The 115,418-nt window shown below is 34.1% G+C and overlaps 3 protein-coding genes across 6 annotated transcripts; 2 read left to right on the top strand and 1 right to left on the bottom strand.

The window, feature by feature from the left end:
• The first annotated feature begins 39,824 nt into the window (after positions 1-39,824).
• Positions 39,825-49,820, top strand: LOC131944149 (monocarboxylate transporter 12). The gene is made up of 7 exons (XM_059304668.1): positions 39,825-39,940; positions 44,522-44,751; positions 45,839-45,982; positions 46,670-47,404; positions 47,514-47,564; positions 47,773-47,977; positions 48,300-49,820. Exons 2-7 carry the CDS (start codon positions 44,529-44,531, stop codon positions 48,322-48,324), a joined length of 1,383 nt encoding a protein of 460 aa, XP_059160651.1. The 5' UTR covers positions 39,825-39,940; positions 44,522-44,528; the 3' UTR covers positions 48,325-49,820.
• A 9,675-nt stretch (positions 49,821-59,495) lies between these two features.
• On the top strand, positions 59,496-87,429 carry LOC131944093 (eukaryotic translation initiation factor 2A). Its single transcript, XM_059304604.1, has 17 exons — positions 59,496-59,577; positions 67,866-67,932; positions 68,139-68,213; positions 71,814-71,932; positions 72,018-72,117; positions 72,701-72,783; positions 73,045-73,145; positions 75,875-75,992; positions 77,137-77,247; positions 77,580-77,648; positions 77,762-77,863; positions 79,673-79,847; positions 80,563-80,723; positions 80,867-81,042; positions 81,162-81,272; positions 81,882-81,947; positions 87,248-87,429. The coding sequence occupies exons 1-17, from the start codon at positions 59,559-59,561 to the stop codon at positions 87,314-87,316; spliced, it is 1,722 nt and encodes a 573-aa protein (XP_059160587.1). The 5' UTR covers positions 59,496-59,558; the 3' UTR covers positions 87,317-87,429.
• A 137-nt stretch (positions 87,430-87,566) lies between these two features.
• LOC131944104 (serine/threonine-protein kinase PAK 1) lies at positions 87,567-114,941 on the bottom strand. Of its 4 annotated transcripts, none has more exons than XM_059304615.1 (16): positions 114,869-114,941; positions 109,238-109,344; positions 104,677-104,763; positions 100,002-100,081; positions 99,317-99,423; positions 98,957-99,116; positions 98,740-98,801; positions 96,438-96,542; positions 96,110-96,285; positions 95,410-95,596; positions 94,020-94,112; positions 93,772-93,871; positions 92,986-93,082; positions 92,051-92,150; positions 91,700-91,837; positions 87,567-91,599 (listed from the first exon to the last, which is right to left on the bottom strand). In XM_059304615.1, the coding sequence occupies exons 2-16, from the start codon at positions 109,291-109,293 to the stop codon at positions 91,513-91,515; spliced, it is 1,635 nt and encodes a 544-aa protein (XP_059160598.1). In that variant the 5' UTR covers positions 109,294-109,344; positions 114,869-114,941; the 3' UTR covers positions 87,567-91,512. The 4 variants fall into 4 exon arrangements, with proteins under 4 accessions (XP_059160598.1, XP_059160606.1, XP_059160614.1 ...); XM_059304623.1 differs by lacking the exon at positions 114,869-114,941 and adding an exon at positions 114,410-114,458; XM_059304631.1 differs by lacking the exon at positions 104,677-104,763.
• Between the last annotated feature and the right edge of the window lie 477 nt (positions 114,942-115,418).

Here is a 115,418-nt window from a genome sequence, read left to right as displayed (position 1 = left end):
AATCTAATGTACGTAGGTTGTATACGTATAGTAATATTTATAACACAACTAACTGGTTGTAAGAATGCATAATTAAAGATGTCAAGCCTTTACTTTTCTCTTCAATTTTCTGTTCTTGCCCCTCTAAAACTACACATGCCTGTAGAGCACAACTTCGTCACATTTTTGCAAATGAAAGGCTGAGTCGAAATTGTAATAATTCTTTTTGTGATTTGCTTTTTAAAATGCTAATGTTAAGTGTTTGACAACTTTGCTGGTCATTTTTATAATAGTTTTATATTATTTTTATAATAATTTTAGCGAAAATGCCTATGTAAGTGCTTCTTATCCGCGGGGATAGAAGAAGGGTTTCATCCATAATTTAGTTTTTCTAAAAGTGAGTTATTTAAATGTAAACAATGCCTGCGCTTGGATCATAAATACCGGGCCACGGGTTTACCTACAATACCGCGTGAAAACCTTATGTGTACATTAATCACTCACCGAAAAAATCAGGTAGAACACACTTCAGTGACCACCCATGTCACTCTCAGTAGCACCCCCCCCCCCTCGATTACACTACCGCATAGGCGCCATGTACGGCCCCCAGGGTTCATACTACTTTTTGAAAATGAAATTCCAGACTTTTTCCAGACTTTTTTTTTGGAAAAAATCCAGACTTTATACCGATAATGTGTTAGCGAATCATTTATAAAATGATGCAATATTCGTACTCTGATTATAATCACTTATAATAAATTGACATTTATTTTAGGCAATTAAGCTATATTTCTCTAGCCTAATTGACAGAAAATCACTTTTCCTACTCCACTCCACCTACAATTTTAATAATTAAAATAATTGATTAAAATTATGCAACTATTTCGTTTCCAACATTAGACTTATATAATCTGTTCATGATCTAATTGCCTATGTTTTCAATTAAACCATTATTAAACCATTGTGGCTGTAACCACATCATTCACTGTTTATGCTTATAGCTCATAAACGGGTCAGCAATATAAAAAATGCCGGTATCCCCCCCCCCCCCCCACAAGACACGGTGAAGTGCACTGTGAGGTCACAGTCTAAACTTCAGTGTGCCTGTTTAATACGTCATAGCATGAACTGTGATGTGACTTATACCCTCCCCACCCTCCTTACCAAGCAGTACCAACTATGCACGGGGGGGGGGGGTCACGGTGAGTTCACACTAGTGACCGTAGTTACAAGGATGGGAGGGTTAGTCTAACTTTAATGGAGGGGGAGGGGTCCAAAAAATGGACTTTAGTGGACTGGGGTGTTCGGGTCCATGCGGACATCCACAAGTTACACTTAACATCAAAGAGCTTCCATTCTAAATCAAACATAAACCGTGTATTCTGCGCGTGGAACGTAAAATTAAGACGACTGTGCTCGTGTTTTAAAAACCATCACAGCGTGTAAATAAAACACAGCATTTATAACTACCCTAACAATATTGCAAGAGCATGTCGTCACACTTTCTGAAACCCTCCTCCCGACATTTCGGAGTGTGACGTCATTTATGGGCGACTCCTAAATAAAAAATAGTACCTCTTTGGTAAGCGGCCGCTGAAACAAACAAATACAGGAGGCTTTGCGACTTATTAATCTTATAAACGAGAAAAATGGCCCGTTGAGGAAGGGTACAACGGGCGCTAGGCTGATAGTGCAGTCTCTTTTCTCTAAACTAAAACAACCCACCCCCCACCCCCCACCACACCCACCCCTCACCCCCACACACCACCCCCTCCACACACCGCCCCCACCCCCCACCCCCCCCAAAAAAAAAACATGTCTACCGTCCCATTCAACGAAATATAATTATATACTTTTTCCAGTGTCCGCCCCCTCCCAGAAAATTCTACCCCCGCCCCCGAAAATTTCAAGTACCCCCACCCCTCTCCGGGGAGGAAAAAGTCTGAAAGAAACACTGAAACCAACCCACCCCCCCACACACCACCCCCCCACCCCCCCCCACACACCACCCCCCCCACCCCTCCACCACCCCCCCCACCCCCAAAAAAAACATGTCTACCGTCCCATTCAACGAAATATAATTATATACTTTTTCCAGTGTCCGCCCCCTCCCAGAAAATTCTACCCCCGCCCCCGAAAATTTCAAGTACCCCCCACCCCTCTCCGGGGAGGAAAAAGTCTGAAAGAAACACTGAAACCAACCCACCCCCCCCCTACACACCCCCCCCACACCTCCACCCCCCCCCCCCCCCCACCCCCAAAAAAAAACATGTCTACCGTCCCATTGCAAGAAAACCACTTTTTAGATTAGACACATTAATAAGGCGGTAATTTTATTATAGAGTATCGATGAGGAAATTTCTTTTGAGTTGGGGAGGGGGGCTCAGACGCTCTTACGCGGGGGTGGGGCTTTGCCCCTACCCGAAGAATTGTATGAAAGAAACTCTTCACGCAAACCACTTAGATTAGACAAAATAGGTAGGAAAAGTCTATGTAATCATACTAAATTTTTAAAAAATTATTTTAAAAAATATAGAAAGCGATAAAATTATAGCTACATTTTCAAAAATTAAAGCCGTTTGGGAACCATCGATTACACTCATTTTCATATTTTTGTATTGAACATAAGCCGTTGAAAATGATTTTGAATTATTGTATAAATTTAAATATTTAATAAAACCGCCCTCAACCCCACCTTGAACTGAACTGAAGTGGCCAGGGAGAGTAAAAAGATTAAAGTCATAACATTTTTTGTCCGTGATAAATACTTACAAGGTGATTCAAGAAAACAAAATGGCGAACAAGGGAATATTTTCAGTTCGATTCAGGCTTTTAAAATTCGTTTGTATCCCATTTCATTAAAGTTGGCTTATTTTTGTATGACTGTTATGCTCAGATTACTAATATCTAACATTATTCTTATTAATTGTTACCAATGTTTTTGTAGAATGTTTTTAACGCATGTTTCATTATTTTTGTTAGGCCTGTGACTACTCACTGTAGTCTGTACTGTAAGTTCTGTGAGTGCTCTAAGCTAGAGATCTAGAATCAAGCCATACGTTTCTAGATCTAATCTAGATCTAGATTATCTAGACTAAAATAGATTTATATCGAGAATCTAGTACTAGATTCTAGGAGGAGTACTCTAGACGAGAGATCTAGATCTAGATCTAGAATCTATTAACTTTAATTTAATTAATTATTATAATTATTATCTAGATTCTAGATCTAGATCTAGATCTAGAATCTAGATCTAGAGTCTAGTCTTGAATCTAGATTCTAGATCTAGATTTCTAGATCTAAATCTAGATCTAGAATCTAATTCTAGATCTAGTCCAGTAGTAGATCTAGTTCTAGATCTAGTATGTTACGGCTTTTTAATATGTTTAATTATTTAATATAAAAACACTAGAATTCACTAGATCTAGATCTATTCTAATTTATAAACTTAATACTCAATAATACTTTATATTATAATACTAGACTAATAACTAATACTAACTAGATCTATAGATCTTATAGTTAGTTAAGTAACTTTATATTGTACGACAGTAGATCTATTAAGTATAAGTCAAGTAGTAGATCTAGAGAATAAGAGATCTACTCTACTAGAGTCTCTATTCTAGATCTAGAAGTTATATATTAATATATATTTATAAAAATCTATATTAAATAATTCAATACGTATATTGAAGTATTTTAAGTTAATAGTAATAATAGATAAGTTAAATAAATTAGGCCCATAGTTTATATTATAAATGTGTAGCTGGTATGTAAACTAGTTTTATAGACTAGTCATATAGTAAATAGTTAATCTTAGTCCTTAGTAATTAGTTAGTAGGGCACTACATACGCCTAGTCTAATAAATGATTAGTCTAATTTGTTAGAGCCTACTTGTTAAAATATATTTACTATAGTAGTAGTATTCTATGGTACAGATGACAGTCCTAATACTTACTTTGTTAATATGATTAGGGCCTAGTTAGAGGTAATTACTAATTAGACTTATGATGACTTATGTTAGTCTAATAACTAATAGATTCATATTTAATAGCAGTAGGTCTATAGGCTTAAAATAGTATTGTAATAAAAATAAAGTATGCTTAATTTTTACAGTTGTCATATTACTTTTAGTTCAGTAGGCCTATCTAGACTGTAGATTTAGATGTAGTAGCTTAGTAGTAGTCTAGTAGGCCTGTGATTGGGTAGGTATTTAGTATTTGTATGTAAGTTAAGCAAAGTTAACTAGGCTTAATAAGGCTACAATTTTAAACTTGTAAAAATTACATGTAGCCTAAATAAAAGGTTACAGACTAGTACATTAAATAATATCCAAAATTTATTAGGCCTCTAATAATAATGGTAAAAATTACTGAATAAGAGTAGGCTTATTTCAGTTCTACTTAATTAACTTAATATATGACTTAGTCTACTCTTAGTATTATATAGTGATCTTTAGAATTTAAAATGCAGAATAGTTGATAAAGCCAAAAGGTGTCAATTGTCATAGATGGATTAACTTACTAATCAAATTAATATAATTATCCTAATATTTATTCTTGTATGTGTATGAATTAATGATAGTTATAGTAGCCTAGTTTGAATATCAATTTTCAACTAATTCCTGAGGTGGCTAAACATAAGTAGTAGATCTTTATTGATACCTTTTTTCTTTTTTTTTAATGATATATACATGACTTTTGGACTCTTTTGAAGGCCTATTGTATTTTATGACAAACTCCTTACATTAAAATATTAAAAGTAAACTATTAGACCTATATTTTTAATGAATGGTAATGGTTAGATAGCCCATACAATCAAATACATAAATACCACACATCATTGCTTTATACTTTATGATCTTTATAAGACAGACAAATATTTTTATTTATAACATTAAGAGTTGAAAGTTTGTAAACATAATGAGTTTAATATAACAGTTTATGAAATTCATTTTTTTTTTTTAGATACTGTGGATTATACAACTGCATACAGAGAAGACAAAAGTCAAGATGAAGCTCAATTTAAAAACTGATCCAAGGATACATGTTGGACCCAAGAAAGCTTGTTCATATTGAACAATTATTTTTTTAATATTCTGAATGAATATGGTAATTAAAAAAAGAAAATATAAACTTTGTTATGTTTTTTTTCAGCACTGGTTGTGTGTGCTGGTGTATGCGGAAACTAATTATTGCTACCTTTATTCAATAATTAACTTAAACTGGCGAACTATAAATAGTTTTTAAGAATATGGTGCTGAAGTAGATTTCACCTAGTTTTGTCGCCCTTCCATATTAATAAATTGTACGGTCAGCAAAATGTCAAACAACTTTTACTAAGTTTTACTGTCCATAACCAGTCAGGTACCAGTTAAAGCTGCTTTGAATTTGAATCAGAGACAACCTAAAGGATTAAAATTTCAACTCAAGAACTTTTGCTTTAGCAAATGTGTTCACAAATATGTAGTCCCACTATAAGTCTTAAATTTGCATATATCTATCATAGCTGTAAAACATAATGATAAAGGAAGAATCAAGAATATGGGTTTTTCTCAATTCTAGCCATACCACAAATACCAGCATATAAATGTAGACCAGGCTTAGTGAAGCATGGCTGATAACTAACCATCAACCACAAATACAACAAACTATAATCACTGCCTGTTTCCTAGTAATGTGTTGTTATTGGCCGTGCAAGTTTATGAACATGTTGTAATTGTTTATATATTACAAAAGAGAAAGACTTGCTGATCAGATGCATTCCAGATATTAGAGGAAAAGATGTTTTCTATAAAGGATAGGCAGCTGTAGCAAATGAGGTTAGGGGAAATGTTGAGTTAAGATAAACTATTTAATAATTGTAATGGCAGAGATACCATCAAAACAACAAATGTAATTAGGTTTGTATGACTAATTAATGAATATCCTATAAATTATAGCAAAATGTTGTAGTGGTCTCGGACTTTGAGGTGGTGGGGGAGATTTGGACCTTTGTGTCAAGGGCAGTAGCGTAGCGGGGGGGACAACGACGACATATGACCCCGGGCGCCGACCTTAGGGGGCGCCAAAATGGGTTGGAAAAATAAATTGAAAAGGTTGAGGGGGTCAAATCAAAAGTTTTAGGGGGGGGGGGGGTGCAAATCTAAAGGTTTGGCGCCGGCAAGGGTCGCTACGCCTCTGGTCAAGCGGGAGGGGGTTCAGAAAGTAAGATGACACTTTTCCATGTTCAACAAACACTCATGTTAAGAAACTGAATTTAAGCCCTTATTTGCATTATTAAAAGTTGTTTTATAAATTGTTATAAAATAATTCATCAATAGGCCTACATTGAATGTTGGAAAAGCCCATAGGTCTAAATATTTTATGAAAATCGCTGCTTTAAAAACAAAACAGCGGGGGGGGGGGGGGGGGGGGGTTGGCTTAGGTTTACTATTTTGGGGAAGGGGGAGGTCTGGCATCGTTGTGACATCGTTAATAGATGACCCCATAGTCAGAGGTCGATCTAGATTGATTAGGCCTATATTAAATGTCGATATTAATTACGCTTTACTTATTATTACAATGGAATATAGCCTAGTAGTTTATTTATATTAAATAATATAACATCCCATTGCACAACAACACCCTGACTATACTAATCCAAATAAAAATGTTTTGTAAATTACTATTATCACGTAAATTACTATTATATTATTAGTAATTTTGTGTTAAATATTTTTAGCCTTAGTAAAACCGGAAGTGACTTTGTATTTATTTCACAAATGTTATAAAATATTCAATTTTGGTTCAAAAATATGCTTTCTGGCAACACAAAGTGGAACCACTTTTGGAACCACTTTTCCTACCTATTGCCTTTGTATTGAATGTTTACGCGATAATCAATGACGTCATATAAATGTGTGCACTCTCTGGTTTGAGATTATGTTCTACTCTATGCTAAATGTGACCGCGTCATACTTCGTCTTTCGTTTCACTGTGAGAGTTTTTAAATTCCTTGTGTTTTCTCTAGAGCGTTCTTGTCAGACATCTAGATAGATAGATAGATAGATAGATAGATAGATAGATAGATAGATAGATAGATAGATAGATAGATAGATAGATAGATAGATAGATAGATAGATAGATAGATAGATAGATAGATAGATAGATAGATAGATAGATAGATAGATAGATAGATAGATAGATAGATAGATAGATAGATAGATAGATAGATAGATAGATAGATAGATAGATAGATAGATAGATAGATAGATAGATAGATAGATAGATAGATAGATAGATAGATAGATAGATAGATAGATAGATAGATAGATAGATAGATAGATAGATAGATAGATAGATAGATAGATAGATAGATAGATAGATAGATAGATAGATAGATAGATAGATAGATAGATAGATAGATAGATAGATAGATAGATAGATAGATAGATAGATAGATAGATAGATAGATAGATAGATAGATAGATAGATAGATAGATAGATAGATAGATAGATAGATAGATAGATAGATAGATAGATAGATAGATAGATAGATAGATAGATAGATAGATAGATAGATAGATAGATAGATAGATAGATAGATAGATAGATAGATAGATAGATAGATAGATAGATAGATAGATAGATAGATAGATAGATAGACAGACAGACAGCGAAACTATTATTATAGATGCTAATATTAATTATTACATACAACGAAAGTGAACTCATGTGGACAGGTGGCGGGGGGGGGGGGGGCTAAAATCCGAAATTATTTTGGACGTCATAAATGGATGACCCCTTACAACTACAGACGGATAAATTATATCTGAGCTACCACTGCAACACCTCCCACATATTTTGTTATGACTGCCTGCATGCAAACTCAAACAATGAAAAATAGCGGGTAAAATCGAGAGCCTAACAATTCTGAAGGCGATCATTATTTAATTAAATGACAATTTTTAAAATACTCGTAACAGATTCACACGGACAGTCGGGCCACAAAATATCTCTTCACTCCCTTTCCCTCCTCTTCCATTGTCGTAGCATCTGAATATCCGGTTTTTTTTTTTTTTTTTTTTTTTTTTTTTTTTTTTTTTTTTTTTTTGCGGACTAGCAAAAAACGTAACAACACAGCGTAGACCCATGCGAAGGCGCGGGGGGAAAAAATGGAGTAAATTCACTTAAAAATAACTAATTTTTTAGTTGGGAAATATGGACTTCGTGGAGAAGTTTTGTTTCTAAAACTGAATTCCAGACTTTTTCCAGACTTTTAAAAAATCCAGCCCAAAAACTAGCGATTTTCCAGACTTTTTAAAGTCTGAAATTCACTTTTCAAAATTCAAGACTTTTTCCAGACTTTCCAGACTGTGTACGAACCCTGGGCCCCTGGCTCCTTAAAACTAACAGGCGCCATCGTGCCAAATAGCATCCTGTTAACAATGATGCAGATTGCGTTATTCGCAAAAGTGACACAAATGAACAGGATTATTTTTTTAGCACGTAAAAAAGTATTTGACGTGTTGTAACATCAGTGTGATTGATGCAATATGTTAGCGTTACTAATAGTCTATTATTAGATGCTCGATCTCAATTTCTGATTGGATTGTCTAAGAATAGATGCCAATTCCATCATTCGCAAAGATTTTTTCTGATTATTAAAATAAAATGTATTACATGGCCCTCGGCGGCCCATGTGGCCGAAACTGAAATTTTTGTTTGCAGCCAAATCACATCCTACCAGGGCGCCGGTGTACACGCCTGATTCAATTTAGTGAGCGTTTGTAACGCCACATCCCATCCATTGTCTATCACGCTGTTTAGACTCAACGTAGTCGCCATAGCGCTCACGGTAAAGAACAGGGCGCCAAATGGCATCCTGCCGGGTGGCCTCAAATGCAAAATTAAATTCCCCTCCCACCACTACCCTCCCCTCTCCCACCCCAGAAACCATATCGGGAGTATTCATCAACTCCCTAAATTGTTATGGCACCCGGATAAACTGTGTCGAGCCGCAATCGTTTTTTATTTGTATATACAGTAAATATAGAAAAATCGCACACTTTCGCGGCGCAGCACTTGCGAAATTAAAAAATAATTTTTTTTTGCAGAACCCTTCCAGGTAGTGTTCTAATGAACTCACCAAAGTTTGATGGCTATCGGATAAACGTTGTGAGGCCGCAATCGACTTTTATTTTTATATACCCTACATAGAGAGAAAAATCACGCCCTGCCGGGGCGCCACCCCTGCGAATTTGAAAATGTATTTAGCGCAGAAACCTCCCCAGGAATATTCTCAACATCTTCCCAAAGTTTCATGGCGATCGCGTGAACGGTGTCACCGTAATTCACTTTTACTATTTTTATATACTGTATATAGAGAAAAATCGCACCCTGCCGTGACGCCGCCCTTGCGAATAAAAAATGATATTTTAAAGAACCCTTCCCCTGAGTGTTCTAATGAACTCACAAAGTTTGATGGCGGTCGGATGAATGGTGTCAAACCGAAATCGACTTTTATTTTTATGTAGAGAAAAAAACAAATTGCGCCCTAATGGGGCGGCACCCCTGCGAATTTGAAATTTATTTTTTCGCAGAACCCCCCCCCCCCCCCCCCCCCACAGGAATATTCTTAGCAACTTCCCAGTTTCATGGCGATCGTGTGAACAGTGTCACTGCAATTCACTTTTATTATTTTTATATACCACATATAGAGAAAAATCGCACCCTTGCGAAATTAAATACGATTTTTTGCAGAACCCTTCCCTGGAGTGTTCTAATCAACTCCCATGAGTTTGATGGCGATCGGATGAACACTGTGAAACCGCAATCGACGTTTTTTTTTTAATTTACCGTATATGGAGAAAAATCGAACCCCCCCCCCCCCCCCCCTGTGGCGCCGCCTTTCGAAATTAAAAATGATTTTTGCGCAGAAACCTCCCCAGGAATATTCTCAACATCTTCCCAAAGTTCCATTGCAATCGTGTGAACGGTGTCACTGCAATTCACTTTTATTATTTTTATATACCGTACATAGAGAAAAATCGCACCCTCACGTGGCGCTGCCTTTGCGAAATTAAATATGATTTTTTTTTATTTTTACAGAACCCTTCCCCAGAGTGTTCTAATGAACTTCCCACAGTTTAATGGCAATCGGGTGAACGCCGTGACACCTCAATCGACGTTAATTTTTATACTAGCTGTATCCCGTTCTCCGCCACGGTAAATCTTTTTTAAATGTACCAACTTGGGAACAGAACAAAACTAAACACAACACAAACGAACGCAAAAAAACACAAACGAAAAAACAAACACAACACTCATAACATAAACACATCTTAAATGCAATCATAAAGGCATATTGCTCACAGTCTTGCCCGTAGCGCCAAATCGCGCCCTTTCCGAGCGCCGGCCACGCGCCTGACACAGTGAATGACTATAAAATAGAGGCGTAGCGACCCTTTCCGGCGCCCGGGGACAAACTTTCAATTGACCCCCCCCCCCCCCCTCAAACTTACGATTTGCACCCTCTCCCCTCAAAATTTCAATTTCCACCCAACCCCCTTAAACTTTCGATTTGTACCCCCTCAGACTTTCGATTTACACCACTTTTGTTTTGAAATTCCCCCCCGCTCAAACTTTTGATTTGCACCCCCCTAAAACTATCGATTTGCACCCTCCCCTAAAACTTTCGATTTCCACCCACCCCCTCCACCCCCGCATATTTTTTTCCAACCCAATATGGCGCCCCCTAAGGTCGGCACCCGGGGACATATGCCCCCCCCCCCCTTTTTTTATAGACAAAAAACAAATCGAGCCCTGTCGGGGCGCCGCCCCTGCAAATTTGAAAATGTTTTTAGCGCAGAACCCCCCCCCCCCCCTCCCCCAAGGAATATTCTCAACACTTTCCCAAAGTTTCATGCCTATCGGATGAACGGTGTCACTGCAATTCACTTTTATTATTTTTATACAACGTATATAGAGAAAAATCGGACCATCCCGTGGCGCCGCCCTTACGAAATTTAAATATTTTTTTTACAGACCCTTCCCTAGAGTGGTATAATGAACTCCCCAAAGTCTCATAGCTATCGGATGAACGATGCCGAACCAAAATCGACTTTTATTTTTTAAATACCGAATATAGAAAAAAAAATCGCCACCCCTGAAAATTGAAATATTTTTTTTCGCAGAAACCTCCCCAGGAATATTCTCAACAACTTCCCAAAGTTTCACGGCGATGTGATGAGAGGTGTAGTAATGAATAAAGGACAGACACAGACAAACATACATTGCTTTATATATATATAGATATATATATAGATATATATAGATATATAGATATGGATGGATGGATGGATGGATGGATGGATGGATGGATGGATGGATAGAGAGAGAGAGAGAGAGAAAGAAAGAAAGAAAGAAAGAAAGAAAGAAAGAAAGAAAGAAAGAAAGAAAGAAAGAAAGAAAGAAAGAAAGATAGACAGACAGACAGACAGATAGATTCATAGATTACGGGGGAATGGCAACTCGGGATATAAACATGATTTTTGATTACTTCAGGTAAATAGCCTAACTGTAATTTTAACTTGTTATCATTTAATGAAGTAGATCAACCTGAGTAGCTTAGATCTGTCCTACTAGAAATAAACTGTATTTTGGAAATAAAGGCAAGGGGTCATCCATAAATGACATCGCGCTTTTTTTGACGATTTTTACCCCCCCCCCCCCCCTCCCCACGTCGCCACAAAAAGCCAGACCCCCACCCCCTAAAATGACGTCACACCTCAGCTTCCAACCCCTCTCAAAATTAATGTTGATTTTTTTCTTAAAACATCGATATTTTTCCAAAATCTTGTCAGAACGCCGTCAACAAAGTATTTTTGATCAATTTCTATTACAATTTATTAAAACAGTTTTCTAAAACGCGAAATAACGGCTAAAATTCGTTTTCTAACATTGTTTTTTATGATGCAAAAGTGTGACGTCCCACCATCTGAACCCCCCCCCCCCCCCCTCATCACACACCGTCACAAAATTACGGACCCCCCTCCCCCTACGAGTGTGACGTCATTTATGGACGACCCCTAATACTTGAAAAATTTAAAATATTTTAGCCAAAAATAGAATTTCAGATAGTTGATTTTTTTTTTTTTTTAATTGCCGTTATCGAATGTTTTTCCTCCAGATAGACACGGTCGCGGCGGGGTCAGTTTGAGTTCATCTAAGCTTACAGTTGGCCTGTAGTATACTGCTAATGACATCACTAGCGGGTCACATAGAGTTCACTTCTTATACCCAACCAGCGGTACTCCCTCCTCCACCCTGTCGTGGGAAAGAAACTGAGATGCGGGATGGGAGGGTGGTAGTATTACAACACGCATGTAAAAATAGAAAGTAGATCTAGAGCCAATCGGACTGTAGATTCAAATTAGCTGCGCAAAAACTAGATTTTGGCCTAGGCCTACTTGAAATTTCCAATTTTTAAAAAAAGTCAGGCCTATTAAACAGAGCCGCACACATAGAAAGACGTGAGAAAAAAAAATTAAACCAAACCCACATGTTAAAGACAGCTAGGTCTATATTTTAAAATGTGTACCTTGTAATGCGAAGAATTGAAAAGGCAGAACATTTTTACTGGGGCGGTCAGATCTGATTACCTAGAAATCTAACGCGCGAAAAAAATATTCGCTAAAATTATCGATGCGAGTAAAATTCCAGGACATATTACAGAATTTCAGGAGAAATGTTAAAATTCCAGGAGAATTCCAGGACTTTTCTGGTTTTTTGTAATTCCAGGAGAATTCCAGGACATCCTGGAATTTAAGAAGGCCGCGGGAACCCTGTTACTTAAAATAGAATAGAATCTCATAGAAAAAAGAATTGCGCACAAAGGGAGCAGCAATAAATGTGTGAATAATAGTGCGGAATATTAGTTGTTTTTTTTAAAATAAATACTACTTCCGGTTGACAGAAATTAATTAAAATTTGATAGAAGGCTGAGAATAAGATCTAGATCTTTTACTTATATGTGAAATTTTGTTAATCCATCTGAAACAATACTCAAGTTATAGGCTTTTGAAAAACCAAAAGTAGAATAAGTTCCATTTCCAGTTACCAGAAATTGCTGAAAAGTTGATACACAACTACAAATTTGATTTAACACTTATAATTATATTATATATGAAATTTCATCAACGTAGCTGTAACGGTACTGAAGTTATCATGTTCACAGACAAACACATACACAGAGACATTTGGACAAAATTGCAAAATCATCTTTTTCCGACTCATGGAGATGTAAAATGTCGAAATTTGTGAAAAATATTGATTTTTATTTTTGGCACGATTACAATACTTTCTCTATACTTCGCATATAAGAAAGTAAAAATGTGTAACATCTTTGCATCCTATCTAAAGAAGGAGCCTACAATGACATTTTTTTTTCTTGAGCTACTCTAGGTGAATTAAAATATTAAAAGTAATCCAGCCTCACATTTATGTCACAAATTTTTTGTTTGTTTTTTTATTGATAATACACTTTCTACTCTCAAAATTATTAATTCGTAAAATATTGTAAACATTTTGCAATTTATAAAATGTTCTGTTTAATTTGTTACACTTTGTGAAATCAAGCAATCAATAGGGGTCATAATAATTTGTTTTAATAAAGAAAGATCATTATTCTTTTTTTAAAAAGGCTGTAATGTACGTGTTTAAGAAATAAGCATCAACCTAATAAATGTAGTATTGGAGTACAACTCTAATTAGTCTTACCAAGCCCTTTCATAGCCTTACGCAGAGTTTCTGAGGCTTTCTCTGGGTCAAATGGATTAGCAGGCTGTACGGAGCTCTGTAAAAAAAAAAATAAAGCCAGAGTGAGCTCACTAAACTATCTTGTATATCTATCTATATACAACTAAAACTCAAGTTTGTTGACATGTTTGAATATTTATTTGTTTGTCTGATTTGGTACTATAAGGAAACTGCTCTATATGGGGGGCTGTAAAATAGTATGTGAATGATAAAGTTGACAATCAGGACCTCGCGGGGCACAGGGCAGGTGAAGTAGAGTTCACCTGTTTCTATGTTCTCAGCATATGAAGGGATAGTGTGGTCAGAGCCATGCTCGGCCGGAATTTTTTTTTTTTTAATTCAAACATGTCTGAGACTTGGCGGGACACTGGGCAGGTGGAGTAGAGTTTAGTGTTTTTAAAATATAAAAAACGTCTTTTTGAATGTGGGGTCTGGTTATTTTGGGATGATAAGTGCTGACAGACGTGATGTCATTTATGGATGACCCCCGAAACCCACAGTTATCTAACTAGATAACGGGTAGTCTAGTATACTACTAAAACTCAAGTTTGTTTACATGTTTGAATATTTGTTTGCTTGTCTAATTTGGTACTGTAAGGAAACTGCTCTATATGGGGGGGGGGGGGGGGGGGGGGGCTGTAAAATAGTATGCAGATAGAGAACAATTTTTTATTGCAGACAGACTGTTAATCACACATTTATTTAAAGAAGTTAATTAATTTATTGATTTATTCATAGGTAGATTAACCACATTAATTTTAAAGTTTTAGAACAATGGCTTAACTTAGACTGAATAGTGACGTTTGATAACTCATTTTTTTTTTAATTTGTTATTGGGGAGAATTTGCATTATGTTTAGAGCTGTAAAATAGGATTTTGGCTGGTAAATATTGTTCTTTCTTAAACACGCTGCTAATTACAAACTTATTTAAAGCCGTTAATTAATTTATTGATATATTCATTGGTAGATTAACCACAATAATTATAAAAGTTTAGAACAATCACTTTAGTAATAGTAAAAAGATTATTTTGGTTTTACAACAATGTTTTCAATTATTTTTTCTTAAGGCCTATATGTGAATGATAAGGTTGACTATCAGGACCTCGTGGGGCACAGGGCAGCTGAAGTAGAGTTCACCTGTTTCTATGTTCTCAGCATATGAAGGGATAATGTGGTCAGAGCCATGCTCGGCCGGAATGGTTTTTTTTTTTTTAATTACAAACATGTCTGAGACTTGGAGGGGCACTGGGCAGGTGAAGTCAAGTTTAGTAGAGTTTTTAAAATATAAAAAACGTCTTTTTGAATGTGGGGTCTGCTTATTTTGGGATGATAAGTGCTGGCAGACATGATGTCATTTATAGATGACCCCCCCCCCCCCCCGAAACCCACAGTTATCTAACTAGATAACGGGTAGTCTAGTTCTTATATAAAAGTAAAGGTTGGGATGGCACTTCCAGTGCAATCGGCCTATAGGAATATTGAGTTTGTGACAAAACCAGTCACTTTTTGAGAAACGCATAGACTAAATGTTTTAGAATATGCTTCATGAGAGTATAAAATCATATTTATCAAATTCTGAATGTTTTTTTAAAAATTGGAAATAAAAAAGTTATCCCTTCCATTTAATAGAAATCTGGGGGAAAAAATATATGTACAGGAGCTTATACTTATAAATTAATTTGGTGCAACTAACTGAAAGGGTTGCTGATTTATAAGTTTCATAGACACCAGAAACAGAAACTACCATTTTCTATTCCAAGGCACTATTTCTGGTTAATGGAAATGGTTCTAACTGAGATTTGGGAGTAATGATCGGTCAGGTGGGGAATAATAACCATACAGGAATTATACAGGTATAATAGAAGTTATACAAACTTATACCACCATAGGGTATATGCAGCGTTTTTAACATTGAACAAAGGTGTTTCCCTTGTACCGTGTATTAGCTTGTCAAGCCTATGTCCTTTCATGATTCGTACACAAAAGACTAAGATGCGCTTCGAGGCAGAAACGTTGAAAATTAAATATATATTAGTTTATTCAAAGCATCTTGTTTAGGGAATTTGTCACATTCCCACAAACATCCATTTTGGAAAATGTCTCTCAAGCAAACACTCGGCTTCCCATTTTTAAATACTAACTACGAGGCCTAATTTAAATAAACTAATAAAATTAATTAGGCATAGGCTATGCTTATGCTATTGTTATCTGTTGATAATTAATATTTAAGTTAAAGGTAACCTAGTTTCTAGACCTACAATTTAATTTTCTAGATCTGCCCTCTAATTTAAATTTCAAATTATCTTTATAAAATAGTTTTATAGCAACCCCCACCCCCACCCTAACCCTTTTACACTACAGTTGGTTGGTAATCTATAGTTTTACTTTTAGTTGCGTGAAATCAGCCCAGGCTAGTAATGTGAAAAAAAAAAGGTGATCTATTATTATGGCTTAGCCTTAATACAAGTAAATAGATTCTAGATCTAGATCTATAGTTTGACATAAATGTATCACTTTACAATAAGAATCTAGTCTAGGCCCTAGATCTACTAAACTTGTATTAAGTATTATTAAAGCCATAAAAATGAGGCAACTTTTTTCACATTACTAGATCTAGATTCTAGATATTTAATTTAATAATAAATAGGCCTATTAGTCTATATTGAAATAGGAAAATTTAGTCAAGATCTATAGGCCTATTAATAATAATAATATTTAGCTGATCTAATCTAGAAAAATCTAGAGATCTAGAATCTAGATCTCAGATCTAGATCTAGATCTAGATCTAGCCTTGGCCGAATTTTTACACATCTAAAACTTAAAACTAAAACAAAGTGCATTGATCTCTCTAGATTTCTAGATCTAGACGTCTAGATCTAGATTCTACATCAGTACATAGATCTACATACATAGAATCTAGATTCTAGACGTAGTACATAGTATAGTCATACTACTTACTACACATAGAGTATAGGTAGAGTCATAGAGTACTATAGAGTATAGTATAGTAGATCTAAATCTAGATCTCTACAGGTTAGGAGTATAGGGTCTAGAATAGTCTAGATCTAGACTAGTACATTGAACATACTAGATCTAGATAGATCTAGATCTACAGTACATACCATTGAAGATGGGTGAACGGGTGCCGGTACATTCGAAGCCATGGTAGAATCTAATTGTGAAGTTAAAAATACTAAGGTAATGCGGAAACAAGTGGGAAGTTTGAAAGTGCTAAACCCAGTCACCGGCTGATCACAACAATCAACAAGTGCGCGTTTCCCAGACAGGCAGTAGATATATGTTCTGGCTAAAAATAAGCGAATCCCGGGGCGTAGCGGGTTTCTGGTGAGACAGGCAACTGCTGCGATCCACACCGCTTCGTCACTGGTAGAGTAGCGAAGTCGGTCTAAAAATATAGTGGGTCTAATAACTATAACAAAAACCCCAACAAGTTAATCTCTCTATATATATAACTAGCCGTCCCGGCCAGGCCCTGCTCTGGCTTCTGTGAAAAACCCTTCTGTTAAAGACCATCACCTGTGTGTTTAGTAATCATCATAAACCCGGCATTGCCCACCCAAACCACAACCAACCAAAACCAAAACAACAAAACGCAAACATAACGCTAACACAATTACAAATACAAACGAAAACAAAAACTTACAACAAACCAACCACAACCACAAACACCAATACGAACACAAAGAAAAAAGCAAACGAAAACAAACCAAATCCAAACACAAAACCATCCACAAACACAAACCCAAAGAAAAAAACAAACGAAAAAGCAAACGAAAACAAACCAAATACAAACGCAAAACCAACCACAAACCCAAAGAAAAAAAACACAAAAGAAAAAACAAACGAAAACAAACCAAATCCAAACGCAAAACCAACCTCAAACACAAATACAAACACAAACCCAATGAAAATAAAACACAAACGAAAACGAAAAAAGAAAGAACAAAAACGAACCAAATCAAAACGCAACCACTAACGCAAACCCAACCTAAACACAAAGAAAACACTAACGCGAATATAAACGCAAAGTGCTCACGGGGCTGAATCGCCTACTTCAACTTAATAAACGACTATAGTACCCCAACTTATTCATAGTCTTTTGCACTCACTTTAATGAACGTAGGCGCGAAACCGAACACGGGAGGCCCGGGACCCCAAATAGCACCCTGTCTGGGCGCCAGAGGACGCACCATGACGTCACCGCCTGATTGAACTTAGTAAACGACTATAGTACATAACTTATTCATAGTCTTTTGAACTCACGCGAACGTATATACCATAGCGTACACCGGAAGGCCCGGGGCGCCAAATAGCACCCTGTCGGGGTGCCGGAGGACGCCCGGATTTGATTCACTTAAAGACTATAGTAACCTTTCTTACCCATAGTCTATCGCACTGTTAAAAACAAAACTATGCAGCATAGCGCTCACATGATAGCCCAGGGTGCCAAATCGAACCGTGCAAGGGCGCCGGCGGACGCGCCTGTTTCAATTTAGTGAACAAAAATGATAATACTCCAAGCTTATCCGTAAATGGAAAGAAATAAACATATAGGATTTGTAGGACCTGGCTTATTAAATGTTATTGATTTAAAAAAAAAATAATTATTGAACAGTATGTTCAGTGTATAGAATAAATAAAAGGCAGTGTTAAAAATACCTAACGACATTGCACTTAATCAATCCCCGCTAATTATGTAATTTTTTTTTTATTTCTTAACACCAAAAACAAAGTAATAAAATGTAAATTCTTTCTTCTTAAGAATTTTTTTTATTAAAGGGAAGTAACTGTGCAGTCAATACATTTCCGACACAATTTTAGAAATTTTATAAACGTCGATACACTTTTTAAACATTTTATGTCGCGTTCATAATTGAAAATTATTCTTCTAAGTAAATAGAGTGAACATTGTTTTAAAGACTTTCAATGGTAATTTTTTGACTCGTAAATTTAGACTATGAGCACCATAAAAAATTTAACACTTAAATCCATAGAAGTGTCAACGACAAACTTTTTTTTTTGCCACACGTTACAGAACTGAGCTTTATATATTAGATTCTCTTCTGAGAGACGTTAGAAAACAAGCTGCAAGCGCGCCTTGCAGTCCCCTCTCTTCCTCTCTATCGCTACCACCCCCGCCCCCTCTCACATGGTCTGGTGAGCTGTGGTTCACGCTAAATGTTTACAAACCGTAGAGACAGGTTTAGTGACGGCTCTAAGGGGCAGATAATTTAGTTTGAAACGATTTTAAACTTAGGGGATGTAACTTAGAGGAGGCTGCTTTCACGAGGGGGTGGGGCAGGGGTTGGGGGAAAGGAGGATCTTAGTGTTTTAAAGCAAATATTTTCAGTGGCAGCATTGGTACTGTCGAATTCACAAATTATGAATTACTGAAAAGTTGAAAAAACAACTAAATAGCGGCGTATGATACGCTGCGGGTCGGCTCGTATAAACTATTCCAACTATTGATTTTAACTTTTTGTAGCCTAAGGGGTCGGCCATAAATGACGTCACACTCGTAGGTGGAAGAGGGGTCCGTAATTTTGTGACGGTGTGTGATGAGGGGGAGGGGGGTTTAGATGGTGTGACGTCACTTTTTTGCATTATGAAACAAGTTAATAAAAAGTCTAGTGACAATTTAAGCGCAATTTCCTTATGTTATCCATAGGCCTACACGATGCTCAGTTTAAAAAAGTAGTAAATATCATCCTAGGCCTACACGATGCTCATTTTAAATGTTCTTAATTAATTTTTTGTGACCGAACGAAAGGATATTTTTGAAAACTTTCTTCGGCAATATTGTTCTAAATTATGGCAGGAATCGATTGGTAAATGTTTCAAGTCGCTAAGTGGTCTGGTTGCCGAGATATGGAGCAAAAACTGCATTTTTCGAGGTTTTTTGGCTTTTCTGGGAAATCCAGGAAGGAATTCGGGGAATTTTTTTGGCCCACTATCATCGCCGGAACTTCGTTAACATATTTGCTTTTGGAACTAGTCCTCGATATTGCTCCGTTGAGGAGGAGATACGACTTAAAACTGCGAACACACATCCATTCCCAGAAAAGACGAGTTATTAAACGCAATTCTCCAGAATGGAAATGGAGGCGAGCGAGTTGACGAGATTCCTTCCATAATGTTGTTGTCATGGAATAAAAACGTGTTTTTTTAGATTTAGACCGTAAAAAAAAAAAAAAAAAAAAAAAACTTAAGCCTAAAATTAATTTAGAAATTTAATATTCTTAGAATAAATGCTATAAAAGTTGCAAATCCAGAGAACTTGAAAATAATTTGTTGAGTTTAAGGCTACATTTCTATTTATTTTCATCAAGCCTAAGTTATAACCGGATGTTTCACTTTCGTAAGACAAATATTGATTGGCTGTACAGTAACTTAGTGATCGATAACTATTTGTTTACAAAACTTTGCAGATCAAGTTTTTAAATGACAATGCAAATTTAAAACCCCATGACCTAGTTTTCTATTTTTAGCTTACAATGTGTACAATAAAATCTATGGCAGCCTATCCAATAGCAGGATGCCATGTTTATGTCGCCATTACACGTGAAAACCAAATTGTTTTTGCTTTTTTTTTAATTTTTATTTAGTTACCGAAAATATTATAAACATCAAATACATCCAATCTTTAGTAAAGTCCGAAAAAAACCAGACAGGCAGGATTTTATAACCATATTAATTGTAAATACGCTGTGCATGATTTTTTAATGAATTTATACACCTCTCAAATACCTTTGAGACTTTTCTCGCTGGTGTCCATTGCGCTAAAAATAAAAACGATTGTTTGTGAAAAAGTAAACAAAGACTACGTCATTTGGTCTATGTACAGGGGAGGTAACTTTTTAAAGTAATAATTTTAAAATATTTGTTATACTTTAAAAAAAAAAATTAATAGCATTCGTAATATTGTAATGAAATGATAAAAGTTAATTGCAAAAGTTAATATATATATATATATATATATATATATATATATATATATATATATATATATATATATATATATATATATATATATATATATATATATATATATATATATATATATATATATATATATGTAACGAGTCTATTTGCTTGTAGTGCCAAATGTTAACGAGTGTATTTACTCATTCTACACAACATCGACCACAATATAGATACTCGAAGATGCAGGTTTACCATTGATCCTTTTATTACATGAATCAAAAGAAATGCTTCACAATAATAGAATGAATCAACTGACCCCCAACCGTCCTCACTAGTCTTCACATAACCGAATGCACATGTCTATCGTCCCTATTAACACAATACGTCCACAACGTTCAGTAACCAACTTGATACTGCTACTCCTACTCCTCAGCTGTCGCCTTCCTATATATCCCTTCGTATTCGTAATCGTATTCGTACTCATATTCATACTCGTATTCGTACTCGTATTCTAATCGTTGCATCAGAATATTAATTGCGCAGCTTCTGTCATACAATCCGATTAATAAACCATCTGCACTGTTACGTCAGCCTGTGAACTGCGCAGCGGCTTTGTGATCGTTATCAGCCCAACATCTGCACTATTGCATCAGACTGTAATACGTTGTTAACCATAGTATGGTAACTACCCTAGTTACATCCACCCGCGCCTTTTTTTGTGTGTTTTCAACCACAAACAACGCTTGGCAGGTGCACTCCTTCAATGTCAAAAGCACCGCCGTAAAAAAAAAAAATTATTGTTCCCCTCACTGTCAATGTCGTCACATTCGTAAAAGATTGACAGTTATCACTATTTCACATGTCAAATGTGTCTTCATCATATTCCTCAGACACAAAGCAGTTCTAGAATTCACATCCACCTTTTTTCGTTTGGTGCCTTCACCAGTTCACTTTTATAACTTTTTGAACAGTCTGTTCTCATCCCAGCGTGACCATGAAAGAATTGATGGTTGCTGACGAAAAATTTCGTATTCTTTCTGTTTCTCAAACTTCTCCGCGGACCACTTATCTGATGGTCTACTGTCTCTCTGCTTCTGGGAGGAACGGGATCCTCTTTGTTGCCGTTATCCTCCACTTGTGTATCGCTGTTGTTCTGTTGATGGTGACATGGTTCCGGGATGGGTATGTGAATTTCCGTTGTAATTTCCGGTTCCCTAATTGTCTTAGGTTTCTTTGTGTGTAACTGCTCTTCTTGACTATGACAATATTTCTTTAATTGAGCAATATTCGCCCACCGATCCTGTTTGGTGTGATTGATGGGTCTTATTTTAAAGGGGCCACCGGCTATTTTAGGCATCTCCACGACTTGCCATATCTCCTGTCCCCAGAGGTCGTGGATTTTGTTTCTGCCTAACGGGTGGCTACGCAGTAATACCCTGTCGTTCAGTTTGAGTGGCGGGTCCTTTGTCTGTAACGGCGGTTCCCTTCGCCGTGCTTCATGTTCTAGTCTTTCCTGTACTACCCTGTACATTTCTCTAATTCGTCTCATATGTTCATTCACATATTCTAGTGCGGTGTATGAGCCAGTCATACTCTCCTTTTTTCCTAGGAACAAGTCAAGAGGGAGTCGAGCCTCCCGTCCGAACAGTAACATGTGTGGCGAAAAGCCGGTTGTGGCATGGGGGGTGCAGTTGTATAGATATACCAACTCTGGGAGAAAATCAGGCCAACGTTTTTTTTGTTCAGGTTCTAGAGTACGCAGCAAATCATGCATGCTGCGGTTGAACCGCTCGCACTGTCCGTTTCCTTTCGGATTAAATGTGGTTGTTCTAGATTTGTTGATCCCGTAGTGGCTGCACAGTCGGTTAATTACTTCTGACTCGAAGGCCCTTCCTTGGTCAGAGTGTAATTGTCTTGGTATGCCATATTTGATGAACCAATGTTCTATTAAGACCTTTGCCACTGTTTTGGCCGTCTGATCTCGTGTGGGCACCGCAACAGTCCATTTGGTGAATACATCAGTCATCACCAACACATGTTCCGTCCCATCCGATGATTGCTCCAACGACGTAAAGTCCATAGCCACAATCTCTAGTGGTCTTGTCGCCAGTAAGAGTCCCGATGGCTGTCCCATCCTAACAACTGGCATTTTCGCATGCTGACACCTCACACAAGCCTCACAATGGCGTTTGACCTCCATCTCCATATTGGGCCAGTAGCACCTCCGTCGTAATATTTTGTGCGTCCTGTCCTGACCCTGGTGTCCCGCCCTGTCATGTGCCAACTTTAGCACTTCTTCTCGTAACTGTCCAGGCACCACCACCTGGTGTATTGTCCCATCTATTTGGTCATGAATTCTCCGCATGAGAACACCATCCTTTATACTGAGACGGTCCCACTGACTCAGTAGTTTCTTTGTTTCTCGACCTAACTGTTCTCTTTCCCTTCTTCTTGGGAATTTTTGTTCCTGGACGTATTTCAATAGCGGCTGTAACCCACTATCCGTTCTCTGGGCATCTCTTATCTCTTTATTGCTAAGGCAATTAAAATCACTAATGTCCATATGACGGGGCTCTGTGGATATGTGCTCCACCACAGTCTGCCCGTTTTGCATCACTTGCACCCCGTGAGGGATATCTGTTGACGCTCTGACCTCACATATTCCTGTCAGCGTTTCTTCCTCATCGCCCGGTCTCTCGTAAGGATTCCTTGATAAAGCGTCCGCATTGCCATTGGACCGCCCCGGGCGATATTTTATCTCTAGGTCAAAGAGTGCCAATTCTGCTGCCCATCGCTGTTCGATGGATCCCAACTTTGCTGTCTTTAGGTGACTCAAGGGGTTATTGTCAGTGTATACCACACATTTAGCACCTAATAGATAGTCCCTGAATTTTTCAGTCACAGCCCATTTTAATGTCAAAAGTTCTAGTTTCATGGCGCTGTAATTTGTCATGTTCTTCTCTGATTCCTTCAGAGCTCGACTGGCATACGCAATAACCCTGAAACCTTGCTCCTGTTGTTGTGATAGCACAGCTCCCAGACCTTTAGAGCTGGCGTCAATTTCTAGCCGAAATGGTTTGTCAAAGTCTGCGTATCCTAATATCGGCGCCTCTGTCAAAGCCTTTTTCAGTAGCTTAAACGAGTTCAGGCATTCCTCAGTCCATAATGCACCTATCAGTTGTGTTTTGCCTTTCTTTTTCTCCTTACTGTGTTTCTTTGTTATTTTGTTTACCAAGTCATGCAACGGTGCGGCAATTTTTGCAAAACCAGGTACAAATTTTCTATAATAGGAAGCAAAGCCCAAGAATGATCTGACCTCTACTGTGGTTGTTGGCTGTTTCCATTCTTTAACAGCTGCAATTTTATCTGGGTCAGTGGCGATGCCATCCGACGAAATCACATAACCCAAAAAACGTACCGATTTCAGACCGAAGCCACATTTGTCTGGGTTCAGCTTTACTCCTATCTCTCTAAGACGGAGAAACACTTGTTCTAATCTTTCTAGATGGTCCTCCCAAGTTTTTGAGTAAATTAGTATATCATCCAAGTACACCAACATTATTTGAAATAGAAAGTCACTCATAGCACTTTGCATTACTCGCTGGAATGTAGCAGGCGCATTAGTTAGACCAAACGGCATACGGGTCCACTCGTACAGTCCCAGTGGAGAAATAAATGCAGTCTTATGTTGATCGTTGGGGTGCATGGCCACTTGGTGGTAGCCACTAGCCAAATCCAAGGTAGAAAAAAATCTTGCTCCCCCCAACGCATCAAGACATTCATCAATACGAGGCAAGGGGAATGCATCCCTTCTTGTGATATTGTTCAATTTCCGGTAATCACAACACAGTCTTATTTCCCCTGACTTCTTTTTTACCACTACTATCGGTGCCGCATACGGGCTTGTGCTGGTTGTAATAATTCCCTTTTTAGCAGATCGTTCAGGTGTGCTTTCACCGCAGAGTAGTGACTTGGTGGTAATCTTCGATAAGATTACGCCACAGGCTTGTCTTGTAGTAAGGGTATCTGGTGTTTTATTACTTCCGTGTAACCCAAATCACCCTCGTACGAGGCAAATATATCCCTGTACTTATTCAGCAATTCATTTAGTTTTGGGTCCTCAGTTTCCGGGAATGTATATGATCGGCCATCCTCTTTCTTCACCTCGGCCGTCACATTGACCGACCTAATTGTTACTTCATTACTGCTGGTATTGATCAGTTCGATGCACTGTGCCGACCGTTGTACCTCGACGTTCTGTGGTACTCCTACCAGAGTGTTAGGCGGTATAAAAATGTCCTCATCCAATACATTTGCCACTAATCCTTGAACTAGTCCATTTTCCGCTGATGTGTATGTCCGCAGTAACACAACGCCTGCCCTCAGTGCGGCGCCACATGGTTCTATCATCACATCACCATTCACGCTTCTATCACCAATTTGTAATGTGATTGCCTTGACCGTGTTTGCCGGGACTGATATCCTTCCTCTGGTCTTGGCAAACCTGGCCAACTTGGATCCCCGACCTGGTGTGGTCGATCCGACAATATTTGTAAGAAATTCTGGCAACTGGCCAAGAATATTCATGCCCAACAGGCAAGGTATATTTGACACATTTGTCTCTAGGTTGTGTTTCGCAACGAACACCCCAACCTGCTTCAACCTATGTCCCGCCACCACGACATCCGCCAGAAAATAACCACAGTATGGAATGGTTAGTCCATTAGCTGCCGTCAGGCGCATGATGTGTCAGACCTTAAACTATGGTCTTTTCCTTTCATCCATTTGGTGTAAAATTGTTCCCTAATTGTCGTCACCTGGGAGCCTGTATCCACAATTGCCTTCACCGCGATGTCCCCGATCGTAATCATCGTTTCGGGACAGACTCCCATCATTTTGTTTCTTGGGCCATAACCTCGCCCCTCTGTAGCCTGGCCCTGCCTTACAGAGGACGACCGTTTCCCTGACAGTACCGTGCCATATGTCCGGGTTGTGAGCAGGACAGGCAAATTGGTCTACCGTCAGCTGTCCACTGGAGTGATGGCTTGGCAGGTCGCGACTGTCTAACCTGTCTATGTTTTGTCCCCGTTTTTGTCCTGATTCTCTGCTGTTGATCTGCTTTCTAACCTCTCCAATCGTTGGTCAACCTTATCCAGGTGGGCCAACAGTTGAGCCATCATGGTTTCCATCGTGCTGGTCCCTGTGGGTGGGGATTGTTTCTGTTCCGGCACAGAGACTTTGTCTACCGAACAGTTCGATTGGTCCTCATCCTCGGACCTGCGGATCGCTGAGTTCCTGACCTGAAGGAAGGTCAACTGTGGGTCTTTGTAGACCTCTTCTTTCAACTCTCTCCTTAAGATCGGGGTTGCTAGCACCTCGATGAAATGGTCCCTCAGTAGGCGCACATCAATGTCAGGTGTTTTGCCCTTTACCCTGTTCATTCGGTGTGAATACTCCATCACACTCTCCGCCATTCTCTGCTTTAAGCCTACGAACCCCGATAGCAGTTGCGATCCCGACCGTCTCTCCCCAAAGGTCTCCATAATTAGATCCAGCACCTTATCTGGATCTGATTGGATGGTTTTATCGTGGCATTTGACCTCTGCCCTAACCGTCTCTCCTATACTGCCCATCAGCAGTCTTAATCTTTCCTCTGGTGACATGTATCTCGAGGCCCATGCCGCTTTGACCTCTTCACTGAACCTGTTGGTTAAAGTTGGATCACCGTCCCCGTAAAATTTGTTAATGTGGGACTCTCTGGGCAGGACCACAATATGGGTCTGCTTCTCGTCCAGAGTAGACATTCTAATTTTTATTCCTTGAGTAAAAAAAAAAAGACCTTTCCTACCGTGTATGTATGAATAATTTTCCTCGTTCCTCAATTTTCACTGTTCCTGAATGTCCGAATTCACACACACGAAACACAGTTATGAACTGGATCTAGGTTGATAATGGGTGCCTAAAGCGGCTGGTCTAGTTGAATCATCCTGCCGACAACGCCAAATGTAACGAGTCTATTTGCTTGTAGTGCCAAATGTTAACGAGTGTATTTACTCATTCTACACAACATCGACCACAATATAGATACTCGAAGATGCAGGTTTACCATTGATCCTTTTATTACATGAATCAAAAGAAATGCTTCACAATAATAGAATGAATCAACTGACCCCCAACCGTCCTCACTAGTCTTCACATAACCGAATGCACATGTCTATCGTCCCTATTAACACAATACGTCCACAACGTTCAGTAACCAACTTGATACTGCTACTCCTACTCCTACTCCTCAGCTGTCGCCTTCCTATATATCCCTTCGTATTCGTAATCGTATTCGTACTCATATTCATACTCGTATTCGTACTCGTATTCTAATCGTTGCATCAGAATATTAATTGCGCAGCTTCTGTCATACAATCCGATTAATAAACCATCTGCACTGTTACGTCAGCCTGTGAACTGCGCAGCGGCTTTGTGATCGTTATCAGCCCAACATCTGCACTATTGCATCAGACTGTAATTCGTTGTTAACCATAGTATGGTAACTACCCTAGTTACATATATATATATATATATATATATATATATATATATATATATATATATATATATATATATATATATATATATATATATATACATATATATATATATATTACGGTCAACGCCCAAAGTCGGCCAATGCGCGTATTGGCCAATATCGCCTCCCATTGATCGGCCAAAGTCCGAAACTTTACTTCATTTCGGCCTTTGGTCGGCCAATCCGCGGACTGGCCATCGTGGACCGGCCAAAGTCTGAAATGGCTCTTGATTTCGGCTTTTGGTGGACCGGCCAATTATTAGAATTAGAATATCATGAGCAGATTTTTAAAAAATACCATAAGGATCTTAGAAATTAAGTCTTTGTTGATTATTATTTGGAATTACATTGTTATTTTTACACTTGCAGCGATATATATGTTACGGTCAAAGCCCGAAATGCGGCCAAAGCCCGCATTGGCCAGCCTATGTGCGCATTGGCCGGCTTTCTTGGCCAAAGTCCGAAGAACTTAGCACATAGAGTATATTACGTACATTGGCTGGCCAATGCGCGCACTGGCTGAGACGTACTGGCCAAAGTCCGAAGTGCTTAAACTTGACAGCGTATTTTGTACGTTGGCCGGCCAATGCGCGCACTGGCCATGATGTCCTGGCCAATGTTCTATCTAGACTAAGTTGTGATCGCGTTTTCATTTTTCTGGGTCTAGTTTCATTGTGAGTAACGTATTGTTTTGGCTTTTGTTTGTATAACATTCTATATGCAATGCAATATGGACCAAAAGGACCGTCAGACCAAGAGACAGACGTACCAGATGGCTGCGTAAATAAATAACCGAAATCCTAATGGAAAAGAATTTGTGAATCAAGTTATTTCTGAACTAAATAACATGTGGCATGAACTTAAACTAGTTCACATAAAACCAAGGCATAGCCAAAAGCCAATGTTCAGTCGAACGTGTCAACCAAGATATTCAAAACATGATGATGACATGGATGCAGACAAATGAATCAGCTCATTGTCTTAAATTCATTCAATTTATGAATCAATGAATCCAGCAATCGCCATACGAAGCCTTGTTTGGATGCAAAGCAAAAGTTGGACTTAGCACTTCAAATCTACCAAGACAGGCTCTCGGTAATTTAGCTACTGAGGAAGATCTTGAGAACATTGAACAAGAAATGGAGGTTGCCAAAAAAAAAATGTAACGACATCCTCAGCTAACACATCTGCTGCCGGGGCGGAACGTCCAGACCAGTTGCGTGACAATAATAAGGCCAACAGGTTCGGTGTAGTTTGTGAAAAATATTGTAGTGCAGTCCATTCTTGTGGATCCTGTGGCAACAATGTCCATGCAATATGCGGAATAGCCAACGAAGCAGACAAATGGAGGCAACAGTACTCGCAGAATATATTACAAGAAACAAGAAACCATGGACAACAGGTCAGCAGTTCATACTAGCTTGCAAACTCAAGGTGCTAAGATGCTAACAAAATTTAAAGATGGTGAAGTGGGAGATACTGGTTGCATCCGTATTCCAGATGTTGGCAGAAGTCGCGGTGATCCCCGAAGCGTCATTGCAGTTGTCATGAGCGTCGAGGGCGCTTTCTACAAGCTAGGAACGGAACATGGTGTATTTAAACAACTATATGCTAGTAGTGAGTTTGCAATTCCTCACGAAAAACTGCTCTCATTGTCGCCCGTCGGCACTGAGGAAAATCACTACGAACCATTGCAGCTTCACAATCACTGACCGGCGGCCAAGGCTACACTCGCTGCAATTGCACAACTAAGTGCACAAAAAATCGCTGCAAGTGTACAAATAACAATGTAATTCTAAATAATAATCAACAGACTTAATTTTTATGATCCTTACGGGATAAAAACACCTAAATAAGCTCATGATCTTCTAATTCGGACTTTGACCGGTCGTCCCTAGCCAGATGATCTTCTAATTCGGACTGGCCGGTCCACCATGGTTAGTCCGCGAACTGGCCGGCCAAAGACCGAAATCAAGAACCATTTCAGACTTTGGCCGGTCCACCATGGCCAGTCCGCGGATTGGCTGGCCAAAGGACGAAATGAAGTAAAGTTTCGGACTTTGACCAGTCAATGGGAGGCGATATTGGCCAATACGGGCATTGGCCGCCCAATGCGCTTTGACCGACTTCGGGCTTTGACCGTAATATATATATATATATATATATATATATATATATATATATATATATATATATATATATATATATATATATATATATATATATATATATATATATATATATATATATATATGGTGCCCTGTCAAAACGACCTGGGACAAATCGGCCCCGTCAAAACGGCCCCGTTAATATGACCCCGTCAAATCGACTCCCGACAAACCGACCCCGTCAAAATAGCCCCGTCAAAAGGGCCCCGACTTATTGGCTCCCGTCAAATGGGCTCCCGTCATATTGACTTGCGACATATAGGCTCCCGACAAATGGGCTCCCGACAAATAGACTTCCGACATATTGGCTCCCGACAGATAGGCTCAGGACATATTGGCTCCCGACAAATGGGCTCCCGACATATTGGCTCCCGACATAAAGGCTCACGATAAATGGGCTCCCGACAGTTGGGCTCCCGACAAAAGGACTCCCGCCATATTGGCTCCAGACAAAATGGCTCCCGACAATTGGACTCTTGACAAAAGAAATCCAGACATATTGGCTCCCGACTAAATGACTCCCGACTTATTGGCTCACTATAAAATGGCTCCGGTTAAATAACTCCCGACTTAAAACACTTCCCGACAAAGAAACCGTTTTCTAAGGAGTTATCACATTTTTATCTTTAAACAGTTCGCTTTCTACAAAGTTTCGAGTATTGTAATTTTATATTAACCTGATTTAAGTGCATGCTGAGCTGTTGTTTTCGCCACACGACCCAAGCTCAGCTGTTTCTGTTTAAATTTAGCATGCATGTTACACATTTTGCGTTTGTTGTCTACGTTTTTCACATGTTAATTTCAATGTATGAATGTATGAATGTCCACATGGACCCCCTCCCTCCTTCCCAGTCCACGACAGTCGATGTTAATCGACACTCCACCCACCATGTTGACGTCATAAAAGGATGACGGCTAGCAAACATGCATTTGAAAAATTGATCCCTGGACTACAAAAACAACACACGAAGATGTTAACAATCATACTAGCTAGTATTACAAGGCGTGGGGGGAGGGGGTAGTCTGTACGGAAGTGTTGAATGTTGCCAGGAAGTAGTTCATAAACGATACATTTATCTACTCGATACTTGCAAGGCTAAAAAGAGGGGTGGGATGGAGGTCGGCTCGGGAAAAAAATTGAAAGAGACAACTAAGCGTTTATGTCAGAGTTTCTTCCAGGCATCTCTTTTTACCGCCCCCCCCCCCCCCCCCCCCCGAACGAAATGAAATTTATATAATTTATATAAAAAATATATACTTTTAAGAAAGTCTACCGCCTCCCCGAAAATTTCAAGTGCCCCCCCCCCCCCGAAGAAAAAAGTCTGGAAGAAACATTGGTTTATGTACGTCAGCATCGCCCTTTGTAAAACTTACTCAGGGGAGATAATTCCAAGTATAGGCCCTAAAAGTTTACTATTATATTACTTGTAAAATAAAAAAAAAATAAACGTATATAAAACTGAAGATTCTAGTATTATATTATTTTTAATTATTTGTAGGATACAACATAATACAGGATACAAATTCAACCACTATCACAAACACCTATTTAACATTGAAAAATGTTTAATGGATTACGGGTCCCTTACCAATGTCGCAAAGAAGAACCGCGCATCACGAAAGCCCACTTCATATGTAGCGGCTTCTCGTGCCATGGACTTTGTTGTTTTTTTTTAAAAGAATTTTGCCGGCGACAGCGTGTGTTTGAATGTAGGGAAATAGAACTCGGCCTTGTTGGTGCCCATCCCTTGCCCCATTCGCCACAGTACACTTTGGAGGATCGGTCAAACAGTTACGTGCAGAGTTTCTTCCAGGCATCTCTTCGGGGGGGACGAAGCCCCCCCCCCCCCCGAAAAATTTTTACCGCCCCCCCCCCCCCGAACGAAATGGAATTTATATAATTTATATAGAAAATATATACTTTTAACAGTGTCCGCCCCCCCGAAGAGAGTTTACCGCCCCCCCCCCCCCCCCGAAGATTTCAAGTGCCCCCCCGGAGAAAAAAGTCTGGAAGAAACACTGGTTATGTGTCCTCTATTTGGCTATCAAAAGGGGGCAACGAGTCAAAGAAGTCATATTATTTAATAACCTGGAAGCATATTGACTGTAATTGTATCGTAGGGACCCTAACCCGGCATGTGTATAATGGGCTGCAGCATCCTACACCCTTAAGTAGAAATGTAACAGATGACCACTAAACTAAAAATTAATACAGTACAAGAAATACTTTTTTTTAAAATTAAGACATGGCGACCTAAAGCTAAGGACGCTTTATATGTTAGGCTTATTTCTGTAGTCCATTGATGAATGGTGGGTGTTGACATGAGCCATTATCATTATGTCGGGAGCCGTATTGACGAGAGCCAAAATAACGAGCCTTTTTGTCAGGAACCATATTGACGGGAGCCTATTTGTCGCGAGCCTAAATAACGGGAGCCTATATGACGGGAGCCACTTTATCGAGATTCTTAATCACCGGAGCCTTTTTGTCATGAGCCAATTTAACGGGAGCCAATTTGACGCGAGCCTAAATGACGGAAACCCTTTTATCAGGAACTATATTGACGGGAGCCCTTTTGCTGGGAGCCCTTTTGTCTGGAGCCATTTTTGTCGTGAGCCTAATTGACTGGAGCCTAAATGACGGGAGCCTAAATGATATGAGCCAAATTGTCGGTTGTCGTAATGACGGGAGCCTATTTGTTAGAATCCTTATTGACGGGAGCCCTTTTGTCGCGAGCCTTATTAACGGTAGCCCTTTTGACTGGAGCCAGAATGACGGGATCCATTTGTCTATGAACCTTCTGACGGGGCCGATTTGACGGGGCTATTTTGACGGGGCCGTTTTGTCGGGGTTGTTTTGACGCCGCACGTATATATATATATATATATATATATATATATATATATATATATATATATATATATATATATATATATATATATATATATATAAATATATAATATAATATAATATAATATATAATATAATATAATATAATCTATAATATAACGCTGTTGGTAGTGTGTCAGTCCTTCCTTCCTTCCTTCCGTCATCGCTATAGATTTTGGAACCATAAAAGTAAACATCGCACCATGTAGTGCTTTGCAGTGCATCGCATTGTCTTATTATAAGTATTAGAGTAGGGTTTGTTTATATAACGACATAGAGCTATTTTATAATTTCCACTGTGTTTACTCTTTTGCATAACTTAAAGAAAATATTAAATATACACACACGGCTAAAACATATTAAAAGTATCAATGTCAAATATCATTTTCGTTTATATTCCCAAAAAAAAATGGATACATTTCAATAACATAATAACAGTACGGTAGAAAAATCAAATTAATATAAGTCTTTTTTCTAATTTTGACAAAAGAGGTAATTTAAAAATACATTAAACTCACGCTAATAAAAAATGTGAATGCAAATATACGGTCGTCATAGAAGGAAATAGTGTTGCAATAATATAATTAGCAAAATGTGAATGCAAATTATCCGGATGTGTAAGAGTAAATTATTGTTAGAAAATTATAATTAGCATGGATTGATAAAAGGCAATCTTTTATTTATTTTATTCACTGAATGTAGGCCCTACTGTTTATTACTTATAATTTTTAATCAACTATTCAGCACTATTATAGACGCGTCATCGCGTTCATTAGGTGCGCATTGGTTTTAGTTATGAAACTCTATTGTAAATTTTTAATATTTAAAGTACTGGAAAAAAATGCGTGAATGGATAAAGTGAAATATTGTATATATTACAGATATTGCCTATTATTTATACTGTTTTCTAATTATTATTCTATCTTTCGGGTTTTTTAGGAGAGGCGTAGCGAGGGGGGGGTGGCATATGTCCCCGGGTGCCGACCTTAGGGGGCACCAAAGTGAGTTGGAAAAAATGTGCGAGGGGGGGGGGTGGAAATCGAACGTTTTAGGGAGGGGGGGGGGGGAAGGGGTGCAAATCGAAAGTTTGAGGGGGTGCAAATCACCGGAAAGGGCGCGATTTGGCGCTACGGGCTAGACTGTGAGCAATATGCCTGTATGATTGCATTTAAATTGTGTCTATGTTATGAGTGTTGTGTTTGTTTTTCGGTTTTTTTTTTTTGCGTTCGTTTGTGTTGTGTTTAGTTTTGTTCTGTTCCCAAGTTGGTACATTTAAAAAAGATTTACCGTGGCGGAGCACGGGATGCAGCTAGTATACATATATGCATGTTTGCTTCAGTATTACAATTTTCATCATCGGCTGATACAGACTTACAATATTTGTTTCTTACTTATAGCCTACTTTCATTCATTTAAGATGGTTTACTTAAACATTGATACTAATACAAAACGTCTAATTATATTTTTTTTTTGAAAAAAAATCCCTGAAAATGCAAATGGGTAATTAGATGATGATTCAAGAGATTTTTTTTTCATCGGCGTGGTGGGCTGAGTGGGGTTTGGCTTTTAAGTAGAGCTGAAATAAACAGTTATTTTTTTATTAATTAAAAAAATATGTATTTTAAACATTTAAATTCTTCTTTGTGTTAACCAAAAATTTTTTTCTTAAAAAAAAAAAAAAAAAAAAAGGTTAAACAAACACTTTTTTTTTGTTAAAATGATAACTTTTATTACAATGGTTGTGCATTAAAAAGGGTGAAATTATGTCTTCAAACAACAAGGACATTATCTTCAAACCTAAAACTTGAATATTATTTTGGCAATTTCAAAAGTAAATAGCCTACTTACACATAAAGAATAAATAACTTTAATGGTACAATATTTTGACATGTTTTCTATTTAAGTTTTAGTCACAAAAAGATATTTTAAATTTAACATTATCTTAATAAAAAATGAACCAATACAATACTTTCTCTATACTACGTATATACGAGAAAGTAATACATTAAACTCACGCTAATAAAAAATGTAAATGCAAATACACGTTCGTCATAGAAGGAATTAGTGTTGCAATAATATAATTAGCAAAATGTGAATGCAAATTATTCGGATGTGTAAGAGGAAATTATTGTTAGAAAATTATAATTAGCATGGATTGATAAAAGGCAATCTTTTATTTATTTTATTCACTGAATGTAGGCCCTACTGTTTATTACTTATAATTTTGAATCAACTATTCAGCATTATTATAGACGCGTCATTACGTTCATTAGGTGCGCAATGGTTTTAGTTATGAAACTCTATTGTAAGTTTTTAAAATTTAAAGTACTGGAAAAAAAATGCGTGAATGGATAAAGTGAAATATTGTAGGTAAAACACGGATATTTTAAATACTGCCTATTATTTATACTGTTTACTAATTATTATTCTATCTTTCGGTTTGCGGATTTGCGGACAAGCTAGGGGTTTTATAGGAGAGGCGTAGCGAGGGGGGGGGGGGGCATATGTCCCCGGGTGCCGACCTTAGGGGGCGCCAAAGTGGGTTGGAAAAAATTGCGCGAGGGATGGGGTGGAAATCGAAAGTTTGAGGGGATGCAAATCACCGGAAAGGGCGCGATTTGGCGCTACGGGCTAGACTGTGAGCAATATGCCTATATGATTGCATTTAAACTGTGTTTATGTTATGAGTGTTTTGTTTGTTTTTTCGTTTGTGTTTTTTTTTTTGCGTTCGTTTGTGTTGTATTTAGTTTTGTTCTGTTCCCAAGTTAGTACATTTAAAAAAGATTTACCGTGGCGGAGCACGGGATGCAGCTAGTATAATATAAGCGGGCTGTGGTGTGTCAGTCCTTCCTTCCTTCCTTCTGTCATCGCTATAGTTTTTGGAACCATAAAAGTTAACATTCGCACCATGCTGTGCTTTTCAGTGCACCGCAGTGTCTTATTATAAGTATTAGAGTAGGGTTTGTTTATATAGCGGCATAGAGCTATTTTATAATTTCCACTGTGTTTACTCTTTTGCATAACTTAAAGAAAATATTAAATACACGCACATTGCTAAAACATATTAAAAGGATCAATGTCAAATATCATCTTCGTTTATATTCCTAGAAAAACTGGATACATTTTAATAACATAATAACAGTACGGTAGAAAAAATCAAATTAATTTAACTCTTTTCTAATTTTGACAAAGGAGGTAATTTAAAAATAAACCGGTAGTGATCTCCCCTAAACTTTCTCGAATATTCTTATATAAAACAACAGGGGATGGTAACTGGGGATATAGTTATGATTTTTAATCCATTTTAACCCATATTATCCCAAGGTCTCAAATTTTTATAATTTTTTGATATGGTTTAGCTTTTGGGCACTGAATGAAGGAATGACTATGGATTTTTTTTTTAAATCAATACTTTTTTAAATATCGATTTTTTAAAAAACGTCCCATAAATGGGACGCTAGCAACGAACGGCCCCATGTACATTTATTGAAAAATAAAATCCTTTCCACGACATTTTGCTAATCACGCAAAAATTAAGCTGTATACTGATTTTGTATTGTTAGACCAATGTGTACATTGTTTAGGACAGCTAAAAATACTGATAATGATCAATTGGGTTAGCCATACCATGGTCTAAAATGCAGAAATTATGTTCACAAGTCTAGTTTTCTTTCAATCTAGCGTTTATCAAAGTGAACAACAATTGGAAATAAGTAAAGCTGTGACTAGTACATCTAATTATACACACATGATCACAAATATTGTTATTATTCATCGAAACTGTAATATAATTAAATATAAATAATTGATTTTTTGGGGGGCGTACTTGAAATTTTCAGGAGTGGGGACTTAAATTTCAGGGGAAAGGGTGGACATTGGTAAAAGTATGTTTTCTATATAAATTCCATTTTGTTTTGTGGGCAGAGCCCCCCCTCCCCTCCTCCGAAATGATGCCAGAAAGAAACTCTGCCCTCAGTGAATTTGCAAAAGATGATCCGGTCCAGTCCCAGATGTCATCCAGCCATCTTCTCTTTTGTTACCCTCGCTATTCCCCCCCCCCCCCCCCCCCTCACAGGCGTACATTAGGACATCAGACATCTTATTTCTAGGGCACGGATCCGTCTCTGGGGGCTTATATTGAGAGTTCATGGCTCTCATCTATGTATGCACCTCACTATGCGAACAGCTCCCAATCTAACACCAGGAATCTCCTTAAAAAGTTAACAAAGTAAAACCGGTATCGGGAACCTTTGGAGGGGAATATTATTGGGGCATGCAACTGTACACAGCTAATTCACATTTCTGCTATCTGTAGCTTAAGCTCTCTTATATGAAGTGAGTTAACCAACCCCCATGACTGAATCATTTCACCTAAATCTTGACCATTGTTATTATTCTGGTTTGTTATAATTTTAATATCACGCGCTAGTAAATTTACAGCAATACTAAATTAGTTTGTATTCAATGGTATTAAATGCTTCAGTAAGTGTAATTCTGAAAACTTAAAAATAAAATGTAAGTTTTTCAATATTTGCAATTTTTTTATACAATAATATATAAGAAAATATAGCTCAAGGTCATAATTAAAAATATAAATATCTATAAATACTACTTAACACACCAAAGTCAACAGTTAACAAAGTCAACAATTGTTTCACCATAAATAACCATTTAACATAAATATTTACATCGGTGTTTCTCGCTAGTGTCCAATAAATGTGACGTTTGTGTAACAATCTGCATAAATAGAGGTCAAGGTCATAATTAAATATCTATAAATACTACTTAACACCCCAAAGTCAGCAGTTAACAAAGTCAACAATAGTTTTACCATAAATAACCATTTAACTTAAGCATTGGCATCTGTGTTTCTCGCTAGTGTATAATAAATGTGACGTTTGTGTAACAATCTACATGGGGCCATTCGTTGCTAGCGTCCCACTTATGGGACGCTTGTTGTACACTTGATATAACGAAGTAGTAAAAAAAAATTGTTATTCTTAAATTTTTATCAGATAGAAATATGGTACTGCTTCAAGTTTCAAATGTATTTTGCACTTAAAATGTTAATATTTTAGAAGATATGCATTTTCCTGTGCGCATGTTCTCTTTTTTCCGCCATTTTGACAAGTCCTGCAAATCCGGCACTATAACATTTTTCTAAATTAATTTTTTTCACAAAACACACACAAATTCAATAGTCTAGCCATTTTCAAATACAATGAAACATAATTTGTGTTTTAACTAGTTTTTAATAAATTTTAGCAATTTATTTTACAAGCGTCCCATAAGTGGGACGCTAGCAGAATATGGGTTAAATACTGAAACTTTTAAAAATATAGAATAGAATCTCAGTAAAAAACAATTGCGCACCAAGCGAACGCCTAATAAAGGTGTGTATAATAGTGCGCAATAGTATTAGTACTTAATAAATTTACATTAGTTTTTTGAGAAATCGGAAGTAGCGTATATTACTACTTCCGGTCAACGGAAATTACTCAAAATTTAATAGAAGGTAGAGAATTAGATTTTTTACTTACATGTGAAATTTCATTTATCTATCTGAAATAGTACTCAAGTTATAGGCTTTTGAAAAATTCAAAGTAGAAAAAGTACCACTTCCAGTTGTCGGAAATCGCTCAAAAGTTGATACGGATCTACGATTTTGATATAATACTTATATATGAAATTTCATCAACCTAGCTGTAACGGTACTCAAGTTATCGTGTTTACACACGGACACACAGACACACACACACAGACACACACACACACACAGACATACGGACAAGATTGCAAAATTATGTTTTTCCGTATCAGTGAGGTGTAAAACGTCGAGATTTGTAAAAATCTCGATTTTTTTTTGCACGATTACAATACTTTCTCTATACTACGTATATACGAGAAAGTAATACATTAAACTCACGCTAATAAAAAATGTGAATGCAAATATACGTTCGTCATAGAAGGAATTAGTGTTGCAATAATATAATTAGCAAAATGTGAATGCAAATTATTCGGATGTGTAAGAGGAAATTATAGTTAGAAAATTATAATTAGCATGGATTGATAAAAGGCAATCTTTTATTTATTTTATTCACTGAATGTAGGCCCTACCGTTTATTACTTATAATTTTTAATCAACTATTCAGCACTATATAGCGTCATCACGTTCATTAGGTGCGCAATGGTTTTAGTTATGAAACTCAATTGTAAATTTTTAAACTTTAAAGTACTGGAAAAAAATGCGTGAATGGATAAAGTGAAATATTGTAGGTAAAACACGAATATTTTAAATACTGCCTATTATTTATGCTGATTTCTAATTATTATTCTATCTTTCGGGTTTTATAGGAGAGGCGTAGCGAGGGGGGCATATGTCCCCGGGTGCCGACCTTAGGGGTCGCCAAAGTGGGTTGGAAAAAATTTGCGAGGGGGGGGGTGGTGGAAATCGAAAGTTTTAGGGCGGGCGGGGGGGGGGGGGGAAGGGGTGCAAATCGAAAGTTTTAGGGGGGTGCAAATCACCGGAAAGGGCGCGATTTGGCGCTACGGGCTAGACTGTGAGCAATATGCCTGTATGATTGCATTTAAATTGTGTTTGTTATGAGTGTTGTGTTTATTTTTTCGTTTTTTTTTTGTTGGTTTTTTTTTTGCGATCGTTTGTGTTGTGTTTAATTTTGTTCTGTTCCCAAGTTGGTACATTTAAAAAAGATTTACCGTGGCGGAGCACGGGATGCAGCTAGTATATATATATAATCGATTTTGGGCTTAAAAGAATATTTAAGTTTAAGTAATCAATTAATGGAACTGGCAAAAAGCATTTTCCTTCTTTACATTTTGCAATTTTTTTGCCATGGTGTAACCCCCCTAAATTAATATAAAATGTAGATCTCGTTCTACCATTTTTCCTTGGCTAATGGAACCTTACGGCAGGAAACGGAAGAAGATATTAGAGTCTACGTCCGAGTAAACTCGACCTTTGCCCTCATCTTTGTTTACCATCTTTGACAAACTACAATAGCTAGAAGACCAACTTTATTCAGTCGCTAAGTTATTAAAATATTTAGTATTATTTGGGCCTTAGGCTATTATATTTAATTATTACTATTATATAATAATATATATTATAATAATACTAATACTATTAAAGTAAACTATTAATACTATTATTAAGTAGGCCTATTACTAATAATTAATTAACGTCTTTAAATAAATTTGTGCTTAACAGTCTGTCTGAAAACAAAAATTGTTCTCTACCTAGGCTACATACTATTTTACTATTTTACAGCTCTACACTCTACACTAGTCTACACATACTTATACTAACATAGGCTATTAGCCTAAGTATTATTATAAGTAGGCCTACTAATAATTAAGTAGGGCCTAGCCTATGTATTATGTATTATACTATTAATTATTAATTAATGTACTATTAAGTCAAGTACTATTAAAGTAGGCCTTATTGCTATTATTTTAGCAATAACAGTAATTACTAAATTAGCTGGTAAAGGCTAAACAAAAGAAGGGCACTAAAAAGTGACTGACGAAGGCAAAGGCAGTAAAGGACACTAAAAAAGGTATACTAAATTGAACTAAATTATTAATTAATAACTTGTATTAGTAAAATTAGATAGAATAGATCAGATATCTATTATGTTATTAAAATATTATATGGTTTTAGGCTTTAGGACTTTCATTAGGTACCCTACGTAAAATCGGCTGAGGCTGGTAATGCGAAAAAAAGGTTACTTATTTATATAATATATATACAGCCTTTTTGATGCAGTCTTTATAAAAACTCGCCATTTTCTGAGGAATGCCGAACCTCACTGTTGGAATCGAGTTTTTAGACAAATTCGATACAGATATTCTAGTGTAGTCGTATTATATGTTTCAATGAGAAAATTACCGCCATTATGACAATCTTAAAGCTAAAATCGATCGCACGATTCTAATGAATTTATCTCTCAAACATGTCCCGTACGGTGCTGTCACATTTTAAATAAGTTTACGTATTAAACACATTCTAAGTGTCTTGCCATTAGCTTTAAGTCTCCATTAAATAAACAAATATTATTATAACGGTTTTATGGCATTCACAAAATCCGCTTATGAGTTATCATAAATGTCAAATTCCCGAGCTAGCGCTTCGGCCTTGACAACGCCATGGCGTCAGTTTAGCACCGCATTACCTATTATCGATAAAATACGCGCACCAGTGCCAATAGCGTAGTTTTCAAAGGTGGAAAGAATTTAATTGTGGGTGGTACATGTTAAAACTAGATGAAATACATTGATCAAGTTATCTATTAAAAACGATAAGCAAGAAGCTTAGGCTTACATTAACTAGTGTCAAGCATTTCACACATATCTACTTAGATTTAACTTAGATTAAAGGCTTATACTTTATACTATAAATAAATAAGTAATAGGCCTATTTCTTAGTATAACTAATGCTATATGTATTGAGTGATAAAGTAAGTCTGGGCCTATTATTGGTTATGATAAGTAAAGAAGCTTGGTGATAAACTTATTTAATTATTTGTAATAATTATGCCTATGACATTAGTAATTAATAAACAAAAGTCAGGCGCAGCAATTGACAAGTATTGTTGGGCTAGGGGGGGGGGGGTGCGTTGAGTACAATACTAATTAATAAGGCAGTGAATTTAGAATTTTTCCATTTAAACTTAATAATAATAATATGATCCCGTCAAATCTCGACATATAGGCTCCCGACATTTAGGTTCCCGACATATTGGCTCCCTATATATGGACTCAGGACATATTGGCTCCCGACAAAGCGACTCCCGACGTATTGGCTCCCGACATAAGGGTTCACAACATATTGGCTTCCGACAAAATGTCTCCCTACATATTGGCTCCAGACAAATGAATCACATTACCACTATTGGCATAAAAGTAATCATTTGTCCTACATCCACTACCACTATTTTCTCTTTAGAATGCCTGTATGAAATTGTTTTTCATGAACCAACATCAATTCACAAAAAAATCTAGCCCTTAACAGCTAAACTTAACAGAAAAGATCTGTTGGTTAAAAGCGAGCACAGAAGTGTAAATGTGTGATATACATGATGTTTACAGGTTAACGACATTTTGTTTTGATAACCTACAAGCATACTTCTGCTTCTGTTGGGAATGTACAGCGTGAACCCCTCTTCCCACACACTGAGTTGGAACAGCCTATAACCGACTCACTTATGGAAGTCATAGATAGATGACCCTTAACTTAAAACATACTGTTTCTTATACTAAATAAAATAATATAAAAATAAGGCCTGTCGAACAAGAGATGCATAAGTTATATTATTACTTAAGAGTGTTGGATAAGCTAACTCTAAAGAATATTGATGAAGGGGTTCCACTGGCAGGTGTCATATTCAATGAGACTGTATTGCCGGGAGACTTAGTCTCTACGGAAACCGTATTGTTAGTGGTCCATTTGTTGGGAGCCAAATTGACAAGAGCCTATTTGTCGTGAGCCAAAATGACGGGAGCCTATTTGTCATGACAGGAGCCATTTTGTGGAAAAACTAAATGGCGGGAGCCTATTTGTCGGGATTCGTAATGACGGGGCCGTTATGTCGAGAAACTAAATGATGGGAGCCTATATGTCGGGAGCCTTATTGACTGGAGCCCTTTTGTCGGGAGCTTATATGACGGGAGCCTATTTGTCGGCAGCCTATATGACGGGGTCAATATGTCGCTGGCCCTTTTGACGGGGTCAATGTGACGGGGCTCTTATGTCGGGGCTGATTTGTCGGGGTCGTATTGACTGGGCAGTTTTGTCATTGGCCGTTTTGACGCAGCACGGCCTAAAACTTAACACAAAACCAACTCTAGGCAACCTAGAACATAACACTAACCCTAATCCTAACCCTGACCATTATACTAACCCTTGCTCTAAATCTAACACTAACCCTAGCCCTAACTTACCCCAACCCTAACCAAACCTAGCCCTAACCCTATCTGTAACTTAAGCTATGTTATTTACTCCGCTGGGTAATGTTGGGGGGAGGGGGGGAATGTCCAGGGGGTAATTGACGTGGGGGGGGGGGGGGGGTTTAATGCCCTGTTCCCAGTAATACTATTAGTAGGTCTGTCAGGCTAGATTTATTTGGCGTAGATTAATTATTAATTTATAGACTATTGGTTAGACCTATTATAATTTATATAGGCTGTAGGCCTATCTATATTATACAAGCCTACTATTTGACTTTAGGACTTTCTTGGGGGGGGGGGGTGCCAACTGATAGATTAAACCAATCAAAAAAAATTCTCTAAACAATTTTTTCTAAGTCTTTAATTTTTAATGGTGTTTGAATAATTTCATATTAAAAGGCCAAAGAGAGATTGAATCCTCTATACTTTTCCAATTTTTTATTTAATTATTTATTCTGATTTAGCTTTATAATATGAAATGTCGTGATTCGGGCAAGTGTTTGTTTTCTCTACTGTTTTAAAAACATGAACTTAGTATTGAAGTTTCAGATTTTTCTTAGTCCTTTTGAGATGAGTTATTCAGAACAAACCAAAAAAGATCTGAAGTTTTTTCATCGGGATGAAGCTAGTTACAAAGTCAAAGACGTTATCAAACATGAATTTTTTATGAAGGAAACACAGCATTAGTGTATATGAAATCGCATTGAAAATTGCCAAGAAAAAAAAAACTCAAAGAATGAGAAAATCTCATCAAACCCTGCATGTTGAAGATGGTGAAATTAATGCTTGAGGATTCCAGTGCATTAAAGATCCAACAAATATCTGTCTAAAAATACTACTATATGAATGAGATAAAACTTTCACAATAGTTTGTTTTTCAAGTTAATGAATCAACAGACGTAAGCTAGTTTTCACAGTTGCTTGTCTGTGATATATAACAATTCAGATGAACTTGAAACTACATCAAACATTCGTTTTTTAAAACTTGAGGATTAAATTGGTTTGTGGAATGCTGTGGGGTTTATACGGATGGTTAGCCAGCAATGCTTCTGTGGGGCGCCGGGAAGGGTCGCTACACCTCTGATATATATATATATTATATATATATATATATATATATATATATATATATATATATATATATATATATATATATATATATATATATATATACATATATATATGTATATATATATATGTATATATATATATATATATATATATATATATATATATATATATATATATATATATATATATATATATATATATATATATATATATATATATATACATACATATATATATTCACATATATATACATACATATACATACATGATGTTGCCTTGCACCGCAAATGTTAAAAATCAATAACAGTTAAGAAGCCAGCTCCTAAATTTCCTCTACTACCTATTTCCGTTTGCGGATAAGCATTGGGTATTGTAATGTTGGTTGGGTTTGGATTTGGTTTGTTTTCGTTAGCGTTTGTGTTTTCTTTGTGTTTGCGTTTATGGTTGGGTTTGTGTTTGCGTTGTGTTTGCGTTGTGTTTGTGTTATGTTTGCATTTTTTTTTTTGTGTTTTGGCTGGGACTGCTAGTATTCAATATAAATCAATATTGTTTTACTGCCACCCTCCCCCCTTCACTCACACATACACCTCTACACTCTAAGGCTGTTTCATAATGAAATGCTTGGATAAGTTTAGCATGGATAAGTTACGAAGCAGTCACATCCAAGCATTGACTAATATGATAATTTGCAATTTTCCAATATGGTGTCGTTTCATTCCACTTTGGTGGAAGGTGTATTTTGTTAGACAGTACATTGTTTATTCTGCAAAAGTTGCAATTAGTTTCACCCTCCCCTTTTGTCTAAAGGACAAAGGTGTCAGTATCTGCAAACATGATATTAATCCACATACAAGAAGCATTTAACTTTAACAGTCATTAATTCAAGTGAAAAAATAATTGTCTTTATAATAAATTATTAAATGTGGTGTCACCTCCACCCAGTAACAGTTATTAAAAATACTCAGCACATTTTTTTCCACAGTATTTTTTGCAAAGCTTCAGTTTTTTTTGTTTTTTTTTGGACTGGGCTTTTTTTTCACAAGCAAGGTTTATTAGTATTGTTTCCTTCCAATAATAGGTTGAATCCATTTGAGTTCACCTTAATAACAACACCTTTTCAGCTTTCAAATGTTTGTTGTCACAAGTGCAAAGTCATCCATGCCAATGGAAAATCCTGATGGCTGTTGGGGCTGGCTAGTTGTTGTCGCAGCATTTTTTACTCAGTTCATTGTCTGTGGAATAACGTACAGCCTGGGAGTGTTCCATGTCATTTTTAAAGACATTTTTTATGAAAGCCATTTTGATACCTCCTGGATTGGTTCAGTTCTACTTTATGTCACTGCTTTGTCAAGTAAGTGTACTAAACAAAAAATTACTTCTTCAGATTTGTATATTAAAGTAAAAGTAAAAATGTGTTTTAAAACAGTATCGTTTCACTTTTGCAATAATACTGAGCGTTCTATACTGTGGAGTTTGATGTCCATCAAACAAAAAGTAAGCAATCCAAAACAGCCAGAATTGCTGAGATTATTTCATTTTTTCAAATTATAAAATAGCAAACATGCCTTGTAAAGCACTTACTTAAGGCAATACCTTGAAACTGCAATCAACTGTATTCTTTTTTTTATGAAGAGATCATTGCATATTTCATTAAGGGTCATCCATCAATGATAAATATGTTATTTTATTTGGTCCAACCCTTTCCCACATCATAGCATTTCATCACAAACATTCACCAAAGCTTACTTATGTACTAAGTAATTAAATACAACTGTTATCTTGATTACTTATTACATATATACTAAGTAACTAATTAAATACAACTGTTATCTTGATATATTTAGTTAAATATGATATCAGCAAAAGGCTTTGCTATATTATATTACAGGGGGTAGAGAGTGGGATAGAGCACTATCTTATAATACTGCCTTGCATTTTTTTTTTATTAATTACTTTTTTTTTTCAAAATATTTTTTCTTGTTATATAGCTGAAGAGTCAGTTGATACTACTGGCTAACAAATTCTTAATTTTAAACACAATACAAAGGCTTTGTTATTCTTGCTAGTTGAGAAATAACAATCATTTTTTCTCTAAAATTATGTGATTCCCATAATTTATTTTCAAAATCATAGTTTTAGTACCAAATGGGGGTGGGAGGTTGGTAGCAATATATTTTAAAATAAAATAGCTATAAGTAAATATAAAAGTATATTAATAAAAAACAAATAATTATTTTGTTGATAGTTATGAAGAAGAAAGGAACTTATTAACATGAAAAATCAGTTGAACTTACTATACCAAAATTGCATCATTTTTTTTTCCAATATTTGGTGGAGGTTGGGGCAGGTGATATCATTTTACAGACAACTTATTACCTTATCTTTTTTTCACTTGTAAGCAATTGATTTAATTGACTATTTTATTTAATGGTATCAAGGTATCATGTTTCGCTTTGTAACAAGCAACTGGGGCTGTCGTGTTAGCATAATTCTCGGTGGAGTCCTAGCTTCTGCTGGTCTTGCACTTTGTATGTTGGCTCAAGAGATCTATCAGCTTTACCTTTCTTTTGGATTATTAACTGGTAAATATATGCCTATTTAAGAATTTGGTTTAAACTTGTTAATTCTTTATTGTTGTTGAATTAATATTGACTTTTAAAAATGAGTTTTAAACTAAATATATATCTTCAGACTATTACTCCAATAATAATGTGTAGCTTCTCATGACATTATAACTCACCGGACCAAGACAGCATAGTTTATTGGGCCCAAACTTTTCCCTTAATTAAATAATTAAATAACAGCTATCACCTGAGTGTGTGTTATAAATGGGGTCTATGTGTCGCGCAGCTATGCAGTGAAAGGGTGCACTACCATTATATTCTGTCTAGCCATTCAATAGTTCATCCCAAAGCTTGATGACATCAACGTATACAAATGATTTGATTGGATGATGTTAATTGACTCTACTGTTTATTACACGATACCAATACTTATAACAACCTGTACAAATGATATTAAGACTTGAATACATATACGGCCTCACCCTAAGACTACAAGGACAAGACTTCTTTCAACTTCACTCAAAGGACACAACAATCCCACACTGGAACATCACTTTCTTGCTTTTTGCATCACACTTTCACTCATTCAATATACCCCCGCACCAGCATTTATGCGCACCAATTTGCCTAATCAAACATACATCATAACAGTAAGGATCCCATCATCCTAATCCTGCAATAATTGTATTTTAACTATAATTACAGGTCTAGGCTTTGGATTAGCATGTTCACCATCAATTGTAGCTGTTGAAAGATACTTCATTCATGGAAGATTTCAGGCTTTAAGTGTTGTAGTTGCAGGCATAGGAGCAGGAATAATAACATTTCCTTTACTTATTCGACATCTTCTTGTCCACTTTGCATGGAGAGGAACCATGTTGATTCTAGCAGGAATAGCACTAAATTTATGCGTCTGTGGAATGATAATGAAGCCTTTGAAGTCTGATAAAGAAATTAAGCTGATGCCAATGCTGTCTTGCTTTGCTCTCCGACATCCATTGTTTCATGGAATGTGCTTTGCAAATCTTTTTTGGAGTTTTGGATCCACTGTTATTTATATGTATTTACCCTCATATGCAATGAGTAGAGGATCATCTTTTGAGGCTGCAGTTTTTCTTGTGTCTTGTGTCGGTATTGCTAGCTTTGCTAGTCGAATGATTTTTGCATTTATGGGTCCTAACAGTACACTGGATGAGGTTACATCTGCTCTTTGTCCTGTGGGCTTGGGTGTGGTCATTACTGGGATATCACCTCTTCTCTTCAAAGATTACACTGGACAGATTGGTTACGCTTTGCTTTTTGGGTTCTATAGTGGCTTTTGGACTACATTTTTGTCCCAAGTATCTAGGGAGCTTTTGGGTCCTGAATACATAGCCATGGGTAATGGTTATTTGTCATTTATGATTGCCTTGGGTGCTTTAACTGGTGGACCGCTTACAGGTAGGTGTTTTACTTACATTTGTTAAAAATATTCTTCTATCACATTGGAATGTATTTTAAAAGGTCAAGTGATTTACATTGTAATTTATTCAAAGCAATAATTTTTCAGGCCTGCTGCTCCAACATGAAAATGATTTCAAATATGCATTTTATCTTGCTGGTGTGTATTTTTTCTTTTAAATTCAGGTCTGATATTCCCATAGATAATCACCTAACTTTAGTTTTTAAGCATTTCTAATTGGAAGAAATTAAGGGTTTTTCTGTAATTGACTAATTAAGAATGTTCTATCAATTATTTGGCTCTAATTATCTTTATTTACATAAGATATTGCAGACTTTTTATAATTTGTGATGTTTACAATTTATAGGGGCCTGCTTGCTGTGGAGTTCCATTGTGATGGTGCTGTTTAAACTCAAGCGCTGTGCAGCTAGACTTGATTCTGCCATGTATAGTGGAGAGGATTCAGATTCTCTAAGGAAATCAGCAGCAAAAGAGCAGAAAGTTCCATTGATTCTTGATGAAATTTCTTCAAAAGAAGTGAAACTGACTATTTCTGGGAAAGACATTATTGTGTAAGCACTAATTCTAAAATTCTAAAATGATTTATAATTGGGATTTTCAAGTATGAAAATTAATTTAGTGTAGTCTATGTCATTGTTATGATTTGTTCAAATTTTATTTAAGTCTTAATTTATAGTTTTAAATATAGCCTTTAACAGTAATACAGAGTTGCTTAAATTAGGAAATTATTTTGGTTTTTTTACTATGCAATAGGTGAAACAATAATATCTAGTAGATTTTTAAAATAATATTAGACTATAACTGCAACAATCATTTTTTTTTTTTAAATTTCGGTGTGTAATTGTATATAGAATTTGTAACTAATATTAACAGGGACAATGTAATAACTTGTGTCTGATCACACGACTGCTGCTCCAACACTGACCAGTGACTGCAGAAACAAGAGATGGAACTGAAATTTACTTACAGTATTATTCTCAAAGAATAAATGACAACTGTGTTTATTGATTATTAATGGAACTTAATTAGTGATTTATATTTGACATCTGTTTTCTATATATAGTCACAATATTTAGGCCGTTAAATTAAAAGTTCATTGAAGTAATAAGTATTGCTTATTTCCAAAATTATTATTGGTGATAATAGTTCTCTAAACTAAAGCCTAACTATTTTAAAACATGAATTGATTGCAAATATAGTTTTATATTCATATTATAAATCAGTTTCACAGATTTTCTTTTTAAAAGAACCTAAAAAACAAACCAGAGTATAAAATGTTTTGCTTTTGGTTCTATTCTTGATTGATGAAATGTGAGTCATTGATAATTATTATATTGATCAAAATTCTTATTTTTTACATGTATGTATATTTCCCCTGTGTTCAGATGAAAATAAGTTTTGTTCTAAAGAAAGAAATGAATTGCTGAAAATTAAGGATATTATTACTAATCCTAATGAACGATCAGTTAAAATGATCAGTGATATAGTAACAGGACATTTTATACTACAAGATATTTTCCTAGACATTTCTGTCTCAGAGATTAGAGAAGCTATACAAATTTTGAGCTTAGTTTATACTCTCAGATTTTATAAAAAGTACTCATCTACATCCATAATATAAGATTACAAAAATTAAGTATTGGCTGATTCTTTTGAATAAAATAAAAGATATTATGATAAATAGACTTTTTGCTGTTTGCACAATAACTTTTCCAATACACTTGACGCCTTTTGGTAATACTATTTTCTTTATTTTTGTGCTCTATAAAGTTTAGTTTTTTATATGTAATTATTGCAATAACAAAGTAGTGTCACAATATATGATGTAAATATAACTACATTTTAAATGTATATTTATTGTACCTAGTCATTCTACCATCTCTTACATGTGTGTGTTCTAATTAGTTATTGTACATTTTTGTAGAACACTTATTTTGGAGCTTCCAGATTTTTATATATCAAATATCATATTGTTTTTTTTACAAGTTTATAATAAGTTGTAAAACTTAACAAGCTTTAAAGAATGAATCAGTAAACAAAATCATGCAAGCAGTTACCTACTTCAAAACATGAGCTTGTTTCAAAATTAAATCTCTTCATGACCGTAAAAAAATGTATTAAAGATTTCTCCAAGAAATTAGACATAACAAGGTATTGGAATTTTGCTTGTTATAAAATAATGTAAATATTGTAACTTTCATGTATTAAAAAAGTTTTCAATAGAAAGAAACGTTGGTGCCATAAATAATCTTAATCTTATACATAGACTTTATTGTGCAGTTCATGTACTAATACATTTTACTTTTTGTTGCCTAATCATCATTTTATCATTTAAGTTAACTGCTGCTTTTTCAACTGAAATTTAATTTCCTTTTATTAAAATGATGCTCATATAGTAAAATTAGCAAATAGTTTTGTTTAAATATTGTTAAATGTGTGTGAATCTTGAAGATTGTTTGCTGCTTTCAGAGTTTCTTCCAAGCATTTATACCCCCCCCCCCCCCTCTCCCGAACAAAATGTAATTTATATAGTAAATATATACTTTTAACAGTGTCCGCCTCTTCCCCCCCCCCCCCCCCCCCCCCCCCACCACCGGTATTTTTAAGTCTGGAACTACCAGATTTTCATTGTGACAAAATTTGAACTTTTTAAAGTCAGACCCAAATGGCGGTAACTTTGAATTTTTTATTTATTTTTAATTATGCACATCAACATAGTTTAAATATATACATACAAGGAAAGGAAACAAGTTTAACAATGTCATATAAAATATGAGATGCAAATAGTAAGGTTTTCATAATGAATGAGGATTAAACATCAAAATCATGATGTGAACAAAATGGTGAATAAATACAATGCTAGTAACCATACAACCAGAAATCTCTTTAAAGTAGGATTGAGTTGGGGTGAATTTTTCCGGGTTTTGTCCCTTGAGTGGCCAGAAAATGATTCTATGTTTGAGATGTATACTAGCGCACCCGTGCGTACTAGCTCTAGGGTGCTCGTTAAAACTAACGTGGGCGCCAAATCGCACCCTGCCGGCAAACGCGTCTGATTTTTTTTTTGTAATGAACGACTATTACGCCCCATTTTATCAATTATCAATCGCACTGTTTAAAACGAACGTAGGCGCCATTCCACTCTTGGGAAAGCTCAGGGCGTCAAATCGCACACTGCAGGGGCGCCGGAGGATGCGCCTGATTCGATATAGTCAACGATTTGTGTTGCCCATTGTGTTTTTAGTGTATAGCCTTTTTTTAAAAAAAAACGAACGTATGTGCCATAGTGCTCACATGGGACCCTGTGGCGCTTTGGGTAATGCAATAGCCGGGGCGCTGGCAGCTGCGCCTGTTGAAGTTTTAACGTTGAATATAGTTGTACCCCTTACCCGCTATGCAGGACGCCCGATTAACGGATACCAAGTGCTAAGATAGACGATGTGGAACTCTGGGTGCCAAACCAAGTATTTACAAAAATCGCACCCTCCCGGGCGCCGCTCATAAGAATTTTTTTTTCACGTAGAAACCTTAGGAGTATTCTTATCAACTCCCCAAAGTTTCATGCCAATCTGAGGAACGATGTCGAATCGCATCCGACTTTTATATTGTATATACCGTATATCAGAGGCGGGGGTGCGGGCCGCAACGGAAGACACCATTTAGAGGGGTGACACCAAGAAAAAAAAACTGCAAGATACATAGAATAAGTATGTTTTTGCCAGTTCAATTAATGGTTAAAAAGTATTTTAAGTACGTAATGACGATCCCGACAAGGGGGGGACGGGGGACCTGACATCATGACGTAATAATGTAAACTACAGAGGGTGACACCATGAGGTGCCGCACTAGTCGACACCCGGCCTAGCGACGCCACTGCCGTATATAGAGAAAAATCGCACCCTTCCGATGCGCCGCCCTTGCGAAATTTAAAAAGTTTTTTTTTTTACAGAAACCTTTCCTTGAGTGTTTTCGTCAACTCCTCAAAATTTCATGGCGATAGGATGAACTGTGTCTAACCGCAACCAAAGTTTATTTTTATATCGCGTATATAGAGAAGAATCGTGCCCTGCCGGGGCGCCACCTGCGAGTTTCTTGGCGATCGGGTGAAAGGTGTAGTGAAGCAGAAATGATGGACAAACACACGCACACACCACACTCACATATATATACTCACACACACACACACACCGACACATAGACACATCTTATTTTTAACGCATCAATGTTATATTACTTTAAGGAGCTTTAGCGTGGGGCAAATAGGGGTGTATATATGTTGGGGAGATAATACAAAACGTCTAAAGTATGATTATTGAGATAAGAGTGTGGGGGTGGGGGTATTGTTAGTTTAATCTGGAAGCTTAGCTTTAGTAGGTTGTCTCTTTTGCTTGGTTTGGTTCGTCTCTAAATACAATTCTCGTATTGCCTGTTTCTTTGTTGTTGTTTTTTCGCAGTAAACTTATCGTGCGCTGTGTCATTGTTTGGGTGCCAGCTCTGGGGGTGTAGTTTTATCTGCAATTTTTATGTGAATTCCTTAGCAGTAGGAGCATTGTAGGCGATGGCTTTGGGGTGGTAGTTGCGAATTGATCTAGCATGTCTACTGACATATTTTCTTTGCAGATTCTGCAGTTTAAAATTAATAAAAATATCGCTGTGTACCTTGTCTAAGTGTTCTGCAGCGGATTAGTTTTGACTTGTTGATAGGTATTCCGTGGGGGTGTTGATTGCTTGTATAACGTTTCCTTTGTTAGCTGTAGGCTAGTGTAGGTGGGTTGGTTGTTGCTGGCTTACCTTAATCATAATTTTTGTTTGACCCGCACGTTTGACATGCTTGTCTGCCAGGTATTGCAATTAACCTGTTTATTGTTGTGTCTTTGTAAGTGATTTTAATATAGTGTGAGATGTATTGTGGGCAGTGGCGTGCAAAATTTTGGACCAAATTTTAATTAATTCATAAAAAAAATATCTAATGAAACCGCACCCAGAATAATGAAAACGCGATCACAACTTAGTCTAGATAGAACATTGGCCAGGTCATCCCGGCCATTGGGCGGTGCGGTTTGCCACCCAGAGTTTCCCAGCGGCCATCTTGCCACCTTGAGTACGTTGATTGGGTGTCGTGCACAAAACAATACATACCAAACAATACATACCAAACAATACATACAAAACCTTGATAGACATTGTTGACAATACCGGATGTACATCTGGGTGTGACTGTGTATATTGGGCAGCGATACTTTGGCTTTGGATGTGTGTAGAATATCACCGCCCTTCACCGATGCCCATTTCTCCCTGAACGTTGAACGACGAAGACGGTACGATGACTATATCAGTGCCATTTGTTGATTGTATATACACATTTGGATGAATTTGGCAAATTGATAATTCTGCCTAAGTAGATTTTTAATTTCCTTATAAAAAAAACTACTACAATTTTACCCCGTTGGAATCCCCCTTAATGTGGATGCCCGGGGCCTGGGCCCACCCCCCACCCCTCTGCACGCCACTGCCCACAATACATCTCACACTACATTAAAATTACTTACAAAGACACAACAATAAACAGGTGTGTGGACCTGTGACAGTGGAGGTCTATTGAGATTCCACTAATTATCCCAACTGTGATGATTCGAAAAGGAATAAAATAATGAAATCTTAAACCTGCGGCCTAGAGGCGGGATTTCCTAAGCCGTGGACGAATACCTACATACATGAGGTTTGCACACGCATCTGTCGCATTTGAGTGCCGGGAGGAAGGGGTCGCACAACTTGGCACAAGACCTAACAAAGAACGACACACATGCTCCTGCATCACTTGGTTACATATATATATATATATATATATATATATATATATATATATATATATATATATATATATATATATATATATATATATATATATATATATATATATATATATATATATATATATATATATATATATATATATATATATATATATATATATATATATATATATATATATATATATATATATATATATATATATATATATATATATATATATATATATGTTGTTACGTACCCCCTTCTCTAATCCTTTCGAACTATTCAGGGGATCGTAAACAAGAAGAAGAAAAATAAAAATAAATAAATGCCAACTTCAGTAATCTCTATTTATTCGCCACAAAATACAACATCTAACATTAACCCGCCACCACATGGAACACAATAGGAAAAATACACAACTATCTACAACAACTAAAGTACTTAGTACGACTACCCTACTTGTCCCTAACCGTCTAGCCTAGCCTAAGTCTAAAACATGTTGTGGCTTTCCACTAGCTCACAGAGACGACCCATGTCTGTCTCCTCTAGACCTAGCTATCCGAGACGTGTCCGTCCGTCTCCGTGTGTGTGTCCCCGAGTGTCTGTCGAGAGTGTCCCCCGTGTCCCCGGTCTACCCTCCTAAAGTACTCGTCCCCCGCTATACACCGTGGGAACGATTTTAATTAAGGCCTGACCCTAGGTCATATCCGTCCATGACGGTCCCCTCCGATCTGGAAGGTTTTCCCAGCCGTAAACCACGGACCGTCACTAGCCTAGGTCAAGCATCAACGGTCAGCCCGTGGTGTCACCAGGTAATTTATGGGCTGTTGGCCACGTTACTACCCGAGTCCCGAAGACTCCAAGTCTGCCACGCCCACAGCGTGTAATCTAATCCGTGGTGTGGCCGTCAAGACCCCCAGACTCTCACGGCCTATGCTGGCCAGTGCATTAACATGCCTAAGCATTTCATTTTAATTACCTGGCCCTCCTCGATGGGGCCAAACCCAGGTAAAGATCACTTGGGATCGTAACAATATATATATATATATATATATATATATATATATATATATATATATATATATATATATATATATATATATATATATATATATATATATATATATATATATGCGCGCTTTGGCCAATGTCCTGGCCAATGTTCTATCTAGACTAAGTTGTGATCGCGTTTTCATTATTCTGGGTGCGGTTTCATTGTGAGTAACGTATTGTTTAGCTATTGTTTGTATAGCATTCTATATGCAAGGCGACATGTATCAAAAGGGCCGTCAGACCATGAGACAGACATAGCAGATGGCTGTCAAAAGAAAAAAATGTAAATCCATGTTACTTTCCATATATGGGCTACAAGGCATAGCCAAAGCCAAGGTTATATTTATAAAAACTGTCTAGCTCCAGTTGCTGGCACTACAATAAAATTTATAAAATCTTGCATGTTCTCTAATTTTCAGATAATTCTTTGTTGAATCGCAAGCACCGTGGCTACACCATTTTCCTTTATAAAAAAATAAAGCTGTGTGCCCACGATCTACGGTTTTTTTTTTTACTTTGATTACTCTTTATTTTAATTGTCTGGGCCGCAGACGCTCCATGTCAAAGGTCATGCATGTTTGGTATAAATCCTTTACATTTACCTTGGCGAAAAAATCTCCCCCCACCCCCCGACCCCCAACACCTTTTTCTTATTATACGGTTACACAATATTGTAGATACAATTGGTTTATTTTCTTAGTGTAAAAACCCGTATTTACAATTGGTTTATTTTCTTAGTGTAAAAGAGTTAGATCTAGATCTAGATTTATCTATTCACCAGTCCAGTCTAAATAGTTCCGAGTTTAGTAGGCAAAAAGCGCCCCCCCCCCCTACCTCCCCAAATCTTGGAACTAGCTGAAGAGCTTTTTTTTTTTAATTTAAAAATTACAAATTTGAATAATAAAAGGAAAAACAAGATTAAAAAATAATTCATTGATAGTTTTACGACGTTCTATAACAGAAGACTCATAAGACCCATGATCAATTATCATCGTTGTGATTTTTTTTAGTGATTTGTGAAAATAACAAAAGTATTTAGAGATCTAGACGATGTGAGATTTTTCAGTAGGTTATTGATCTAGGTCACGGGTTCCCAACCTGGGGGTCACGACCCCCCTGGGGGCGGAGGCGTAGCGACCCTTCCCGGCGCCCGGGGCGAACTTTCAATTTGGCGCCCCCCCCCCCGCTTATATATATATATATATATATATATATATATATATATATATATATATATATATATATATATATATATATATATATATATATATATATGTGTGTGTGTGTGTGTGTGTGTATATATAATTATGTGTGTGTGATAGTGTGTTTATATATAAGCTTGTGTGTGGGTAAGAGTGTATTTGTGTGTGTAAGCGTGTGTGTAAGCGTGTATGCTACAGTCCGGACAAGGTTTAATAATTACATTGTATGATTTTCATTCCTTAAAACTTTACGATAATTTAATTCCCATTAAGATGCGTTTAACTTTTTTTGCGAAAGATTAGTAATGTCAGTAAAAAAAATAAGCCTGATCTGTGTTAGAGGGTAGTTTGTAGCTAACGCTAATATGTTTAGACCAGCCTTTTATGTTCTAGTTTTGAACGATCTCTGTTGTGATATGGTACATAGTTGGATTCGAAGTTTGTTAGAGTAAGGACACACAAGTGACATACAAGAAGAAGTTATCAGAAATATTTATTGTTCACATTGGAATACGACATGGGTATTTCGTTGATTGGTTGATGGTATGACAAAACAAGCTAGAGAAAACAAACTGGAATCCAACGGATGTTAACAGCTCGTAGTCTTGGATTTCGCAGATTTGCCCTGCCTTCTCGCACACAGTTTCTTCCAGGCATCTTTTCGGGGGGTGGGGGCCAAGCCCCCCGGAAAAATTTATACGCCCCCCCCCCCCCGAACGAAATGAAATTTATATAATTTATATATAGAAAATATATACTTTTAACAGTGTCCGCCCCCCCCCCCCGAAGAAAGTTTACCGCCTCCCCCCTCCCCCCGAAGATTTCAAGTGCCCCCCCGGAGAAAAAAGTCTGGAAGAAACACTGATCAAAAGTATCTGATCTCTCACGTTGAAGTTGAGAGAATCGTAAGAATCTTTCAAAGAACTAGTCGCGTCTTTTTTTTTAACAAAACTGGCTGGTGAAATTTTACATTACGCGTTAATACACTTGGTTTCTTTACTAAGTGTTAAGAGAGTTATCTACTCACCAATCCAGTACAAATACTTGCGATTTTTGTTAGCGAAAAAGCGCCCCCCCCCCCCACCCCACACACACACACTCATCACAACCATCTTGGACAAAGTTTGTAGAGCGGTTTTTAACGTAACTAACTTTTTTTTAAAAAATGTTACACAATTATACAATGCACAGTACAATTCGTTTCTTTCTGAGAGCTAAAGGTTGTTTACTCAGAATCCTGTGTAATTTTGCTATTTTATTTAGCCTAAAAGCGCCCCCCTGCACCATCTTGATAAAAGTCACTAACGTATTTTACAGTTCAACAATCGTACAATACGTTTTAATACAATTCGTTTCTTTTAATAGTGGTAACGTTTATCGACTCAACAATCTAGTGTAAATTCTTCCGTTTTAAGTCTCGAAAAGCGCCCCCCCCCCATCTAGGAAAAGCTTCAAAGCGGTTTTGCCGGTCACTGTTTCTTAAGAGTATATGTTTTACATTAAGAAATCAAGATAGAAAACAGTTAAATCAGTATGTAAATGCGTGTAGCCATTACATTTCTTAACTTAGACAGTTTATAATTCAAAACTGCAGCATAAAATCAGCTTTAAAAAATTTTTCCCACCCCTTTTGGCGCCCCCATAGGGTCGGCGCCCGGGGCGGCCGCCCCCCCCCCCCGCCCCCCCCTAGCTACGCCTCTGCCTGGGGGTCGCGAAGGTCTTTCTGGGTGGTCGCCAACTGGTATACTAAACCTTAGTAATTTGAAACACAACATAAATATTTAGAAGAATTTTTGAAATTCGGCTTCATTAACATCACTGGAAATGTAATAGAGAAGAAACAAAGCGCACTGTACAAAGTTGTTCTCAGTCACGAATCTATGAAATCTTTAAAACTAAAACGTCATTTGAGACAAGTCATTCGGAACACACCGGAAATATATGGAGTTCTTTCGTCGGTAAGAAGCTAGTTGCAGACGCCAGAGACTTGATCGAACAGGATGTTTTCACCAGCATTAGTGCAAGCATCAAATGAAGTCGCGATAGAAAACGCCAAGCAAAAAAAAAAAAAACAATAGGAGAAAATCTCACCAAAAGCTTCATGTACTTAAATGTTAAATAACACATTTTTATTGAAATTACGCTTTCAAAATTGTTTGCTTTTCAAGTTGATAAATTAACAGACGTGAGTTCGTGTTCGCAGTTGCTGTGTCTATATTCATGCGGATGATAGCAAAGAAGAGTTGCTCTTTTGTGAAGATAACATGGAGAAAATAAATAGGCTTACCTTTTTGAAACTGGATGATTAAAATGGGTTAGAACGGCTGTGGGGGTTCGTACGGATGGCGCGCCATCTATGTTTAGCTCAAAATCGGGCTTTCAGAAAACAAAAAAGATTTAGCTCCCTAACCACTACCCTAACCAATTGACATCAAGAGTTCATTGCTAGTATAAGGCGTAAATTATATAAAATCTGGAGCCTTCAAAGAACTGAGAAAAAACATTAATATAGATCACGAGGTTCTACTCTTCTACACTACAGTACGCTGGCTGTCAAACGAAATGTTGTAACTTGAGTTTTTTATTGAAATCTGAAATCAAATTGTTCTTGGAAGTGCAAAGAAAACATGACTTTTTGGTATATTTAAAACGACATAGAGTGGTGGTTGGAGAGAGTACCATACCTAGCAGATGTGTTCGAACATCAAGATAAGCTTAACCTGAAGCTTCAGGTAAAATGAACGGATATTATAACTTTCCATGATAATCTTGGGGTACTTTTATCAAAACTGCAAAATCGGCGAAGAAAATAAATCTTGGAAATATTGTAAATTTGAGTTATTTAAAATTTCGAAAGAAGCGATTTCTGGGCATCTTGAATCTCTTGAAAACGGACTGCATCGCTATTTCTCTGAGCTGAAAAAAAGAAGAATCTGCATTTACGCATTACCTATTCTCTTCTTCCCTTGATGTTGCCAGCATTCCCGTTGAATTACAAGATGAGTTCTTTTATTTGCAGAATGATTCAGAGTAAGATGAAAAACGGCAGACACAATTTTGGTGTAGTATTCACCATTCGTACCCAAACATAAGATTGATTGACTTTTCGAGAATACATTTTCAACACTATTCTTCGATTAAAAACAAAATTAAGATAATTATAATGACATAGGTTGGCGTTAACAAAAAAAATGTAATTAAAAAGTTAACCACGAAGGTTTAGTGAATAGTATGCAATTTTACTCACGCTATTAAAACAGTTATCAAGAGTAGTTCATATTGAAAGTCTACTAGAAAATCTTATTTTAGTGCTTATTAATTTCCATACTAATTTCGGCTTTTTAATTCTATGGGGGTCGCGGGTCACTTACTTTTTATAAAAGGGGGTCGCCACTCGAAAAAGGTTGGGAACCACTGATCTAGGTCTAGTTCTATTATATTGACAGAAAAGCCAGCATATTGATCGACTACGGGTCGGCGTGGTCGAGTCGGTAAAAGCTCATGGTTGCTAAACTCCAAAACCAAACAACTGCTGCCTTGTAGCTTGTTCTTGGTTGGACAAAGGCTATGGAAGCAAATCCAAAAAGAAAAGCAGGCTGAAATCGGAGTCAATGGCCTCAATGGCGCATAACCAGTTGACACGTATCCTTAATTATGATGGAGGCGTGGTCGAGTCGGCTAAAGCTTATGGTTGATAAATTCGAAAAAGTCTCGAGTTCGAACCCTCTGGCAGAAGGCTCCATCCCTTCCAACACTAAAAAGAAGAAGAAGATCGTGTATGATGCTGTTCTTTTAACTTTTACGCGATCTGTAAAACTCGCAAATCCGTTATTTCCGTATCTCAAATTTAGCTCTTAGGCCTATTTGAAAACAAAAAATGCTTGCTCTAAGAATCTCGTATGTGGGGGTACCAGTAGGTCGAGGTACCACACAGCAGAGAATAGAGAACAAGTAATAGACTAAATAGACGAAATAATAATAAACCTGCCCCTATCTAGATTTCTAGTACAGTAAGCTACTGGAAATCAACATTATTTGCAGGAAAACGTCGATACTTTATTTTCATACACTCGCTTCAAAAATGGCTGCGCCCATATTCTGTAGGCCTGAGTGTTATTAACTCGTTTAACATAATGATGACAACTAAATCTAGATCTAAGCCTATTTAATTTGTTTAGTATTTTGCTTTGCCTTATGTATAAATTGTAGATGTATGTGTGTGTATATATAGATCTATAGGTAAAACTCCATTTTAGCGTATTTTATTTCCCCCCCCCCCCCCCCCGCTTCACGTTCACCTCCAGTTGAGGTATTTTATTATAAACTAGGTAAAATCTTAGTTTAGCGTCGTAAATTCGGCCAAAACTAGTAATGTGGGAGAGAGTGAATTAATGAATATGTCATTAAATATGAGTATATTTTCGTATATTTTGATAAAGTATTATAGATAATTGAATAATAGATCACCATTGATGGTTAAATCAATTTAAATATCCTGAAATTAATTTTTATCAACCCTGTTCGAGATAGTAAATTTGCTATTAAAAACAGCAGCCATCTTAAGAAACTGTTATTTAGAGTAGCTTCCCTTACATTTCTATTCATATGAAAATGTATTTAAATATGATCGTCTTGTTGTATAGTCCGTATTACAAAGCATTTTTTTTTAAATGTGAATTTCCTAACAAACAACTTTATTAATTCTAGAAGCATTGTCAGATGCAACTTGTATTCATGTATTAAATCACGTTTTTTTTTTACTAATGTTTATTTGATCTTACTATTACTAAATAGTTGTGAGTTTTTTCTTATTGTTTGAATGTTCACTATTTTCATTTCAGGTTTTTCTTTTTATCAATTAGCAATTCTATCGTAACTTATGACATTTTTTTTTTACTTCTCTTTACCTTAATTAAACCCCAACCTCCGTCATATTTTTGTCGTCAATGTCACAACAAGTCATAATGTAAAAAAATTACGCTTCACAAAACAATGAGCCAGTCCACCCCTTAAGTGCGTGTTGTCATTATGGTCGATCGCAAGTCTCCACCTGCCAGACACATGTTGGTTATCCTTTGTTGTCAAATTGTCAATATCAAGTACACAAGTGAGTGATATGGGGTTGTCCATAAATGATGTCACATATGATTTGCTACGGGGGTGAGTGAAGATTTGTGACGTCAACTCAGGCGGCTTTGCAATTTATGACGTGTCGGTCTCATGAAAGGAGGAGAACGGGGAAAAATACCTAAGTGGTTGATGGAGAACCTCTATAATGCTTTGTTCAATCAAAATAACGATAAATAAGCATTAGTATACGTATACCTTGCTCAAAACGAATCATCACAAGTGTTTGAGACATTTGGCAAAACGGTCTTAACACATCCCCGTCAAAAAGGCTTGCCACCTAATGCCTGCCGACGAATAAGCCGCGTCTAATGCGGGGCGTTAGGAATACGGCAATTAGCATGGGCCGCGTTAGAGCACCAGTAGGCTATCGCGCTTTGTAAGATGACGTAAATACTTAAATTCAATTTCGCTAAACTGCGGGAAAATTTAGTAATGTTCCATCGTTTGAGGAAATTTATTTTCTTGGACTTAAATTGAAATATCATGTTGACTGTCTGGCTCTTAATTTCCGAATATCACTTTTAATGTATCAATATTCAGAACTATAATTTACTTTAATATAAGTGTCATCTTATCGTTTATTGTGGTTTTTATAAAGCGCAGAGCAGCTACGAAATCGGACGGGCATCCTGTTTTCACCAAGCTTCTTTTGGAGCTTAATATGGGTAGTCTAGTTCTATACGGTGTGAGCTTAATACATTTTTAAAGGGCCGAAAGTCTCAAGACAGCAAGCTTGCAGAAATAACTACGTACGTTTAAATGGACGAGTGATAGATGTGTTAGGGGCTGTTTAATGAACACCAACTTATGAAATCAAACTAAACGTCGCAAAAGCGTCAAAAAGGCAGTGCTTGTTGTTTTTTTTTGTATAAAATTAGCCTAACGATCGGCGGTACCGCTACATGACGTCACGTGCGAGCGTTAACTCGGTGACGATGTGCTAAGTGGGGGAATGAAAAAGGTAGGGTTCAAGAAATGCGACTCGGCAAGCTTTTTACATTTCTTGACCCTTCTTAATAGTTCTTTCGTCCCCACTGAGAAAATGGATCACCAATGAATGACGCGTCATACTTCTACAGCTGGTCTTTCTCACACAACCATCCCGTTTTCACGAAAAAAAACCTGACCCGTCTCCAAAATCACATCGCTGAGTTCTACTCAACCTCTCCCCACTACAAATCACAATTTCTATCTGAAACAATATGTTCATATGTTTGCTCTGTAATAATGCACGCTGTCATTACTATCTTAAGAGCGACGTCATTTATGAGCGATCTAATATTGATTTGCTTACTGCAAATAAAGTGTTCAAAAGTTCGACCTCCCAACAATTGTTGTGGTCTTGGATGCACACTATTAAGTCTGATAAGGTCTATTAGTCATTCATGTCAACTATATTAAAAAAGAAGAAAAATTACTATACAGGGGGTCATCCATAAATGATGTCACGCCTTTTTTGACGATTTTTACCTCCCCCCCTCCCCTCCGTCACACGTCATCACAAAAAGCCAGACCCCCCCCCTAAAATGACGTCACACCTCAGCCTACAACCCCCCCCCTTAAAATTGCAGTTGAATTGTTTTTAAACAGCTATATTTTTCCAAAATCTTGTCTGAACTCTGTCAAAATAGAGTATTTTAATCAATTGTTATTACAATGTATTAAAACAGTTTTTTTAAAACGCAAATTAACGTCTAAAATTCGTTTTGTAACATTGCTTTTTTAAAATGCAAAAGTGTGACGTCGCACCATCTGAACCCCTCCCCACACAACGTCACAAAATTACGGACCCCCTCCCCCCTACGAGTGTGACGTCATTTATTGACGACCCCCGGCATATATTAAAACAATACAAAACAATCATATTAAACCACAAAATCAACACAAAAGACATGCGAATAGACAATTTATTGTTTTTAAAACATGGCCGCTGCTTGTATTTACTCATTGTTGTCTCGAACGGGGTAGTTTAAAGTTTATTCCAGGATATTTATGACTGGTTTGGTCTTAGATTGTGATTTGTTATTCAATTATCTGTTATGTTATGTAAAATATAACATATATATGGCCAAATGAAAGAAATATTCATTAGTTACCCCTATCGCACATTACTAGCTACGTTGGAATTTACGACGCTAAACTAAGATTTTACCATAAACTAATATAAACACAACGGCAACACACAAAAACGTTAGGAAAACACTAGATCTAGATCTACTTATTTTTTATGAATGTGATTTTTAATTAGAAAATGTAAAAAAAACATAAACGCATTAGGCATTAGTTCAATCAGTTCATATCTTTTAGTTTTGGCCGATTCTAGTCGGAATAAGATACGCATGCGATACGCATGCGCAATGGAGAGAAACTACGACTTAGCGGCGATGTTTTCGATGGTACTGCGCATGCGTGTGTTAACAACCGCAGAACCCTAATACCAACCCTAGTCCTATCCTTAACCCTATCCCTAGGTTTTTCGATTCGTGAAATCTCGTTCTCGCGGTTTTGAAGCACCAGTGTTTTGGGCGGCCATATAAAATATCGAATCATTTCTTTCTCATGAAGTACATGATAGTTAAAACTAAGGATTGTATCGTAATCGGATAGATTTTCACTCGAAACTGCCCATGTATTTACGGGGCGAATAATTAACATTTTAATAATGGCAGCTTGACCTAATTTCTTTATTTGTATTTAACGAGGCAGTCGAGAGAAAGTCACGCTGACCTAGCTTGCGTTTCAAGTCGAATAAACTAAAAGCAGGTGCGTTCTACAATAACTTTATTGTAATATACAATTTGTATATCATCTTTACTATCAAATAAAAATAGAATTGTTTAATATAATTAGGGTGGAAACAATGCTTTTGAGGGTGTAAGTAATAATGCCATTTTATTATATTCTTGTTTGGTGAAAACGAGGCGCGGGAAAATGTGTGCCGCGCAAGAATCCAATCATTTGGCTAGATTTATGACTGTTTTTTATGTCATACCTAAAAATAGAATGTTTACGCTTTCTTCGTTGATGATCGTTTTTATTATTTTTTAAATTGAAAGTATGAATTATTAGTTAGATTGCGGATTTTGTAACTTGGTATACTTACCTTTTATCAATTTAAAAAACATAGCATGCTAATTGTGAACAAATATAGTCATAAAACACAGAAATATAAAGTTATAATTGCGATGTGCCACACCCGGGCCACACCCCCTCAAGAAAGCATGTGTTTATTAAGCTGTTTATCTCACTTTACAACAGTAATTAAAATTAATTTTCAAATTTTTATCACTTATTGGGTAAGATTAAGCACATGTTTACCAAAAATAAAAATAAAACAAAAGCAAATTCTGTTTTAATGAAGGTCACGGGTGAAGTTTTTTTTTCCTTCTGTCACGTTCAGTGGAGGGTGCCACAGGCTGACCTGACTTTGGAATTTTTTTCAGTAATAATGACTTTGCACAGAAAGTTAAAATATGCTAAATTAGCTTAGTTTACTAGTGTTCTAGCTATTATTGATACATTTTTAATAAAAAAATCATTCTGTAATTCTCATCAAACAGCCTACTATCCCTAATCCTATCCCTAACCCTAATCCTAGCCCTAATCCTATCCCTAACCCTAGCCCTAATCCTATCCCTAACCCTAATCCTATCCCTAACCCTATGCCTAATCCTACCCCTAACCCTCATTCTAGCCCTAACCCTCGCCATAAGTCACTGCGCATGCGCAGAACTATCTTTTGCCGAAAAATCTTATTCCGAGTAGACACTTCGTTTAGTTTTTCTTACTAAATCTAAAATTTACGCAATTTTCAATATAAACATGACCACTGAATAATAGACATCCAAATTTAATCCATTAGGCACTAATTTTGAAGTTTTTAGTTCATTTTAAACTAAATTACTTAATTTAATATTTATTGACACTCACTGCCATGGCCAACACATCTCTCCATGACAACTCTTCTAACCCTTGATGCTAAAGAAAACCACAAATCAGGTTAGACTTTTTAAGTGGCCATGCACCCAGAGTTCCTCACTAGTGATCTCAAATAGCAGTCACGTGGTTTTTAAAAAATAAAAATAAATTGGTTGTGATATGAGAGCCGATCTTATAAAAAAAAGTGCTGACAATATTTGCTTTCTTTTTACATAGACTGATAGACTTAATAATGCTTTACTTATATGATCATTTTTGTACCTACATAGTTGATATTTTTCAAATTCTATTAATTTTAATGAAACCAACTTTTGAATTTAGCCTCCGTTCTCCAAACCAAATTTTAAAATGCTTTTCTGGCATATCTAACCCTGCCACCTATTGTTTGTTGTTATGACACGGAAATCCCGCCATTTTGCGCGTGGTAAACATTTTTAAATTTAATTAGTAGAAGGTCTCTGGAATTTGGCCAAAAAATCGCCGGAAGTCATGCGTCCGGTCCGGACGCCATATTGTTGTTAGCAACCGACCACGCCTCCAAGTTAGCGAGTAATACTAATATCTTTTCTTTTCACTCACCAAAAGCACGAACGAAAAAATTATTTCCCACTATTTACCTGTGATTCTGCAGGAATGTCTTGCAGTTTTGTCTCGCCATTTGGCGTCTTACTGCTGCAATTTTCCAAAACCCTCTGGAAATACCCCCAATTAATTGGCAATATGTCAGTTCCTAGTCTGCTATTATTTCATGCAAAATATATAGGCCTATAGGCTAATTGGGAATAAATTCTTACAATCACAAAAGCATTTATTGTGACTAGGGAATGAGGTATAGATTAAGGCCAGATACCATACCTATTTTTGAAAACTAAAATTTTTTTCTTTGAGAATGGGTTTATCACGCATTCTGATAGTAACACCATATAACTATCTAACATGAAAGTTTCAAACCTCTACAGCCAACAGTTATCCTTTTATTGTGATATGAAACATGGTACCCCCCTTCCCCCCTCAAATTTTCACACTCAACTTGGACAGGGACTATCTTTGAGTGTGTGCTACGTCCTTTATTGCCCCCAAGGTACCATAAACTGGACATCAATCTATCGGCCAAACACTTTTTTCTTTGTTCTAAAAATAAGTGGGATAAGCGTTGTTTTCTAGAAAGTAAAACTTCTCTGCAAACTCCATGTAAGGCCATACACGTACAAATAATGAATGGGAAGATATTTATTGATATTATTGATCAATCATATTACGGCACAGTTGATCAAAACAATTCATTATAGATTAGCAAATAACCATGTGGGCTGAGTAGCTATCTTTTTAGTATATAAACAATCGCCTGTCTTTGTTTATTTACTTTAGCTGGTATGAAAATAATATACTCTTTAATTTGTTGTTTTAAAATTATACAACAGCATTTTCTGTTAATATGTGAAACTTTGTCAAGAAAAGTGGCGTTGATTGTCATTGGATCACCATTAAATACTGGTTATTATGTTTTAGTTTTATACTAAGCTGAAACAATGCGTAATGAACATGCCTGTACTGTAAGTTTGAAGATGAACAAATGCCCATTCCCTCCTCTCATGCTCGTTAGTCAACCAAGGGTCAGTTTATAATCTTGTTACATCATAAACATCATTTTTGTTACATCGTGTTAGTGTGTATTCCCTTTGTTCCATGTAGGGCTTACAAGCAACAGAATATAAATACAAGATGGATTGCTGATAAGCATTAACATCCTACTTGACCCTAACCACATGGACGTGTTATTTACGGTTGAATGATTATTTGTAATTTATGGCTCATCAGACCCTCACTCAGCACTAACAAGCTGTTGAAAGGGGGTGGGGGGGGGGTTGCTTAGCTTCAAGCTCTGAACCCAGGAATGGGTGGTAGGCTGTTACCAAGAGTCAATAGACCTGTGTAAGTTAAAATTTAAGTAGTGATAGACATGGTATTGAAGTGAGAAGGCTAACAAAGAGAACTTAATCTGGTCAGTTAATAGTTGCTCTTAAAATAATACTTGATGAATATGATAGTTAATATATAATAGTCATTAACACATTTCCTCTAGTATGTATAAATACATTATTCCTGCTTATAAAAAACATACTCTATCTGAAACTTACAACAGAAATCAACATGTACTATTTTAGTCAAATGGCTCTTCCACATAAAATGACGTCTTTTATTGTTTTCTGTAAGAGGAACCGTAAAGTGCCATTTTCCACCTCTCTTTTCAAGTTTTCTCAACTTTGCATTTGTACGCAAAATTCACGATTAAAATCGCTAAGGCTTGAACTTGTTGTCATAGAAAATTTTCCACATGCATTCAGCATTATACTATCTACAAACTATGGTTGTACATTAAGTTTACTGCAGCACTTTAGGAAATCTTGATATTTTTGTACATAGTTGTAATTAAAAATTTGAAGCACTACTCAACTAACCTTAGGTCAGTATATTTCTTTTTTATTTCAATAAATTTATTTAGGTAGTAGCCAAGATCACTATGTAGGCTACTATATAATTTAATTCTTTTAACTTAATAAAGCCTTACATTAACATAATTAAGCATTAGTTTAATAAGTAATAGGCCTAGTCAGTAAATTAAAATTAGCCTAGATTTAGTCACCAACTATGTATAAAATATCTAGGCCTAATTATTATATCAATAATAATTATAGGGTCTTACTATATAGAAATTATGGGCCAGATAAAATATATTTAGGCCTAGCCAAAATAAATAATTGAAAATTAATCTGTAGGTTTAACTATTAATAAGCCATGCCATTTTCAATTTTATGTCGAAATCAATGGTAAAGAATAAAAGACTACATAATTTAAGTTAATTATATATTGCTGCCACATAATAACATGAACCTTTTGAAAAACCCATAAAACTGCCACTCATTTATTACGTAATCCAAATGTAATGTACTTTAAACTTATAACTGAAAATAAATGCTGAATGGAAAAATTTGGTAGCTGTACAGTTTTGACAAACATTAAAATCATTATTAATATTTAATTATTATTTCAATTTTAGTATCAGTTTTTGTTAAATGGAAGCTAAGTCTTTACTAAAAATAACTCTTTATCAAATAAATTTTCTTTTTCCACTCCTATAAATAATAGGAATAAAAAATGGCAATAGTTATAATTTGCTAATGAATTTATTATTTCTTCATTATTTTCTTTATCCATTCATGAGAAGTATTAATTATTATAATTAAGCCACGTGCATGTTCTAGATAGTTATTTGCATTGTTGCTGTTATCATAGTTAATCTTAAACTTTTGCATTTTAGTTCGAGGAGCTAAAGGTATTTGGACTGTTGATGGTGCAACATTTACTGCGGACATTGCAAATTACATGTATACAATTTTTTGTTACAAACTTGATACAGTAGGCTTTACATATTTTTAGCTAGAACTAAAAATGAAAATTTTGTACATTCAACATCACATGGTTACACAGATTAAGTTGTAAAATATTATTTTTATTCATTATGTGCGTATTATTTTTATTCATGATGTGCCTGGTTTTCATGAGATATTTATACTAACCTTAAATATTTCAGTGATGAAAAAAACTCTTGTAGGTGCATGATCTTTTCTGAAGATGGATCCAAATTTGCTTGGTGCAATGCTGATAGGTAAATTCTTAAAGTAAATGAGAAATTATTAAATGAAAATATTGTCCTCTAATTGAGGAATCATGATATATGCATTTCTTCAAGTCCATGTCAATGATTTCTAGAATAAATTTAACTTTACCATTAACCTTTAACTTTGGAAAAAGTCTGGAATGTAGACAGTTGAATTTCAAATGTCTTGAAAATCATGCTATTTTTCATTAGGTTTAACGTCAGCTTGATCGCATTTCGTTGTAATGTATGTCACTATTTTACAGAAGAACTGAGTCAGCTAATTAGTACATCTTGGGGAGGGGGGGGGGTGTGTTAGACCTCTGGCTATTTTGTGTGAATTACTGTGAAAATGCAACAAGTTTTTAAATTTAAAGAGTAATTGTTCATTAAAAAACCTGTTTACCTCTTGATTTGACCCGATGTTTTCTTAAAGCTTGTCAGAGGCAGTCATAAAATTTTTTATGGGAAAGGCTGGGAACTGATTCAATCAATGTAATTTGTTGGGTGTATGGCAAGTATTGATGATATAAAATGGGGTAAAAAAATCTGCGTATAAACGTGACATCATTTTAAAAATTATGGGCAGCCGCTAGGCTAAATGCTTTCAGTATGTAATACAAACTCTGCTAGTGTGGTGCTTTATAAGATTACTAGCCGTCCCGGCCAGGCCCTGCTCTGGCCTCTGTGAAAAACCTATCTGTTAAGGACTCTTACCTGTGTGTTTAGTAATCATCATATACCTGGCATTGCCCACCCTAACCCAACCAACCAAAACTAAAAAAAAAAAACGCAAACATAACGCAAACACAATTACAAATACAACACAAATAAAAACAAAAACCTAACAACAAACCCAACCACAAAGACAAATACAAAGAAAAAACAACGAAAAAGCAAACGAAAACAAACCAAATGCAAACTCAACCACAACACAAACAACACAATCCGGGATGGCTAGTATTATATCAAATGGTATATCTTCTTGTAGTTTGGTGCAGGTGTGTATATAAGAGCTTTCTGGTGTGACCGACAAAAACGAATTCCCCTTTGTGCACAAAAAAGGACTGACAAAAACGAAAACGCAAAAAAAGACAAATAATAACCTTTGGGAATTCCCGTTCCCGAATAAAGATGCCTTTTGTTACTTCAACTGTCTTTGATTAAAAATAATAAGAAGGAAACAGTATGTTTAGTGTATAGAATAAAAAAAAGGCAGTATTAAAAATACCTTCAACATTGCACTTGATCAATCCCCGCTAATTATGTAATTATTTTCCTAACACCAAAACAAAATAATAAAAAGTAAATTCTTCCCCCCCCCTGTTGTAATGATTTTTATAAAGGGAAGTAATTGTGTTTTCCTAATTTTACAATGGACATAATGAGCCTTAAATGTAAATAATTTTCAGACAGTTAGAAGTTTTGAGCCCTAAATGTAAATAATTTTCAGACATAGTTAGAAGTTTTGTGAACATTGATACATTTTTTAAAAATTTGGTTTAATGAACATGCCGACAATTATTATTGTAAGTTTAAAAAATGAAAATTGTTTTACATTACCTTGAATATTATTTTTTTAAATCATGAATTTAGACCATGAGCACTTTAGACATTTAACACTTGATGTTATATAAGTATTGTTTTTTTTATATTCCTTTGTAATCCATGACAAACATACATTTTACAAACATACAAAATTGAACTTTGTATATTAGATTTATAATCTCCTAGTAAAATAAACCAGGAATGTGCCTCCCTAATTTATTAAAATTTGGCTCAAATATGATCATTAATCTTAAAATTACTTCAATGTTGAAAAAGTATTTTTTATAAATTGTGAAATTTAAAAAAGTTTTATACTGGAAATGTTGCAATTAAAAAGAGCTTTTAGGTAACAGAAACTTGTTTTATTTTTAAGATATTTGCTATATTGTGCACTGAAATTTTAAAAATGCAGCAAAGGCTTAATTAGAGTGCTTTATTTTGACACATTAAAGCTGCTAAAAAAGTATTGAGTCTGAAAAATTAGCCAAATTTTGTTTCATGGTTTCCTTACATCCCTGAATAAACAAGTTTAGTTTGAATAATTTAGCACTGTTCTTTTTTTATGGATGTAATCCCAATCGTCAATTTTTAAAAAAAAGTACTGTGTTAGAAATGCTTTTTTACTGAAATATAAAGTAATTGGGCTTGAAAAGTTGAATATATAGGTAAAACAAAGGAAAAATTATGAACACGTTTGAGATCTGTACAATACGATTGTGAACTACTGATACAAAAAGATATTTAAAATAGCTCTGCGGCAAAAATTTTAAAGACAATCGATCCCGCCACCTACCAGTGACAGGGGAGAAAATTCTATTAATTAATAATTTAAAAAATTCATCTTAAATTAAAAATAATACAGGTACTTGATTTTAGTAGTACTTTTAAGTACCATCAGTTGATAAAGGGTTATGTCGGTAATTTTTCTAAAAAGTCTGGAAAGGTCTGGAGTTTCATTTGTGATAATTCTTTGAGATTGCTAGATCTAGTTGCTTTCTGAAGTATCTCAAATCCAAAGCTTGAGCTTTATTTTCAAGATCTGCTGTCGGAGTCAGGATTTTCAAGCAAATATTAAATTATTTTTGGAAAGCTATATCTCTTACAGTTTAAAAAAGTTGTCACATCTTATTTACTTATATTTGGGACACTAAATTGACTGAATCCTATGAAGCCCCTGAGAAGCCAACTCTATTTTGGACAGTTCACTGCATCCCTTGCTTATCCAGAATTGTCTAGGCCAGCCCACTTTTGTTTTCCACCGTGGGTTCCAGTCCAATGCTGATACAGCTTTTGTCTTTGTCTGCTCCCCTTCCTTGTTAGTCACACTTGCCAGAGATTTGAGTTTGTCTATCGCATGTCTTATCTACTTGGTTGTATGGGGAGGTCCTGGTTGTTGTTGTTGATTCTGACAACCTTTGTTTTACCTTAATGATTTCAAGAACTAATGTAGAGGCTTTTTCAGAAAGTCTTCAGTTTGGTTTGAGCATGTTGTTTGTGAGATAGTAGTAGATACGTGCAAAACTGATATCTTCCAGCCTCATGGTGAAGTTCCACTAGATTCCTGTGTTATTGCTTGTAGTTGTATGCATGATCCAGTCAATTGCCATCAAGGATCTACGGACTCTTCAAGAATCATTTGTGGCATAGCGTTGTGGTTGGCGTTTTTTTGTGTGTGTTCACTCTCTTTCTTTTCTAAGATGTCAGTATATGCTTACTTTCAAAGCTCCTTGTTGCTCTATTGTTCCTTCTGCCAGATTTGAGAGAGCTGTATGCCTATTTTTTAAGATGTAGTTTTTTATAGAACATCCATGACTCAGTTTATGTTGGGCCAGTGTATTTGCAGTTTCTGTAGCTTGGGTTGCTATACCCTCCTACTCTTTCAACCGAGTGTGGGACAGACTTTGGCGGAATTTTAATTAGCTATAGTGATTAGTACAATAATGGCGTAATAATTAGAGCTGCATAGAGCATTTTGTGTCTGGGAAAGTTTCCCTAAATTTTTTCATGGTCTCTGAGAATATTTCTGGAACCATTTATGTTCTTATATTGTTTTGATTATAGTACTTTTCTGCTGGACACAAGAACAATGGAAGTCATTTATGATTTACAACAGCCTAAAGTGGTGGCACTCAAGTTTTCTCCCAAAGGGACTGTATTGGCGTGCTGGAGTAATTATACTGGTATTGTATGCTTGGTCACACATTTCAAATTACTTATATAAAACTAAACTATTAAACCTAGTAAAATTTCAACCTTTAACTTCAGTAAATCGTGAGGCCGGTAGTGGCAATCCAAACCTTCATCTTTATGATGTAACTACTGGTGTCGTGAAGAAATCACTTATACAGAAAAAACAACAAAACTGGTAAACATTTTATTTTCATTTTTAGAATTTTGAGGTTTTTTTTGTTATTTGTAAATTCTTTAATGCTGTAATAGATGCATATGTATTTCTGATGGTAACAATAATGTCCATTCTTGTTGAAAGCTGACCACATTAAAAAGATTGCTGTCCAAGATGATATTATTTTATATTTATGTTACTGCCTAATGTTACTCTTATTTATCATTTTAACAGACGCCTTGATAAAGATGGTATAGGTTTTACTAGATTTAAAAAGTTAAAACTTTTGAACATTTAATATGCAGAGCAAAATAAATCTATACATTTTAAATAAAGTTGTTCCTTTCAAATCATTGATGATTTTTTCCCCTTTGATTTTCCAACCAGTGAACAATGTCAGGTTTGAAAGAAATGCTTATGAACTTGAGTAAATGTAGTTTGCTTTGTTATTTAAGATTTCAAGCTGTCACATATTTCACCATAGGTAATGAATGTTTATAACTTGTGCAGTGCATCTTATTTCAGTTTATTCTAATAGGATTTACAGTTTAAAGTTACATTATTGAAACTGTGCAGTATTCAAATATGTTGCCATGCTTTATAGGGAGCCTCAATGGAGTGCAGATGAAGGAATATGTTGTCGCAATGTCAATAATGAACTACATTTTTTTGAGTCTAATAATTTTGGTGAGATTTTCTTTTATACTTATTTTACTTTTGCTTTAATGTAAATTTTTTTGATTAGGCAAGACTGTTGGTACATACTTTTGCACTAGCATTCAGTATAATAGATTGTACCAGCAGTCTGTATAATATTTTGTCTTCATAATAGAGTGTAATAAATGTATGTCTTTACCAACAGTCAGTATAATACTTTGTATTAAGCAGTTTATGCAGATTAAAAAAAAATAATGAATGTTTCCAATGATATATTTTGTTTGAAACCAGACACAATTGTTAACAAACTTCACCTACAAAAAGTCTCAAGCTTCAGCTTAGCCAATAGCACATCTCCATATGCTGTGGCTACATATGTGCCTGGCACCCAGGTAGGTTTCATTGTGTTATTTGCTTTCATCTCTGATGTTTCATTGTGTTATTTGCTTTCATCTTTGATGGTTCATTGTGTTATTTGCTTTCATCTCTGATGGTTCATTGTGTTATTTGCTTTAATCTCTGATGTTTCATTGTGTTATTTGCTTTCATCTCTGATGTTTCATTGTGTTATTTGCTTTCATCTCTGATGTTTCATTGTGTTATTTGCTTTCATCTCTGATGTTTCATTGTGTTATTTCCTTTCATCTCTGATGTTTCATTGTGTTATTTGCTTTCATCTCTGATGTTTCATTGTGTTATTTGCTTTCATCTCTGATGGTTCATTGTGTTATTTGCTTTCATCTCTGATTTAATTTTGCATGGGCGGCCCCCCGGCAGGATGCGATTTGGCGCCCTGGTCTTTCCTGTGAATGCTATGGCGACTAAGTTCGGTCTAAACAGTGTGATAGACAGTGTGATAGGATGGGGCGTTACAAAAGAAAAATCCTGTTCATATGTGTAACTTTAGCGAATGACGAAATCTGCATCATTGTTAACAGGATAATATTTGACACTCTGGGTTATCCTATGAGCACGATGGCACCTGTTAGTTTTAAGGAGCCAGGGGCCTTACGCTGGGCCTATGCGGTAGTGTAATCGGGGGGGGGGGGGGGGCTCCTGAGAGAGCCTCTCTATGTCCCTGACACATGGGCGGTCACCGAAGTGTGTTCTACCTCATTATTTCGGTGATTAATGTGCACTCAAGGGTTTCATGCGGTAGTGTAGGTAAACCCGTGTCCCGATATTTATGATCCAAGCGCAGGCATTGTTTACATTTAAATAATTAACTTTTAGAAAACTAAATTATGGATGAAACCCTTCTTCTATCCCCGCGGATAAGAAGCACTTACATAGGCATTTTCGCTAAAATTATTATAAAAATAATATAAAACTATTATGGATGAAACCCTTCTTATATATTTCGTCGGACTTTCTTCTATTCCGGCGGCAACGCGCAGGGACGGGTACGCTAGTAGTTAATAATATAATATAAGCTACCAATACCTGTTAGAAAACTAAAACCAAATTATATACATTATTAGTCAATACAACACCATGTAAAATGCCCACACTGATAAATATAATGATTCCGTTTAAAACTCGGCTGTTCTATGGTATTTTTGTTGTTTTTAAAACTAATTTTTTTTTTTTTCGACTGTATAAATTTCATAGCGTACATCCAGATAAGTAGATCTATAGATCTAAATCAAATTTGAATGAAATAGTTCATTTCTTCATATTCTAAATTTGGAAGATGTGGTAAGCAAATCTTAATGACGATAATTTCATTAGTATTGTGTATCATTTTCGACATTTGATTTTTAATTATATTTATCTTACAGTCAATGACACCATTAGTTTTGTGTACTTTCCATTTTTTTTAGTTTAACTCTTTGAGCCTGGGCCTCCCTGGCCTAATTTCTCCTATTTCCTGAGCTCCCAAACCGGTTCTCACTTATCTGTTTCTAACTTTGCCTATACTTTTTTAACCTTTTGAGATAATCAAACCAAATTTGATGTCAAGGCTCAGTATCAAACAACAATTCGGCAAATTTCAGAAATCTTTGTTTTTTTTTTTTTTACAAATCCTAGATGGCGGATGGAAGCCATCTTGGATTTCTTCAAAAGCCTACAACTTTTGAACCTTTTGAGATAATCAAGCCAAATTTGGTATCCAGGCTCATGATCAAACAGCAATTCAGCAAGATTCTGAAATTCTTAATTTTTTTTTACAATGTATGAACATAACAATGTATGTAAAACGAACACAGTCGATGGCTGTTGCTCAGTTTTTTGTTAAGGCGGCATTTGTTAAAGAAAAAATTGTACAACAAAAGTTTGCACTAATAAAATATTTATATACTGATAATTGTTGTATATACTTACTAAACATAATGATAAAACTAGAATAACTTATCTATTTACTGTTATTATAATAATAATTATAACCAAAAAAAAAATAATATAAAATTTCTGAATTTTTGTTATTGACAATGTATGTTACGAAATGCAAACACTCACTTTCAACTTTCCCCAAAATCTATTTTTAAAATCATAATCCCGCACTAAAAAGACTTATGTGCCGTTTTATTAAGTATGCCGCCAATTATATTTAAAAAGACGGTATACCAGCCCCTAGGACTATGACACTAGATCATCGGGCCGGAAAATCAGCTTTTCTGACATATATGCCTAATTTTGAAGCCGGTTTTCCAGCATGTCTGGCTCAAAGGGTTAAACTTTTTATTATAATTAACATTATTTCATAATGATATTTTTCTGTTTGTTACATGTGAAATCATTCACTTTGCCAGTGATATTTTTTGTCAAAACCTCTCCAGTTGCACAATTAAAGATGTGTTTTTACCTTCATATATGCCTATTTTTATTTTCCGTCTTTAAATAAAATTTAGTTTATAAGTTTAGTGCATCCAACTTATTATTAACCAAAATTTGTATCTTTAAGTTCTCCATATATTGCTGAAGATACTGATCTCATATCCTCAGAAAATATGTGATGGACACAGAGAGAGAGAGAAGTGCGCACATGGGCTTTTATATATTTGGATTATTTTTTGCATGTTTCTTACTTGATAAATTAGTCTATTTTTGGCACAAAAATAATCACTTGTTTTCATTAGTTTTATGCCTCAGGCTTGTTATGTTTCTTGTCATGTTCCAGGGCCAGCCATCTTTTGCTAGAATCTATCAGTATCCAAACTTTGCTGGGAATAATGCTGTTTTAGCTAATAAAAGTTTTTTTAAGGCAGACAGAGTTAATTTTTTCTGGAATAAAATTGGTAAGTTTAAAGTTACAAATCTTCCTGGTTTGGGCTAAAAACAAAAAAAATTAAATGAATGGCTAATAGACCAAAAGCTATTTTTTCTTGATGTTTTTAATCAAATTTTTCATTAACTAAACATTTTACAAGAGGTAAAAAAATTGGTATTAAACACATTCAATATATTTATTATTATATTAAATTATTATTATTAATTAAAGCTAAGTAGAACCATTATCACCTAACTATTCACTGAACATCTAATCCAGTGGTTTTTAACCTTTTTGGAGGTACAGAACCCCACTAGTTTCATATGCATCATATGTATATTGACAGAACTGTTCTAACTACAGTAGTACCTTGAGATACGAGTTTAATTCGTTCCGGAACATAGCTTATAACAAATTGATTGTAGTACTCCATTGAAATTAATTGAAATACAATTAATCCATCCCAGTCCCCATATTGCCACCCCAGTTGTTTTTAACATGTTTCTTTTTTAATTAGAAAAGTATATTTATACATGACAAATACTGTTTCATAATATAATATAGGATAAAGCAAAGAAATTGGTTTTATAAAGTGTATATTCTTTGGAAATAGCTTACTTAAGACTAAGGGAAATGCTGGTGGAGGTGTAGTCACATGTAGGGTTGAGTAGATTCGCGGAGGAGCTTCACTTTATTCACTTACTCACTTTTGATGCTAAGCGCTTTTGGTCACTTTAATTCACTTATTTTTTACACTACACTTTAAATTTTACCCCAATTATTTAAACCAAAATGTTACTATGTAATGTTTTGCTATTTTTCTCTTCACTTTTCTTTGCTTCTTTCCAGTTACTCTTATCTCAAAGTTTGCTCGCATGTCAAAGAAAATTTAAGCTCGCTCTACAGCTCGTACCTCAAAAATCTCATATGTCAGGGCACTTGTATTTCAAGATACCACTGTAGTTCTATTGTCAGCGCTGACCAAAACCAAATCATATAAGATGGGTGTGTGTCTTGACCTCCCCCTAACCCCTGAGGCTGACTCACAGAATTTAGGGGTTTGGTTGAACCCAGGTTTAGAACCACTGATCTAATTAATAAAGAGAAAAAGTGATGTTTTCAAACATAAACACCTGTCATGTGATTAAGTGAAACATTTGCTTATGTTACAGGAAACAGCCTTCTAGTTCTGACCTCAACTGAAAGTTCAGATAGCTCATATTATGGAGAACAAGGACTTCACTTTTTATCTAAAACTGGAGAAAGTTGTATTGTACCACCACGTGAGTACAGTTTCCCCATATTATTGTAAATATTTTATTTTATGCAACAGTATTTCCTTATAATTGTAAGCATTTCATTCTTATAAACTGTTACCCTTTATAATTGTAAGCATATTATTCTGTTGAATAGTTTACCCTTAAAATTGAATATATTCTATTGTATGGATTACTTTTAAAAAAACAACAATTATATATACATCTTTATGTGAAGGAATTTGTGATATTTATTATGCTTCTTTTTATAAAAACTGTAAAAATTAAAGTAATTTTATCTGTAAGGTTAAGATTGTAGGATTTATTTTCTATGCACTAACTATTGGTTTCTCTGTTAGAAAAGCAAGGCCCAGTATATCATGTAGAGTGGTCTCCCTGTAACACAGAGTTTATTGTTCTACATGGATGTATCCTTATACTCTATGTAGGAGTATTTTGTTTTTTAGTACACATCTATATCAAAAGTTTTCTACCAGTTCACACTTGAAATGTATTTTTACTTAACCAAGAACTATCTTAGACATGCCAGCAAAAACAACAATCTACAACTTAAAATGTGAGCCAGTATTTGACTTTGGGACTGGTCCTAGAAATATTTGTAGCTTCAACCCTCAAGGAAATAATATCCTTTTTTAGCTATTTATTCTCAATGGACACCAGCGAGTTGACAAGAGTCCTTCCGTAATGTTGTTGACATGGAATAAAAATGTGCTTTTTTAGATTTAGGACAGTAAAAATAAAAACTTAAGCCTAAAATTAATTCAGAAATTTAATATTTTTAGAATCAGTGCTATAAAAGTTGCAGATCTAGAGAACTTGAAAATAATTTGTTGAGTTTAAGGCTACATTTCTATTTATTTTCATCAAGCCTAAGTTATAACCCGATGTTTCACTTTTGTAAGACAAACATTGATTGGCTGTACATGAACTCCGTGATCAATTTCTGACAGCCCCACTTTATAGTTTTTTTTTGTTTACAAAACTTTGCAGATCAAGTTTTTAAATGACAATGCAAATTTAAACCCCATGACCTAGTTTTTCTTTTTTTAGCTTACAATGTGTACAATAAAATTTATGGCGGCCTATCAAATAGCAGGATGCCATTGTTTATGTCGCCATTACACGTGAAAACCAAATTGTTTTTGCTTTTTATTTTTATACAGTTACCGAAAATATTAAAAACATCAAATACATCCAATCTTTAGTAAAGTCCAAAAAAAACCCCAGAAATACAGGATTTTATAACCATATTAATTGTAACTATGCCGTGCATGATTTTTAAACGATTTTATGGGCCTCTCAAATACCTTTGAGACTTTTCTCGCTGGCGTCCATTAGTTTTATATTTTAAGGGGAAATGAGCAATTCAGTATACAGTATAATGCATATTTAAAAAATAACTAATCATCTCTGGCTTATCAGTAGAGATCTAAGTACTAAACATGAGAAAACATTTTTTAAATGATTTTTGTTGTCATGGGACTGTAAACAAAGCATCTGCCATTCTGAGTTTTATTTTTGTAAAATGCGAAAGATTTGAAAATAAATCATGATTTCACACATTAATTTTTAAAATGTACTATTGTATTTTATTAACTAAATGAAAATGCAAAAAAACGTTTTTTAAAAAGGCAGATGTCCCGGATTTGAAAGTCTAATTCATTTATGTCCTTGATGAATTTTTTTTAAATTGAGGAAAAAAATTGAATTTTTTTCTATTGATTTTCTTTGATTAGAAATGTTAAGCAAATGTGTTTATCCCTTTCTCTAAAAATTGAGATCAATTTTTTAAAAAGTTGCTGAATTACCAAAATTTATAACTAAACTTGCAAAAGAACCACTCCGATTTCCAAATAGCTTCCATGTTTTGGTAACCAATATAAATGTGTGTCATTTAGTTTGCAATTAGCAGAAAAAAAATAATGAAACAAATAAAAAATTGTTTTTTTAAAGACCAACATAGTATTGCTGATGTAATTTTCAAAAAATTCCAGCTTTCAAACAATACCAAAAAGGTTTAGCTGGAGCAAATATGAAGTATTTCTGCTAGTAATGGTTTTAAAGAGCTGAGAGGCTTACAAAATTATTTATTTTTTTTTTTGTTTTTTTTTTTTAGAAAAATAAGTAACATATTTGTGTTAAATTTTTCTGTTACAGAATAGATTCACACATTTAGAAATGCTACTATTCTAATTCTGGTAAAAATCCAGAGTTTTGGCTTTTTCTCCTGCACATTGCCTTTCAATGTTCACATCATGTGATTAAAATGTGAGCAAATAGATAGTTTTATTCAAAACATACTTATATTTATTATGCATTGGAGATCAGTAAAATATTGTTTTAAATGTGCAATCTATGCAAAGCTAAAAATGTCTGCCATTTTCTAGCTCTGTAGTTTTTCTTACCCTGCCACCTTCCTTGACTAAATCAATCCTCTGTCTTGCTGGCTTTGGAAATTTGGCTGGTAATTTAGAATTCTGGGATATGAAAAGTAAAAAGCAGATAGTGAAAGTGCAAGCTGCCGACACAACCTATTTTGAATGGAGTCCAGATGGTCAGTATATGCTGACTGCTACTACTGCACCAAGACTCAGAGTAGGAAATGGGTAGGTATTGGTCTAATTTTGTAGATTTTAGCAATCTTATCAACTTGCACTAGCTTTTGAAAAATGAGCACATTTTCTGGTCCTCTGACAGGACATTATATCTCTGGTCCTCTGACAGGACACTATGTCTCTGGTCCTTTCTGACTTAGCATATCATGTCTCTGGTCCTATCTGACTTAGCATATCATGTCTCTGGTCCTTTCTGACTTAGCACATCATGTCTCTGGTCCTATCTGACTTAGCATATCATGTCTCTGGTCCTTTCTGACTTAGCATATCATGTCTCTGGTCCTATCTGACTTAGCATATCATGTCTCTGGTCCTTTCTGACTTAGCACATCATGTCTCTGGTCCTATCTGACTTAGCATATCATGTCTCTGGTCCTATCTGACTTAGCATATCATGTCTCTGGTCCTATCTGACTTAGCATATTATGTCTCTGGTCCTTTCTGACTTAGCATATCATGTCTCTGGTCCTATCTGACTTAGCATATTATGTCTCTGGTCCTATCTGACTTAGCATATCATGTCTCTGGTCCTATCTGACTTAGCATATCATGTCTCTGGTCCTATCTGACTTAGCATATCATGTCTCTGGTCCTATCTGACTTAGCACATCATGTTTTTACCCATATCTTCTAGAACATTATTTATTCCCCACTCAGCAAACAAACTCACTGTTTATATACACCATTCCGACTCTACAATTTTCAGATTTCGCCTGTGGCATTATACTGGTAGACTGATGGTTCAGCATACCTCCCCTGGTCAAGCAGAAATTTGGCAGGCTGCCTGGCAACCAGTTCCTCTAGAAGCAAAGTCAAATTTTACTGTCAGCTTAAAGCCTGTCTCTAGTGATGTTGAACAACCAAAAGGTGTTTTAGAAATTTTAATAGTTTTAAATTCTTTCAATCATTAACTTTAGTGAGTGAATAATTCAATATTTTAATGTGTCTTGATCAATACTGTATACAATGAGTAGACCAAATTGTTGTTATATGGTTTTGTTCTGCTCAAGTTCAATCAGCAGCTTACAGACCACCTCATGCAAGGAATTCTGGATCTGCCCAACCCACAGTCAAACCATTGCATGATTATGAACCACCATCAAATGTTAAGAAAATTGAAGGTGATAAAACACCAAGTAAAAATAAGAAAAAAAGGGAAGCTCGCAAAGCAAAAGCTGCCATGGAGGTTAGAAGAATTTTTATTCACTTTACACTATTTTTTAAAGTCAACATTTTATGCAATACAACAGTGTTTTTTTTTTTCAATTTTTGTTTATTGTAAATTTGACTACAACCGATTTATAGGGAGAGAATAAAGAGGAGAATCCAGGAAGTAATACAGTCAGCTCCCAAGTCTCTGACTTTGTCAGCTTAGGGGACCCTGAAGTAGATAAAAAACTTAGAAGTTTGCAAAAGGTTGGTAATGACCCTGTTTCTTTTAAATAGTTTATAGATAGAGAGAGATAAAGAAAGAGATATAAAGATAAAAACATTTTTAAAAATGTGACAAATATAAGATAAATTTATTTTAAAGATTTTTGTTATATTTAAAGTCTTCAACAGTAGATAGCTTAATTTGGAACTAACTTTCTAGTCTGTGTAATAAACCATACAATCTATTACAAGAAATGAAACTGTTTATAAAAATAATGCTGTGATAGTAATATTTGAAAAGATCTTGCCCAGCAGCCTTCCAGTGGTTACCCAGTGGCACTCATACCTTTTTTTTCCATGGCAATTCCAGATGATTACTTGTTATGCTATGAGATGCATTCTTTTGTTGCATTCTTCATATGCAAGCTCTTAATTTTTTGTTTTGTTTTAAGTCTTGTAAAACTGGCTTATTTCAACTTATCTCGGTTAATGTTCAATGCAAGATTGTAGGCTGCCATTTTGTTTAAAACTTTTTGTCAAGATAAATGGAGGTTTCAGAGATCAGCAGAAAATAAGGCACATAGCCAGCACTTTTTCCATGACATGCAATTTTGAATGTGTAATAAGAATGTTATAATTTTTTGCTGTCAGAAAGTTCAGCAGATTGAAAAGTTAAAGGAGCAACAAGCATCAGGAAAACAGATGGAAAAAAATCAGGTAGGTTACCTATTGTACAGCTAGAATACTGTATGCTGATGTTGAAATCTATTAACTTGAAACCAGAAAACCTGAACTCACCTAATCCTATTGATTGTGTGTTATTAATATCTAATAAACTGTGACTGTAAGACATCAGTATTGACACTGTTAGCTAATATCTATAAAATCAAATTGGGGGTTGTTTAATACTTACTCTCTGAATTAGACCGAAATCTGACCTAGACTGACCACAGCCTTAAACTGTACATTATTTAAGTGCTTGAATTAGATCAACCACTTGTAGATGCAACACAAACTTGATATTTGATTAGGAAATAGCTCTGGTGCTGTAAGCACTTGGAAAAATATCAGATTCTCAGAAATTTAAAATTTAGGGGTTAAAAACTGAACCGCCTGACAGCTCAATTTTATTTATATGCGTCAAGAATTTAAACTTTTTATTTTCCCCGTTCTTTGAATACACACATAAATAAACTAATAGAGCTTTTGGATTCTTGAAAAAAAAATGTCTTTAAAATGTATGCTAATCTTTTTCAAATAATGGTGAAGGTTAATTAATTTTGACTTATATTTAATATTTGATCTGTTGCTGACATAAAACAAAGCAATTATGTCACAGTAAAATAATGCAGTTTATTAGTGCCTTAGGTGCACATCTTCCGAGGCACAAAGGTATTTACTTTTAAATAGGGTACTGCAATGTTATTTTTAAAACTGCTATTGAATAGTAAAAGAGGTTAGTTAGTACAAAACATAAATGAGAAACTCAAAGAAAGAGGAACGCAAAGGTCTTCGGAGGTTCAATAGGTTAGAATTATTAAATAACCTTCATAAACTTGCAAACTAGTTGTTTAATGGAAATTATTTTTAAATAGTAATGTGAATTACTCTTGCTATCTACAATTAGATATGTCAAACTGATTTTTTGTAAACGGTCGCAGAGCTTTCTTGAAAGTTGCTATGTCAAGAACTCAAGATTCTAAGATGGTGGATCCCAAATTAGTTCATATATCTCAAGTAGTAAAAAAGTTATAACATTTTTAAAAGTTCAGTTTTTAATATTTTTTTTTCAACATCCTAAAAAGTGCCATATTTGGGAGGTTATATCTATAAAATAGTTAGTTGTAAACAATTTTTTTAAATAATTAAAATGACAAAATAATGACGGGGTTGTATTAAGGTGACTAACTGTTGCAAAATGATACCAAATTTATGTTTATAGGATAAACGGTTCTCTAGATATGACGGTTTTAGTGTAAAAATTGCGGGGACAACTAAGCCTATGGAAAACGAAAGCAAAAATTAGTCATGTCGAGAGTATAGAAAAAAAAGGCGAAAGGGAAATAACTCTGCGTAGGCGCACAATTATAAAATTTTCAAATAAGTATTTATAAATGCATTTACAACTGCATAGAGGAACTTCAGTTTTAAATACGACATCTTGCCACCTGGTTTTGAACGTGAGGGACAGTTTGGTCGTGGGATGACATACGATCACCAGGCCGGGTACCGATCTATCAGTTTAGTTAGCAGGCGTACTACATACTAGACCACACTGTCCAGTTGTGATAACATTTAACAAAAGCTTGGGGATACGGGGTCTGAAAAAAACGTCTCGCAACAATGATCTATGGATGGGGAGGGGAATGTGTGTAAAAAAGAGTGACTTTATTTGTGGACGATGAGGGGCAGATTTAATTCCGTACCACGTTTATAAAAGCAAAAGGTACCCCAGGAATACATAGCTAGTTTATCAACCATACTTTACATACTTTCAACTTCATTTTTAGATGTAGTATTCGAAAAAATCAATCACACTAACTTTACAAAAGCAACTCAATTAGCACCCAACTCAAAGGTCTTTAACTCAGAAAGTCCCCCTCCCCCCATTATACAATCGTTATTTGAGTGTGAGTGGGTATCAAGCAAATAAATATAGGCCTTTGTTTACAATGGTATGTTTTATTCTTTAGCAAGATAAACTAATGTGATATGAAATAAATGAAGACTATCAGTATACACATTCAGCTTGTTACAATGAATGAACACACTCGTAAAATGTGTTTTTAAGTAATATTTCTTATATTGATAAGATTTGGATCCCGCAGTCTACTTGATGAATTTAATAAAAAAAACTGTTCAATTAATAATTTCCACCTTTGGCTTATAATGTTTAAGACAGTTTACATACATCTTAATTTTACATTTTAAATAGACCTAATGACCTAATAATATAATACAAATGTAGCGGAATACAAAAGTGGAGAAAGGTAGTGTCGATATCGCTAACACTTAGGCCTACGGGGTCCATTTTGTTATATGGGTTTTAAAGCTTGTGAACGTCTGAAGAAGAAAGTAAAAATATTTGTGAAAATATCATTAAAAATTCAAATTTTAAGTCTGAATGTTTTCTTATTTTAATTGATCTAAATACCAACGGATATAGCGACAAAACATTAGCGATACCACTTTTCTCGATTTTTAGATTTAAGCCTCTACTATAAATGCATTACGATAAAGATAATTTTCGTTGTTAAAAAAATTAAACTGAAAATCGTAGTCTTACTCAAATTGAACCGAGGGTGGTTATTTTTAGTTTTAAAACATTCTATGTATAAATAAATTTCAACTTTGTGTTGAGTTATTGTATGTCTAATTCAATCATTATTAGCACGCAGGACAGGCCGCAACATATTAGCTCAACTCATACAATTTTTACAATTTTAAAAAGGTTAATTTATTATCTTTGAATCTACTCATTTACTAGTTTAATTATTAACATTCTTTAAGAAAAAAAATGTATAAAAATTGGTGACATAATTCCTATAAAACTAAGGAACATGAAAATGCGGTATCAATACCGCTAATAGGGTACCTAGTTTGTGAGACATTTTGCATAGTCTGCTAAACAGATAAACCTAAAATAAATATGCTAGTTTGAAAGCTTAGTAAAAAACAAAGATAATCCCACTAAAAACAGAGCTAGTCTCAATGTTTTACTATTTTAAGTAAATATTTGAAAACTCACCTTTTAAACTCAATATGAGATTAACAAAAACAAGTAAAAAGTTGAAATAAAAATTATACGGTGGTAACGGTCAATAACCGCTGCTAATAAGGAGGGCATATATGATTGGAATCATAATTGTGTTCTATCGGTTTTTAAACGGTTAACATACCAATGCGAACGACTACATTTGAATTAGAATTTTTTGTGCACGAAAGGTTTAAAGCCTGTGACGTCATATTTTATTTACTTGTGCAACTAGCTACTATAAAAGTATATGACACAAACTCAATCTTTTGAACTCAACACAAAGACACTTACTCAGAGAATAGATTTTTTTCAAACCTCAAAAAAATAAGTACATTATTTAAATTAAGCATTGCAATTGGCTTTTCTCACTTTTTGATAAAATTAAAAAGAGAAGTAAAAATCACAAATTTCATACTTTTTTGAAGCATCACCAAAAAATGTCTGATGAAAAGAGCATACTTGATAATTATATCAAAATGTTGGGGACCAACGCTTCTTTGAATTTAAATAACATGTTTGCCTATAATGTGTACGTTCGAAACACACTTTTAATCAGTAGATCTGTCAAAAAAATCACAAAAAAATAAATTATGACATCTACAGTAGATCAGTATCAAAATACAGACTAACCATAGCTCTTAACAGGTAAACAGTCTTTTTGTCAGTGACTTATTTATATGTGATCCAATGTTGGCTAGAACAGTGATACTTTAAAAGATTCATAAGACTTTAAGTTAGGTTTTAATATTATTTGCACTTCTGCACATTTATTTAACACTAGTCGTACATGCCAGGCCCTGCTCTGACATTTCAGATAAACTTATCTGTAAAGGGCAGTAACTTGTGTGCTGTTTAAGCAACATACACCCTGCGCTGCCCGGGGTTTGGGAATATATAAAATTTTCAATTAAAGGTAACTATGACATTTAAGAAAATATAAAATCAAATGCAAACTTAAACAAAAACATAAACACAAATGGAAACAAATGAAAACAATAACGTAATAGATAATGCAAACGCAAACATTAACACAAACTTAAACGCAAACAATAATGTTATAGCAAACAAAAATATAAAGACATTTAGGAATGGCTTTTAAACAATTATTGATTAACATAGACTATAACTAGAAAGTATTTTGTTGTGTATCTTTCTGGTCACCCATCCGTAAACATATCCACGAGAGACTATTTCAGCTTTATCGTATAGGCTAATTAGTAGGTACTGGTGGCTTTTATTTTTAAGTAGGTGTAGAGTATATTGTGTGTATGCAATGTTTTAACTTTTAAAACATTTAATTTTCCTGTTTTTGTCAATGTTACCTGCTGCAATTGTTTGCGGTGACTTTCAATAGTATTCAGATTTTTTCTATTTATAAATATTTTAATTGCATCACCTGGTGTAGTTGTTTGCCAGGAGAGTGGAAGTAACAAGCACTTTTCTGTTTGACTGGGATACTTAATATTTGAGGAATGCCAGGTGCTATGCAAGTTTATTTTTTAGAATCATGTCAAAGTGTATGCATTGCTATTTTGAGACTAGCTTTATGCAAAGCTCTTTAATTTTTCTTTTAGCATTTAAATTAGAAAATGACTTTAATGGCTGGAGCAAAGCCTAAGGGCTAGTCTTTTTGTATTGTTTAATCAAGAAGGAAATATTGAATAAAAGTTTACACTCAATAATAACTATTAAAACGTTTACACACAATAATAACTATTAAAACAATTGTTCTAAAACAAAGGGTTGGTGTGGTCGAGTCGGTAAAGCTCATGGCTGCTAAAAGTCTCGAGTTCGAACACTCGTGCAGGCGAGGCTTGTTAGCCAGGGACAGCCACTCTTCTATGAGAAATTCTAAAACCAAACAACTGCTGCCTTGTAGTTTGTTCTTGGCTGGAAAAAGGCTATGGAAGCAAATCCAAAAAGAAAAGCAGGCTGAAATTGGCTTCAATGGCACATAACCAATTAACATGTATACTTAATTGTGTTGGAGGGCATCCCTTTCAAAACTAACATTAAGAAAGAAGAAGAAATTCTAAAACTACCGTCAAGATGATGTGAAATTAATGTGCTCACAAGTCCTGCTCATGTTTGTGCTAATATTTTTTTGTACATTTTTAAAAATGAAAGACATGTCTGAACTCAGTTTAGCATATTTTTAATTTATTCCTTTAAAAAATTAAACTTGATAATTAATTATATAAATTTAGTTTGTTTTATTTAACTTTGAAGACTTTTAGCAATTTTTTTCTTATATTCGCAGCTGGATAAAATCAAGACTTTAGATGGAATCCTCCAAGAAATTAATCAATTAAAACTTGGTGGGAACTGATGCTTTTATGGATACTCTCGCCAAAGACAATGAAAGAACTTGTTTACAAATAAGTTTGATCTTAATACATTTCAAGTCAATTTAGGATGGGAAATAAATATGTTTGAAAGATATTGCTTTATGAATTTACCCTTTTTATTTGGATACAGGATTTTATATTTTAACTTTAACATGCCATAACAAGAAGAAAATTTAGCTGCTATTTTCAAGACTATACAAAAAACTTGCATCTCCGGCCTGTGCACTATTTGTGCACTGTTTATTCATACATTTTAATATATCAGGAATTGTGAAAGAATTTAGGTATCAAAATTCAGTTAGGAGCTACTCAGAGAGAGAAAAATAGTACAAGTCATGAACAATTGATGAACTGAGTATTGATGTTAAAAACAATTTTGTTTGGCCACACTGTTTTGAATAAAGCCACATGCTATATATGATTTTATCTCAATTTTTAAAACACATACAAATAATTTCAAGCACAAGAAAAGAACATAACTTGTTATGAACACCTTTTTTTTGGTTAGTATATTTAATTTTATGCTCATGCAATGGATTTAGCAACCTCAGCATTCAAAAAACAAAAAGAACAAAACAATCCACAGAGCATACTATTATATTTGTCTGCTTCATGGGAACTATTTTTTTTTTTTGTAAAACTACATGACAGTAATTGACAGTTACATAGAATATCAAAATAATATATAATAGCACAGCTTTTTAAAACTGAGTGCACATTGAGCAATGAAAAAAATATTGTATGCAACAGTTGCATAGCTCATGATTCTCTTGATGTTGCAAATCATTATTTAACAGTTTTGGTCTATATTAGCTGGAAAGGAGCCTTTTTAGACCATGTATCATATAAACAAAAAGAGCACTTAGTGTATTTTTTCAACTGATATACTTTAAGTTTTTAATTGACTGCTACTTTTTGAAACCTGATTATTTATGAATTTCAAAAAATGTCTTTGGCCATGCTTTACCATATTTTAAGACTATTTTCTTTCCAAATTGTTGAGGGTCAAACATTGAAATTTATGCAAGCTTTTGAACCCTGAATTATTTTAATAAATCATAACCTGTCTCACCTGATTTATTACATACAATCTTGCATGAAACCAAATAGAAAATGTTGAAATTAAGACTTTACAAATTGGTTCCATTGGCCACTACTGAAACAAAATTAGACATGAAAAAAATGGAATTTTATATACACTATTCAGTAATTTACACTCATTTTTATACAAAAATTATGGAGTGAATAAAGAGAAATTTTTAAAAATTGTAAATTATGAGTAATATACATAAAAAGCTTATTAAAAATTGATAGCACCTTAACTTAAGCAAGTGTAAATATATTCATTAACAGAATTACAGCAAGAATACAGTGCTTTAAAAAATATACAAGCACTAGCAAATTAAAGCATTGTTAAAGAGTCAAATGTGGTTCCTTTTAACCCTATTTTTTTCTAAGGATGTTAACTGTCAACTTTTTTGTTGCTTAGCGCCCCAACTTTCGGATGATATAAGCTGAAACTAGATAAAATTCTCAATTTTTTTGTATTACAAAGGAAAGAAAAACTTCAAAATAATGAAAGAATCTTGTAATGCTGAAAGGTTCTGATATTGACATAGCTCACAATAAATTTTCTTAACCCAAAGCAGAGCAAATTTTATTGTACTCAACATTTTAAAATTGTTCCTAGGATGGCAGAAACAAACAATAATGTGTACACAATGTTTATTGAAGCATTAATCACATAATAATATCAGCATACAATTCAAATACATTTATGTCATTCATAATAAATAAACATTTCCTACTGGTAATTTTTTTCAAAACCGAAATTAAAAACCATAATAACCAGCAAAATTTTTTTAAAAAGCACAAAATGATCTGAATAATTCTAAATCATTAAACTAAATTTAAAAACTTTTACAAACCAAAGTTTTTTAATTGTAATTTATAGTGAAGATGCATGAAGTTACTTAGTTAATTAAGTGGAGTAAATTGTCCTACCAAGTGAGTTCAGAAAGCTCTTTCAGGAAGAGGTTCAACAATGGTGAGAGCACATTCATAGAATAGGCCTTTACCTTAATGCTGAAACCACACCCCTGAATGATTCAAATGTGCTTAGTACATTTCTTTTATTCAATGAGATCACACAACTGTTTCATATATGAAAGGAAGTAGTGAGTGTAGTGTAAGTTTATAATGCCAGTTTTCAACTTCAGTGAAACCAAAATCATCTAATAAAATTACTTTGTGAGTAAAATTATTTGTAAGTTTTTGTTAAACCTTTCAACATTTTTCTGAACTACATATATTTTGTAAAATACAACAACTTACATACAGCCTTTTAACTTTTAAAGCAACCTATTTATTTTTAATAAAAACAAACAATTTAATAAATAATTTAGCAAGATATTAATTTCAATACTAGTGTCGTCTAACTAATGATAATGTAAAAAGAAATTGTTGCAATCGTAACAGTAGTTTGTGCTCTGGAATTTAAAATTAGTCTTTATTTTGAAAAGTCATAAATTAGTACTAGTAAAATAATTATAATTAATTGCTTCATGAATAATATATGATGTACAGCAAACTCATGACCATAATTTTTTTTATTTACATTAAAATGTGTTGTACCATAAAAACAACATCGAAAGTTAGGCGCTATCTGTAGGTAATGAACTTCTATATACAAAAATGTAACTGTAAAGAAGTTAAAGAAATATTTATTTGAAGACCAACATAGTTAAAATAATGTTTACCAATCTAAAGTAGGAATATTTTTCATAGGTACTGTTAACACCATCAGAACAAGCCCATCAATGTTCACCAGTAAAAAGAATACTGCTCAATAGTAATAAGAAAAGACATTAAAGTAAACAACAGGCTCTGTTACTTCAATTACAATGCTGATTTAAGACTAAAAATCGAATTGATTAAAAATTAAATATATTAGTTGTCAACTGGTGTTTTCATATTTGTTTCTTGAATGTATGGAAATAATATCTATTGGTTAGCTTCTTGGCTATGGTGTCTGTTAAAAACTAGTTCACTGACGTAGTTTGTATAACATTATTATGAGCTTATCCAAATATTCTAGCTTAGCCCTCAAAGTATTTATTGTAGGATTTATAGTGCAGCAAGAACCTTCACATATCAAGTTAACTAAAACACATGCATTTTATTTAATGATGAGTACAATATAGCTTGTACATTGATAAAAAGTCATTGGAAGAACTGGGTATTAAAGTACCGTAAGGCAGACAAATATTGCTAATCCTTACTAAAAGTATATAAAAGTAAAAGAAATGTGTAGCCACATTTACTTAAGTCCAATCAAAGTTGTGTAGGTTTATAGCTACAACTCACATTGGAAGCCATTACATTTTTACCAGAAATCTAACTCATAACATTTTCAGTAAGCTATAACATGCCTTTTGCTCAACTTCTTGATGCCTAGGTACATATAAAACAAACATTTCATTAAAAAATGTGATAACTGTATGATCATATTCTTAAGATGACAAGTCTTAAATGAGTTGTGAATAAAGTTAAAGTTTGAAACCTATTTTTAAGTTTATAAAAGCGCCATATTTTTTAGTTATAATTTAACTCATTAGAACGGCATTTGGCAGTGTTAAAAAATGCTGTTTTGCAAGTTGTTTAAACAATTTTTTTTTAATAAAATACAAAAATCAACCAAATGAAAAAACTGCAAGAAGTAAATACAACCAAAAATGGCCGCTCTAGCGTTATCATGACCTAGATTTCTGATTAAAAACTTGGATTCTGAAAAACAACTAATTAAATAGAGAAAATTTTATAGGATGCTGGGAGCGTCGTTACGTTATGGCAGGCCAGCCTGTCAACTGCTGGGAGCGTCATTTCGGTCTTAAAGAATTAAAACAAATAAGCATCGCTATTAGTAAGGTTAATAGTTGTTTTTCATTTCCAAATTTGTTAAAATAAATAGCTTTATAAAGCTGTTAGCATTACTGCAGACAAAAATGCTTTTAAAAATCCAACAAATTTATCATTGACTGGAGTCCTTTGCATTTATGGGAAGATCATTTGTATGAATGAAATAATTCTCTTGATACATTTGCAGATCAAAATGGTAAAAGAGAAAAGTCTTGAGGTCATCCATTTCTGTGACATGATATGATAAATTGTTTCCTTCTTAATGGCCACTTTTCTGTGCTTCTTTAGCTGCCATTATTAATGGCACTAAGCTTGCCAATGGTTTAGCTAGTCGTAAAAATGGATGCTGAAATATTTTTAAACAGTGTAGTTATTAAAGACTGAAGTATAAAAACTAGAAAAAATATAGAAGTTACCAGATAAGCAAGCAATAAGTAATTGTATACCTTGAGCAACTCTGATGCAGAAGATCTTTTATCTACATCTACATCCAAACATTTGTCAAGAAAATCTTGGAAGACAGGGGACAGTTTACTTTTTTCTTTAATTTCTGGCTTTCCATTTGTAGCTATAAGATATAATGCCTGAAAACAATATAACAGGTGATTATGAGATTAAAATAGCTCAAAATAAATAAAAATATAGCAATCCAATTAAAAAAAAGCTAAAAATTGAATTCTTTATTAAATAACAAACACGATTCACCTTGTTTTGATTAGTATATACTGATAGAAATCAAGAGTTATTACTCATGCAAATAGGAATTTAGCTTAAAAGACATGCAAACATAACATTACCCTCAAAGGATTTTCATTCAAATATGGGGGTTCTCCTTCTATCATTTCAATTGCCATTATTCCTAAACTCCAGATGTCAACCTTAGGTCCATATTGTTTTCTGAAATAATAGATTGTAGAAATATGTATTCCTTCAGTTTTAATTAGGGCAAAGGTGGAATACAACAAGCTAACTCAAATGGTTTTAGTTGTATACATGTTAGGGCTAAAGTCTGCCTAAATGGAAACTGGCCAGCCCAATTGTGAATATAGCTAATATTTATAGATATAATGAAATCATTTATTTTACTGTGAACCAATTTCAAACAATCTTTATAATGCTGTGTTTCTCGCCAAAATCATGAAAAATAGGTATTTTAAAGAGTTTTTGTTACAAATGGGGTAATTGATTTGGGTGGGGTGGGAGTTAATCTTAATCCAAAACAATTTTATTATGATATGTAGGGGGGTGTATTATAACGGGTGGGCAGGTATTATGACATTGTTGTGTTATAAATATTAACTTCCTCTTCTTTGTTCTAAATTGTAGTGTTGGATGGTGTTTCCTCCAACATAATTAAGTATTATGTGTCAACCTGTCATGCACCATATAGGGTGTTGACTCCAATTTCAGCCTGCTTTTTTCGAGATTTGCTCCCATAGCCTTTGCTCATCCAAGAATGAAATACAAGACAGTGGTTGTTTGATTAGTTTTCTTTCCTAGAGGGGTTGCTGTCCACAGCAATCCAGCCTCATGTGCCTGGAAGATCAAACTCTTGAGCTTTTTGGTTGGGCAACCATGAGCTTTACCGATTCAACCATGCCAACTTATATATAAACAATTTAGATGTTTTTATTTAAAATCTTGCTTTTGAACAGTGAATTAAAAAAAAATTCCAAGTATTATTTAGTCAAAATTTGAGCAAAATGTGAATTAAAAAATTCTGAATGTTTACCTAGTGACAACCTCAGGTGCCATCCAGTATGGTGTTCCAACCATTGTTGACCTTTTGCTCTGCTCAGGAGATAACTGAGCGCAAAAGCCAAAGTCAGCTGTTTCAGAGAGACAATGTTCAATTGTTAACACTTTTTTAGCAATGGAGTTTTGTATTGCTATGAGAGAATAATTATTTGACATTGTATCTCCAATTTTATTTTTCTAATATCCCTTTATAATCTAATTATAAGCAATTCACGAAAAAGTTCAAACCTTTGTTAGTAATTTCTATAGCAATTTTACTATTATGACACACACTTTCATCCTTTCCATTATCTTTAGGTATTGGTTATTAAAATGTTCTTATTCCAATGTATTTTAAATTACTGTGTTCTAAACAACTTAACAGGGAAAAAAGGATTTAATAATTCAAATAGAACGAGAAAAGAAGTTTAGAGTTACTTATACTTTATCTATGTATCTATATGTATAACTAAAGAATAACTAATTTAATAATAATTAAGAAAGTTATTTCAATGTTAAAATGATAAGAAAATTCCAAGATGGCTGCCATCACCATAGCAACGGCAGGACATTTTTGGCTATTTTTTATTTTTTAGACTTAACTCTTTGAGTTATAATTATATGCTAGATATGATAGCATTTTGGAAAATTGCCCATGCCCTTGATATAGGTGACCTTGAACATGTTATTGGTAGTTCTCTAGGGATAATAGCCCCATTAAAAATCTATCTTGACTTAAAAAATAAAATAGTTGAATTCTTACTTAGTTTAACACACTTACTTAGTTTAACACTTCCATCCATGCCCAAAAGTATATTATCACTTTTGATATCTCGATGTATCACTTGGTTATCATGTAAAAATTCTAGTGCTTGTAAACACTAAACATAAGATAAATAAAAGGTAAAATGAAAGTAACAAATTTTCAATACATCAATATATACAAACAGTAAGTTAAAGCAAAAAGTATTTATCATTTGTGGGCTGTTTTTTTATATCATACATTTTAGATCTAAAAATCTATCTTACCTCCCTACATACAGCTGCTATCTGACCTTCATCCATACAAGTTTCTGTAACAACATCAGTTAGAGATCCACCAGCCAAAAACTCCATAACAACCTATATCAATAATGGTTTATTGTTTTATTCTTCATCCTAGGCTAATCAGATGCAATTTAAAAACAAGATGTAATACTGTTTTACTTTATCTTGGACATTATTTTGAGTGTTTTAACAGATCCTTATTTTTAATGTAAATCATGGATTGGTTGTTTAGCCACTGTTTGTGTGTGAACCAGGGCAGGCTAACCCAAGATCTTTTAGCTAGTAACCAAAATGTTTCAGTAACAAAGGCTTTTTATCAGTAACCCATTTTATGCCTTTAAAACAAAAAAACTATGAACAGCTTTGAAGTTGATTTGTTTGTGAAAAACCATTCAGATTCTTCAAAAATGATGCCACACATCCCTCTCCCCAAAATCAGCAATCCTTTTTAAAAAATACTTGCTTCCCTTAAACATTTATAATATAAGCCAGCTGGTAGTGTGTCAGTCGATCCGTCATCACTGTAGAATCTAGACACATAAAAGTAAACACCAACACGTCAAGCACTTTACTTGCTTGCTTTCTCTTATTGTAAGTGTTGGAGTTGGGGTTATTTATGCAATGACTTTCATTTTTTGATGGTAAAGTTTTAACTCTTTTATGTTTTTTTCCACTAAAAAAATGGATACATTTTAATAACAGTAGAGTCAAAAAGCTAATTAATTAAAATGTTTCATAATTATGTGTGTGTGTGTGGGGGGGGGGGGGGATTTTTTAAAAATTCAACTTGTGCTAAATATTGCTATTTAAGTAATATTTTTTTATTCCTACTGCATTTATTATTAGGTTAAGGCTCATAATTAAAATAGATTTGTTAAGATTACTTTTATTATTTCCTGATTAGTCAGTACAGAGTTTTACTTCTGATTTCTTAATTTTTTTTTGTATTTTCTGTATTATTTTAAAAAAATTTACTATGTCGAAGCACTGGTATGCAGCTAGTGAGAATATAACTAGTGAAATTATATGGGTATTTTTTACTCTTAGCTAGCTAATTTTACTCTGCTAAAACATGGGTCACCGCCAATTTTAGCAGATAAGGCACATTATCAATTTTTAAATTAAGTTTACTAGATAAGCTTTAAAAAAGCAAAATAACTACCAAACTAGTTTTTAAAAAAAAAAGGAACTTTAAATGACTCCCCGCCATCACATTTGTCCAAAACACTACTCCCCCCCCCCCCCCCCACCTCCATCCATGACTGTGGTGCCCTTGAAGGTAAAAATGTATATAATTATACACAAGTGTGGCAACAGTTCTATTTTTACATAGTACTGGAGCTAAAAATGCTATTTTTTTCACACAACTTACCCATAATTCTTCTCCTACCAAGTAGCTATCTAAGTAATTGACAATATTTGGATTCTGATTTTCCCTCATCACAAGAATTTCATTAATTATCAATTCTTTCTTTGGTTGTTGAGATAGATTCATTGTTTTAATAGCCACTTCTCTTCCTGTGGCCACTTCTACAGCTATGTACACAGTACCTGAAGCTCTGAAAAATGGCAGATTATATTTTACACAACAATAAAATCTGAATCATGGGAGCATGGTGGAATGCTTTAGAAAAACATACTATATACTAAATAAAAATGGTTTTGTGTTGATGTGTCCCCCATAAAATCAGCAATAAAATAAGCAATTGTAATTCCAATTCAAGTAAGTAAAATGTCACATGTTAATACAAAAATGTTCCAAAAAAAAGCTAATAATTTGAAAATGTTTAATATTCCACAAATACTTTTAAACTGTTCAATTAATTTTTTTATATAGTCTAACACTCTGTATAAACTAACCTTAAATGACTTTGTACTACTTTAGAACAGTTGTTAAAGATTCAAAAATAAACAATATTGCAGATTATAAAATTTTATTCTAATCATTTGATTGTAATGTTTGTAGAAATACAAATTTTAATTATTTTCAATAATTTAATGAGATTCAGTGGTGGATTTGAATGGTGAGTTAAATATTTAGCATGAAAGAAAATATGCATTTGTCTACTTACCCTTGTCCAATTTTTTCCATTTTGGTATATTTTCTGTTTGGATCACCAATGGAAACTATGGTTCTCAATTTCTCCATTATTTCTTCACTTGTCATTTTAGCCTTTTTGGGCTTTTCTATTTTATTATCAACTCCAGTATCTCCTGACTTTTCATCCTGCTCTATTGGTTTTGTATACTAAATGATAAAAAGAAAGTATTAATAAATAAAAATATATAAATAAGAAAATACAAGATTTAATCTGTTTTATAAAAAGCTTGACTAAAATGTGTGAAATTTCTAGTTACAGTAAACGAGTGATTTACTGAATAAAAAAAAGTCAAGCTTACAATAGATTTAGTTTTATCTGGTCGTGCTGGCATTGGTGGTGGTGGGTTATCCTCTTCTTCTTCTTCCCCATCCCCTGAGGCTGTTGGGCTTGAATCCTGTTTCATCTAAAGACCAAGCAGTTTTATCAAATGAATGAAGCATTTTATAGTAATTGTGTGTCTTTTATTAGTAAAATAAAAACAAAAAAAAACACACATTACAAAAAACTTTATAATTGTAAATGGAAGTGTTAATGTGTTTTGATTTAGAGCAATATCTATTTGAAAAAGTCCAAGTCACACAAATGTAGTCATGAAAATAACACCTTTAAGAGCGACACAATTCTATTTAATGATATTATTTATTTATCTAATAAGTAAAAATTTCTTAAACCAGTATTTCTTTCATAATTTAACTACTTTTTTCATTATTTTTTTGTTCATTTAAATTTTGCTAACATTTGCGATTTATTGTTTATGTGGTGTTTTTAAGTCTCACTATGGATGGCTTATGACAAATATTAAATATAAAATGGCTTGGCAAAGTATTTACACAGCAGTATGGTAAAGGCAGGGATGTGACCAGACCATAAAAAATAGTTGTTTTTTTTTTACAGGAACTCTACATGTTTTATCACAGTTAAAGCAGTCTCACATCATTATTGTACTAATTAATTGTTTAATATTGCTAACATGTAAAATAAAAGAAAATTATGTTACTCTAAAACAACTATGAAGATTTGTCAAATTGCAATTTAATGTTTACCTTATAAGCTATTTTTAAAATAAAATTTTATAATTTAACAAAAGTGGATATAAAATTTTATTTTAACATTAACCTAAATTTAAACTAATTTAAACTATAATGATCTAGTTGTACTCTCAATTTCAATTTTAAATTATGCTTTATATTCTTTCAAAGATGGGCCTGGTAAAATGTAGTAAAATGTCTTCCACAATAAAGAGTCTAGATTTAGATTAACTGTAATTTGTAAGTTTTAGTTAATGTGATGGATGTTATTTTAAAAAGTGTTTTGGAATTAATACTTGTAAAAAAATATGAACAAAAATGAACCACTTTAATTGCCGAGCCCCATCCTTTACGCTTATGGAATAGCTGTAGATAGTTATTAGTATTTTACCCCACAAACCTGATAGTCAGGGTCACAGTGAGTTTCACATTAGTTTTGAAATCAGTAAGTAATCATTGCAGGAAAATAACTCATTGAGATTGGTTGAGACGTCATTTTTTTTCCCTAAAGAAGCAGTACCAAACAAGTACTTGAGGGTCATGGTGAGGTCACAAGAGCCACCCTTGCTATAAGGAGAGGTGGGTTAGTCTAGTCCTCATAGTCACCTTTTCGATATCAATTTGAGGAGGCAGAGAGAAACGACAGAGTTGAGTAGCTTTAAAAACACAAAGGGTGAGTTAAAATATCGGTAGATAAATTAGGCTACAGACTAACACACATGGCTCAGGAGTTGCACGTTCCATTTTAAGAGCAGCAACATTTTAGATTACTTAACCTGGTATTTTTTTAAGTATGTAACTGAAAATCTAGGCAGAAAATTTCAACAAAAAATATAAATCAGCAAAATAATAAATCAGCTTAATTCAGAATTGCGACCTAAAATAAATCTAAATCTGGCACCATTAGACCTCGCGTAATCGTCCAATTGAAAAGAAATGGGCATGGTTGATTGTCCGTTTGAGCATTATGTGGGCTGTTTCTGTAGAGGTTATTTCTGACTTTTTAAATTTTTTAAACTTTCTAAAAAAAAAAAAGCAAAAGTCTGCTAAATTCAGAAATTCGCTGAACAAAGTAGGAGAAAATTATAGCTGAGGAAAATTGCAGCTGAAACGGAAACATTGGTTAAGTCACATTCCTTGAACAGACACAACAAATCCCAGTGGAGTAAGAAATTTAGAAAAGAAAGTGGAGATGGATAGGCAATACGTTAATGAAACCAAGGACAAACATTAGCAGAAAAAGCATATCATCAAATCAAAATGGATAATACAAAATAAGGGAGATACAAAAACAATTGACAGCAAGTAAAAAAAGACGTGAAAATTATTGGAATAAGTAAGAAAGAAATGGAAAAAATATTAAAACAAAAGCATGGAAAGATGTAAATAGTCTACGCCCCACTGTGAGTTAAAAAACAAAGAAGATGGTTGGTTTAGATAACAAATTAAAAAGTGCTTATTTTGTATGGTTTAGATGAGTTTTGTTTCAACTCTGATATCATATGAAAAGCCATTGTGGACTATCTACGTTTTGTTACATCATGAATGGTTTAAAATGAGATTTATCATTACCTGTGATATAACAACCATAGCCGAGAGCTTATCTGAAAGATTTGACTTGGATGAGCTTGCACCTGCAAATAAAAGTATTTTATACTAGTACAAACACTGGTTAATAGTTCTACAAATTATTTTGTTTTAAACTGTATGCACAATATATTTTCTTTATGTGCATACAAATTAGCTCACAATAAATTTAAAATAAACTTATTAAAATGCGAAAACTCACTAGAAGAATTTACATTGAGCATAAACTTTTCATCTTGACGCTCTTTAGATGAGGTATCATAGTAGTTTAGAACATCTAGTACAGCTTGTGGATTTTTCTTTTGTTCTGATTTGGAAATATTTGCAGACTGCAACAATTTTGCCCATGATTCTGGCATCCCCTGTTGATGAAATACAATTTAAAAAAAGAGTGTAAGCTTGAGATAACTGATATTCAGTAACTATTAAACATTAAATATGCAGTTATTGTTAATCATTGTAAATTAAAAAATAATCTTATCAAAGTGAAAGCAACTAGTCTCTATAGTCTATAATGCTCTTGATATTTGGATATCTTTTCTTAAATTTTCTTTTTACTTACAGTAAACTCTCCAGTATGTGGGTCAAAGCCAACATGAACAGTGTGCTCAAAGTTGGAAGGAAAAGATATAACAGGCTTGTCATTTGGTAGTTTTGTAACTTTACTTCCTAAAAAAAAATTACCATTTGAAAGACTTGCATGAACTGTAGTAAAACAAAAAGCAAAACAAAAAGTTTCAAGTCGTTTTGAAAATACACAATAAACTGTTTCAAATTTTAAAAAGCTCCTTATGTGTAGGTCTCTGCCTATACTCGACTTTCAATATATTTCATTGTCTAAACTCACTACTTAAGAAAATCTTTTCAAAATAACTCTCTTTAAAACATTTGCCTAAAACTATTTATTTTTATCTATGTGGCTTATCAGTAAATTTGGGCAGATGAAATAGATTATGTTTGTATGTTTCTTAACCTTGGCATATGAAGGGATAATGTGGTCAGCTCTTTGCCCAACCACATTTTGTTTCCCTAATGTAAGTACAAGTTAAGTACCCCTCAGAGCTGGGTGGCTCTGGGACATTCTACTTTCTTTAACTTGAGACTTTCGGGCTAGCAGTCTAGCGCTCTACCGCTAGGACTCTTATTGGTAACAATGCAATAAAGAGGTAAGAAAATATTTTCTGCTTATTGGTTTAAATGTTAATATTCAAAACAGTAATAAAAATTGTTTATCTTATAAATGATACCTTTGATGATTTTTTTCTTTTTCTCTTCTCTGCTGTCTGGTTCTTTAGGTAGTGGTTTATAATCTTGAGATAGTGTTTCTCTACAGTAAAAAAATGTCAAATTCTAAATAATCTATTACTAAATCATCTTTCTATTATTAATTGTATTAACAGTTTAACTCAAGGTCAGTAGTTGTATTTATAAGTTACTGGTGTAATTTAAGCTTAGATGGAATCAAAACCCATAAATGAATGTTTTATCAAAGTACAAGAAATTCTAACAATAAATTAGTTGACATAAAAATAGCAGTTTAACTCAATTGTTGAAGTAAAACAGCAAATACCATCATAAAATAGAATACATGGGAAGATGGTCTACCAATCAGGTTAAGATAAATTAATTAATGCTAGCAACTTTTGATACTAAACAGCTGCTAATTAAAATAATTTGGTTTTTAAAAAAATGATTATTTATGAAATGCAACTATATACTATAGTGTTTCAATGTGTATTACAAATACATTTAATAAAATGCTACTCATATTAGCAAATTGTACACAGCATAATGAATATGAACTTCAAATAAAATTATACTTTCTAAAATAATGTATAAATCCCCTTAAATTGTGTTAGGATTTTTTTTTTAAAGTTAAAATGTTAAAAACTTGAAATAATTTTTTTATTTCCATACTAGATCTCTGTCTAAACAAAATTTCAAACACCTTTATTTTTATGCCACACAATATGGTTAATGTTGCGAAGCAAGAACAAGGATGTAATTTTATATAGAATCTATATATAATTCTCTTCATGGGGACCATAGAAGACACCACGCAGTTTAGCCACCACCCTCATCCCCACCTGTCAGGTGGGTTGTGGTTCACCCTGAATGTTTACCATAGTAGAGCCCCAATAAGGTTCCAATAAGTGACGGCTATTAGGGGCAGATAATTTAGTTTTTAAACGATTTGAAACTAAGGAGAGATAACAAGTTCTGCTTGATATTTTCCTATCCGTCTGTAAACAGCTGCTTTCACTGGGCGGGATGGGGTGGGGTTGGGGGGGGGGGGGAGTGTGGGTGGGGGAGGCATGGCAATGGGGTAGTGTCGAATTCACAAATTATGAATTGTTGATAAGTAGGAAATAAAACAACTAGATAGCGGTGTATGGTACGTCACGGGTCAGCTCTTATAATATAATATAATAAATATAATATGATATGATATAATATTATATAATATGATATGATATATGATATGATATATGATATGATACATGATATGATACATGATATGATACATGATATGATACATGATATGATACATGATATGATATGATATGATATGATATAATATAATATAATATAATATAATATAATATAATATAATATAATATAATATAATATAATATAATATAATATAATATAATATAATATAATATAATATAATATAATATAATATAATATAATATAATATAATATAATATAATATAATATAATATAATATAATATAATATAATAATATAATATAAACCTCTTTTATACAGGAGGTCTATTTACTTTGATTTTTAAGATCAGTCTAGAAACATAGGGTAATTGTTGACCTAAAGCATTTTCCTAAGGCATCTTGTACAGATGCAAATATTTTAGATGGATTGTGTTAAAAACTCTATGCAACAATATGGGGGGGGGGGGGGGGGGGAGGGGGAGGAGAGGAGGGGGGGGGGGAGAGAGAGAGAGAGAGAGAAAGGAAGCTGTATAAATGTACAGTAAAATTAAACACATTCTCACACAACTTCAAGAACGTTAGTATGAGTCAAGATGATCAGCAAATACAGATGTACTTAATGAGCATATACTTAAATACCTTGAGTAAATTTAGCTAAAACACTGTGGATAAGAGTATAACTTCCTCCAAAAGATGAATAAGTAAATTTTAAATAAAGAATAACTTGTATAGTTGTTCATTTTTCAATCAGAATCATAGCTTTTGCATCAGGAAAACTCTGTAAATATTGTTTTTACAATTATCAGTAAAAAGGTGTGTGAGCAATACAGTGATCTTACCCATACCTTATCATTATGTTAAAAAAATATATTCAGTGGCAGCATTGACAAATTATGAATTGCTAAAAAGTAGAAAATAAAACAACTAAATAGTGGCGTATGGTACGACACAGGTCGGCTCGTATATTTTATATATATATACATATATATGCATATACATATATATGCATATACATATATATGCATATACATGTATATGCATGTATATATGCATATGCATGTATATATGCATATGCATGTATATATGCATATACATATATATGCATATACATGTATATGCATATACATGTATATGCATGTATATATGCATATGCATGTATATATGCATATGCATGTATATATGCATATACATATATATGCATATACATGTATATGCATATACATGTATATGCATGTATATATGCATATGCATGTATATATGCATATGCATGTATATATGCATATGCATGTATAATATGCATGTATATATGCATATGCATGTATATATGCATATGCATGTATATATGCATATGCATGTATATATGCATATGCATGTATATATGCATATGCGTGTATATATGCATATGCGTGTATATATGCATATGCGTGTATATATGCATATGCGTGTATATATGCATATGCATGTATATATGCATATGCATGTATATATGCATATGCGAGTAAATATGCATATGCGTGTAAATATGCATATGCGTGTAAATATGCATATGCGTGTAAATATGCATATGCGAGTAAATATGCATATGCGTGTAAATATGCATATGCGTGTAAATATGCATATGCGTGTAAATATGCATATGCGTGTAAATATGCATATGCGTGTAAATATGTAAATATGTGTATATATGTGTATATATGTATATATGTGTGTATAAGTGTGTATAAGTGTGTATATGTGTATATATGTGTGTATAAGTGTGTATATATGTGTATATGTGTGTATATGTGTATATGTGTGTATATGTGTATGTGTATATGTGTATATATGTATATATATGTATATATATATATATATGTATATATATATATGTATATATATATATGTATATATATATATGTGTATATATATATATATGTATATATATATATATGTATATATATATATGTATATATATATATGTATATATATGTGTATATATATGTGTATATATATGTATGTATATATATATATATATATATATATATATATATATATATATATATATATATATATATATATATATATATATATATATATATATATATATATATATATATATATATATGTGTATATGTGTATATGTGTATATATGTATATATGTGTATATATGTGTATATATGTGTATATGTGTGTATATGTGTGTATATGTGTGTATATATGTATATGTGTGTATATGTGTGTATGTGGGTATATGTGTGTATGTGTGTGTATGTGTGTATGTGTATATGTGTATATGTGTATATGTGTATATGTGTATATATGTATATGTGTATATATGTATATGTGTATATATGTATATGTGTATATATGTATATGTGTATATGTGTATATATGTATATATATATATATATGTATATATATATATATATGTATATATATATATATATGTATATATATATATATATATATATATATATATATATATATATATATATATATATATATATATATATATATATATATATATATGTTTATGCATATATATATATATGTTTATGCATATATGTATGTATATATTCAAAAGTTGTGCAGGCTTAAACTGAATTATTCAAAGCCAGAGAGTTATTACTTGGAGCTCAGTTGTTGAGGCACGAAAGCAGGTAAATCACAACATATGATAAGGGTTAAATCAAATATAGGATCGCTATGGATCACCTGACAGCTAGGGTGTCGGAGGCTGCCCCTGTTGCAGTAAGATAATTGAATTAAGTACTACCCCTGACTCTCTGTGCAGGTAGCTGCTGGGAAACTAGGAGCGCTAAACCGTATTTTACTGCTGGGGCAGTAGCCCTCATATCCTTGTGAAGAGTACACTTAAAAATGAATGTCAACACCCTGGCGCACCAGTGAGCCAGTGGATGCGCCTAAGTTTGACCATTAATTCATTCAGTTACAAAGACCCCAATATCATTCAGTAACCCAGAGCCCAATGGATCCCAGGTGCAAAGCTAGGCACACTGGTGAAACTCTGGGCAACAAACAGAAGCCTACTGCCAGGCACAGCCTCTCAGAAATTAATTTTTTTTTAATTGCAGAAACCTTCCCAGGAATATTCTCAGTAGCTTCTCAAAGATTCATGGAGATTAGATTAAGGATGTAGCAAAACATAAAAGACAAAATGAGACATAATTTCAGAATTATGTATATATATCAAATCACAATTTAATCAATAATATCAGTCTACACTCTCAAATACACTGTTTTCATTTTAACGTATAGTGCAATAAACTGAATATTTATTTTAGCATTATTATCAGATTTATTTTAACTTCACAAGCATAACATATGCATTTTTATTTTTGTACTAACTATGCAATTCTATAATGTAACACAAACTACAACATAACACACAAGCAACAAGATTAACATAGCAAGCATTTTATTATAAGTAGAGGTATTCCCAGCTGCTAATGAAAAATATAGTGGTATACCTGCTTGAAATCAAAGATGGCATGCTTTCTAGAGGATTTCCAGGAATTCTTTTAGGAGGCGCTACTTTTGGTAAAGTGGGTACATTCCTGAGTTAAATTTTAATTGTAAATTATTAATTGAAAGACATTGTATATTTTTATTACATTTTACATCATGGCTCTGAATTATTTTTAGCACAAACTAAGCACTGTCATCATTAAACTATCTTTGCAAATGCAGTTTCTATGACATGTTTCAAGATAAGACACTATAATAAATTTGCAACTTAAAAAGTAATTTAATAATAACATTTTAGGCTTACTAAAAAGTTAGGCAATACTCATCAGAATAGTCCAATTCAACATATTTAGTAATTCTATTAAGGGGTGAGAGGTAACAGTTTAAAAGTGAATATCAACATGCAATTAGACAAGTACCATAGATTTCTACATTTTAGCATTAAGCAGGGATAGCAAATTCGTAGACAAATATCAAGCCAATTGGAGGGTACCTCGATCTATGAGAAACCTAACATTGATATTTTAGAAAAGAGCCATTGAGCTTGCGATATTTTGCTTTGAAATAAGAGTAACATGGAAACTTTGACAGGTTTTAAAAAATAAATAAATGGCCTGCAGGTGAAAATGAGGAAGTTTATATCTTTCCATTCTCAACAAACATGCGAACAAGGTTCCAAAACAAATACAATTTGTATCTTAAGGGTGTATTGTAAGAATTGTTGCTTTGATATTAAAGATCATACGTATATAAAATTTTATTGTGTATATTTTTTATACATATTTGAAGTTGTGAGGTAACTAAGCAATATTCGTATTGGGATAAACAATCTAAACAACTCAGATATTTAGATCTCTAAATATTTATGAAAATAAAAACATACAATTATGGGAATCACCACAGAATCAAAACATTAACAGGAGAGAATGGCTCACAAAAATGTTACTGAATCAATAGCTAATCTAACTTTATAATGCAAAAGCACTACTGACAAATTATTGACCTACTTGTTTTTACCATCGTCATGGTAATGTTTCATGGTCATTTCAGAAATATATACTTAAAAATTGTTATTTTTTTGTATTATTCAACAATACCGATTTAGTTTTAACAATGGACAATTAGTGTTTGATGCAGAAGATAATAAAAGTAAGCAAAACATTAATTGCTGTTTTTAATATTGTGGTGATTTCACTCAAAAATGCTCTAAAATATAGAAAATTAAATATTACATCCTACTAAACTAATTTCATTAATTATTTTAAAAAAGCATGCAGGGTGAAAACAAAACCTTCAAAAAATAACTTGATCAAGACAACAGCTAACTAGGCCCGCCCATTTAGTCTGCTGTGTATTTGATTGGGAAGAAATCTAGCAGACGACACGTTTCTGCTGAACGGCAGTGAATCGTGTCACAACAACACTCCTTAAAAACTAACCCACTGTATCACTGAGTTTCAGTCGTATCATTGTAGCCATTTAAAACAATATTGTAGCCATTTAAAAACAAATGTGATTTTTCACAAATTATTTTCTAGGCTAGAGATTAATTTTGATAATTAAAATTGGTACCAAATTGAAGGTAAATAAATTGTTTAAGTCATTATGAAAAATAATGAAGATTAAAAGCTTAGGCGACACCCTAACATACATTTCAAACTTGTTTTAGTACTTCTTTAAAAGGGAAAAAACTGTTTATCCTCTTCAACAACAATAATTATGTGTCACTTCTGACATAAGTGGTTTGATGTATTAGAACAACTTTACATTCCGAATGCAACAATTAATCAACTGCATTCCATATTATATCACTTTTATCGCTTGATTGAGAATTTATTTTAAAACATTATTAAATTAATAAATAAATATTTTAAAAAGTATTTTTTTGTTTTTTGTCATCATATTTCATTCTACTGGCACTGTGAAAATACAAAAAAATTATATGGAATGAATACCTATAAAGAAAAATAATCTTGGTCAAGCTTATATGTGTTTTACAGAGTGACAAAATGTTTTAATTCAGTCAAGTATTGGTCTATTTCTGTTAAATAAAAAGAACTATTAACCTCTGTACCGACTAATCAGGAAATAATATAAATTATCTTAACATTAATCTATTTTTATTATTAGCCTTAACGTATAAAAATCAATGCGGTAGGAATAACACATTTTTTTTAACTTAAATAGCAATATTTAGCATGAGTTGAATCTCTTTTTAATGCCTGCTCTATTTATAAACATTCTAATTAATTAGTTTTATTTGACTTTACTGTTATTAAAATGTATTGTTTTTCTAGGAATCGAAGTGAAAATATCCTTTGACATTGACCTGTTTAATATGTTTTAGCAATGTGCATATATTTAATATTTTCTTCATGTTCTTTTGTTGACGTACGCGAAACAAAAAATATAAGTCGTTACATAAATAGACCCTACTCCAACGCTTGTAATAAGACACTCCTTATTTACGAGAAAAATGGCCCGTTGAGGAAGGATACAATGGGCGCTAGGTTGATAGTGCTGTCTATTTTCTCTAAACTAAAACCAAAATCACCACCTTAAATTTAACCGGAAACAAAAAATGACATTGAAAACGGATTTTTATCCAGAATCGGTACTTTAATTTATACAAAATATAGTCATAGGAATATCCTTAAACCATGCACCTAATCTCATGACAAAAGTCGCATTAGAGTTTCTTTCAGGCAACTCTACTTGGGAGGAGGGGGCTCCCCCCCCGCACCCCAAAACATGTCTACCGTCCCATTCAATGAAATATAATTATGTACTTTTTCCAGTGTCCGCCCCCTCCCAGAAAGTTCTACCCCCCCCCCCCCAATTTCAAGTACCCCCACCCCTCTCCGGGGAGGAAAAAGTCTAAAAGAAACACTGGTCGCATTTGTAGATCATACAAACTAAAGGAAGAACCTGGGCGGGGCTTCGCTCCTACCGGAAGAAATGCATGAAAAAAACTGTGTACGCTTAACACTTTTTGGATAAAAAAAAGTTACCCCCGGAGGAAAAAGTCTGAAAGAAACACTGGTGTCGCGCTTAGCCACTACCCGAAGAATTGCATGAAAGAAACTCTGCAAGCAAACCACTTTTTAGATTAGACACATGAATTAGGCTGTAATTTTATTATAGAGTATCAATGACGACATTTCTTTTGAGCTGGGGGGGGGGGGTCGGCTTAGACATTCTTACGCGGGGGATGGGCTTGGCCCCTACCTGAAGAATTGTATGAAAGAAACTCTTCAAGCAAACCACTCCTAAGATTAGACAACATTGGCTTTTTAATTCAATGTTTACTCGAGAATCAATGACGTAATATTACTGTGTGCATTCTCTGGCTGTAGACTAATTTCTAATTTTCTACTATATGCGCCAATGTGACGTCATGTTTCGTTTCCGTTTTACTGTGAAAGTTTTTATTTTGCTTGTGTTTTCTCTATAGCATTCTTGTCAGATAGATAGATACACAGATAGATACAAAGACAGCGAAACTATTAGTATTAATAGAGGGTTCGTACACTATTTTGAAAATGAAATTCCAGACTTTTTCGGGATAAGTTCCAGACTTTATGCAGATAATGTGTTTGCAACATGTGTACCCTCATTATAAGTACAGTATAATGACATTTATTTTATGCAATTGAGCTAATGTTTATATTAAAATTTTTCTTGCCAAATTTACAGTAAATGACTTTTCTAAGATTGCCTACCCCACTCCCCCAAACCTTAAATTATTAAAATAACTGATTAATATGATGAAATTCCAACACTAAACTTATGTTATTTGTTCACGATCTAATTGTATTGTTTTCAATTAAATTATTACTAAAATAGCAGTCCTATCAATTTGGCATAATAGTGTGAGTTAATTACTTTAAAGAATAATAATTAAGTAATTTACTAATTTAGGTCTACTGTTGTTGAGTAGCCTAGATGTTTTATCTGTTAGCATAAAAAAAGAGTTAATAAAGCAACACTTCTATTGACCAGAAACTGCTGAACGGTTGGAAGAAACCTACATACATACTTTGATATTTTTATTTGAACCTTTGCCTACTTGACTGAATTGAAACTCTAAGTTACCAGTTTAAAGAGAAACCAAAAAGAGTAAATATCACTTTTGGTTAAAGGAAATTGCTCAAATATTGATAGAAACAAAACTATAGTTTCTAATATACACACACAGACGGATATAATTACTAAAGTCTTTTTTTTATAATTCAAGAAGGTGTAAAACATCAAAATTTGTCTAAGTTTTGATAAATTACATTTTATACAAGATTACAATACTTCCTCCCTAAGAGCCTACTCTGTATAAAAGCAAGTTTAAATAAATTAAAATAAAGTTTTTTGCTAATTGACATTTTGTTAAAATAAAACTCTTTTTCTTGATATTAAAACAACACAAGGGCTTACTTTAAAAAATATAATTATCTCTCATTACATAAACCATATAATAGACAAACAAACCTATACATAATATTTTTCTTTTCAATATAAAACATGAAGAGCATCAATTATCATATGAAATTAAGTTGTTGTGTGACTCACCTTGTACTTTCAAGTCTGACTGGTGGGGCTGGTGGCTTATCACTGTTTTCAGACATGATGTAACTTGATACTTGATGTTAATCAATGCTCAAAAAAAGCGTCTTTCACTGATATTTAAAAATATTAATTTAGTTTAATAGTTTAAGCCTAATAATCGCTATGTTTCAATACTTAAATGTGCCAAAAATATGTCTAAAAAATACAAAGGAAAGGTAAGATAAAAAAAAATTAACCATTCCTGAACATGTATTTAAAACTAAACTAAAAAAAAAAGAATTCAGTTAACTTCAGTGTCAGTATTTTAAATAAGAAATTTTCTTCTACCATGAAGAAAAGCTATAAATAAACTGGGAGTGATCTCCCCTAAACTTTCTAGAATATTCTTATATAACACTACTGCGGATATAGACATGATTTTAATCCATTTTTAACTACTTAAAACTTTTTAAAAATTCATAAAAAATATTTTAATAACAAGCTTTTATACACTAATGCACTAAAAAGTATAAAATAAATGAGTTTCTTTAAATATATAGTAATACGCTACTATTTAAATAACTATAAAGAAAAGTGTGGGTCAGTTTATTATCTATTAGATACCTTTACTAATATTTACAAGACCCACACTTTTCTTTATAATTATTTTAAAAAGTAGTGTATTACTATATATTTAAAGAAACTCATTTATCTTGTACTATATAGCGCATTAGTATATACAAGCTTGTTATTAAAACATTTTGTATGAATTTTTTTTCCGTACTTTAAATTTTTTAATGCAATAGAGTTGCATGACTAAAAACCATTGCGCACTTATTGAAATTGATGACGCCCTATTGAACGTGATGACGCCCTATTGAACGTGATGACGCGTATATAATAGCGCTGAATAGTTTGATGAGACAGCCTACTAATTTGAACAAAAATTCTATTAATTCATAAAAAATTAATCAGGCGACCAATTAAGTCAAATTGTATGTCATGTTACATTGTCTTCATGTCTTGACCCATGTACCAACTACGAACTGTATCAGTCAGTTAGAAGTGTCTGAAAACAAAACAAAAAAGATTTTCTGTCTAGCTCAAATCGTTTTTTTTTAGCGAATTTTTTTGTGAGGGGTGGAATCCCCTTGTCTTTGCATTGGCCAATTGTGACAAGTCATGGTATGCCTGAGTAAATTGAGCATAGTTATTTTACTTGCAGTTGTATTTTGTTCATATTTGCAGAGTTTAGCTAGAATGATATATAGAACTTGTATATGCTGTTGAAATGAATAAAAATAATACAGAAGTATATTTTTGTGTTGGCTTCCTTCCATAACCCCAAAAAAACTGTGCTGCGCAAATATGAAAATGTTTCTAAAGCAATGCTTTACAGTGAATAAAAGAACTACATAGTTAGCAATCTAAAGTAAATGACTTGAGATCTGTAATGTGCATATAACTGCCCCATTATTTTGGGCAGGTGAAGTAGAGTCCATCTTTAAGCCATTGTTATAAAACTGCTGCGCAAATATGAAAATGTTTCTAAAGCAATGCTTTATATAATACAGTGAATGAAAGAACTACATAGTTAGCAATCTAAAGTAAATGACTTGAACACTGTAATGTGCATATAATTGCCTTATTATTTTGGGCAGGTGAAGTAGAGTCCATCTTTAAGCCATTTTGTTAAAAGTGAACTGAAGTTATCTGATCAATGTTTTTATGTGTGTATTGTGTATGAATTCTGACTTTCAGCATATAAATATAACTATAAGTAAGGGTATGTAGAACTTTAATACTTAAAATTACAGTTAGCACATAAATCTAGCTAGTTTAGTTAAGTGTAGTGTATTCTAGCAACAGACAGGTAACCTATGTCTGACTCAGCAAAATTTTACTTCAAGCAAAACTAGAACCAGAGTTGAAAAAATGAAAGACAGGTATATTAAAATATTTTTAAAACAACAAGTAGGAGATTTGTTTGTACATTACATAAGAATACTGTTGTTGGTGTATCAAAACTAAAAGCCGGCAGATCGGGATGAAGAAATATAACATTGGCGTCAAAGGGGGCAACGTGACCTACTTACGGTGACTACTTTCAAATGAGTATTTACTAATGTCAAAGTTGAAATATCCAAAAATAAATATCATTTTTATAAAAATGAAATGTATATGCTTTGGAAACTTTCATTATCTAAATGGAAACTTTTAAAAAATCGCGTTTTTAACGCATTTCAAGTTAACCTTTATACAGCGATAAGACCAAAGCAGAGACAGCATGCAATCAGATCACTAAGCCATCAAAACAACTGGAAAACCATTCTACTTTTTATTTAACATTAGGAAATGACCTTTTAAACTTAATTAATTACCATAAATTAAAAACTTATTAGTATGCAAAACCAAATCTCGTGCGCCCGGTATCAGAAAGTAATGGGAGATTTCGAGTCATGTTTTTACCGCGATCTCGGCCGATACCAACAACCCTACTATTAGTAAAGTTATTGTTCTAAACTTTTATAATTAATGTGGTTAATCTACCAATGAATATATCAATATTCAATAAATTAATTAATGGCTTTAAAATAGTTTTTAAATAACAGTGTGCTCAAGAAAGAACAATGTTTACCACCCAAAATCCTATTTTACAGCTCTACACTCTACACATAATGCAGATTCTTCCCAATAACAAATCAGACAAACAAAAAAAATGAGTTATCAAACTTGTAAACTTGAGTTTTAGTAGTCTAGATCTATATTAGGCATTTCGATGTCCGCCATTTTGTTTAATCTGGCCACATCCGAAATTTTTCAAGCCAACTTTTGTAATTTCGGCCATTTTCCATCCAAGTGCTTAGTTATCATGAGAGAATCGATAAATTAATGTATTCGATACGTCAAAGTGGGCTGTTTTTATATTCTATGTTTGTATGGAAAACTATTAGTTACATTTTAACATATCGATCCCAATTTTATCGAGGTATCTTAGCGAGCACGTCTCATTAAACGCAGTAACCGACTTCTTTCAATTAGTATTAATTTTAGCAAGAAAGTAAAGTATAATAAGCTAGACATTAGTTGTAATGAGCATCCTAACCATTCTCAAGAACAAAAATAACAGTTTCATAGAGTTCTTTTCATTGGAACATGCTTAAAAAGCATTGGTAAATCTTGGGGGGGGGTCCCGCTGACACAATTTTTTAACAGGGCGATAGGGGCCGCGAGGTTACCTATTATCGATAGAACCAAATTTCGGCATTTAAAAAAGAGATAAGTTCAGGAAACTAGATCTAATCTAGTAAATAAGTAATGCCAAACTATTTTGATGGGTGGAAATGTTGGTTTTATGGGGCTTTTTAGCTCTTTATAACCAGATATTGCTTCTTGCGTGAAGTGAAGGGGATCTACGCAATTTTAATAATGACGGCCGAGTTTAAATTTTTATGACGGTCCATAGACCATATGCATGAAATATAAAAAATCGCACATTTGATATTACTGTTTAACACTATTCATTGAATTGGCAAGATTTTAGCTTATAGAATGTTTTTTATGGATTAAATAAAATTTAAAGCAATGGAATTAATAGTCCCATTCATTAATAATCTTCCATATTAGTCATTTTCAATTGGGTAGGCCTAATAATAATAGGCCTAATTAAAATTTTAAATAGTAATAAATAGGCCCTTATAAATATTAGGCCCCTATAGAATAGATTTAGATCTATGTATTTTAATGAGTAATTGCTTATAAGAATCTAATAGAACTAATATTTATTGCATCAAGCTTAAATATATAATTATGTTGTAAAATTACTTATGGATGATATCTAAACTTTAGTTACCCCGTTTCAGGAAAAACTGATTAAGAAAATAATTACAAAGATTAAATTGGTCATTTCTCAGATTATAGTATATTATCTTTAAAATTTAATAATAGCTAAAATATACTACTAGATCTATAGAGGCATGGAAAGTAAAATAAATGAAGTCAAAGATAAAATAGAAACATTAACACTTCACTTTAATAATGTGATCTAAAGCAACAGTGATAGATACATTTTTTTAAAAGTCAAAAAGAAAACAGAAACAGTAACACTTTGAACAATGTGACTTAATTTTATAACTTAAACTAAGCAACAGTAATTTTTTTTAAACAGTAGGTTCAGATCAGCAAATAAGGCAGCTGTCTATCCTTCGGTTGCAACACATCTCATCTAGTTTCTGTAGGCTGTCTATTGATTAACCATCCTTAACTACTTATTAAAAGTAGCCTATAACTAATGCTACTAATATTTAGATATTTCAACATAATCCTAACCATATTATATTCCAGTATGAGTATAATACACAGGTATTATTGATACAAGATTTCAGTGCCACCCCCATTAATTAGACTTTATTATATGTGATTGTCTTTTTCTCCTAGCATTTTTTTGACTTGTAAATTTCTATTCCCAACATCCTTAAGCATCTATGTGCTAAGTTTTATCTTTGTATCATCGATAGCAACATAGATATTCAGTATGAAAAGTGACTTGTGGCAATCATAGTAGAACGGCACCGCACTCCTTAATTGGGCTTTATTAAGTTAATTATTAGTTGTTTTCCTTTTAATTAAGCTGTATTTCACTTGCATATTCCTGTTGCCTGTACTCCCTAGCACCAATATGCAAAGTATTATCAATATATCTTTATTAACAACAGAGTTGTGGAGTTTGACAATAGACTAACGTTGCTCTCTATATAAAAACGCCATGACCCTTAATTAGTCTTAATTATTTTTGGTTTTACCTTTACTGATCTTTATTTCAATTGCATATTCCTGTTGCCTGTACTCTCTAGTATCAATATGCAAAGTTTTATCATTACATGTTAAAAAATAACAACGCTATATGAACTCAAAGAAGGACACCAAATATTTTGCAACTTTACAATAAAATATAAGCTGTTTAACATACAACTTAAAAAATTCATAAAAAAAATACTACTGGGCCTACAGTGATAAATCTAGTGGTTTATTAAATGGCAGTTTATGGCCTTCAATATTATGTGTGTTTTATCATTCTGAGATAATTAGGCAAAATTTACCAAAATGCCTAATCTATATAGATTTATATTTTTAAAAGTAGGGCCGCCCTAACTGACTGGGCCTAACGGTGGCCTAACCTGGCTTACTCTTACTCACCTATTTTCAGAACAGACAGTCGAACATAATCTAGAACCTAGACTATCTACTAATCTAGATCTAGAAGTAGATCTAGATCTATATTCTATAAGTCACAAGTAAACTCATATTTAAGAAATTTTTAGGAGACTTATTTTTCTTCAACTTTTGAAATAGCCTAACAATGTGTTACGGGTTTAGTGTATAGATGTCCAGATCAACAAAGTTAGTATGAGTCATGCTGGCAGATGAGTAGGATTGCAATGTACTCGGTTACGGGTTATCGATCCAAAAGTACAAAGTATTGATAACAATTTCAATGGGGTGTGAATTTATTATAAATTTAAGAGTTAAAGATCTAGATCTATATGACCATATAGATTTAAATACGATTTGTTTTGGTATTTTAAGTACAGATCTAATGTAGATCTAAATCTACATTGGATCTGTACTTACACTATTTGAAAAGAAAGTGCATACTTAGTACTTAGACTGAATCTGTTTTAACACACACAAAAAAGTAATTTTTATTAGCTCCCCTGACAGAGAAAGCATAATTATTATATTCTTGCCAGGTATTTGCGGCCAAGAAAGATAAAAAAATTTATGCTTATGCCTATGATTATTTAACATATAAATCAACTGTCTAAATCTAGATTCTATAGGCCTTATATATTCTACTTTTTTTAATCATAAAATATATTTATTAGGCCTAGACTTTTTAAAAATCTTAATCTTAAAACTATCTAGCCATTTTGTAAACAAGTAGACGGTTAGACAAAAAAAAACTTACTTCCAAAAATACGGTGATAGGCCCGTAGAAAAAAAAAACGTGTAGGCCTAGTCTAGACTGTAGGCAGGCCTTGCAAAATGCATGTATTAAAAAAAACAACTTCCTAAAGCATTAGGCCTAACAAAAACAGCTGTATAGCAACAATCTTTTTAAAAGTTAAAAAAAATTGCTAGATCTAGTCTGGAAAATGAAAATTGTGTATGTCTCATACAAAATCTATTCGTTAATAACTTATAT

The sequence above is a fragment of the Physella acuta genome, unplaced genomic scaffold (genome assembly GCF_028476545.2).
Source record: "Physella acuta isolate Inbredline_101_S28 unplaced genomic scaffold, ASM2847654v3 ptg000041l, whole genome shotgun sequence".
Lineage (NCBI taxonomy): Eukaryota > Metazoa > Mollusca > Gastropoda > Physidae > Physella > Physella acuta.
The sequence above is the reverse complement of the archived record's forward strand: the minus strand, read 5'-3'. Positions and strand labels throughout refer to the sequence as shown.

Coding starts and splice junctions, on each gene's coding strand:
- LOC131944149 (XM_059304668.1), top strand. CDS start 44,529: ATGTTTGTTGTCACAAGTGCAAAGTCATCCATGCCAATGGAAAATCCT. Junction 44,752..45,838: donor TTATGTCACTGCTTTGTCAA/GTAAGTGTACTA, acceptor AATGGTATCAAG/GTATCATGTTTCGCTTTGTA. Junction 47,565..47,772: donor ATATGCATTTTATCTTGCTG/GTGTGTATTTTT, acceptor TACAATTTATAG/GGGCCTGCTTGCTGTGGAGT.
- LOC131944093 (XM_059304604.1), top strand. Junction 73,146..75,874: donor CATATGTGCCTGGCACCCAG/GTAGGTTTCATT, acceptor GTCATGTTCCAG/GGCCAGCCATCTTTTGCTAG. Junction 77,649..77,761: donor GTTTATTGTTCTACATGGAT/GTATCCTTATAC, acceptor GAACTATCTTAG/ACATGCCAGCAAAAACAACA.
- LOC131944104 (XM_059304615.1), bottom strand. CDS start 109,293: ATGTCTGAAAACAGTGATAAGCCACCAGCCCCACCAGTCAGACTTGAA. Junction 96,286..96,437: donor CAGATAAAACTAAATCTATT/GTAAGCTTGACT, acceptor TTTATCATTTAG/TATACAAAACCAATAGAGCA. Junction 91,600..91,699: donor CTGCATCAGAGTTGCTCAAG/GTATACAATTAC, acceptor AAAATATTTCAG/CATCCATTTTTACGACTAGC.